General features: G+C 40.6%; 1 protein-coding gene across 1 annotated transcript; it reads right to left on the reverse strand.

Annotated features, from left to right (window-relative positions):
- Positions 1–13848: 13848 nt before the first annotated feature.
- On the reverse strand, positions 13849–91052 carry LOC120806572 (ephrin-A5b-like). The gene is made up of 5 exons (XM_040157877.1): positions 90167–91052; positions 27955–28247; positions 19411–19476; positions 19193–19273; positions 13849–18100 (listed from the first exon to the last, which is right to left on the reverse strand). Exons 1-5 carry the CDS (start codon positions 90289–90291, stop codon positions 17976–17978), a joined length of 690 nt encoding a protein of 229 aa, XP_040013811.1. The 5' UTR covers positions 90292–91052; the 3' UTR covers positions 13849–17975.
- Between the last annotated feature and the right edge of the window lie 53127 nt (positions 91053–144179).

Raw genomic sequence — 144179 nt, forward strand, 5'->3', positions numbered from 1 at the left:
GGTGTGATACAAGCAACTTGTGACACATGTAAACCAATTGTAGATGCTGCCATCCACACACCAGGGGGCAGCACTCATCAGTACAATCTAAGCAAAAAATAAATATTACATGTTATACATACAAAAATAAACAAACCAATAAAAATAAATAGATAGATATATTACAATGCTAGATTACAAAAAGAAACAGCAAATTGGTGAGTCATGGATCCTTTCAAGCCAGTCACCTTACAGCATATAAACCCTGATGTGACTTCTACAAGTCCCTTTTGTTTTTGGAGGACTTTTTTCTTTGTGTATTGGTCTAAAAATCTTTAAATCATTTACATAATTTGCATCTCAAAAGCACAGCTAGAGCAATCTAGTGGTCATCCTACTTTCCGTGACTACCAACAACAATGTTTGCTCTATTAGTGCTGCTCCTACTGCTGTTGCTGAGTATCTTGCTATGCGGATAGTCGGTCCATGTAGCTCACAGAGCCTCTTTCTGTTTTCTGATTGCTGGGCCTTCTGCTCCCCCTAGCATTTTGCTCTCACGACTGTAACTTCATTCAGTAACGCGCTATTGAGGGGCTACACTTCTTCAAATGAACTAGCTTGCTAATTTTCTTTTGCGAGACAGTTAGTTCACACATTTCATTCAAAAGACCTGTGTATCATCAACGCCTGTCTCATAAACCATGTCTATTCTGTGGAGTGCTTTTCACGCTCTCCATTCCCTCAAAGATCAGCACTGTCAAGAAGACAGTTTGCTACTATTCACAGCACAAATTCCAATGTCAAAGTTCACTTACTGTTCATTTAGAAATTAGTTCAAAATCCTCCATCCAGAACATCTGGGTCTTCTGAAACTCAGACATGCAAAGAAAATGGTACCGTTTCATATAGGTCACAGTGAGGTGTATCCTCAGTTTTATTTTACTCTACAGAAGATCTGACAGGACAGCTTTGGTCCTATAGATTATCACGTTGTAAACAAGCTGCAGAGCTACGTTTGGTGGTGGTATGTTTCTGTTCCGGAAGCTCCCTTTGACCAAAACCTGAAACAGAGCAAACCCAGCTGCAACAATTTGAGGCAGTAAAATGGACTGTAAAAAGTAAAAACAGGAACGACTTCTAGATTCCAGCACATCTGTGTATTGTACAAGTATTTATGAGAGTGGGGTAAAGGAAAACACCAGCCTGTTCTAGCTGAATGTCTTCACACAAGTCCTCCAACCTAAAAGACCACATAGGTCAAGCATCCCTACCCTCAGATATGACCCATAAGAGCATACCAGCAGTAGGCGTACTGGACCTCCGCTGTCATGCTAACAGTAACACAACCTGTAGGAGCGTTCCCGCAGCAGGTCTTTCTGACATTTGTTGTTATGGTAACAATAATAAACATGCATACACAAATAATAGACACACCCAAAGACATAAACATCTCTGAGGGTGTGTCTGCTCTGAATAAGAGCAAAATTAGACACAGAATACCTGGGGAATCAATGGGTTTTTTGTCTTATAGCAAAGACTACAGGTATGCAGTACTTACCAGAGATCCCACAGTTACAGTATATCTTTACAATTAGTGCACCTACAGCAGAGGTTCCTAAACTTCTTGGCCTGTTACCCTCTGAAATCAGGTAATGTAACTACAGTATATGATCCGTGAGTCGTCCAGCTAAAAAGTTTTACTCCTTTCTTGGACTGTTTCAACATAGTGAAATTAACATGGGATGTTACCCCTAGCCAGACACAATAGTTAACCAACTTGCCTTGTGAGTATCACAAGGACATGCATCAATTTAGAGCAGGACTTTAGACTACCAAAAAATGTATTCTTCCCTTTTAAAGAGAAGGAAAAAACGAAATAAAATAACCTCCAGGGGAAATTTTCAAGTAACAACAGACATAAGATTTTTTGTTTTTCTTTTGGCTTCGAAAAATTTCAACCAGATGTCTCAAGTCTCAAGTCTCAGAATGAGCCATGTGTTCGCCTTCCTCTGTCTCTCTTAAGCACTTACTTTTAAAACCTGTTGTATAACACGATTTGCATAATAATTCATTCATTTAACACTTCAATGTGAAATGTTTTTCTTGATTGTAAAATTCATACATGTAAAGGGAGCCTTTAACAGTTCAACTCTGCAGACACACCTGTGATCGGTTGTCATGGTAGCAGGACCTGTGTTTCCTGCTCTGTAAGCCAGACAGTGTGTTTGTGGTGTTTGGGACCTCTTTCAGCTCTTAAATGAACTCACACATGTGTCTGGTATTAGATTTATATACTCTAAAAACTGGGCGCATGTTGAGCAAAACGTAGAAACACATTTTCTTTCAAGTCTTTTAAACTGTGGTGCACTCAAAGTGAGGGTTTAAATATGTGTCATGATGTATTGTTGGGAGGAAACATGTCATTCGACCAGAAAAACACTTCAAACTGGAGCAAGACCTTTTCACACTGAACACCACCCCCTATCTCTCGCTTCATGTTGACTTTTTCCAGTGCTTCCTCAGGCCCAGGAGGACCTGTGGTTGTTAAGACCCTGAAGTGCCCTTAGTGTTTTGTCTTTCTATTATAGGGAAAATAAATGAACTCAAGTCCAAACAAAAATCAGTCCTAATGATGTTTAAACAGTTAAAAACAGAACAAACACAGAACAAATGTGGAGGTGGGGCTGCAGTGTTTTTCCAGTTTAAAAGCAGCAGCACAATGCGGGTTTATAATCTCCTGTTAAATACTTCGATGCCTTTATGGGTGTGAACCCTCAATTATCAACATAATGATTCCCACAGATCAGACACCAGACTGCTTTGGTGACTCTTATTCTTTTAAAACACACCAACTAAAAAACACTGCCAAAAACCTCCTTACCGAGTAATGTTTGTATATTCAGAGCCCCACAAACCAGACAGACAGAATCGGGCAGCGTGCTGCACTGGAATAAAGGAAAATGACACTTGATGCAGGCTGATTTGGAAACATGTTAAAATGATTTCATCATACTGGTAGATGTTTTTAAAAAATGTTTTAATAACAGACTTTATGCTTTATTGCGGCGCACCAGCATAATTTCTACTAATTTAGCCAACTGAGTTTTTGTGCACTTAGACCACTAGAACTGTGTGCTGAAGAAGAACGTTGGCACATTTCGGAATTTTAAGAAAGCCATTAACAAAGACCAATGTAAACGCTGTAAAATGACTGCCACGTTCCTCACATTCAGGTGCAGCTCCTAAACAAGCCTTGGTCCTTTTCTGTGCCAAGTACTTAAACATAGCCTACAACAGTTTATATCCAGTCTGTATTTTTTGAAAGGTTGGTACTTCAGCCCATCGTGAAAGCCTCACTTCCACTGCTCCCATTAACAATAACATCAGGTGAAATTCAAAATACATCACTGCAGAGTTTGATCCTGGAAGCCTTAACACAAGAATGTTTGTACGTTCCCACAGAATAAGGAGCATGTGACCCGACGTTCAGAAGTAATAAGTCAACAATTACCCCATGATTCTCTATGTAAAGCTGCTTGTATACATAGACGCAATTCAGAAATATAGACAGAGTACCACATTAAGAGTCGTCATGTAAACACTGCTGATTCAGCTTTTGGTTTCAGTGACAGTGTCCCCGTGGATTGCACACTGGTTGTTGGCTTTCAGACCTTTTCTTTCCTACCTCTTTGGCGAAACTCATTATTGGATGAAATGATGTTAAATCCTGACAACAAAAAGGCCTTTAGACTACAACAGAAACAACTGGCTTTGTTAAGTAACAGATCCAGGATGTACTCCTGGGTGTCCTGATATAAATAATGCACATGGCTCTATTTTGCGTTGTTTCATTTGTTGCCTCCACCTAAATTCATAATTAAAAACACCCTGTCATGCATTTATTGGTGCTTTCAAGTGGGGTCGTGTTCACTGTCCTAATGAGAAGTTCATTTCAGTGGCCCAGCGGTCCTGTCTTCCTGAGTTTGTGCACGGAAAGTTTGTGAAAGCTCCAAGTTAATGATCTGTGATGTATGCTAAAATTTAAAAAAAAAAAAAAAGAGAAGTTCAGTTTTTTGTTGCTCATGCTTTTGTTATGTTGTTAGTCACCAAGCGACTTAACCACTTTAATGCCAAGTATTCAGTCTGAAGGCAGAAGCTGCTTTCAAAAAGAAGTATTCATTAATTATAAAAGTTGTCTGTAAAATGGATTGCACTTATATACACTACATACCACATTCACCTATTCGCACACACATTGATACATAACATTCACACACACTGAGTAGGCAATTTGGGCTTTAGTATCTTGCCCAAGGACAATTCCACATGCGGGCAGAAGGAGCCAGGGATTGAACCACCGACCCGCTAGTTAGTGGATGACCTGATCTACCTCTTGAGCCACAGCCTCCTGAGTACAATCAGCTGCTCCAGATCTGATTTCCAGAACTCCAGTGACTGTTCCCGTTACTTTCTACCACTTTGGGCTAATTCTACCCAGGCAGAGGTCAATTCTTCAGCGACAGGTTGGGTATGTGTGTGTGTATGTCTAAGTGTGTGTTGTGGAGCTGCCCCGTCTATGAGCTGGCTCCTGGGATATCGTACAGTGACATTGTTGTGAAGTGTGTGTCTGCATACAGCGACTCTGTGTGTGTGTGTGTGTGTGTGTGTGTGTGTGTACATGAGTGCCAGGTGGCCTCCTGAGGCCCCGGGCTGGGAGAAGAACACCTGCCTCTGCACCGCCTGCAGCTCCGTGTTGTCCCGTGTGTTTCAGCTTCATGTTGTTGTTGTGTAACAGTTACTGTAGCACACTACTGAAGGCACACTACATAAACCCTCTTACTACTACTATTTATACCATGAACACTTCTAATGTTACATTATAATGTACATCATTTGAAGAAATCAGTAGCATGTCTCTATGTATTTATCAGACCTCCCTATGGAAATTTTTCTGTGAAGAGATAAACTTTTTTTCTTTATAGTACATGGGTTGCCTTTTCTGTTAACTGATGTTGTGAACGTGAGCACAACACATTTTTTTAACATCTGCAGAACCCCATTTTAAATTTCTCCAAATATGAAAGTTAACTTTCAGAGACTTTTTTGGCCATGAAATAAGAGCCATAATGCTAGGCTTGCTTCAATACAAAATAATGTCCTGGGCTCCATTTTGCCCAGTTACATTGTTATTTTCATCTTCTCATGCATTTATTGCGGCCTCCAAGTGGGAATTGTGTTCAGAAGTCAGTTTCAACAACCCAGCAATGTGGTTTGTACAGGGAAAGTCTATGAAAGCTCCAAGTTCATGATTTGAGGCGTGTTCAGTAAAATCATTAACAGATAAACTACTCCTGGTAAAAGGTAAGTAGCCTAGCTTAGCTGAGAAGCAGTACCTCCCATCTCAGCCTCTTGATTCCAGTAAAATTCACAGCCATCGATGTGGCTGAGCTACCTTAAATCACATATTTAAATGCATCCAATTATAGATGCATGTCATTTTTTGAAATGGATAACACAGCTAAATAAACACATTTGTCAATAGAACATTTTTCTTCTGAGACCCCCCTAACTGCTAGAGTAGTACTGTACTGTACTAGGCCTGTATTTGCTTCTTTTTTAAGGGCAAAAAATATGCCTAACATGGGTATAACAAGGTATCTCTCTATTGCACAGTTTGGTTGGCTAGCCTCAAAACTTCAGAACCATTTTCCTTACCTTTACCTTTTACACAGATATAGCTGTTGTATCTGCCTTTGTGGAGCAGTGTTGTATGCTGTACAGCTTGAGACACAAGTTCCCGTAACAGTGGTGTTTTTTAGGCCCCTAAACTTTTGAGCTGGACCTGGTAAAACCACTACATCACCTGCTACACCAAAATACAACCACTGCAGCAAGACGTCCTAATGGCTTCATTAATGAATTTATTTATGGATTTATTTATTCTCAAACATGCCATAATACATAATAACAAGATCAATGTAAGACAGAATAATATGATTTGGGGGCTCTATTGTAGAGAGGAATAACTAATTACCAATCATGATGCTCCATATGGGCTCTTTTGCCCATATTGATATTTTTCCAAGGATTTTTTTGTTTTATCCTACAGTCCTGTATGAGTTTGAATAATAGACTTAGCACGTTTCACCAGCCTTGAGTCAATCACAGTGCCGTGCTCTGTTTTCTCTGGCTCCGCTCTCTCCTTTCAGAGAGCCCATTCAGCTCGGAGCCATCTACAGCAAGAGCAGAGAGCAATGAATATGTTCTATTCCACTCAGTCTTTATTTTTAGGTTTGAGTAGACTTACAGATGGCCTACATAAAACTGAATAGGGCTTCTTTTGAACAGCGGGGCAGAGAATTGGCTGACATGCCATTGTGTGGTCTCTATTATGGGAATACGGGGGAGTTCAGTAATAGAGACTGTCCTTCGCTGTCCGCGCACACGGCCAACATGATTTTCCACGATGATTTCTGAAATGGGTTTATCCTCGGGGTTTGCGGCTGCGTTGCCACATGGTCGAAAGTCACCGCCTCTGAAGAGGTGGTGTGATTGTTTGGCGGCTGATATTACATCTTGCTCCCCCAAAACGATTCATTTACGGAGGACTGTCGACCGATTCCATCTGCTCAAGCCCTTAGCTAAATTGAAGAGGACAGGAATAAAAATTTGAAGAGGAAGCGTTGAGAATTAAAGTGGAGATATTACAGGATTACAGGAGGCTCTCCCTGTGAGATCAAATTAACATGAGCCTCTCGAGACGCTCCTAAGACGAAGATGACAAGAAAATTAATCAGGAAAATGAAGGATTATGAATTAGAAGGTGTCAAACTGGTAACACTAGTCTGTTAATATGCTGGATATGCAGAGATTTCAGCTCAGTCTCACATCTCATTTTGACCTCAGAGCCAGTCAATGTTTCCCTTAAGCTGTGATTTATTTTATTTTGCATAACCACATCACAAAATCTTTCGGCTATCCATTAAATTTTTTCCCCAATGGCTTTCCCCTAACAGTGGGATGAGATTACATGATATTTTTATCTTTCAAGATGGTCACTGGGTCAAATTAGGCAATCATACAGTCATAAATTCTCGGCTTGAACAGGCTGAAGGACACAGCAGACTACACAGAGGATCCCAACAGTGACCAGGGACTGCCTTCACCATTCCACCGAATACACTGACAACCATTGTGTTCATATCATGGTTTTCTTAACGTGAACCTGCAGCTATTCATCACAACCTGGTGGTAAGGCTGGGCTATGTCTTTGTCCTTGCAAATCAGTAGAAAGAGAGTGAGAGTGTGGATACCCCGCATATGTATGCAGAGGCTGGTGTTGCACCCACAGGTGTAATTAATTAGGTATAATACTCCTGACCTGAGAAAGAGTCCAGTGGATACAGGCTCATGAAATGAAATCATTCCTCTTTGCTCTGCCGTGTTTATAGTTGTCAGACTAAGTGAAGACACGACAAAGACAATTCTGACACCCTCGTCTGTTCGTCAGAGCTGTATCTGTCTACCACTATGACACACTAGTCAGGGTAAAACAAGCAAATTGTCCTGCCTGACACTCATTTTTGCTCCCGACGCCCCACATTTGTTGGCTGGGTCCAATATCAGCCAGAATTTGCAGTCTGAATTTGGTATAAGTAGGAGTTGTTTTAATTTGATTTAAGTTGAATTTTGTGTTTTTTTTTTTTTTTCTTATTTAGATTTAATCTGTTCAACATAGAAATGTTTAATAGGAGGAGAAACTATTTTTTAATTGTAAGTGTCCATTTGGTAGTTTATTAAGTACACCTAGCTAAAATTAATGCAATCTAAAGGCATGTCTACACAAGAGGTGTTTCAGCTGTTTTCTTAGTTTGTCTGGGGAGCAAATACACTACAAGGCCCAAAGTATGTGGACACCCAAACATTACAACCATACTGTACGGTATGTTCCCACAACACCCCTTGAAACAAAGCTGTGTCTACTTGAAACCCTTCATCACTGAATGTACATGATCTTTACTTCTTAGATCGTTTTATTTGAAGCCTTTTTAGGGCAAAGAGAAAAAAAAAGCTAATTCTGAAAAAGTGAAAAACCACAAAAAAAACTAGCTTTGTGTAGCAGAATCTGCTGCTATAACAGCCTTCATTGTGCTGATTTCAGGGTTTCCACAAGATTTTGGATTTATTCCTCTTCAGCCACAACAGCATTAGCGGGGCCCAACACTGATGTTGGGTATTAAGGCCTGGCTCACAGTCAGCTTTCCAGTTCATCCCAAAGGTGTTGGTCAGGGGGGTCAGAGCTCTGTGCAGGCCAGTCAAGTTCTTCCACACCAAAAAGGGGCAAACCATTTCTTTATGGAGCTGACTGTCATGTTGAAACGGGACAGGCTCTTCCCTACAGTGTTGCCACAAACTTGGAAAAACACTTACACATTATTGTCTAAGATATCATTGTATGCTGTACAATTAAGATTCATTTCACTGGAACTGAACTTAGCCCAAACCATGATAAAACAGCCCCAGACCAAAAGTACAGCAGACAGTGTCCACATAGTTTTGGTTATATAGTGTATCTTTTGGGAAAAACAAAGCCACTGCAGCTGCTATGTCATTTTATATCCAGCTCTCTAAGATCAAACAACAGCAACCAGCAGTGTCCAGTTGCTGCAGCTGAAATTTTCTCAAGGTGGCAGGTTTCTTCGCAGCTGAGTTAATGAAAGGGACGCACCTCGCACCTCCCGCAAAGATGTCTGCTGAGTGAGGTGTGCTGCAGATGGACAAAATGACAGAAAACAGCTCCTAGGCTTTACCGCTTTAAAGAAAATGATGGAGCTGGTTACCTCCTCATCCTCAGTCTCTCAGGTGGTTTAATGCAGGATTACACGCAGATGCTCAGCCGAGAGCTCATGCACAGAGCTCCCATGATGTCACATCGCTGTACAGGGAAAACCACGTACCTCCAAATGAGGTGATTTTAGAGAGGATTACATGTTTTCTTTTATGGGAAAAGAAATATCTTCCCAGGGTAATAAAACCCATCAAAAACTCTTAGAAATGCTTAAAACGAGGCTGTTATTCTTAATTCAGAAAAGCTGACGAGGTGAAAGTATAGCAATGACTTGTAAGTAATACATCCCTCATGATAATCAGCAGCTTTTGCAGTCTTAAGTTGATCTATCAGAGCAGATACAGTGAGTCTGGCTGCAGCTAATCCTGCTACTGTGAACAGGTTCCTTGCTTTATCCCTCATAATCGTACAATAACAGTTGAAACATGAGAGGAATCTTTCCGTCTTAAACACTGATTATATCCTTCAGAGAAAAGTATACAACACTGATTGCATGTTTATTTCTTGACACTGTACTCACAAAGGTTTGACTGAAAATTACAGCTGACACTATGACAGCTGAGGCCACGAAATCAGTGAGTGGAGCACAGAAAACAGGAAGTGGAGGTGTCTGACAGATCTATCTCCCTCAGAGCCAATACACAGATAACAGGAGAATAGTTATCAGTGGGAAGTCCAGTTCGACACATTCCCACAATCCACCATCTGTACACATGAAACACGTAAAGGAGGCAGCCAAAATGATGGACACCGGTCAGGGTAAAATGACTCTGACTCTGAAGTAGCTTGATGCCAGTTGCAAACTCTTCTCAAAAGGTGGCTTATTATGTTGAATTACAATTATCTGCTTAATTTTGTAGACTGGCAGCCCAGACAATCAGTGATTTAATATGTGAGTTTCCATAACAACAGGAGACAAGAGCTCAAAAGGGTCAGAATATCTAATGTGGGTTTATATTTATGTTCTGTTTGTGTGCTTAAAGTGCTTTCTATTCTGTGACGAGGAGGCCTACAACTGGTTATGCTTGCTGTCTCTGGAAAAATCTCCACTGAAAAAAAGTCATTCATCATTGTGTCCTAACCAGAGCCATAGGCAGAATTTTAGCAGGACTGTGATCCACGAGGCCAGTTTGTCCCAATGCATTCTTATCCTTACAGAAATATTTGACTTGGCAGCAAAAATAAAAAAGCTTGTAAAACTATCAGATCAAAATGCTTTTTTCATTGTCTTTATGGCAAGATGTTCTATAACCAATGAAGCGACAGTTTAAGAAATCCAAAGACAGCAAAATATGATGATCTACGTGCTTTTCACAAGCCTTTTCCATGCTCTCATATTATGTTTTGAAGGAAACGTAATGTCAGCCTGAATACATTTTACAACATAATGAGAAAATGGGTTCAATTAACATATCTAGCAAGCTGTGAAAACCATTTGTAGTGACTACAGCACTAAAAGCAGCGTAGCAGTGGTGGAATTAGTATTCAGATCCTTTACTTAAGTAAAAGTACCAGTACACCAATTTAAAAATACTCCATTACAAATAAAAGTCCTGCATGAACATTCCTATATAAAGAAAAGTACATAAATATGAAGTGTTAAAGTGTGAAAGTAAAAGAACTGGTTTGGTCCCTCTGACTGATACATTAGTATAAATGACATCATTAGATGATTAATACTGAAGCATCAGTGTGTAGCAGCACGTTACTGTTGGAGCTGCTGGAGGTGGAGCTGGTTTGAGCTACTTCATATACAGTTTTATATACGGGGACACCAGATAAATCTGAGGGGTCGTGAGATAATTAATGGGAGAGGAAAAACAAAGTTCTGATTCACAAATCTGTTTTCAGCTTTTCGACTTTTTCTCTAATCTTTGATTTTTGGTGAGATATTGGATCATTAGAACATTTATTGAAATGAAACCATGTGAGACGTTTAGAGGGAAAAATCTCTGTTAACAACTCATAGACATCTGAAATGTGACCCTGACTACACACTGCTTTCTGTAATACGTCAGAAGCCAAAAAGGTTGGAGACCACTGGTTCAATCTTTAACAATGTGTTGTATTTTAAAGCTTGTTATATTATCCCTTGTGTAAATTCTTCACATTAAAAGTAACTAAGGACTAAAGCTGTTAGATAAATGTAGTGGAGTAGAAAGTACAATATTTCCCTCTGAAATGTAGTGGAGGGGAAGTATAAAGTAACATAAAATGGAAATACTCAAGTAAAGTACAAGTACCTCAAAACTGTACTTAAGTACAGGACTTGAGTAAATGTTATGAGTTGCTTTCCACCACTGCAGTGTAATAATATATTAACATAATTTCTAAGAGAAAGGGTTGCACAAGGATATAATTCTGGGGCGGCAGTGGCTCAGGGGGTAGAGCGGGTCGTCCCCTAACTGGAAGGTCAGTGGTGCGATCCCCTACTCCTCCAGTCCACATGTTGAAGTGTCCTTGGGCAAGATACTGAACCCCAAATTTCCCCCCAACGTGTCATCAGTGTGTTAGGGTGTGTGTATCTATAGAAAGCGTTCTATGTATAGAAAAGCGCTGTACGAATGTGTGTGTGAATGGGTGAATATGGCAGTAGTGTAAAGTGCTTTGAGTGGCCGATAGGTGCAATCCATTTACTGTAATACTGAATCCCTTTATCAGATTAAAAGACATTTAGTTTGGTTTAGTTTTGGGAAAAAACAAAAAAAGGTAACTTCTGCCTAGACTATATCATGTGGCACGTGAGTGTAAGAAGAGCTACATTTATTAATCACACAGAGGTCATAGGGAGCTGGAAGGTGGGATGTACATAGCGCATGACTTTGACACTGGAGACTGTTGTTGACATGTTAAGCCCTTCTGTGGTTAGGTTTGGGCTACAACAGCACTTTAGTTAAGATTAGGGAAGATTGTGGTTTTAGATGAATTTTAGTCAACATGTCCTCTTCCATGCTTCAGACCACTGCTGACTTTTTCCATATTAAACCAAGACTGTAACCTTTCCCTAAACTTAACCAAGTGCCTCAACATAACCATAAAAAGGTTAATTAATGCTGTGGTTGCCAGGACTGGAAATTGTAGGATAACAAATAAAAAACGTTTGCAGTAATTTGCAGAAATGTTCAGCACCAAAATTTTGTGGTTTATATGTTAGACGTAACATTTCCCATTTATCCTAAAAAACATAATCTGGGTGGCATTAGGTTCCTTATAATTTGTGTAATTACAGAATGTAACCTTATCTCCGTGTCCTGATTTAAACTGTTCATTAAACGACTTCAACAGTCAGTTGATTTCAGCCTGAGTTGTTCTTGAATTTTTCTCAGTGTCTTGAAAGAAGACAGAATGTATCACATAGGGGGAAAAAAATGTAGAACTTAATTATAGCCAGAAATGACTTTGGTAAATGACTTTTTGCAGTGTTTGCTCAAGGACACTCCAGCAGGGTAGACATTTTGGATTCATAAAGAGATTGAAATGGCTCCTTGTGCTTGCAGTAAAGTATCTCTTACCACTAAGGCCTCTCTTCCTTCTCTAACCACTGTTGAACTGACTGAGGTTTGAACCTCAGTGTGTCCTTCAGTTAGCACCTGACCACAGGTCCCTCTGACCTCAGGGCCAAGATGAGGGTGGTGGTTATGGAAGAGCAGAGAAGGTCAGGGACTGTAAATGTGTGCTCATCGCTGGAAGTGTATATTCCTTCATTGTTCATAGTCAAAAAATACACTTTATTCCTCGCTCCTGACAGAGCAGAGAGACGACTGCAGGAAGATCCAAATTATCCAACATCAATCTGTAGAGCTGCAGAGGTGGAAAGCAACCTAAGTACATTTAACCAAGTACTGTGCTTGGAGTAGAGTCTTGAGGTTCTGGCACTTTATTTAGTTACTTCTGTCATATGTCTTTTTCTCTTGTGCACCTCAGAAGGAAACTGTTTTATTCTATTCATTTATCTGACTGATGGAGTTTAAAAAATGGGTAGGGGTTACATTGTTTTTCTTATTCTATGTCTCGTTCCCTAAGGTATGGAAAAATGGCATATTTTGTCTTCACTATGATTAATGGTACTTTTGACACTCAAGTAGATTTTGGTTTATACCTCTTTACTTTTACCAGAATAAAATCTCAAACTGAGGGTGTGGAGTTTAAAAGACACAGGCAAGGGTTGGATCTAGGGAACGACACTATCGGGTTGCATTATGGAAAATGAAGGACCTCAGCCTCTGCTGCTTAGATTTTGTCCGTTTTGTTTTTAACCTGTCTTTTGTGACTCCCCTAACTTTAGGGAAGAGCAGTATGAAATCGCTGGAGTGCCCCATTAGAGTGGGGAAGATTTCATCCACCACCAAGAGTTCACGGCTTGTCCAAGGCAGAAATCTAGACTCCCAACAGCAGTACGCTTGGATTCAGATGCCTCAACTGCACTTTATAATTGCTGACAAAGCAGGTTGTTACATTTGTCCAAAGAACAGTGTGTTCCTGAACCTTTTTTGAAAATTTCCCAGCATGTCTGTGACAACACGGTCTAAATGCTACAATGTGACATCTTAAAGTTTTTGCATCAGGCTGGCAAAGTCACCGGAGAGACAGAGGAAGGAAGAGAAAGTCTGAGGAAGACAAAAAGTGAGAAATTGAAGCAGACAGCAGGAGAGGCAGAGGAGCAAAAGAGCGTGTGAGACGGAGTTTTCTTGGCAGAGCTCCTTGAAGCGCTGCACATTCCCGCAAGATTAATTGAAGCTTTTTCTGTTTTTGTTTTTTCAGCCTGTGAATTACCTCCAGATTATAAAGAAACAGCTGTTCACCCACTTCCCCCAGACTCAGCCTGTGTGATTATGCATCGAGTGACAACCAAGACAAACATCCAGCGCTCACTCGAGCTGCTCCGACGAAGCCTTCACGCCTTTTTGATGTCCTTTCCATTTCATAAACTGTCACTCATTTCACTCATAACTATTAATAAAACAAATCAGACACAATAATTACAACGACAAAGAAATATTTATTCAATCTTTTTTGTTGTTTGTTTTAGTTAGTCATAGCTGCTCCAACACGTGTATTTACAAAGAAATAGTCTTTTTGTAGAAAAGTCTAGTGAGGAACTGAGCAGGAAACAGACAGTAGAATAGTTTAGATGAGTACAGGAGAGGATGGGGCTCATATAGGCACAAGGTACAGTTACTACAATGTTAAAAGAAATGTGCAGTTTTGTGGCACATCCACGTCTTCGTTGGGAAAAAAACACAGCTGTGGCTAAAGTAACAAAACGTTCCCAATGCTAGATGCACAGACAAAAGCACACATCCTTTTTTAGGATACAGACGATGGAGAGAACAGATGCTGCAAGCCAGGGACACAGTGCTGTTAGCTTCAGGCTACAGGGTACCAAAATCAGGTGAATTAGAAGTCCTTAGAACACATTACCCACCCTCTTCGTAGCACAGTTTGTTCAAAAAACATGAGACATCAAAATTTGATGTGGAAACAGCCTATCTCCTGCTGCCATGGACAAAAAAATCAAGTTTCAACACCAGTAAAAGTCAATCGCATTTCCTAAATCCTGCAACATCGTCACGGCAAACTTAACCGCAGCTTGGCTTGGAAACAGCTGGAGGTGAAGATTAGCGAGAGACCATGGAAACAAAGATCAGACTGCACCTTGAAGACACTTTGGATGCAACAATACAATGAACAAAGGCAGTTGTTTTTTTTTTTAGAGGAGGGAAAATAGATTTTCAAGCTCTTGGAGATCCATCTGTTCTTTTCTTCAGGCTCTTTGATCCATGATTGTAACCCAACCACACTGCATGTTCGACACATTTACCCATAATGGGTGCAATGTCGATCCTGTTTTTTTTCTATTTCATATAAAAGACATATAAAATGAAATAAAGCGTTGTCTTAATATCAAACATTGACTTTTCTTTCTTGCTAAGAACATTAATGTGTCAGTTAAATCGCCCTAAAAAAGAGGTGTTGGAAAAAAAAAAGAGAAGGTATCTTACACTGTATGTTACAACAGGCTAATTGTTGGATACATAGTATCCACAAAACTTACTGACTGGTTTTTCTCATTGTGGCGTGGATAGAGGCAATGAGTTCAGTGACAGTGGACTTTTATCGTTGGCCAGACAAAAATTAATGAAGGCTGAGAGGTGTCAGGAGGAAAAGCTTTTTGATAAAGTAGTAATTTGTGCCCTCAAATGAAAAATTATTCCAAAACTAAGCAATTCTCACCCTCAACATGCTCCAATTATTAACTTGTGGGACAAAATTTCCTCAAGCTAAGAGTGTAATCGCCTTTTTTTTTTTTTTTTTTAAATCTCCCCAGCATTCTCAGCTAAGATTTAATGACATGTTTATACAGATTTCATACTGAGATACGAGAAGGCTCCTTAGGTATTTATCTGTGAAACAGAGCAAATAAAAGTCTGGGATCATGTGATACAAGGTTGGTATTGAGGAGGATTTCGAGAGGTGAAGGTAATAATGCTGCAAATCTGAACGAGAGAAATATCAACACAAACTTGTCGAATTATTTGTGAACTGAGAGCGTGAGTTACTATTCAAAGGGGCGCTCCACTGAGTTAACTCATCAGTTTGCGTCACGGAGAGTAGAATTCAGCCCGTGAAAATGTCAAAAGTCTGAAAAACTGTCCCTAATGACATCTGGATGACATCACCAGAGTTTTATGTTCAGTAGTTCGGGCTTGACCTCCCTGACACCGAGCAGTCTCGCTACTGTGACAAAGTATTAGGGCCACTGTTAAGGGAATTAAAAATCTGATGTTTGCTTAGAAAATTAATTTTTTATCTTGTATACCTACTATTTTACATGAAATTACAGCTATATACTTATAATATTTTGACTTATTATCGTAAAAGTACAACTTGACTTTTGTAATAATGTGATTTTTTTCTTAAATTTATGATGTTATACTTTAGACTTTGTTCTAAAATTCAATTTTTATTCTCGCACATCATCATTATTTTTCTTGTAAAATTACAACTTTACTGCCAAAGTATTAAGGCTTTCTCATTACAGCGTTGTTTTATTCTCCTTATATTATTACTTTTCTTGTAAAATTCAAATTTATTCTGCTAATATATTTGCTTTTCAAAATTCTGACTCTTCTCATTATGGTTTTTATATCAAATGATGACTTTAATCTCGATCTGAGGTGTTTTTTCCGCCCAAAAGTGGTCCTATACTCCTTTGCACTCTACCAAACAAGCAGGTACTACAGAGCTTCTATTTCAGCTGTAAAACTGGCAAGGCTGTGGTTTCATTTGGCAAAGAGTGCATGTGAAGGTAACAGTGTTGCTGCAATTGACGGGTGGGGAGGATATGTTTACCGCATGTATTTGCTTACACAAAAAATTAAAAGAAAGAAGAAGAAGACCACGTGTATTGATCTCAGCAGGAGCCTCACAAAGCTTCATATCTCACTCTCCCTCTCTTTCCCTCTCTAAGGTCTACTGGTGGTAGAGTTTCAGTTTGCCCCAGAGATAACAGGACACCTCGCTCTGTTTATTCCAGCTCTCCTGATGGTCGATTTTTCATTCCAGAAATAACCGGTGCGAGGGTGCCCCTGGTGTATTTTCTGTACAGATGCCACTTTACACGACATCAAAGACATCACACGTAACCCCGGACCCCCACATACACACTACTACCACCTCCTCTATAACTTGGTCACTGTCTCACGGAAACATCTTTAGCCACAGAAAACTTGTGCTGCTTTATTCAAGGAAGAGTAACCCCCTCGATTAAAAAAAAAGATAAGAAAAAAAAAGACTATAATCATTCTTTTTTTTTTTTACCTCATGTTAAGCATGGACACATCCCTGAACTTTGTAGGAATCTTTTTCTCTATATACAATAGTCGTGTATGACAGTGATTCACAAAAGCAATAGTGTAATAGTAAAACTACATTTGTGACATTCGTTAATGACAGATTCAAAACACAAATATTCTACGATTTCTACGTCCTGATAGCACATCAGACTTTTTTTTCTTCCTGGACTTCGTTAAAAAACAATTAAAAACCATCCTCAGCAATCGATCCAAACAGATACATAATCTATACTCAGTGTTTTTGTTTGTTGTTGATTGTATCAGATGAACTGTGTGTAATATGGAGTAACTTTAATGGGTAAGTGTAGTTTTTTATTGCCTTTCTACTGTACCTACAGACTAAACCAGAACAGAAAAAAGCACGAGGACTTCACAATAAATAGGAAAATACATGTCGCCTTGCAAAATACCATGTTGACTTCTAGGCTCCCTTCAAATATTTTACTGTACACCCGTGTTGGCTGCTACAATTGAATTACGTGATTTATTAAAAAACAAATACATTAATCAATCATTAAATCGCCCCTATCCAAACACTAAAAGAAGAGTGCTTCTTTAAATTTTCTTGTTTTTACTCTTTACAAGGGTCCTCCACAGTCTGAGACCATGCATCCTTTTTAACCTGAGAGGAAGGTTAAGTCATCAAAGGCCTGTCCTGTAACTCCATTTGCCCTTGGCAACAGTCTCCTAGCAACAACATCCTTCTTGTTTTTCCTTTGCGTTGGCTTGTGATCTGATGTGTCGCTCCCAGATCTTCTTTGAAACCTTTTCCACTTTCACGTGAGAATTAATCATGTTACATGTCAGGGGTGTTACGTGATGTTCCTGAACACACAATGTTGAAAGTATGTAAACTTTTGAGGGATCCTGCTGTGCTTCTTTGCCATTCAAGCTTAAGAGTGTACTGATTGTGTAGTTTGTGTTCAATGTTTGTATATGTTTAAAAGCAAGTATGTGTGCTTCTCTTCAACACAAATAAATGTGTTATATCTGCATACTGTGAACAGTAGCAAGGCGAACAGGTAAGAGACTCTTTCACCTTGGGGTGCCTCGAGTATCAGCACCCACCAGAAAAGTCAAGAATCACACTAGTTGGCATTTTTCAAAGTCAAAGTCAAACAACAAAGGCTTCAGCATTGAAGTCCCTTTCTCTCTCTTTTCACTGAGAGAGTTTGTCAGTGTTTTTTTTTTTTTTTTAAAAGTGCTCCTTCAGGGGAGGGGTTGAAGGGTAGGCCGGCCTGTGGTCCAATCAGGACAGTCCATTCTTGGGGGGATTCCTCAGACTATAGGCGCTATAAAGACAAGATGGCAGCCAGGAGTATGAGGGCGGAGCTGAGCAGGAGGACTGAAGTCTGGCACCGACCAACAGAATTCACATCCCTTCGAGCTGGCTCTGGTGACTCGTGGCCGATGCCGTCTGAAGGGGAAGAGATGAAAATGTTGGTCACTAACAGGCAAAACAGCTGACACATGAAATGAAGTGATGGTTTTGTTTCCTCTCTGTGTTAAAACAATGAGGAAATCAGATACTGTGAGGAGGACTGTTTGTCATACATAGGAATAAATGAGCACAAGCAAACACATACAAAGATGTACAACAAGCCTGCAACTGCCCCCAGGCCCCAGACCTCTATAATAATCATGTGTCCGTTGGTTTGTGGTCAATTGAATAACTACTGAATACTTTGGTTGGGCAAACGCACCACTAAAGTGGAGTACAAACTGAAATGAAAAGGGCATTAAAGAGCAATACAACACCTAGTATTAGGGTTAACACGCCCCCTTCACATATTCAGATAATGCATCCAAACCCAGGGCCCTAAAATAATCTAGTTTCAGGTAAATTGGAGAACTTTAGAGGTGATGGGAGGCAGAACTCTTTTGCATTTGGACAGAGGCCAGGTTAGCTGTCCTACAAACAAAAACCATTTCGAAATAAAAATGTTGACACACACTGGCGACAGAATGATTATCCGGTTAATCAGGTGATTATGACTAAGCCCTGGACTTGCACTGGTGACCAAATGTGAGACAGCTCTGGCCAATTTAGTGCTGAGATGCAGCTCCAGTTAGCAGTAGTCAGGCCCAAGTACACTTCCATTAGAGCTTATAGAATGTACTATATACAAAATATTCAGTTTTAGTATAATAATAGCCATAGTCTCTGTAAACAGCTCAGTTAAAAGTCAGCATTTAGTCTGCATACTGACTTTTTTTTGTATACTTAATATTTTTTTCACTTTTTCACTCAAAACCTCATTAGATCTAGTATGTGGTATAGAATTGGGACAGCTCATGACATTCTTTCTTCCCAATTTTTCATTATTTGATTCTCCAATTCTTAAACTCTCCTTAAAAAGTATCCTTCAATCGTGATGCCAAAAATGAAAGAAAATTCCAAAGAAAATGAAAAGAAACTTTATCAGCAGACGTAACAGTTATTGGACATTTCAATTCTATCTCAAACCCACACACACAAAAACATCATTTACTGTATATTCCCACCAACCTCTGGGTTCTAGGGAGTTGTGACTGTTGTCGTCAAAATCGACCCCTTCCTGCACGCTCCCAGAGTTTTTCACACAATTGTCTTTTGAAAAACAAAAGAGGAGAGAGGAGATGTGAAGATTAGAGAAGTCAATCGTCACTCGTCCACAGCCTGATCAGAGGCTGCTGAACAACTGCATAGAAAACTGGTAAGAGTAGACACAACAATCTGTGACTCACTTTGGGGCCTGACGAAGACTTTGAGTCGAAGGCAGCTCCTTCTGCCCTTGTCGTCAGTGATAGAGGCTGTGGAGACACCAAGCAGTGTTAAGAACAAAACATGTTAAACTCGTCACCTACACTTTTCCATTTCAAAAGTAATCTAATCTAGGGCTGCATGATTATAGACTGAAATGACTGGCACCATTTCAATGTGAGATCATGGTGATTTCCAACCATTGTTAGAAACAAAAACCTTTTACTGCACTGTAACATTTTAATCTGACAAAATTGACTTCACTTCCACATTTTCAGCATTGCACCTTATCAGCTTTAATCAAAAAAATGTGCAGCACTTACAACAAAGATTCCTGGTCACTGGAAATATTAAGCTGTTAGGCAGAATGTAGTCTTACTACATAGTACTTTGTGGTTTTAGCTTCATAAATCTTCCCTTATTCAACATCACTTTCAAGATGTTGGCCAGGGTATCAAACCTCAGTACTTTCCTGGTGATAACAAATGCATGGTCAGACTTGCATCTTGTTCACATATCCTTTTATTGAATAGCTCCGGATTGAAATCTAAATTTTGCCAATTTTATACTTCATTTTGCCAAGTTCTTGTACGGATGCTTGTGTTTAAACAACACTTGAGAATGACACATCTCAAATATTCAGTGTTTAGGAAACACTGAATATTTGAGAAGTTTGGCTTGTTTTGTAAAATGATAAAATTGCTTCTGTAAAAAGTTAGTTTATTCAGTATATCATTAGTTTGTTTGTATTAAAACTTTATCTGACTGTAGCTAATTCCAAGATCGTATTACACAATATCAGCCCAGTAATGGCCCCGGGAACCAGGTCAGGGCTACTGGTAACAAAAATGATCAGAGAAGACAACTGACGCAGCATCTTGGACATTTCACCTCAAAAAAATACCTTCTTTCTTCCTCTGCCTAATTTGACACCTTCTCTGACATGTTTTGTGACGTTGACCAATAGGAGCACATAGGGCTCTTCTGTGCACAACTGCAAACATGGTGGAAAAAAAGAGGAATGAAGCTGCCGTTGTCAGGTGGAACAGGGAAGTCGGTACCAGCGCCTCCTTTCTGTTTAACTGTACATGTGCTGTACATAATGCACACTACAGATTAAACCTCGACCGATCACAGTTTCTCGTGTCTCTAGGCCAAGTCGTGGTCGTGGCCTGATCTGCAGCTCGAAAGACAAAAATCATGTAGCTTGATTACAGGATAAGTTTTCTGGTCCTTTCTACAAACCCAGTCAACATTCTCTTTGCGCGTTCACTTCACCTGAGACCTCTTGTCTCTCTGAAATCCACCTTCATTCATAAACATCAGCTCAGGTGCAGAATCGAATCATCTGACAAGGTTGATTGTTTCTTCATCAGAGGTATTCCACACTTACCTCCTTTGAATACGGTATGAAGGGCTCTATTTCGCTGTCTGAACTTCCCTCTCATCCTGATGTAAAAGTGTTTCTGCTCCATGTTTTATGATTTGATACAACTCGGTGCCACTCTCATATTTCCATGTCTAATCTGGCCAGTCATTTCTGCAGATGCGTGGCATGCTGTTGTGCTCACCTACAAAATCTCTTTTCCTCTGTTTCCTGATTGTGAAAGGCAAAGACTAAAAAACATTATATGAGTTGCTGCGATTGTTTTGCAGAGCTAACAAAACTAATTAGGGACCAAGTAGCGAAGAGTGCAGAGGGTGTCTCCAGCTATGAAGAACGACTTCAACTTGTCTTCATTTTTGAAAAGAATATTTTCATGTTTAGTCTGGCCTCGTCTTCATCACACAAAAGAGTTTCTCTAACCCTTTTCCTCATGTGCATCGATACTCTGACCTTTCCTGCTGCCTGGCAAGTCTCTCAAACTCCTCTACATTCAAACACACACACAATCATGAGTGTGCTTGGATATTCATGACCCTGTGTTGGGTATGTATACGTGCATGTACAGTATGTAGTTGTGGTTTCCTGCGTATGTGCATCTGTGCACAGACGTTCCCAGAGCTGGTCCACAGACACTCCTCTATCCCTTCACCCAGACGCTCTGTGTGATGGCTTCTGGCCCGGCGATGAATTCAAGATAAAAGTAAAAACCATGTCAGTGTTTCCACTGTCGCAAATGACTCGGACTCTTATTTCAAAAGGCTCTTTATCAGATGCCGTGACGCAGTGAGAGAGGTTAAAAATCGTCTTTAAAACTCCTCCATGAGAGGAATACTGGAAGTGAAGCAGCAGAGGGAGGAAATAAACGAGAGAGAAACGGTGTCAATCATGCTGCTTCTGTCTATGTCAGCGGGTATCAAGTAACTTACCTCACACCCCGAAGGTGGCTAGAACAGACGGGAGAACTCACTGTCTCAGTTTCTGTCTCTCAACTCCTCTTGCCAAAACTCTCTTTATCTCTCTTTATGTCTGTCATGCTCCTCCTGTCTCTGTTTCCTTGGCTGTCGTTATCTCTCTAACTGTTTTGACTCCATTAAAAAGTGTACTTCTGCACTCTTGCACAAATGCCTTTAGGGGCAGCTATATCAAAACATATCACAGGGAAAAAGAGAGTAACAATTGTCCAGAACTCCCATCTACAACATTTTATCAATGTTATGAAATTATTTGGATTACGGCAGCAACTGACCAGTATTTTGGTTATCAAATGATCTCCTGATGATTTCTTGATTAAACGAATAATCATTTATCTATGAAAGGTCAGAAGGTTTCAAAAAATGTCCCTAAAGTCTAAGGAGATGTCTTCAAATGGCTCATTTTGTCAAACCCAAAAATATTCAAGTTACAATCATATAAAACAGAGACAACAAGCAAATTCTCACATTTCAGAAACTGGAACTAACAAAAGTTTAGCATTTTGACTTGATAAATGACTTCAAAAGTATCAAAATTGTTGATAAATTTTTCACTGTTTGATCAGTTTATCATTTCACACACACACAGCACTAACCCAGATAGCTGTCCAGATTTAAATTTTTATACCTATTTTAGAATAGATTTTTTACTCTTGCTTTGTTGTTGTTTTTTTGCCAGTCCCTAAATCAGTGACGAAGAATGCAAAGATGCAGGTAGACACAGCAATGATGCGTATGCTTCACACTACATTGCCAATAGACAGATTTGCCATTTACAAACAAGGGGATGCAGCGCTGCTCTGGGGTAGAAAAAACGTTTCCACAATGTCATAGCAACTTAAATCTTCACTATGTAGAAATAAAGCAGCTTCTTCGAAACCATTGTAATTACAGTTTAGAGGTGAATTTTTATGACACACATGCCCCCTTTGATAAACATTTGTCCACTCTGGGAGGTAACTTGATGCTTATTCCAATGATAATGCTAATCAAAGCTATACAAAAGCTATAAAGTGAGCTCCAGAGGTTGAGAGAAATGACCTGCGTGTGACCAAAAACATCAACTGACAGCAGCGGGTTAAACTCAAAAGCACAAAGTTAGCATTGAAAAAATGAATGCTGTCATGTTGTTACATTAGCGTGTACAATAGCAAGTATATTTCCTCAGAATATACCAGTCACTGGATAAATGCAAGATGTATTACATTAATACACAAACTCATTTTAGAGATGACTGCAGTGTAACCAGGCAAAGCGGCACTCCTGACAAACTGTGTCAGTACAGGATTCAATCAGTATTACTGATCAGCCACACAGGATCATGAAAAGAGATTCTGCGCGCCTGTTTTCAAGCCTTAGCAGGATTCATTAAACCGCCTTAAACACACAGTAGCAGTGTGAGCTGTCTGACCTTAAAACTGGTGTTTATTCCTCCAGTGTCAGTGTAAAACCACCCACCGCCTTCATAAAATCTATGGCTCTGACCTGGTCGCTGGAGTTAACAGCTAATTCTGCTCTCTGAGCTAAAAGGCAGATTTCTTTGGTGGGATAATGAACATTTTCCACTCATTAGTTTTGTGATTTGTGCAGTTTTAGGCACAAAAACAACTTTGCTGGTTGAAATCCTCATAAGCCCTCGGTCATTTTGGGTTATTTTCTGCCCCCATCTCACTGATGACATCTGTTAACTCCCTGCTGAAACAGATACGGTTTAAACTAACTACATATCTTGGATGGCAAAACATTGAAATCACAGTCATCAGCAACTATCACAAACAGGCTGTTCTCGTTATTTTTCTGAATACCTTATTAATCCTAACACCTGAAACTAGCTGAGAAAACCAAAATGATTTGCAGATGATATGATGTCTTTCATTCATATCTAATTCTTTACACCAAGTAGAGATGGAGCTATATCTGGACGTTTGTTGAAAAATCAGTGGAATTACAATTTGCCAGAAGTGCAGAGTCCAGACTCTATGTAGGTGCAGCAGGCAAATCTCTTGGCCAATCAAAAGTAGGAAGGAGAAAGAAGCAACCATGCTCTGAGACTCACAAAAGGATATACTGCACTAGCAGGAACAGTTACAGTAGCTGCAACTGTTTTTTAGATATCAAAAGATGAAATTAAGTGTAAAACTACTTTAAAAATGTAAAAAAAAAAAAAAAAAAAAGTAAAAATCAAAAAACAAAAAACTCACCCTCCAGAAGAATAAAACACAGCTGCGCTTGTTTTCCTTTGGTAAGTGACCAAGCATGATAAAACAGCCTGAGGTGTCACATATCAGCAGACCTTGTCATGTATTATCTCTCTGTAATAATCTACTTTGATTTGCTATTTGTTTGATTTGGAGACTGAAAGTAGCGCATGTTCTCTAATGTGTATTTTTTTTGGTACATTTTGGTTATTTGGGATTGCTGGTCATGTGACCTCTCCTACAAGAGATGCATTTTAGACACTATGAAGATCCTTCATCCTTCTAAACACTGTCTTGTTTGTTAATAAAATTTTCTAGCTGCAGCTGTTGCAGAATCTTTTCTTCTTTCTTTCTGTGTTCTTCAACTATTTCTCAATCTCATCCTTCTTCATTCACATTGCTCTCTCTCTTTACCATGATCCCTGCACAGATTCCAACACACACAGACAATTATCCAACTATCTCTCTTCCTTTCTCTCATGTCTGCCACTGAGGTCAGAGTCTGGGTTTTCTATCCTCGAGCGAGAGAGCCGGGCTTCACCATGACTGTAACTCCAGCTCTGCCTGCAACTTTAGACTCCAGCATTAGTCAGGTCACCTGGGCTCCGCCACACCATGATGACGGGGCGATGGTAAACCTTCCGGTCACACACTCAGAGTCACTATACACATTCAGTCGAGTACTGCTGGACCCGTGATTGTTGCGATCATGCATTCAGCACCAGGAAGACATGTCACTTAACAGGCTGGGATGGCGTGTAAGGCCAGGCTTTAGTGTAACTGTGAGGTGAATTAGACGGATTCTGTTATAAATACTGTAGGATCAGTTTTTCTTGTGATGAGCGGTTTATCTTGGGGAACAAAGCCCTTTGTCTTTGCTTCAGCTGTGAGAAGCAAAAGGGAAACTGCCGGAGCACTGCGCTGGCGGGGTTCATGTCATTATTGATGTAGATCTGCACTGGCTGTACGGAGCGGGACCCAGGCGTTTGAAGCGCGAGGGCTTTACAGGGAGACAGTCATCCCTCTCACACGGGGAGAGCCAGACTCTCAACTGTCTCCTCTGAAAATTGGATTTCTATCCCCTGAGATTAGGATCAGGCTTCCCCCACTCCACTGCAGCTTTATAAGAAAAACATGCCGCCCTCCGAGGCCACAGGAAACTTTGAGCACAGACCTCGTCGTCATCTTGGTGACCTTTGACCTTCTAGGACCAGCCGCAATACTGATCCCACACCAGGTTTTCCCCCGGGTGTCTGTCTGTCTGCCAGACGGGCAGGCCTGTAGCCAACTGCAGGTGTCATGTATTTGACGTGGCCCTGCCTCCTATTTCCCCCCCTGCCTGGGGCGAATGACAATCACCACGGAGGAGGACAAAGGAGTGTCTGTCTTCACTGAGACAAGCAGACATGAACCCCCCTTCTATGTCATTTACATGACCACTTAACAGATTCCCAAACCATATTATATGTACAACACAGGTATTAACTATCAGCTATTGTAAGGCTCTTTTAGAGCAAGACACTGTTAACACGCAATTTGACACCGATACCAGCAGCTGATAAAACAAACAGTAGTTTACTGTAATGCAGCCAAAGTTTCTGGATCTGGATGATGCCGACGGGAAGGAAAACAAGGATCCATCTGGAAAAATATGTTTATCATTACTTTTTTTCTTGCTGCATCAACATACATTTTAACATTCCAAGGAAGATTCGGAAGTCTTCAATAGATGAGTGAAGAAATGATGAAATAGGCATTCCCTTAAAATAAAGAAAACTGACATGGGAGACTCGAGAAGTGAGCCCAGTTTCTGTGTGTGAGAGGTGCAGCACCTCAAGGCTTGGATGGACATCAAACTCTAGTACGAAATATAAGCAGCTGCATTATAAAACATCCCGTTCTTTGATTTAAAGACACGCGAAGCTGAACTGAATACATGTTTCTTAGCATGTACAACCATATATTTCCCCCAGGACGTTTTGGAGACCAAAGCAGAGGTAAAAGGAGAGAGAATATTGGACTTACATTTTACAGGTGGCCAGAAACACAACTCCAAATGAATGCTAACGGTGCTCTGTGTCTGCTGGATTCTACATATTATCATATAAGGTTAAAATATGTCAATGTTGTGGTCTTAGCTTGTTCTGCCTCCACCCAAAATGGCCAAAAGTCTATTAATGCTGCTTTAAACCAGTTCGCTTTCAGATTCTGAGTCAGTTTTAGATTAATTCAGCAACTGTGGTGTGTGGTGGGTACTGTAGTACTTAGAGCGTTCATCATACCAAACTTATGACTTCTCAAAAATGAAACTGAAGTATTTAAAGCTGATGGCCACAACATAAACTTATAGTATTGTTACATTCTCCAGGTGACTCCAGTGCCGAGGAATGAGGAACGTTGAGGATATCATTAAATGAAAACTTTCACATCGCATTTTAGTGGTAAAAAATACTTCCTGAAGCAGTTCTTCTTTCCAACTACACATCTCCATACAATGAGGACAAATATTGTTATGGTGTTAAATGTTCCGACTACTAGGTCAAGATATGTTCCCTGAACTGTCTTTGTCTTTTGTTATTTCATACAGTGCCCAGATCCCATGTTCTCGGAGGAGAAATATAAAAGTGTCTTTGGTTAACAACAATCTGATGGATGAGTCATGAATCTGAGTCAGCAAGAGATAGTTCGTATGGTCACATCATTCAGGGCCAACTAAACGAATGAGGCAGAAGTAAGCAATCTATGAATTTTTCTTTTCGAATTATAACAGCCTCAACAATTCTCTGGCAAGGCTAACAGTAGACCACAATCTCCCTAAGGGGCACATATTATGCAAAAGAGCCTATAGCAGCCCGTCAATGCAGCGATCCAACAGAAACATCTAGAGAAGGGTAATACATCACAATACAAAATACTACAACAAAAATACAGATTTAGATATGGTTCATCTTGCATGAGGACAATTATGATGATCTTGTGATTCTAGATGCTCAATTGGCACACAGTCCAAGGTCAGTGAGGCAAAGACAAAAGTGTTAGAAGATGTGTAAAGAGGATCAATTAACTACCTAACTACTTAATCATAGAAAATGTTCCTTGTGGTCTTAAACCTGCCTGTGTCAGTCATTACGGTCCTACAGATCTTCATTTGAGAAGAAGAAATTAATCAAATCTGTCATAAAGAGTTTTGTTCCCTAACTTTAAAGCTGCTTTAAAGGGGATATCATTGTTCAAAAGGTTAAATCAGTGACCAGCCATCACTGTGTCTCAGTCAGTTTCGCTCTTCTGCTCCTGCAGGGTACTGACTTCACTTATGAAAACATGACTTCCCATCTGCTTGTTTTCCCAAGTCCTCTCATGAGGAGGAGAAAGCTGAGCTCAGCCAGTCAGCAACAAAAGATGCTTCAGGCAAGACCTTGACAGTAGAGATGTTTTGCTCACTCTGGCTCGTGTTTTGGCTTGGCCCTCTTTCCAAGGACTTGCAAAACAAAACCCGAACATTGCTACTGTCCTTTTGTATGAGTCCAAGTTGAAACTGATATCGATCTTCTAATTTAAGTCCCAGATAGAGCTTGGTATCGTTGTGAATCCCTCTTAATATTCCTGATATAATACCTGAGCTTCAGTACTGATACCAAACTGATATCAGTTTTTGGTTGCCTTATCTTCAGAAATGTAAATAGTTCTACAAAAGTATTTTTTCAGTTAACAAAAAAAAAAACAGTTATCAAGTGATAAATGTTATATATAAACACAAGCAGCCATACAAGACTTTTGCCTGAATCAAAAGATCAAAAATAAGCAAAATTTCAAGTTGAATCAGGAATTATCTGATTAAAAAAAAGTCAAAAAATTACAAATCTGACCAAACATTGAAGCCGTTGCTCTATATGCACTATCGACACATTTCAGTTGTTATCAAAGAAGTAAATAAATTCTGTAAGTAATACAGGGAGATAAGTTCATACTCACAGATATAATAATACTCTCTGCCAGGACGAAACTCAAAGCCTAAGGAGAAGGGAGTAAAGAGCTGGAACTTCTCAGAGAACTTGAGCGGTCCGTTTGGTGACAGAGGCCTGTTGCACTCCCAACGTTTGAAACCCTTGGCAGTGTGGTCACAGGAGCTGTAGCCATCGTAGTTCACCATGTAGAGGACGTAGCGCTCAGCCCGCTCGTCAGAGACCGGGCCAATGTAGTGCGGGCAGTAGACGTCAAGGTAGTCGTTGATGCAGACATCAATGTGGTAATCACCCCGGTAAAACCTGGAGTAGACGGAGAGAGAAGAAGAGGGAAATGTGAACATATCCAGCGCGGTTTGTGCAGAAAACAATGACTCAGTGTAAAAATACCAGAGCTGTTTTTAAGTGTTTTGGGCCAAAGCTCAAGTTTTCAGGTCTGTGAATGCTGACTATTAAAATGGCTCTTGAACGTTTTGCTTTTAAAGCTGTTTTGAGACATTTTGTTACACTGAGAGACCAAGTTACTTCAATGTACAGGCCTTATAATTAAATATTCTGCCTGTCAATGTCTTACACACAAGCATGAGGCTGATGCAATACATATTCCTATGAGCGGTTTCACACTATTCCATTGTTTGACAGTACAGCGTTAAGTCTGACTTGAATCCAAACTTCAGGTCTACAGCTCTGAACGATATATTCATAAAATCGTGTTCTTCATTTACACCAAAGAAGAATGTGACCACTTATGCTTACATGACTGGAATTAGTTGTGTTCATAAACCACAGTGAGGGCTGTTTTTGTGTGTGTCAGCAATAATACTAACGTGATTAACCTGTTATCTGTTAAGGTGATTATTCATCATGTTTGCATGCAAGAAAAATTCCCACAATGGCATCGTACAAGATCATGTGACCGCTCATCTTGACCTTTCTAATGATTTATTCATCCACTGAAAATACGCTGAGCATGCATGCCCTCTCCGCGGCGGCCTCCTCTGTGGTTTGTACACATTTAACATTCAGATACCCCGAAGCAGTGCTTTGCTCAGCGGCACATCAGTAGCAGCTGTTTCAGTGTGCAGACAGTTTCACATTGATTTGTCTGGGGAGTCTCTCGCCATCGTGCTCCCTGAAGATGCCTTCTCCACAGGGTTATGAGTACTCCAAAACCTGATGACAACTTTGGGTATCTTAGCGAAAAATTCACCATATGCACTCGCAAACTGAGGCCACACTGTAGAAGACACATTCAGGCTATAGGTCTTCTGGTTTTGTTTACAGGATCTCATCATGTCAGTCTCGATCATCCTGAGCCTCTTGAGAGACTCAGCTGAATCCCCGTGCAACACAACCGCCCCAGAAGAAACCTCTTACGACACATGCAAGTCAGTCCTAAGCCATATATCAATGTTGGCGTTCAGTAGTGAGGACTTATGCTGGTGCTGAAATTGAAGTCCCCTAGTGTTACACTGCTAATCCCCTGTTTAGCATGTGCCTTTAGCAGCTTTAAGAGGATCCCTCTGTAGAATGAGATTTTCATTAGCCCAATATGACAGCTTGATGTAGGAGCCCCTTGTGGAATCTCTGAGTCTGGGAAACGAGGGCCTGTTCTCAAGCATGGCCTTGAAACAGCCCCAAGGTTTTCTGCCGGGTGTTTACTGTAAACCGAGCGGACAGGAGAAGGGGGGAAAAAGGTTCAGCGGCAAAAAATGCCAGGTATTTATTCCTGGGAAGAGTGATTGGAAACACATATTCCCAGAGGCGCTGTATAAGGTTGCATTTTCGGAGGCTTTTAGCCGAGACCGATTAGGCTTGGACAGCCGGAGGGTTGTGTCTATGTAGTGGCTAATGGCCCGCGGTTCAGTATCACTGACATACTGCGGATGTCTTCAATACTCCCCCACTGTTCATTGACATAGTGAGGGTCGTCAGGGGAGACAGAACCATAGACTTTTTTTGGAGCATGCAGCAGGCTGATGATCCGATATGAGTGAACTCGCGGGAGCACCGCAGGTTGTTTCGCCAGGCCTCGCTGGCCACGGATCGGCTATTACGCCTAGTCCTGCTCCTCGCCAAAATAATGGAAATACCAGTTTGCTGATCTGAGGCCAGGTGAGTCAGGAAGGGAGGGGCTGAGACGCAGCTGTTGCCTCTGACACGTACATGTTTGGGCTACGGGAGGCATGAGTAGCATAAAGAGAGGTGTGTGCTTGCCACGGCCTGCTGGGGGTATCAAGTTGTCATTACACAGATTGTAAATGTGCCGTAGGATTAGTGGCCATCCTACTGGGTTTGCAGGGGCCACAAATGAGCGGATGTGTGTGTGCGCATGATAGCGGGGTGTGTGGGTGTCTTGTGGCAGCGTCAGCCATATTCCAATCTTTTTCTCTCTAATTATAGTCTGGTCAAATGAGAAACCAAAGCTCTTGTTTTCTCTCCCAGTTTTTTTTTTTCTTTCCCTCCAGCACCAGCTGAGCGCTTTGGCTCCAGGCAGGCACAGCATGGCCTCCCTCAGCCTCAGTTTCCGAGCTGCTGGTCAACCGGCTCTACAGTATCATGTCCTCAGCCAGAAGCACTGTGGGATAGCCTGCTTTGTCCTCCCATGTCTGTACTAAGCCTTAAATGTTAGCTTCAACCTTGCAAGTGTCAGAGGCTGTCAATCAACCCTGACCCAGGGGGAACAACTGAGATTAGTCGGGATTAAGAAGAATTTCTAACTAATGCCTTTGTAGTAGAAGATGGGAAAAAGTTTGTGAAAGTGACGATGACCCTGTTTAGACCCAGATTCTTGTATTCATCACAGATTGTGACTGGAGTGAGGACTATGTTCACTCCTGGCATTAACCTCTGCTATAAACAGTGTTGACACTTCTGGGGATTATCCAGATAAATGGGGATACTTTTTTATAGAAAGACAAGTTGCTCTATAATTTTAAATGTAATTTGAAAACTCTGAATACCGCATACAAAATTCCATTCACCTCCACAACATTGGGATGTAGGAAAAAATCTCAAAGATCGATATCTCAAAACCTACACAAATAAAATAACAAGAGAAATTATTAAATAATAAAAATCAAGATAAGATCAGGCAGCCAGAATTAAACAAGAAGGATAAAAAAAAGTACCTAAACTAATACATGATTGGAAACAACTAGTTCCGTAGCCAGAGGACACTTCTTGGAGAGGCATCTGATGTACCCAGGCAGGTCCTAAGTTTTGTTTTTGTTTGTTTTTTCAGTGTTGATTAATCATTAAAAATGCCCCTACTTAGTGATGGACCCGGAAACAACGTGGATCCCTGTCTGACTGCAAATATAGTTTTTAGTGTTGGCAGTTTCTTATTCTTGTCTTAGATGCATTTTTTTTTTTGCTGGCCAGGGACTGTAACACCCAGTCCTAGCAATCAATCTGATCAGATCACTAAACATGGATTTGGAGGGCAGTTCTGAACAGGGTCACATGTGGCCAAACATGTGCAGCAAAGAGGCTGTGTATAACTAAAATAGGGACTGCGGGTGTTTATTACAGAAGATGATGAAATGCGCAGTGAGAGTAGCAGAAGCGCCAACACATGCTCCAGATGTTTGCCGGATGGAGGCTATAAGGAGGTTTTTAAGAGTCAGAAATGAAATATTGATAAGATACAGGGCCATAAACACACAGCCTGACTCGAGATGTGGTAGATGAAACTTTGACTCTCGCTGTCTTCCAAAGTCTTCCACATTGAGACTCTGATCCCACCCCCACCCCAACTGCTGTGGACTGGACTGAAGCATGAGAAACCTTCATTAATTTATCGTGATATCTTCAGCATCAGGGTTTCGCCATTTTCATGACTAGCAAGATGTATTCATCTGCTTTTTCTAAACGGCTTAGTTGTTAAAGGCTATTTTGTGAGTCATTAAGCCTTCACAGGGCTGATTGAGGCAATTTCAACTGTTGTGTTTTTCTTTTAGCATTGTTTTGAGCAGCAGGAGGCGGTGAAAGCTGATCTTCGTTTCAAGGTTTTGATAGGGAGAAAGAAAGATCAGACGGGAAAAAAAAGAAATTCCAAAATCCTAAATCCATTTGTCTTGGGCATTAATGATCCCTGATTGGCTGAATTACTCACAGTTAAAGGGGGTTTATCAATGAATCAGTAGCTACAGCTCTTAACAAAGCCCATGTCTATGGATAATCCCTCTTTTCAGTAAGCCCCCCCTACTTGTTTGCTTTCTTTAGCCCCATTTGGAGTGTTTGTCCTGGCACAGGTAAGGTATTGCAGAGCCAGTATGGAGAGAAACAGGCAAAGAGAGGTGGTTTCGTGTGCATTTAGAGGGGAAGAAGGAGCGAGTAGAAGAAAGGGGCGAGGAACCAGGAGAACACCCATACCATTCTCTAAAATTTTTCATCATTTAGATTTTCCATGTTTCATTTATTCCATAAGTGGTTTGATTTTATTTTCTGCAAGTTTCCTCTGGCAATCAACAAGTGCTTAGAAATACAACACAACTCATTAAACTCTATAAAAGAACTTTGTTTTTATTTTCCAGATTACAAAGCTCTTTTCAGGAAATTCTGAATTACTGGGAAACCATAAACTGTTTTATTACCCAACATGAAGGCCTAAATGCTCTTTCAAAGCCTTCTGCATGTGGCCAAGAGTTACAATTGGTGAGGAAATAGTGAATTCTTTATGTATTTATGTTTTTATTTTGTTGGCATGAATTAAAAAAGAAAATGTCTTGTTTACTGCTGGTATATTTACATTATTTATTTATGATGTTTTGTTTTATTTGAAGTTCTGCCTTCCTCTGATGCACCTGTCAAATATTCAGGCTTGACTTTTTCAGTTACTTCAATGGAATCACAAGTGCCAAATGTAAATATACGAAGTATAAAAAGACTGGAAAATAAAGCAAAAAAAAAAAAAAGGTTGCTAACCCCCCAAATTCCCAGAAAATTCCCGAAAACGTCTCAGTGTCCTCAATGGTAGCTATAGTCCTCAGAGGAACGGAGAAGTAAAGAGAGGGAAGTAAAAGCAAAAACTAATTCAGTTAGTTAGTTGGTTACAGTTTTATAGTCCTTAAAGAAGGACAAACAGTAAAAGTTTTTAATGACAGTACAGAACAAGAGGATAGAAAACAGAATAACAGGAGGAGAGGAGAAGCAAAGATGAGGGAAAAGAGGGGGAGTAGAAGATTTGGGGGTAAGGAGAAGAGGAGACGAGGAGTGGAGCAGAGAAAAGGAGCAAAAAGAGGAAAATGTAATGGGAGCAATTGGAAGGGAGAAGAGATGGTAGAACAAAGTAGAGGAGAGAAAAAGAAGAGAACGGGAGGAGAAGACAGGTGAGGAGAGGTGAGGGGCAAAAAGAGGATACCAAAAGTGAGGGAAAGGAATGGGGGGGGAATGTAGACGACAAGAGAGCAAAATGGAGACAATGAGAAGAGAGGGACTAATAGAAAAGAGGAGAGTACAAGAGAAGTGAGGAAAGGAGAGAGAAAGGAGAATAAAAAGAGGAGAAGAAAGGAGGAATGTAGAAGACAAGAAGGTAGAAGAAAGCAGAGGGTGGGAGAGGGAAGAAGACAAGAGGGAAAGAGGATTAGAAAAGAGGAAAAAAAGAGGAGAAGAGATGAGCGTGAAGAAGAAGAGTAAGGAAAAGGAAGGAGAAGAGAAACTGAAAAAAATTGAACAAGAGTCATATAGCCAAAACAAGAGGGTAGGAGACAGTAAAAGGGGGGAGGAAAAGAGGATACAACCTTCTTGTTGTTTTCCTCATGAACACAGTTGGGTCAGACGAAGGGCAGCTTCCCAGGGCTACTCCACAAAGGGAGGAGAGAGGAGATGCTTTCAGCCCAAAGAAACACATGAAACAAACACACACACACACACACACACACACACACACACACACACACACACACACACACACACAAACAGTGATAATGTCTGCAATGAAAGACAAGAGAACACACAAACCACAGACCTCATGCTGCTTCTATATGAAATCCCTCAATTTACTCCCCCACAAAACGATGTGTACTAAGTGATTTTTTAAAGAACACACCACTAAAACCTCTGGTTCCTGATCACAACCTCTAGGGGGAACTCTTTATGGGGCCAAAAAGGGGGAATCAGGCCTTGGTCATGTGATGTGATGTCACCAGATGGGGTCTGTCCATCCCACTGCCCTTGGGGCTGGGACGGCTCGATCACACTCCCTCCACCTGGACCATCATTCATGGCTTTTCTCCACTGGGAGGTTAAAGCCATTATTACTTAGCTGGCTAATTATATACACACATCTGTCCATGAAGTCGCAAACACACGTACACACAGAATGCATTTAAACACATAATGTGTCTGCCAGGGGGCTCAGTCGAACTGGGCGTTGACAGCAGAGAGATGGGAAAAATGGAGCCTATAAAGTAAAGACAGTTCTCTGTTTCTGTTTTTTTCCTGCTGGGAAAAAAACCAGAGGAGGTGAATAATTGGCCTCAGATTGAAAACACATTGCTGCTTGTGGGAAGGCACCTCAGATAGTTAAAAAATAAAACAGAGGCTGGAGAGAGTGAAAGAGAGCGAGAGAGGAAGCGGAGACGGGAAGAATGAGAGCTGACGGTCTGCTTATGGATCCTGGTGGTCCTGACTGTGCCAATCACTAACTCGTCCTTCAGTGCAGCTGCAGACACACTGTGTGCCAGGCTAACAGACAGACAGAGAGTTATGTGTTATGTAAAGCTTCATGTATATTCTGATCTCTGTCTGTTTGCAGATTTGGTCCTGTTGTCTTTGTCCCTCGTGGGCCAGTACGCACTGTGAGAAAAATTGGAAACTGGCTGGATTGATGCTGATACCAAATGACCTTAGTTTGTAAACTGTATTGATGTTTTCATACTTTCTTCCTACTTTCATTTTAAAAAAATAAGCCCATCTTCTCAAATCTTAAATGTTGTCTAAACGCAAGCACTCTAGTTAAAACTTTATTTTTTGTGGCCATAATTTGCTAAACATTTCCAAGGAAGTTCTTGTAAAGAACTCTGTAATTTTATTTTAGTATCACAGAAAATAGGAATTTCCTTGAAAGAAAAGCTGCATATAAAGGGCTATTCCTGTGATTAAGTATAATAGTTCCTTAAACTTGAGGGACTCACAAGTGAAGTGCATCAAAATTGAAGCAGTGGAGGCTGAGATTTCCTGACTTTTAGTCTCTAGTATGAGTCAGGTCTACGTTTCCAATGATGCAACTAAATAGTTCCTTTCATTAAACCCGCCCTGTCTGTCTCAGGCACTCGAATGAAAATTGCTCGCCTGGTGTATAGAACAAAAACAATTTTCTAGCATCTGGGTTTGCTTCCATGTTGCGCATATCACTGCACATGCACATTAGCATTTCCCCCGCTGCCCCCACCTAAAATCAGTGGTGTGCCCTTTCAAATCTGAGAAAATATTCAATTATTACTAATTTATCATTGGAAACTATTATTGTTGAATACACGCTGAATTGTGTCCTAGCCTTTAGACAAATTTCATATCGTTGCATGTTCAGTTGACCTGCTGTTGACTGCATAAAACATATATATACAACTCAAAAGTAAGCTTTTTATAAGCTGACTACTACATGAGTCCCCTGAATTTTCACTTAAAATGATATTGAAACTCAGACTAACAATGATTCTTGATCACAAGTGGAAGAAAAAGTGCAAAAAAAACAAGGAACACTTGCAAAACTATCTTGCTTTACGACTATAAAGCAATTGAGAAATTAATTCACAATGGTCTAATATTATCAGCAGATCACTGTGTATCTCCACAAAAACACAGCAGGCAATCAGACCACGAGTGACTTGATTTGAGTGAACTGACCCTTTAAGATATTTCTGTATGTCTGCAGACTGAGTGAGACTAGTGATTCTCCTCCTGTCTTGCATGGATGGGGCTGGTTAATTACTGACATAGCTATTCTGGTGTTAAGGAGGTCAAAGCAGCAACAGCAGCATGGGGTTAGTGTCAATCAACACACAAAAACACACACACAAAAAAACACACACACACACGCACATAGCAGGACTCCAGCATTTTAGTCAGTGTAAAACCCCAAGGGGCCGACAAACTGACTCATAAACCCCCTGTGCCAAACCTGGTTGTTCAGGTTGCCATGACGCCGGTTTACAAAAACACAATCTTCCGACCACTGAATTGATGCTTTTGACAAACACAGTGTTCAGTGTATACATGAAGACAAACATATCCTGTACTTTGGCCCAGACACACAGGAACACACACGGACCCCCCGACATATCATGCCACACTGTGTAACTACAGGAGGTCCAGAGCGGGTCCTCAATAAAATATGTCCCATCAGCACCTGCCAGGCAAGTGTACTGAGGAACAATATGTGGGATGCCGCACTTCATAATGTTTACATGTGATTATGGGATGATCATACTGGATACTGAATGAACGAACCTTTAATTAAGCTCAATGTGGATGCTCCTGCAGAGCACACAGACAGTGCAGCCAGGCTGAACATCCCAAGATGCCTCTCGTCAGACGAGCCGCTCAGCGTGCTCGGCCGATATCGATCTGACACCTTAGACTCTGAGCTGAGGTCAGGGGTTAGTGACAGCCCATTATTCAGCCATGAGAGCCTGTGTTTGGCCAGTGTCTGAGCACAGGTGACGGACTGACCTCACTGTCGTCCATCTTAGGAGCTGCTGAGGGACGGAAGGTGAAGTTTAAGATGTCCATTAAAAGAACTCAATTCCCCATGAAATGCTTCATTCATTTCCGTATTTTCCTGTAATCTGGATTCCTACTCTCTCTGTCTCCTTACTCAGCTTGCATCTTATTGCCCTCTTTTTGATTAATGACTAAAAGTTCCTTGCTGGCTACCGTTTCTCTAGAATTGTTGTGTTTCTTAATTAATTACAGAAAACTACCAGGATTTTTTTAAAATAAGTTGATTGGTTTAAAGCTACCAATGTAGTTATTTAAAGTCAACAGTTCATACAGTTTATCTATACAGAAATACATTATTAGTATCTATAATTAATATTTTTTCAATATTTCTTCCTATTTTATTTATTTGATGCTGCACATGTGTGATTTAAGCTCAAGAGCAACAAATACACTAGATTTACCCTGGATTTATCTACATGTAGATGTAGATGTGGGCTTCATACATATATTTGCATATTAGTAAATGTGAAAATAAAATAATTTATTGATAAAAAAAGACAACAGGATTTGGTCAAAAAAAAGGAATACACGGAAGAATGTGTTGACACACACAGGATAATGCACATCAACACACACACACATACACACAAAGAAACCCAGATGTGAGCTAGCCTAAGCAGCAGCAACTGCAGGAAGGCCCCACCTGAAGCATGTTTGACTAACGTGGCCCCGATCCTTGCTCGGCAGGGCCGAGACTCTCACCTCTGACCTCCATCCCCAGGGGCGATCCGAGCCCCCTGTGCTGCCCTATCACTTTACTGCACCCCAGGGAGTCGTGGCCCCGCCTGCCCCGGGCCCAACACACTCTGAACCCACAACCAGAGGGGGGAGGGGACGGCGGTGAATAGAGGACCCACAACGTCTGGACTCAATCACCCGCCCATGACAAGCCTGCAAAGCTCTCACACAAACACACGTACACACACAAATACACCAACACCAGCACTTATCCACCAGTGAGGTCTCACACACATCAAAGTGCAGTGGAGCTGACTTGGTTGAGTAATAGGCGTTCTGTGGGGAAATGGTGAAATGCTGAAAACTTAGGCTAGGAAAATTTGTTGTGTTCAAAGTTCTGAGAAAAGAGGGGTTAGAGAGATAGGGTGAGAGAGGATTACGTTGAAGGTTTGGAGAGAGAGAGAGAGAGAGAGAGAGGGAGAGAGGGAGAGGCAAAAATAGAAGTGGCAGAGTGAATGATTGAGTAGTGAGAGAAAAGTGAAAGAAGAAGCCAAAATGATGTGAGAAATTTTGAGGGATGTGAAAGAGAGAAGTGGGAAAGAGCACATCCCTGATTTAAAAGTCCCATAGGTCCTATATAAGAGGTAGGAGGTCTCTGTGTGCGCGCGCGCGTGTGTGTGTGTGTGTGTGTAACGGTTCTGAGTTTATTTGTTTGGCCCAATCTCACATATAATGTTCGACGGGTTGTACAGGCCTACAACATAAATGGCTCCCAAACCTGCACAGTCTTACAAAAAAGACAAAAAGGGAAGGGTCCACTCACGCAGAAATGTGTCACTCTGGAGAAAAATGCTTCTCTGTGTATTTCAATGGAAAAATGCCACTCGTGACTTTCTGGCAGGGCAGCACTGCGACATGGCAGTGACAACAGGGAGTCTCTCAAAGGGCCTTCACGACATGCAAGGCGAGGGCAACGTAATCGACGGGGGCAGCTGAAGGCATCAGTAGGCTACTTGTATGATATAAAAGTAATAAAGGAAGAAGTGGACATCCCCACCCTGTTTTACTAAACACTAACCACATGCCAAGGCAAAGGGAAAAGAAGAGAGAGCTTTTAAACAATCAGCCACGTTTCCCTGTTGTTTTACCTCTGTAATTTTCTAAAATTACTATGACTCACACGTCATGGTGGTCCCTCACGAGTCCCCTGGTGAAAAAAGTTGGAAACACTTTCACATTTTAGGAAAATGCACTACAGATCCCCTGTCGAGTTGCCAGCTGAGTGACAAGAGATCAGAGAGGACCAAACTGTATTCCCTCCTACTTCTCTACCCCCCTCTTTTGCAATGCTCACAGTATAATGGAGTTGTGTTGGTGTTGGCATGTTGGTACGGGTAGAGGTGAGAGGATGACCTCTGCTGTAACAACACAGTGGTTCTGTTGAAATGATTGCGGAGGCTGTGTTTGACACAGTGCTATTGTGGGTCTGAAAACAGTGAAAACATCCGGAGAAAGAAAATAACAAAAGCATGAAAAGAAAGTTGAAATTCAAAACAAAAAGGGTTTATAATCCAACAATACACTGTAAACTGGTTTGCCTAAATTATAATGTGAGTTAACTGAACTCAAATTTAGTAGTTAGTTCAAAGTTTCGTCATGAGCCAGGAAAATGAAAATCAAAGGAGTTATGTTTACCGAACCTGAGAAAGAAAGTTCAATAAACTTGAGATATTAAGTTAAATCAATATAATCAAATGTAGTTTGTCATACATTCTCATTTTGATAAGTCAGTTTTTAATTTAACAAACAAAACTACAGCCGACTCTGCTGCAGCCGAGCTTGTACAAAGACGTTACATGACACATTACATTGCCCCCTGTAACTTTTATCTTTTTAAAAGGTGTTTATGGGGTCGGGATTAAGGTGGATACTAACTTTCATCGTGATTCACAATGTTTTTATTACTGTCAGAGTAAACATCCATGGCTTAGTTTAATACTTTATCTATAAAAGACAAACAGCATGTTTCGATAATGTATGTTTTATGGTTGAAGTTTCAACTAATTTGAAATAAACATGACATATGTATTTATATTAAGTTGATACATTTCTTTATGATGTTTTACAGTGTTGGATTATAACACTTGCGCACATACTAATACTATTGTCACAAAGCCAATGAGAGAAGTCTAAAGAGTCTATTGTAAAGGGCTACGCTGGGAGAACCACTTAGGCGGTGCAGCTCGGTCCCCTTTACATCCCACAGCAGGCCCAGAAAAAACAGCACATGTAACATCATGTAAGGGCTAAACATAGAAGTGCCTTCCGAGTGCCCTGCATGCCAGCGCCAAGTCGTACCACCTGGTCCGCTCAATCTGCCCCCGCAGGGCCCCATAACACCCCTCGGCCCCTTCCCCTGACACAGAACGCCTGTCAAAGTCTCGTCCATCAGATGCAGACTCTCAGATCTGCACATATCACCTTAAGAGAGGCTTGGCTCGGATTCACACGAGCCGCCTTTAGAAGTCTTGGGCTCAGATTCAAGTGCTCCACCTTAAGAGGCTGTATTTCATATTTACACCCACTGTAGCATTCCAGTGTCGGCGCTGGTGGAGGCCATTTTCCTCATACACATATTCCACACAGTGCGAGGCATACAGTCAGTGAGGTAATGGCCTGTCTTTCGGGACTTCCAGTGGTCAAATTTCAATGCATATTTAAACTGTTTCCCACTGCTAGGCAGCATAAATGGACCTGAGAGGTTCCAAAATTTCAAGCGCATGTGAATATATACAGTACCTGCATACACACACAGTGAGGCAGTGGGGAGCTAAGTGTTAAGGAAGGTGACTGAAAGGCTGCTGGTTTGAATCCGTGATTAAATTGGAAAGTATCTGAGGAAGAATAATAAACACATTCCTTCAATTCATTCCACATCACCGGGTGCGCAGATTTTGTAAACCAATGGTACGGGGCTCCTGACCACTTGATGTGAAGGAGAATTCATAAGGAATTAGGAAAAGACAACAACGGTGCTAAGAGAATCTGACTGCACTTGCACTAAGCTACGTTATAATGCGACGGCGGATGGTATTGACGTGGGTCTGCCATGGAGAAACTATATGAACGTGGACAACCCGGTGAAAAATATTACTTAGCTACCAGGGTTGGAATTCAAATAGAAAAGGAAGATACGCTACGAGTCACAAAAGTGAAATGAACAAGTTGTCAGACTGAGACTGGTTGCTCACGTTCGCCCTCCTGTCCACTAATGTCAATCGAACACAAATCCAATTAGTATGATTGTATGGAAGTAATTGTTACATTTATGAGAGATAGGCATAAGACATAGGCCTATAAATCTACTACTGTACATATCATCATTCTTAAATTACAAACATGTTGAATTAAAAACATCATCTGGCTAAAAACGTCTCATATCCCTTTTTCTGGAAAGACAGGCAGAGGCACCAAACCAGTACTTTTACTTTAATACTTTAATACTGCAAATAGTTATTTACTTTTACTCAAGTATGATTTTCAGTGCAGGACTTTTACTTTATGGAGTAGTAACTCAATGGAGTATTTATGGAGTATTTTTAAATTGCTGTTACTTTATTTTTTTTGGTACTTTTACTTAAGTAAAGGATCTGCATATTACTTCCATCACTGATATTATATGTAGCTGAAGAGATGATCCAGTTTAACCCTTTCCTTTATTACGGAAAAGGTTTCAGCGCCTATGACCGAAGACCAATTAATTCATGGTGTTCGTAAAGGCTGGCAATACAACAATGCTCAAAATTAAGCTATATAACTAATGCAAACTGAGCATAGGTTATGCTACAACCTTAACTTCACTTTGATAATTTTACAAGTGCAGCATAAAATTCATAGTTCACTTGTGGGTCTACCATTGTTGAAAGTTAATGAGTAATGGTAACTTATGTGATGATCTGCGGCCCTTGTCGGTCATGATCGTTTGGTTTCATGAACAGCCGAATGGTGCGTCGCTTTCAATGCTGCTGCTGCAAGGAATTGCAGGACGGCATTATCGCCTTTCCTTTGGTAGAGGAAAGTCCAATGTATCCTATGTTAAAGGAGATGAGATAGGAAGCTTTGAAGAGCCTTTCCTTTGCATTTAGAGAATTCGACCAGCTCTCATCATGGCTGCCACTGAGATACTTCTGGGTCATTTCACTCACTTAGGAACCTTCCTAAGCAAAAAGGACCATTCAACCGCAGCCCAGATTTACACATGGCTCTTTTTTTTCCCGCAGGTTCCTAATGGGGGGTCCATAGGAACCAGATCCAAAATAAGACCAGCTCTCAGAACCCAGCACTATGTGCAACAATTAAAGACTGTAGTGTAGGTGGTAATATGGCTAACTTTGTGAGCGCAAAGCAGGGTGTTGCCAACAAAAAAACCCTCAATGGATAAATAAAAGTTTAGAAAAACAGCACACATACAAATCCATCCGCCCACATGGACATATACTTTGCAAACGCAGCTCATATTATTCTGAGCCAAAGGCCACAGAGAGCAGTACAAATCTGGCCCAGGACGAAGCAGATCGGTCTGATAGGGTGGAATGGCCAAAAGAAATATCACCAGCTGCTATACAACAGCTGACCAGGATTAAACCAAAGCAAGCCCACTCATGAACAGAAGACACTCCTTTCAAATGTTTGAATAAAGTACATCCACATCACATCCAAGAAACAAGATGTGCGCCTCCTCCTCCTCATATGTTTTGCAATACCTCACACATATCCAGTCTGTCCGCTGCTCTCTGAACTCCCCAACTGACCCCAGATCAGCTATCAGTGCGATCTTTGCCACGATGAGCAATACCTTGGCTGAATCAGGGCCAGCTGTGGAATCGCTAGATGGGAACCACATGTTAACAGCTGCATGTCAGTTTGAGGGAGGATTTACGGCTTCGATGTGATGATGGAGAGGGCCATAAAGGAGAGATAGAGCCGTTGCTGATAGAGCACCTTACCGTTGGCCTGCTTCCATCTCTGAGAACACAAGCAGGCGGCTTTTTCACCTCCACACCTCACCGAGGGAAGGAGACATGATATAGATGATAGATGTGTATCTCTTTTTGTGACAATCTCAGTGTCTGAAACTTCCTTTGCTTTCCATTCACCATACACCACGTTGTTTTTACATGTACAGTATGTGCCTGGGTTAAATTAAGCATTTCACGGCAACTGAATCCGCCCCTCTGCCCGCGTTCTAGGGAGCAGACTGCAGTGATTAGCCCCAGCCGCTTAACCTTGGGCCACCTCATTTAACACACCACTTGATGTAATTGTTATTGGAGTGGAGATACTAGCCTGCTGTTCAGACTGCAACACGTAACAGCACTCCTCTCCTCTCTGTCTCACTCTGACTGTTGCTGGCAACACCAGCAGAGGAGGAAAGAAGAGAAATTAAGATTTGGCAAAGGCAACAGAGGTCTAACAGCAAGAGCGAAAACTGTATGAACGGAGGCCAAAATACAGATAAAGAGACTATTTGTTGAGCCAAAAACACGGAAACACAGATATCTGTAAAAATGAATTGTGACTTCTGTGATTTGGAGGTCAAAATACAGTACGTGTCGGTTAAAACTGGGCTTAGTTAAAACGCGAAGGTATTTTGGATGTCTGTTACATATACTGTAGATATTGTTTCAGCAGCATTTAAATGAGCATATTTTAATGTGAAGCAGGCCCTAACTACATGTTATAATATAGCTTAAGTTAAAAAAGAAAAAGTTTCCTATTTTTGGCTGGTATGTTTATTTTTGCAATAGCCAATCAATGTATTTGTAACGGCTTCTCTACATAGTCCTTTTCATTGTTAGCGGCTTTTGTGAGGTTCACATTTTTTAAATTGTTTAGTGATTCAAATAGGTCTGGATCCACTGACGGCAGTTTCCTCCAGGTTTAGAAACATTTGGCCCATCACAGATTGCGATGCCACCTGTTTACATTGTGGGCTAGTTACTTAACTACATCCATGAAAAATAGTGAAAATACATTATAATGGCTAAAAATTAGCGACAAGTGTGTTTATGAGATGAATGCAGTTGTACAGGTTGTCATGAGTCAACTTACGAAAAACAACTGAAAAACACATCAGCAGGACAAATATGTTACTCATTAGTGATTGGTTAGGGCAACACAAAAAACAAAATCTCTAAAACATTGATGAGATAAACTAAACACGATATCAAGCTGAATGAATGAAGTACAATGATCTGGCAATTCAGCCTGATTATCAGACCAGGAACCACAACGCAATAATAGACATGACAGGAACTTGTAAAAAGAAGCTTAGCTGTTGTCAGCTGTTGTCATAAGTCTTCTCTATTAAAACAACATGACACTGACATGACATTTGGGACCTGCTGTTACTCACAGTTACTACCAGCAACCACAGGCGGTTCTTAATCAACTGAAATCTCGTGGATTAGAACTTGAAATGCTGGGGAAACAACAATTATACATAACTAAAAACTCCTTTCACCACAGTAAGCCTGTTTTTCTGTAGATGCCTTTTAGGGCTGGGTGATAATTAAAATATAATTTTTCATTCATCATCTTTCAGTACTGTTATATCTATACTGAATGAATGTTGTCTTTCTATACATTTCTGAAGATTCCAAATGAATGATTTTAAGCAATCTGTGGGAAAAAAAACTAAACAAAATGAGTAACTGAAGGGCTCGTATTATGTTCCCTGTTTTGAACGTAAGTTGGATTGTTTTATAAGTGATTTCATTAAACCTGTAAATCAGCAGGGCATGGGACGGGGGTAGTTTCAAAGACAAAAAGAGAAGGGAGATGTGAGTGTGAAAGGGGAGAAAAAATGAAGAGAGAAAATTGAAAATGAAAGATTTAAAAGAGGAAAGAGAGGAAAGGCAAGAGCTCAAACAGGGATAGAAACATATTCAGTGGGAGTCTTGGGGTGGAGGGCTGGATAAATATACTCCACTGCACTGAATGACAGGCATTCTCATCTCTCAACTACCCCCTGCGGAGATGGAAAGAGCGGAGCAGGGCTGGACCTGCCATCTTAACCCTCTGTGCTCATTTTACATTACAGTACTGGTCCTTTTTTCATCTCTGCCCACTCTTCTTCCACTCACACTCCAGTCTGCCATCTTAGCCCTGTATCTGCAGTGATTTTATTACACCCCCCCCCCACCCCCCCTGCCCTTTCACTGCTATTACCAACCCCTCTCTCCCGTCCTAAATGGCATGTGACCGCCATTATCGCCTTGTGGAAAGAGCGGCGTCATCATGTGTGCCATCATTTTCGTCCATAACCATTAGGAACGTTGTAAAAAGATACGACCACTCACACAGTGTCTTCAAATAATGGACTGTGGGCACACAGTTGGACTGTAGCTACTCGCCAGCATCAGCAGACGCTGTCATTACTTTTTACAACTTCGAGTACTTTGGCCCTTAATGTGCATCCTTCCTGTCCTTCAGCATTTGAACCCCGAGGAGGAGGGCAGATTAGCAGTGGGAGAGACCATCCGGTTATCATAACAGCCACAGCTTCAATCTCTGCATCGATTAGTAGGGCTCTGTTTTTGAACTGAGTCAATGCTGGCGTTATTTGTCCAGGGAAGGGCAGCAATTCAATAATGCTGGTAATCATGTTTCATTAGAATCACGTTATGATACAGTACTGTTTCCCTCTTGTCAGGATGCATGATTATCTGGAACATGAACAGTAATGTCTGTACCAAGTTTCATGAGAGGCCATCCAACAGCTGTCCTGACATTTCACGTAAAAACCACAAGCGTCAACCCGCTGGTGGTGCTAAGGTCAGTAGGACACAATCTCCGAGGAGCATGACGGACTGTACAAAAACTATCAAAGTCTGTCACTGTTTTTGAAAAGTAGCAAGGTGGTGTACATTTTTGTGGTGAAGGGCATTAAACCAAATGAATGCTAAGCATTCAAGTTGGATACTTGACTTCCAATTGAGAGCAGCATAAAACCAACATAGAATATTAAAAGTTGACTTTGAGTACTCTTAACATTTTTGTTATGTTTGCACATATTGGCAGATTTTGATGAATGCCAATTTGAAAAATATGTTGTTTCCATGGTGTCCAACCATAGCTCTCATCCCTGAAGCCTTTGTGAAGCTTGTAATTTTCAGTTTTTGTTCTCTCTTGCTCTTTGGCAGTTTCTGAGGCTGAGGCAGACAGGAATGCATTTCAATATGAGACAAAAATATAACACAAAACCTAAAAAATGTGGAGTTGAATCAACATTTAATGAATCAACGATTAAAAATCTGAAAGTCAAAGATAACTCTAAAAAGGAATGACCCTAAAGGATACATGGAACGACACAGCAAAGTCTAGTATAACACTAAAACCTATGGAATTCACTGAAATCCAGCAATAATCCTGAAAAGTAAAGAATATCTGTGGCTTTTTCAGGTTAATATATAAAAGCAGCTACACCCCAGAGCCACTGAGGCTGGTGTGATCCGTGCTGAACAAGTGTCTCTGCTGGCTGGCTAACCTTCTGTAACCAAAAGTCACCACGTGAACCATGTGAACTGAAATAAAGGCTCTGTGTGTGTGACAGAGACGGTTTAGGTAAGGGAGCCAGAGTTTAAAATCACTCAGAACCGCCATCAGTCAGCACACACAACACTGCTGAACACACACCACACACACTGCTCTCAGCACTCACCGCTTTAACACACACACCGAACACTTCACAGGCTCAACACTTCTCAGATGGTGTTTACCCTCTGAACAACAGCCAATTACATGGAAAGGGAGGCTTTCAGCAGCTAAACCAAACCATTATAATCACAGAAACAAACATTTGGACATTTTTCATGGTATTCTACACAGTGCTGTCTGAGTTAAATTAAATAAAATCAAAGTGATCCACATAGACATAAATACACCGTTAAAAACATTTTTCAACTAAGGCTTGCATACACTAATCATCAGACTCTGTCAGTGTTATCATTTCTCAAATCTTATATTTTCTCTTATTTTCACACTATTTGTAAGGCAGTCTGGTGAAAACCATCATACACACAGGACCCGCGCAAAAACTAGCTACCATGCTTCTGTTGAGACCCCCATTCCTCCCACTCTCTGTGCAGTGTAGGCGTTTTTTCAATACTGATCATAGCATTTGATGCTGTGTTTCAGTGGTGCATATTCCTAAATACATTATCAGCTAAATTAGAACAAAAAAGTTGATATACAGTATATACTGGGACAGGTGGCTTTTTTGTCTGGTTGGTAATAAAGCCTTTGGTAGAAGTTACACAATACTTTGACTCCTACTTTGTTGTCTAGTATCCCATGAGATGGATTTGGAGCAAGATGTGGGTCAGCAAAGCTAAGAGGGGTAATCGGGCTTTATCTTGTTGGTGCATTTTATTTTGTAATGTCCAATTCTCCCATTTAATCTACTGCAGACTGACCATATCAGCCTTTGCAAGTCGTAAAGATCAAAACCAAACAATGTTTAACTTTTTAATTCAACTGATCAGCACAGGATTTCTTTTACTCATCTTTCAGTTGATTCATCATAAAAACTCAAAGTGTTTCCAGTGTTATTGTGTGTAACGCTTAATTTAATGGGTCCTTAACTTTCAAATAAATTTTTAAGATTCCTTGAAAAACTATGTAATTTGGTTATAATTACAGGGAAAATAAAGTCAGAGACAATTATTGGAGTTTAGTCAGCAGCAGTTGTTGATTTCCAGAAGGATTTCCAAAGTGCAAAATCAATGCCTCATTTAAACTAAAATAAATATTTCATATTTGGTTATAAATCAGCTTTATATTTGCTGAATTATATGCTCGCCTGTAGACTATTTTCACATTTTTGCATGTTCAGCTGGCCTGCTGTGCTTTGACGTAAGACTCTCTACTGTAGATTATGATACTAATAAAGTTCAATTAATTAATTTGACATATACATATTTGACTGACTGAACATTGTCCAATTTTTCCTGTTATTGGTATTAAATTATGTATTATGTACATAACACTTTGTTTTATGTACCAAAGTTTCCTATAATTTTGTAGATCAATTATATGTAACTGTTAATTCTTATAAGTGAAAGAAGGACATAATTTAATACCAATAACAGGAAAAAGTGTTACCTTATGGTCCCTCCGAAGATGAATGTCTTAAAATGTAATTTTTCAGCAACGACTACTGAGAAACAACTTATTCACATAAACTTAAGTATTACTGATGTGAGGTCATTCACATGGAAAACCAGCTCTACGCTGAGAGTGAAGATGTCATCTCACACATTCAACCTGTCTGATGGCAGAGCCAGGTCAGCACAGTTGAGAAGAGGTCTCAGTTTAACACCTACAGGTCACAAAGTGCACCTCTCCTCTGTCATTAGGCGCTAGCTGAGCCTAACCCAGGGAGTAACCCGAGCCCAGTCGTGCAGGCGGCTAATCCTCCTCAACAAAGCCTTTCTGCTGCTCTGACAGCCTGAGCGATCATCAGTCAGGTAAAGCAAACCGCTCCGACCTGACCACTATACACACAGGTGGCTTTACTGACCGCTCGGCGTGTTTGAGTAGGTGTGTATTTGTGTGTGTGTTGGGGTGGTATGAGGTCAGAGGCAACACATTTGATCAACAGCATGTCCCTGTGAGGTTGTATGTGTGATTCACTCAGAGTTTCTAACATGTCCGGATCTGTTAGGTTTCATTTGACATGACACGGTCCGACACTGCGACCGAGGCTACAGCCGTCACAGGCAGACAGACCGATTAGGTCGACTTTTCTCACGGCAGGTAAAGACTCAAATCCCCGTAATCCTTCAAATGATTCAGCTCAGGTCAGGAGTGACAGCACACACACAGGCACCAAATTCCGGGACAAAAGAAAACACTTCTTAATGAAGCTTGACAGCTCATTCATATAATAACTAATAAAGATGCAAATTTAACACCAAGCATTTAACTGTTTGCTGGCAGGACTCCGATGTATAGGCCTATTTATCAATAGTTTAATAGAATTATTATTCTAAATCATGGTGTAAAGTGTGGTCTGGTTGATTCATGACATGTGATGTGTTGTATCTTATAATTATATTAGAATCCTGTCAATAAACCAAACCAAACCATAAAAGGTCACCATAAAAACAATAGTGATGCCACCAGTAAGCAGTGAAACTAACTTGGCTGTGGTTTACACTGAGTACAGACAAGGCTGCTGTTATTCTATTTTTTTTTTTTAATTTCAACATATCACATGAAAAGACCTCCCTACCCTGGCTGAGGGCCTAAATATGTAAAAAAAAAAAAAAAAAAAAAAAAAAAAAGGGTCATAAATATATAGTTTCAAGTTTTTGTACAAATGGCTAAGTCGTTTCATAAAGCAGCTGGGAACTGTAGTTTTCATCAAACGGTACTCAAACAGGAATAAATACCTAATGTGTTTGGGGACTTTTTCAGCGGTGGGGTTAATATATTGGTGCACTAGTGGGTATTTCCTGCAGCCAGTGTGTTTGTTCATTGTAATGGAGAAACATGTCACCCGGTACAACACTGTGGTTTACTGATGTATTTTCAATTTTCTGGACAACAAAGAAGCTCTATTAAAAAGAGGAATAAGATATCAGGCTTTGGATACACACGCAATATGCATTAGTAGGATCAATTCATTGCTGGTGGGATTTTCTGACAATAAGAAAAACAGAGAATATCACAAGACTCATTCTATATGATTTAAACACATGTCCGTGCTTTAAGCTCGATAATGCACTCTGAGTTGTTCAGATGTAAAACAAGATGTACATCTTTGCATCCACCTCAGAAAAATCTTAACATCTCACATTGAAACGTCTTGTTGAGCATTATCTCTTACTTAAATGACAATTACTTAACTGACTACCTGACTAGTCTAGCAAAAAACTGTACCTCATTGGCTTCTTCTTTCACTACTTGTCCTTAAAAACATTCAGCAAGAAGGACAGTTGTGGACTTTTTTTTCTGTTATGGCACCAGTTTTAAACCTAGTGTTTTTGACATAGAATAGTGTGACATTTGCATTTAAACAAGTGGCCAGTAAAGAAACTCCTTCCCTAATAAATAATAATTATGACACTTCATGAAAAACAAGCAACAGGGCAACTGGTGTGACATAAAAAGGAAGTGAAAGGATTTTTTTTCCAGCAGGCTAGTTGAGATTCTCGAGGAGACACAGGTTAGCCAGAGGCGAACAAACTAAGAAAACAACATGAATTGCCTTCAACAAGCCAGTGAGGGCAATTCTTCCAGTCTTAACCCATACACGGAACGAGAGACACACATACAAACACACACACATATAGAAAGTGTCTGCTGCATTCCTGTGTGCCTCCTGGCTCTCGTCCCTCCACACTTGTCACCGGGCAGCGCAGGACCCTGCAGTGTGTGCTGGCCGGCCTGAAGAGGCTCTCACAGGCCTGTTAGCACGCAGATGGTGTCGGGTGACAAGAGCCGGAGCTGCAGGACGCAGATGGAGGCCGGTGGTTGCTGCAGCCTGAAGACTCGAGAGTTTGTTTGCCAAATGCTGCACCAACATCTCAAGGGGAAAACTAAGTCACTTAAGCTCAACATACAGTACAACACCCCGGATCAAAGTCTGGTTTGTAATTGTTTTAATAAAAAAACAAAGGCCTTAGTTGAACTGTTGTTGTTTTCTAAATAACCTATTTTTAAATTTGAGTTTTAAAAAATTTGGGAAAACAATTGTAACATGAGGTGGAAATTAACTGAGTACATTTACTTAAGTTCTCTAATGTTGCACCACCAAAAGTTTTGTTAATGTTAAATTTCATGTGATTATAGCATCTTTCAAAGTGGTCGTGGGCGATGTTTGTGTGTGTCCTTGGGGGGGGGGGGTCTTAATTGGAAGAAACTCCATTGCTCTTTTCAGCTCAGCAGCAGATGTGAGGCAGCACACGAAGGGAATTAAATGACCTTTCTAACCTTTTCCACCTATCAGTCTGGGATCTCTGCCTGCTGGCTTTTTTAACGCTGGATCATTAAAAAAAACAACAACAAAAAAAACCCGATTATGTTCCCCAGACCACAGCATCAGCATTAAAAAAGGCACTGCTTCTGTAGCTGCACTGTACTGTCTTCTTTAGATTCTATGGTATGGTTTACTACAGAACTCCTACACATGTTCTGTGACATATTTAGACATAAAACTTCCTCTGGAAACCAAAGTCCACATTCTGGCACCTGAACACAAGCCTCTGACTGCGTGACCAAGTACTGTACTTGCTCTCAGATGCTTCCCCCAGCCGAGCTGAGGTACAAACAGAGGAGTATCAAAGAGGGGTTTGGGGGATTCCAGGAGGAGACAGAGACCCCACTGAAGGGTCACAAACCAGCTGTGCTCACTTGGCTTTATTTCGCTCAGGAGGAGAACAGAGCGAGAGAAGAGAAAAATTGCAAGAGATAATAGCCGGGGGAGCAGGGATAATTGACTTTTTGGTGGTTTATGCGCACAAACACTTGTCAGCTCTTGTCAACTAAAATGTTTATACAATCTGTAGTAAGTACAAAATCCACAAAGTTAGAAAATATTGAATATTTATATGTAGACGTGTATGTATAGTCTATTCTGCATGGAACCGTATGTCTTGTCGGATCTTTGTATAGTGTATGCAAGGTCCTGTTTATGTTTTACCATATGTTTCAGTATAAACTGTCCCTGTGGTGGTGTCTTTAATACAAATCTTGCCTATTTAATGTTCCCTGGTGATTAATTGATTCTTTACTCATAAAATCCCTGCCTGAAAGACATTTTGTACACCTTCCATTGCCCTCAAATGTAGTGCAGAACAAAAAATAAGACAGTAGATCACGAACAGATAATTAAAACGGGAAAACTAGTAAGTCTTAATAACTACTAATGAATCTTGGAGATGGTCTTCAATTTTGAAATTCTTTCCGGCGTTGTCTCCTCCTGTATTTGTCTTCATAAAGAGGAATTTCCTCTGTTTGCAATAAATATTCACCTCCCTGCTTCCTCTCTTCGCGTCGATGAGCTGACACCGGAGATGAGAGCTCATACTTGTACACACTCACACACAGCTCCAGGCTGTTCTGCTTCTCATTAACACTGCAGTGATGTTCACAGATGTATGCATACAAAGGCACGCACACACATCCTGAGATATTTGCATGCACACTCGCACTGAGAGTTGCAAATGAGGCTTCTTTCAGCAGAATCAGTCAGCGTGCACATCGCCCAATATTTGACACAATTCTTTGTTTCTGACACACACATCACAGGGGGCTGCGTTCGATCACTCACTAACCTACTCTCACAAACACTTCTGAGCTCTGCCAGCTCTGCCTCTTGTCATGACTGAAGCACTCACCGCCACGCCGTAAATGGATGAGAGCGCCGGGGTGGCCCGGCGGTCAGGGGCACCGGCCCACAAATGACATGTCACAGATTCGGTGCCAGCGACGGCCGATATGTGCATCTGTGGCCATGCTAAGTGGATGGTGTTGACAGTGAACGCTGCACAATAGGATGATATTACAGTCGATGAGTTTTTAAATGGCCCCGAGTGGATTTGTCAGCGCAGAGAGTCAGTGTTCAAAGGTTGCTCTGACACAGTGGATGGTGGTAAAAGACCGGATATGTGCCTGAGAGGACGGAACAAACTGAAGCGGTGAAAACCAATGATTCAGCAGAATATGAATTCTGATATCAGTATTGATTTGAAAACATAAAGACCTACTGGAAAATATCAAAACACATAAAGAGGAGAAGGAAGAAGAACTGTCTGATCTGTGATGGATTTTTAGATTAGAGATCCAATAAAAACGCTGTTGGAGCCTGGAGATTGTTATCCTCACCATTTCACTTATTGGTGCACCATTTGCACAAGCCATTTTGAAATGCCCACCAGTATGGAATCATTAACAGAAAAATGGGAGGAGGCAGGGCCAGCAATACTTTCATTATTGATTAATCTGTTGATTACTTTTCTATTAATGTAGTACATTTATGCAGTTGTGTAGTCTATTAAATGTCAAAAATGACTGAAAACTGCCCATCACAAGTTTTCAGAGACCATGGTGACGTCTTAAAATGCCTCGTTTTGTCCGACAAACAGTCCCAAGTGGACCTTGAGTTCAGATTATTCACTCTTGTTGACTAGACAATTAATGGAGCCGGAGCAACTCTGATACAGGATGCCATCTCATTGCTGCCTTTCACCCCATGTTGTGGGTCTTTTTGTGTTTCTGGTGGAGTAGGAGGGTTCACATACCACAAAGTGCATTTTAAAGGTCTGTTTCTACCAACTTTTACTGCAGCTTCTCTTTTTTGAAATGCCAACTTTTTCTCCTCAGCCAAGTCTAAAACCTTTTTGCAGGTGTATTTTCTAGAATCTATTTTGGGCATTTTTGGCCACCGCAAGGGGTAGGAAACTTGCTGAACCACTTTTACTTTAAGCCGTGAAGTGTCAGCTTCAGTTTCCATGCAGCTGAAAATTGCCAGAATGCCAGGCACAAGGTTTTGTTTTTTTTTTGTTTTTTTTTTACTGTGACAGCTGTGATAAGTCCTACTGTACCCCTAAGAGTAAGGAGCAGTGGAGGATCAGTTCAAGGTAGAAGAGAAGGGAGGATTGGCGAGGGATGGTGGGAGGCTTCGGGGTGGGAGTCATGGAGGAGGGGCTTCGTGGTCCTTCACCGAGGCTCTAATCCGCCTGGGCTCAGAAGGTGTCGGCGTGCAGAGCAGGCCTGTCAGCACCCAGAGATTCCGTCCTCTCCCCTTTATCCTTCTCTTCCCTTTATCCCTCTTTCTCTTTCCCTCTGTCTGTGATCTCCATGCATTCCCCCACTCCTCAGATAATATGGCAGGTAGAGAGAGGAGGAAGAGGAGGAAGAGGAGGAGGAGGAGGAGGAGGGGAGAAAGTTGAAGGGGACAGCTGTGGCTCAGGGCAGCGGAGGTGCGTTGGGTAAAACCCACCACTGAAGCCCTGATAAGGATATCTCCTTGCCTCATGTGTGCCAGACAAAACCCATTTGTTTCTAATCTGTTCCCCTGACACGGCTCGGCGGATTAAAAGTGTGTCATGGAGTACATTTTGTGTCAAAAAAATGTAATGTACTTGTTTTAGTCTTTTACTCTTAAGCATGGCATTCTTGGCTTGTATAACAAAATAATCTCATCTCAAGGTCCACTTAGTAGCTTTGCTGGAACTTTTTAATCACCTGACGTAAGTATGAAGGCTCAGAAAAAGAAGATAAGACGACCTTGAGTTGAAATTATTTTTATTACATGCAGTTTACTTGTTTTGTACTAAACAAGTACAAATACTCATTCACATATTGTACATTCCAAACTCACCAAACACAAGTGGTGCAACCGTGCCTGAGGCAGGCAACAAAGATGGACGTTATTCTAATAATTTACAGAAGCTGAGGACGAGGACTAACGAGGAGGAAAGAAGTGTGGCGTCGTGCATAGCTCAACTGGCAGAGCATGGCACCGCTGCCGCCAGGTGAGGGGGTGGTGGTGGTGGTGGTGGTGCATTCCCCGCAGAGCCACCAATGCTAAAAATGTATCCGTGCATGGTACGGTGAGGCACTTTGGATAAAAGAGCTCACTAAATAGCACAGGAGAACAAAGGAGAAGTAGAGACAGGAGGGAAACACGCCTGCTGTTAGCAAATGGATTCTCACTCCGTGTTCTTCCCTTCATCCTGTTTTGTGTGGATGTAGATCTCTCATCCCTCATAATCCCTTCCCCAAACACCGATGAGTAAGTCCTGACACACAGCCTCATTGCCCTGCCTGCTGGGGATTTACTACTTAAATAAACACTCCACACAAACAAACACACGCATAAAAACTAAATTGAAGAAATAAACTCACACTGTCATCTCTTACTAGGGCTGGATATCGTTGGAAATTTACTGATTCAAATTTACTGATTCTGGTGCTTACACCTGAGATTCAGCACCAATACTTTTTACGATTCTTACTTTTAGGAATGTACTTTTTTTTTTATACAAATCCTTTCTGTTCCAGTTAACTAAAGAAGCAAATGTTCTAAAATGGTAAATGTTGTCTGGATACCTTGATTTGCTACCTCTGCTGCTAATGAATGTCTTATCCAACCTTTTAACTCTCCTCGCTCTATATAATGAGCAAAGAGTGATATACGTAACATTACTGTTAGCACTTTATTGTGAAACCAAGCTCGCTGTCAACGGTGTAAATGACAAACGTTACCAGCAGAAGATCAGCTGTGGCTAAATAATGTTAGTTCTGCAACAGCTAAAAGGCAACTTAGACTGCTGCTCGGTTCATTTGTTAGCTGGTGTCACAGAAGGGGTGTTTTTATAGTTCAATAAGACCGACAGAGTGGCAGCTCTTCACTAAAGGGAAAGATGTAGCTGATCACTGATCAATTTTAGGAGAATCTCCAGTTAAACTTTCATGTTTGCCATATCAGTAAAATCACTTCTGCATTGAACCTCAAGTAATTTGGAGCAAGCACCAAAATCAGATTTAAAGTTAGTTTGGTGTCTGGCATCTCCAAATAAATCTACATATTCACATCTTTTTCTACCGTGTCTTCCTGGTTTTAAGTGTAGCTACAGGTAGTGAAAATTAATTAGACTACCACTAACAACTGCAGTGTTTCAGCCTTTCTCAACCAACAAAAGCTGGTAACAGATCAAAGTTATTTGTAGTTCTTTGCAAATGTTAAAAGCGGAACCTAATTAGATTTGATAAGAGGATAACTGTGGAAATTGATACTGGATTTGATTAATGCAAACCCCAATAAGCCCTAATCCTAAAAAGAATCTGTAGACAAGATTATGAATCTGACTACACATTTGACGCCAGCTTTTTGTACTCGACAGCTTTGGATACTCTGTGCCTCAGACACACTTTTTGGTACCAGCAAAGTCCTGAGGTTCAATACTATCCAATATTCTAACAGATGAAATAGCTTTTGGCAGAAAACCTGCATTCGCTCCAGCTTTGCTGATCATTTAGCACTCTGCACCCGAGATGTCGCACTACCTGAAGGAGTTTTAATTAGTATCAGTCTCAGTTGAGATTTTTAGTGGTGCACCAGCTCAATGCTTTTCCAGGGGCCAACACTAATTCTGGGGCGAGACTTGGTCTAAAACAAATTTCAAATAAAATATAGTCTAAGATAATATAAAATGTTATGTTCTTCCTAATGAGATACACAGAGCCAGAGCAAATGGCTCCTAGGAGGCGTAGGCTTCCTTCACAGTGTTACTCCCTTCTTCCTCCCTAATTGTTGCTGCTCGCCCTCTTCCCTCTAATGACCATGCTGCTTGCTGGTACATGGTCCATGTTGATCTATAACCACCCATCTGGCCTGTATGTGCTGTGTGTGTGGATCTATGATGAGCCCATGATGACTCTGAAAGTGCACAGGAGGAATGAATGTGTGTGTGTGTGTGTGTGTGTGTGTGTGTGTGTGTGTGTGTGTGTGTGTGTGTGTGTGTGTGTGTGTGTGTGTGTGTGTGTGTGTGTGTGTGTGTGTGTGTGTGTGTGTGTGTGTCTGTGTGTGTGTTTGTGTGTGTGTGTGTGTGTGTGTGTGTGTCTGTGTGTCTGTGTGTGTGTGTTCAATATGTTTCCGACACTAGCTCTCTACCGCTGCTGTCTTTACACTTGTGTGAATGGGAGAGGAATCTGGCAGAAATATTCACAGTGTGGACCTGGATGTTGGACTGGCTGTGCACTTTGCTCCGACACAGACTGTCAGTGTACTTACCCATGTCCCCGTATTAAAGAATAACGAATTTTAAATGGCATTACTGCTACACTGTCCATTCGTGCCGTGTTTGCAGCCATGATTTCCTTGTTAGTTCTCTATTAATATTTGCAAATATTTATAAAACTCAAAAGCTGTCAGTGGGTGTCAGTATTCATAATACTACTAAAAGTGCACCCTGCGTATTGTGTCAACTGTACTTAAATGATTTTTCGGCTAATGTTTAATTCAAGTTTTAAACATGTTTTGTCTAGTTGTGTTTACACGTGTAGTTATTATTTGTAATGCTTTTATTTCTACTGAAAATTACAAAATTTACTGTCAGCTTAAATGTGTGCATAAATTAGCATAAATCTACTGTAGCAGTGATCTTTGATATTAAAGTGTGTTAGGCTGGGATCAGACTAAATGCATTCAGCCCAACTCTGACACGATGTTGTCATGGCTGACAAATTTCCAGCGTCGGGCCTGAATATGACTTGAATATGGTATGAATATGAATAGGAAAACACACACCAACAATGTTCAACCAGAACACCAGGACCTGTTGTGTTCTGTGTAAGCCCACTCACCAGCAGCTTTCATCGTGGGGCTGAAATGTTTCAGCGTCACCACCCGACAGAAGTTGATGATCTAGAAAACCAGCAATTTCATCTACATTTCCCTTGACTACTTCTGCCTGTATGACACACCTGTTGTGTGCTGCAGGTGTCCAATAATATGACGCTACGTGACACGGCTAGTGTGTGCTTCCCTTTAGCCACAGGCATGCTGTGAAAGCCTTATGAGAGCTGTAGTTGTCAATGCTAACAATATATATATATTTTTTTTTAAATCTTCTTTTTTTTTAACCTTGGTTAAAATGCCAAGATGTTTAATTTTTTATGTATATCTATAAGTAAGTTCCAACTTATCAGAGACTATGGGCAGAAAACCTCAGGAAAATTTTTCAGCTTTTCAGAGAGAAACGTGCTGTAAGAAAATACATTTGAGTTACAGATGGTAGTTCAACAAAGGTGAGCCAGGAGAGCTGGTGGGACTTCAACTCTCTAAAACACACACAACACTAATTATAACCAGAAGATTATATTACAGTCAGTTAGCGGGCCTGGTGTCTTCAGTGTCTTGGTCAAGGACGCTTACACAGGAATGGACACGGTGGCTCTTGCAAGAACCAAACCACACTGAAGCCACAAGCCATCTGGCCATCCGGACACTCCTTATGGAAGCACCAAACCTGCGGCTCTCAAAGATTTCGAAGAGGGGACCACGCAAACAACTGAAGCAGGAAGACAATGAAGCCATAACTCTTCCTCCATGAAAGGATAGTTATTATGACAGCAGACCCATTAGATAAATGGAAATAGAGCACGTGCAGCAAGTAGCTCTGGTTATATAAATCTGCATCCCTCACCCTGACCTCTAGCAGTCACTCCCTGGAGGAGTTGACCTAGGATAATTCCAGACACTCCATGATGGCCTTCCCTGGGTCAGGTCACCATAAATTTCATGCTGATCAAGACCAAGTGACGCCCAGGAACATCCCTTTTCTCCACGGCAACATGGTGTCAGCGGTCATGAGGTATGTGAAGGACTTTGTCGTGACCAAAACGTGCCTAACTGGGCAGCTGGTGGTCAGGAAGTCACGTGTCTTTGCTTTTGGTTTTCCCCTCGGGATATTTATGTCTCTCTGTAGGCCTTCAGCAAAGAGAGAGAAAAGAATTAACTGTGGCTAATAGCCATGTTAGCTAACGAGTCACACGTGCGTAGGGGTTACAGAATGACTTCCCCTCCGTGCTTTAAAACAGATGAGGGCTGTGACGGCACAGTCGCACAGTAAAAAACAGGATGTAAATTAAAGCCTTCTCCCCTGGTGGAGAAGTATTGGGTGAAAATAAAGGTCTTAAATCAAACACTCCAGCTGCCTTCAAAACAGCTATGGGAAGCTAGACCTCAAAAATCTTCAAGTAACGGCACAGAGATTCATATCAAAGACATAAGCTGGAAGTTCACGGAAAACAGAGTGATAAGAGTTGATCTGATCTGTTTTTTTAAAAAGTGCAGATTTACAAGAGTTTTAGAGGGGAAATGGCAGCGCATGTGCAGCATGTGCGCTGACTTACATCTTTTACCTTTTGTACATATAATATATTTAATTTCATAAGGTAGAGAAATCTTTAAAAGTTTGCCCTGAGGCATAGACCCTTCATTTGCTCAGTGAGCAGAGAGTTGTAATTATTCACTGCTACCGTTTAACCAAACAGTGATTTGATTCCAAGTCTCTCAACAGAAGAAATATTAAATAAAACATTATACTCACAATGTGAATCGCTTTGATTTTATATTTTTAAAAAATGTATAACAGATCTATAAATGTAAATAGTAAGCTGGTTCATACATGTAAACTTTGTACCAAGGCACTGGAATGACATGTCTAATGAGCTTAGTCTAATCAGGAGCTTAGTTTGTGGTTGTGTACGTCAGGAATGGATGTTGAATGAGAAAAAAAGAAGCATATGAAAGTTAGCAATGAATACAGTATAAAGTAAACACATTGATATAATATTTGTCAATTTTAATCAGTGTGAACTATTTCACTTTGGCTTTTCTTCCTCAAATCAATGCATCAGGATGAGCCAACACTTTTATATTAATCACTTTTTTTCCCCCCGATTATTGATTCCAACACTCTAGTTGAATGTAATCTAATGTCAAACGAAAAAATGTTCAAACCGCTTTTATTTCACCATTCATGTGAAGGAGGATGAAACTAACAAAGTTTTAATTCCATTGCACAATATACACACTGTGTGTTTATATTACAACAGTGAAAGTTTTTGGAATCCAACATGACTGTGCCTGAACCTTTGACTTAAACTAGCCACCTGGCTAAAAACTACAAAATGACATATATATATATGCACTACTATGCAGTGATACATGCACATGTGACTTGTTGAATATCTGCAGTTCTTTACCCACCATGTGTAACTATGATCTCGCTATCTTAGAATTTTGACTTAATAAGTTGAAATCTTTTAAATCCAAAATTAGTATATATCATTTTTCATTTGCAGCATTGCCCACAATGTCCAACCAGAGATGTTAGAGGGAGAGATACCTCTATACATAAAGTTTAACAAAATCTCTGACAGTTGAAAAATGTACATCATCTCAAACTATATAACATCATATATTGCCCGATTCTAGTACAGATTATGGGGCGGCTGTGGCTCAGAAGGTGGAGCGGCTCGTCCACCTAGCTCCTCCAGTCCACATGTCAAAGTGTCCTTCGACAAGATACTGAACCCCAAAACTCCTATGTATCACCTGCGTGTGAATGTGTGTGTGTGTGTGTGTATACAAAGGCCTGTTTTTATAGAAAAGCACTGGATGAATGTGTGTGTTAATGGCTGAAGGTAGCAGTAGTCTTAAGCGCTTTGAGTGGTCGATAAGACTAGAAAAGTGCTACATAAGTGCAGTCAATTTACCATTATGCTAACATGTACTACCCTGTATCTACAATCTAATCCTGTGATGTTAACTGATCTTCCAGTGTTCCTACTGTTCTGGGAACACAATTTAAAATAAATGCAGTATGGCTTCAGATGGAACATTTCATTGTGGTCGTTCACCCTTACGCCCATCACATGTACAGTACACAACTGTACAGGACCACAAGACTGTAACAACATACCAACCCACTGTTACTGTGGCTCTCCTCTCTAAGTCACCACAGGTCAATGATGGGACCATCCCACTCCTTCCAACATATTGATGTGCAGTGTTTTATCAGTGTCAGCTATCTGGACACGTCACCACACAAACTGGCAGGAATCATTTCCTCTCAAAGAGCGTCACTGATGGATGTAATAAACTGTTTTGGAGCATTTCCTCAGATCTGCTTTGTTTGGGTGTGCGTGTGTTTGTATTGACGATCTAAAGAGTAGAAGTGGAGGATGGGACGCGGGAGGAGGCAGAGACACCATGATAAGGTCAGGAACCCTTACATTTCTGTGTGCTGATAAAGCAGGACACACACTCACACACACTCAGACAGCCCTACCAAAGCATCAAAGACTGATAACACACCTCTGCGTTATCTTCCTGTGGCTTTGTCTCCAGCCACTATACTTCTTCAGGGCAGTGTGGGGCTTCAACAGGGCGAATCCAACTCAAAGAGTTTTCAGTAGATCAAACGTATGCTTTATTCTGACGAAATGTTTGGCTCAAAATCAAGATTTTTATCAACTGAAAAAAGCAGAATCATACTTATTACTGATATCAACAGCAGAAAATAAAGATACTGTGCTTTTCAAAGAATCAACATCACTCAGCTCCTTTACTGCTGTCAGATGTATCACCAACATGTCCCATTTTAAAGTCATAGTGAAAAGGAAGGAAGATCATCTTTATCTTAGGTTTTGTGGCATATGTTTGGGTGAATCTGTATATGTGGGTGGGGTTTAAGTAAGAGAGTGATTTAAAACATATCCTTCCTTTGTTTTCACAATTTTATCCGCTGAATGTGAATAAAAACACCCCTTACTACGATACTGCTCTGCTAGCTACCCACTAGCTATTGGTCAAATATAGTAACATATGGTGGTCGTTGTTAGCTGGTCCCCCAAGTGCAGGATGAGTCATCAAAAATGTTTTTCTGTTTACAGGAAAAGGGAAAGAGGGGCAATTTGATACAAAATTACTCAAAACAGATTTTTTCTGGACGCCTATTAATGCAGTCATGTGTCAAGAGCAACACTGTTGCTGTTTGGAGCCCCTACATCTTGCAAATAATGATTTTTCTCCCCCCATATTGGAAATTTTGTTTGCAAATGAACTATTCGAATCCATCCTGATATTTAAAACTGCAGTTTATACCCGATCTTTATTTGCAACATTAAATTCCAGGAACACTAAGACTGTGTGTCTCTGTGGTGGAAGCCCAGCCACTGAAACACACACAAGGTAAACTGAAAATCCTTGGGCTTTTGGACAAAAGCTAAATCCAGACAATAGTCTTATCCCTCACCCAGTACAAAGCCTATTCAGTCAGCTCTTTCATCTGCGCAAACAGGGCAGGAGGGAACGGACAACATTTGATCAAGTCAAAGTTAATCTTCCAACAGTTTGAACTCGCCGAGCTGTGTTATAATGGGACCCGTCAATGGAATTTGCCTGAAAGAAAAATGTCTTCTCTGTTTTTTTACCTGGTGTCTCGGGGTGTTGAAATCCATTTTGGTGCTGTTTCATATCAAAGTCTCATAATTTTCTCTTTTTTCTACCTACCTACTTCTATCTACCTTATCAACGGACACTTCTTGCACTTGGGAGCTCATGAAAATTCCATTAATTATAAGCTGATAATATAAAATTAAAAAATAATTTTGTGGGCGATCCATCCTACCCCTCCCATCATACACTTTAAAGACCTGCAGGTTGTCTCTGAATTTCAAATTAAGTTTGCTGTCGTCAAAAAACCACATTCATGAGAAGTTGGGGAAGGAGTTGAAGAATTTTTTGTGTTTATTTTTGTGGTTGTCAGACAGGGAGTAGAGAGCTCACAGATTCTCCTCATGCTGCACTCTGCATATGTTAGACCCTTCAGTCCTCTGTTAAGCTGTCAACACGTCTCTTTACTAACAGGAAAACAAATTCCTTTTAATGTAATGAGAGCTAAAATGGTTTTAAGTTCTGAATATCAAGTTTATGCCTGTGAAAATAACTTCCCTCAAAACTTGTTTTTACAGTTTTCCTATCACTGTTCACCTAGATACAATTATTTATTAGTTATTTATTTAATTTTTTACCCCACTTTGTTAAAAAAAGAAGTAATAATCAGTGACAAGTGCATTTTAAAAATTATGAAATCTTCTGGGTAACACAACTGTTATCTATTGAGTGACTTAAGCACTTACATGAATAAATGTCGAGAGAGACCTTCAGTTACCTTTGGGAAACTCGACCCTGAGCTGCATGATAAAAAAAACCAGTTGATAAGGGCATAAACCTAAGTTATTAAAGGGCATAAAGTAAACAACCAGACTGAACTTGACTCCTCGGGCCCCTGGCTGGCACACTAGGCAGCAGCTCCACCCGGTCCTGGAGCCGCAGAGCCGTAAATCAAGAGGCATCCGAGACGCCGAGCTTGTGGGTGAGACGAAGGCGAGACTGCAAGCGGACAGACAGGAACACTGATGTGCGTCTCTGATAACACACACACACACACACACACACACACACACACACACTCATGTAGGACACACACACACACACACACACACACACACACACACACACACACACACACACACACACACACACACACAGATCTCTGCGTGTCCCTCAGCGTTCCTACTCAGCTCACAAAAGAGCACCACATACAGTTGAATACAAGAGGAGATCAGAGGACGACTGACATAGTTGTGTACACACTAATTAGGTAAACTGGCATGGACACAATGGGCTTTTTCAGAGCCTGCAAGCACATGTCACACACTCTCTCACACACAGGATGGGTATCAGGGATGGGATCTCTGCCATGTTTGCTATGATACCCTCTTTGATCTGGGGTGAGAAGTTCTCTGCCCTCGATAATAACAAAAAAAGAAACAAGACAGCCGGGTTTTTGAGATGGTGGCAGCGTTTGTTGAGTGCTTGACAGTCGCAGTGTGAATGGAGGATGCTAGGTTTTGTTCCGGCTCTGTATGAACAGCGTTTTGTTTGCAGGATGACATTTAGACAATAGCAGCAGGACGGGTGGAAGGAGGGAGGGAGGGCGGGAGCATGAGGTTGGATCTGTTGTCAGCAGCGATCATATCAGCAACGTCTGAAGCTTTTGTGGACTCCTGAAGAGCAGAGGGTCAGCAGGTCAAGACCGAGTGACCTCTGCTGACATCAAGGCACAAAATGACATGAGGAGAGAGGAACCATACAACTTTCATTGCATTTCCATTAGATTTTGCCCGGATGCTTTGGAAAAGCAAGCCATCAGTGACCCAAAAAGACTTCCATTGCATCAAATCCTTTTGTCGTTTTGCGAGTTATTGTGTACTGATTTTTCTACAATCTTATTAAAAGGAATAGTTCAACATTTCAGAAAATACGCCTATACTCTGTCTTGTGGAGATGTAAAGTAAGATGATTGATACCACACTAAGAGTCTCATCGTCACTTCGAGGTTGCCAGGCAGACAGCAAAGGCTCCAGGAAGTCAGTGGTCCTGGCCAAGCAATAGTCCCACACATAATCTCCCGTAAAAACCAGCACTTCTCATTTTTACACTTGGAGGTACAGTGTGTTAATTAGTGAATCTTGAAGGTGCTGGCAGGTGCATTTTCTTAGGGCTACTGGTGGTAACTTCACATTTACTGTACATCCATGAAGGTGCTATCAAACATTCCATCTTACTCTCTTATAGTTGGAATTTGGTAGTAAACTCTGGATATTGTGTTTTTGTTTGGCTGTAATGGTGCAAAGTAAATGAAACTTGGATTCACTATCACCTCCTAAGCAGGGTTGAAACCAATTACAAGAGTGTTACACCACCTGATTTGCACTGGCAAAGGGTGCAAAAATAAATGTAATGTGCACTGGAAAAACGCAGATGAATGAAAGCGTTCTGACATTGTGCTGTGGTGAACTTTTTCGCATTCAAAGATGATGTTGTCAAGGAGGAAAGAAATAAGAAGAAAATACTTTCCATGCAATCTTTTTACGCAGTTGCAGCTCTGCAGGATAATGCCACAAAATGCACACTGCACAACCACTTGAAAAATCACAACAAAATACAGTGTGAACAAAAATGCCAGAAAATCTCCACTAACACTCCTAATGTCATCCGTTCACACCGAGAGTCTAAGACTCATGTGCAGGAGTCAGTCTCTAGCTGTGTGTGTCGAGTGACGTCCTGCCGGCTGTTTGTACTCTTATCTCAGAACCAGAGGCTGATCACTGGGGTAAACACACAGCAAGTCATTACACACACATGTGCGAACATTCAGGCTACTCAAATCAGGCCCGTGTTGTTCTGTCACGGGTATTCACTTCAGGTGGTGACTCGGGTAGGACCGCCGCTGACACCAACAAATGCACTTCAGAGTCGGATCATCACACACACATACCAAGAGGCTGTGAGCAGCGTGAGTGAATATTAGGTTGTGATTCGTTGCACATGAAGGGACCTCGGACTCTCTGCTGAGAGTGGTTCAGCATCTGAGTCGAAATGTTGACACAGACGGAGATGAAGATGAAGATTTGAGGGTATTCACTCTGCTCTGCTCTCTCCAGGTGCTTCTCTTCTTCTGTCCCTCCTCCCTCTTCCTCTTCCCCACTATGCCCCTCTCTTTTTCTTCTCCATGGACTTCTGCATGTCCTTAGTTATTTAATACTATTAAATGCACGGGGATACTAGGTTAACAGAATTATTACTTCCTTACTGTGAGTTTTACTTCTCAAACAGAATGTTGGGACATGACATTAGTTTATTTTATTTTAATATTATTTTCATTCCTGGCGCCCCACGTCTGGTGGATTGGGTTCATTTTGACCTATTTTATATCAGTTTTCACTTCCATTTAGGGTTGCAACTGTCGACCGCTATTTTGATAATAGATTAATGTTCGAGTCATTTCAAGTATAAATTCTACATGTTTAATGATTCAGAGTTCTCATATGTGAGCATTTGCTGCTTTTCCTTGTCTTACATTGTAGTAAAATGAATGCCTTTGGATTTGGACTGTAGGACGGATAAAACAAGACATCTGATGGCATCAACCTAGCCTCTGGAAAATGACCATGGCCATTGATCGATTAATCGAGAAAACAGAAAATGAATTGATAATGACCACAATCATTAATCGCAGCCCTTCTTGATCATTAGCCAGACTTTAGATTTGATCATTTCGGATACAAGAATGCACCACCACCAGTTTCCTTTCATCCCACTGCACTGGTGTCCCAAGTGATACTGTCCCTGTCTGAAGCCTTTGTAAACACCCCATCCCAAAGCCTCTTTTCCAGCAGAAATGTAGCTGTGGCAAACAGGTTTCTTCTTAACGTGAATTTAAAAAAAAAAATCAGCCAGCAATACCTCATTGACTTTAGTGAATATATATGTACTGACTGCTTTCACTTTTCTCACCTCTCTCTTCATTCTTTCACCCACTTTCCATTGTAATATAAAGTTAAACCAGGCCCATCAAGGGTACACAGAGGCCATCACAGAGCCCTAACCTTGGCCTTTATCCCCCCTTACTTAAACTCTTCATCAAGCCGGACTTACACCTCGCCCAGAAATAGACACTTTCCATAGATAGTAAATAAAATAAACAGTTGTGTCTCTGTCTGCCTCCACTGCTGTCTGCCCTGAGAGAAGGTTTCTGGGCTATCAGCTGCTCCAGGGCAACGGTTAAAGAGAATCACATGTTTGGCGTGACATGAGAAAGCTCTGTCAGATGAGGAGAAAGAAAGACATTGAGAAATATATATGCGAGAAGAGGAGCGACTGGTTTCACTGAGCCTACCAGTCCGACTTTGATTTCTAGCTCAGTAAGCTCTGAACAGCACGTGAGGTAAAGAGAAACAGATTTTTATGGGAGGCTTTACTGTGTGTAATATATTGGGTGTTGATAAGGCGGCATGCGGTTGCGAGCCTGAGAAAAGAGCAGAAAAGAATAGAGCCTCGGTTGTACTTTTGGGGTTAGTTTTCCCATCAATTTCGCTCGATTCTCTAAAAGGTCCATTAACGGGAGTCGAGTAGAACGGCAACAGAGGGCAATGTGACATCCATCACTTCTGCTGCTTCAGAGCACTCACACACTCCAAAGAAAGCTAATGAAAGAAAGTTGGTGAAGCTGTGTGTGTTGCTGCAAGCACAAGCAAAGCACCTTCTTTTGAGTACAATCCTATCAGTGTCACAAAGGTTACGCTCCCTCAAGATAACCCACAGAGATCGCTGTGGGCTCCGGCTGATTTTTTTTTTCGATCCTCTCTTTTTGTGATTAGGTGTCAGCAGAATTTCCTTGGTGTGCAGACGACGGCTTTCATGTCAGGGGTTTCTCATGGTCTCGTAGCCTATCGAGCCGCCCATTCAAACACCATGTTAAGCGGCTGCAAAGCAAAGTACACATGTCTTTTTGTAGTCTCGTCGCACAAGCATGAATCCATATTTATCTCAGCATTAAAGAGCTCACTTCTGCACTTTCTGCTGGGAACTAGGAACGGTCATTTGTTTTTCTACTTAAGTGCCATTAAGTTTAGACCCAAGGTCTAACTGCAAAGGGTATTTTTCACACACAGTACCCACATAACTTGGGAATTTAAAAGCCTGAGAAAATCTCATCTTAAATAGACTATAGAGAAAACTGATAAAATCATAATCTTATTGTATTTGAGGTTGAGATTCCCTGATTGAAAACATGTCTACATATTTTGGGGAGAAGAATGCAGCAGAAAAACTTTGAGTAGGCACAGATGTGGCAGAGCTGGCAGAGTGCTGTTTGGCAAGGACAAAGTGTCTGGAAACGGGATTTGTTTCTCAGCCACCACTTGGGTGGACTGTGGTTTGGTTGGTATGTATTTTCTTTTTTACACAAACTTCTCGTTTAGTGCAGTAAACATCCTGAAAAAACCAGGGGCACCGCAGGCCTCTTGCAACTTAGCTCAGTGTCCTTCATTCCTCCACCTGCACCAGTGATTTAAATCACTGATTTTGTTTCAAGCATTTTTCAGTTCCCTGTATATAGTCTTTCAATGTGTTAAGATGTTAAAGCACTCCCCAAATGGCTGGCTCAGAAATTTAAGAATGTGTTGACAAGCATTATCACGAGATCAATCACGATCTTTGCAGAGTCATTTCACTGCAAATAAATTAAAAGATTATTTAAAATATGAGTTAAATAAAACAAAAACTGTTTAAATTTTCAATTGAAGTTTTGACTTTAATTTTCCTTGAGTAACTGGGTTAACGAACTCTATATCAGCACTTGCTGCGGGATTATAAATAATGGTTACATACATAAATAATGGTACATGCACCAATCAGCCACAACATAAAAACCAGTCACCGGTTTTAATGTCGTGGCTGATCGGTGCATAATCTACAGGTTAAAATTTATGAAACCCTCATTTCAGATGATCACCTATTTGTCCATTTGGCCACCACCTTTAGCAATCTAGAAGAGCAGAGCCATGTTCAGACTAACAACAGCCCTACTTCAAAAAGCTTCCTCATTCATTTTAATGACACATTGTTGGCCCAGCAAGGTACCACCACAGCAAAAAATACAGGTTCATCATTGGTAAAACGGTTGCACCTGGCTCAGCTTTTGTTGTAATGCAGACCAGTGTCATCTGCAAAACCGACGCGGGGGCCAATCAAATCCAATAATGCAAACACACATTGTAGGTAGAAAAGCTTGTAGCGGGTAGCTTGTATAGAATTGTGAATCTTTGTTGATATTTTAATAGACTATTTACAAGTTCCTCTTTCTTTAATTTGGCTTGTCTTTCTTATTTACATTTGTTTTTTCTCACATTTAGTAATGTCTTAACTCTTAGCTGATTTAATACCTGTCTGGATTGGCAAGTGTAATTTTATCTGTTTCTATTATTTACCTCACACACATTGAGAGGAATGAGAAAATGATTGCTTCCATGACTTTAGGGAGTTGTGAATTCAGGCCTAAAAAGGAGTATAAACTGCTGTAAAATGTTTTGGTTTTTAATCTTCTCACCAGTACCGATGGCAACACCAGTGCAGAGAGTTATGGTTTTTTGAAGCAGCTGCTGTGGGTCTGTACACAGCCTCTCCCATGGTATTCATTGCATTCTGGATGAGGCCTAAAATGTAAATGTGAATGTGATTTACCATGGGAACTTCATGGCATTCTTCTTGTTTTGGAGGACTGTGAAAGGAAGCGGACTCAAGCCAGCTGAAAAGAACAGTGAGGTCTAACAGCCCAGAAGCGGCTGCAGTGAAGCTAAATTGAGAACGCCATATAAATCTTGGCTTTTTAGGAGAGCAACATCGACATGCAATCGCACACACACATGCACAGCAGCTGTTTAAAGCTGATATGTTAATAGTTCATCCCAGTCTGGTTTTCAGCCAGGGTGCCCACACTGGCCTCCAAAAATCTCAGGTTCTAATGAAGACTAGTTCACAAAACTCATTTACACATTGAGGACAGAGGAGAAACACTGAAGGGTGTCCTGTAACTAAACACAAGCCTGCCAGCTAGTCAGTGTGTGCACAAATGTGTTAAAACGTGTGTATGTGGAGCATGTGCAAAAGAGACAGAGGAGGGAGATGGTGGTAGACAGTGAGCGACAATGAGTGAGTGAGAGAGACAGAGAGAGAGAGCAGTACAAGTGTCAAAGCCAAACAGCCATCCCCCGCACTAATACGCACCTTGGGCAGAAATGTCACAGGAAAATGGGGGAAGGAGGAGAATTGGTGAAGAATGTGGGAGAGTGTTAAGAGCAGCGCACAAGTGAAAATGGCATGAGTGAGGTGGATAGACTTAACTAGCAGTGGGGGAGACAGCAGAGGGGGAGAGCAGCTCATCTCACGGCTGGAGGAGCGTGGAAGAGCGGGTGTCGAGGAGCTGAGAGAGGGCCAGGGGCTAATGTGAGGATATGGAGGGAGCTGGGGGGGGGTTCCTGCATTGTGATGTCAGCGCGTGACCCCGGGGCTGCCTGGGCCTTCGTGATCATATCACCCCAGTGGTGCTACTACACCCTGATCTGGACTCTCATACAGTTTGAGCTGTACTTGAGCTGGTATTGAAAGTGACTCTCTTAATGTATATGGAGAATATTTTTTTTGATCAAAGCTGTTACTGATCAAACCTGGGTTGTGCTTATCATAAACCAACACCGGGCTAGAAAAGACAAATTCATAGTCCTTATTTTATGCTTATGGTTTTGTACAGATCATAAATAAGAGCAGCCAAACTACAAGTGTTAGCCTCCTCGTAATATCGTAGGAGTATGAGACGTGGTATTTTCCACTCGGCGAAAAGTAGCAGATGCTCACCAAAATAAATAAATAATATCCATTCTTAACACTCAAGTGCAGCACACACACAGTTTCATTTGATACTGCATCCTGACGTGTTAATGTGCATCCAGCTATGGACTGCCAGCACTAGATCCTGTGAGTCGGGCACACACATCCAGTTTAATAATCGGTTTCGGCGCAGACAGAGCAGAAAACTCACCTTCCCCTTTTTTTTTTTTTTTTCCCCGTGACAAGACATTAGCATATCTGCAGACAGCTGTGAGCTAGCGTTAGTTGCAGGTAAGAACAGACTGAACACCTGCACCACAGTCCTGAAAACTGCGGCAGGTTGCATACAAAGCAACTATTCACATCACAGTTTATGGGGCCTTCATTACTGAAGACAGTATTATAGCCAGCTATCATCTATGTTACATTTAGAAAGAAAATAACCTTTTGTGTACATTGTAATAACTCGGGTTCTGCCAACATTGTGAGAATATGGCATTAACAAAGATGAAAGGTGGGAATCAACATGCTAAACTCTAAAACGTAATGCTGATGGACGATAACGGACCAAAGCCTTTCAATAATTCCTATTGTGCCAATTTTTGCAGAATTGCGAACATATGCACTGCATCATCTCACAGGGCAGTATGGGTAAACTTAGAGTGAAAAACATACTACATGTCTGTATAGAAAGTAGCCCCAGACAAATAAAATAAAAATTACTGGGAGATGCCTAATTCATGATAAATCTAAGTGGTCACATTATGAGAGAAACACAAATTTCTTGGTCTTTTCTCTTGCTTTTCTCATTTTTTGCTATTTCCTTGCAAAATTGTGGATAGTTTTGCTCCTTCTGGCCTCTGAAAATATTCAAATGAATCAATCCGATGATGGAAAAACCACTCTATGGTTAAAACATACTGCATTAAACTTGATGAAGGGTCACAAGTACTTCCTATTACATACTTACAAGCCAAAATGACTGGGGACCACCAATTTATGGTAATAAATCACAAAAGAGTGTGTGAACAGCCCAGATTCTGCATTTGAGATTAATTTCATAGACTATAATTCAAAGTTAGTTGTTTATTACTTTTTGTAACTCTAAGAGAAAAAATCTGAGAACATTCTCAGGCAATCTCGGAGCTCATTAAAAGGTTTAACAATCTTATACACCCGTCATAAACATATTTCTGTGTTTTGTTCATTGCATCTGCAGAACTGTGTGTTAGAAATTGGGGGGCCGAGGTAATGACCAAACACAAACATGTGAAACTCTGCTGCTGCCACTTGTTTATTTATTTCTTTCTCTGGTTTTTTCCCCTTCATGCTCCGGCTCAGTCAGCACATGCTAACTGTAGGCCAAGGCCAAACACCCGCAGGGAGCGACCCTTTCCTCATCACCGCTGCCTAGCACTTCATGCGGCTCCTCTCTGCCTCCCACTTAACCCCCACCACACACACAAATATGCTTCCCGCTGCCCAAACACACAAAATATGCTGAGACCAAATAAACATGCCAAACTGGTGAGGAAATGCGAAGAAATGCTGAGATGTAGAACAAAAATTGTACAGACACTGAAGCCAGGCAGACTGAAGCGATGCTGGCGATGCCCCAACACACACACACACACACACACACACACACCCTCAGGTCTGCAGCAGTGCGAGGTGTCAGAGCCCGTTAGAGGCCTTTGGCGGGACGCAGCTCCAGAACAAGCTGGACAAAAGCGTTGCCTGTCTCCCCTCATTAAGTGATTTAAGATCCCGTGTTCCCCCGACTCCTTTCATCGCCATCCAAAGTGAACACACTTAAAAGGCCCAACAAGAATGCCAGGGCCTGCTGACATGAATGGGGTGAAGAGGGGCAGGAAAGCCAAGTTCATGCTAGAGGACCAGGGTCTAAAGCTGAGCTACGCTAGCCGTTCCTATTAGCCTGCACGCAGATGGAGGGGGGACATCTAGCTTGAATAAACTGGGGTGCGATCGCGCTTGGCCCCCGGCTGGGAAACAGCAGCCACTTAATCCATTATCAGTTCCTCCTCCGCAGAAGAAGCAACGTTTTCCCATGAAGGTTTGGTTTAGTAGAAATGTGCCGTCTACACATTCCTGGCTAACGAGGCAGCGTTATCTGGGGAGGTGGGAGACGACGGAAAGACGGAGGAGCTGGATGGAACATCAGAGCAGCGTCCAAAATCAACCTCCTGAGAGCGCCAGTTTGGTTGAGTCGTGTCATAATTATGAGTGATTAAAGCAGACTATCATATATCACACAGTTACCAGTATCTGCAATGCAAATCCTATAACTGTCTGTGATCTCAGCAGAGGGTGAATGTACCAAAAGTTTTAGCAGCTGCTGCAGAAAAATCACCAACTTTGCGAGCCATTTGGGGTAATTATGGCGCAAAGTGAAAACATCTTGTTGTTTCTAGAAATAAGAATCTGTATCATGGAACAAAACAGGCGAAGATAAAAGAGGAATGTGTCAAACAAGTGTGCAACCAAAAAAAATGTTCATCTTACAGTGTGTAATTTTGGTATACCACTGAGCTTTAAACAACTTGTTCTGTTAGAAACAATAGAAAAAATCCGGAATTTCTATAAATGAGTGTCAGTCTTACAAACAGGAGAGAAAAAGAGTAAGACAGCAGGGGGGGGACGTATCAGAGGAGCTGCAGCAAAAATCTTATCAAGCAATTTTTGACTATTGTTGATACCTAAAAGTCGTGTTTATGAAAACAAGGGAAAAAACATGTTAATATTTAAAAAAATTTCTAGAAATTTGATTCACTATCTTAAAACAAGTCAGAATAACACTGTTTGAGGACTGAAGAAGAAACCTGGGGAATGTACAGTACCACAGGATTTAGCAGCAGCTGCCAGAATCTTTTCAGGAAATGTTTGTCTATTATGAAGCCTTTCGAAGTCCTGTTTTATTAAAACAAGAGGAAAAATCAAGTATCTTGATGCTAGACGGAGTTTGAAAAAAGAAAAAGGTCAGTGGGGGCATAAATTAAAGGTTTTTTGCCTAAAAAAACTTTTGAAAAGACTTGTTTTGTCAAAGCAAAGGAAAATATTTAGTTGATGTTTCAAGAATTTTTTGAACTTAGTATCTTGAAACAAGTGAGTAAAAGACAGTGGGGCAATGAACCAAAGGATATTGCAGTCCTTTTTGTCCATTACTGACACGTGAAAATCTTGTTTTGTTAAAACAAGTAAAAATTCTTGATGTTGTTTCAAGACTTTTATAGAAATTGATGTCAGCTTCTTGAAAAAAGAACAAGGCTGTTTCAAGACGGAATGTACCAAAGGATTTTACAGCTGCGGCAAAAGGATCTAAATGCTGTCAAGTTAGGTTTGTCTTTTAAACCCTAAAAGTTTTGTTTGTTGAAAGAAGTGAAAAAACACATTTCTACAATATCAGTATCTCAAAACAAGACAGATTAAGGCAGATGAATGCACTAGAATCAAGTAAAATGATATTTGTATATAGCAAATTCAGCCGATTTGTACATGAGACCAGTCACAATGTGTTTATCTTTTTACTTACTTAAAGAAAGTAAAGACATCCAGGTCTTAATAATAGAGAAAAATCACTTGAGAAGAAAGAGGTTTTTGTGTCTGTGTGTGTAGGGGTGAATGTATGGCAAACTACACACTCACAAAGATACACACATATAAACATACCACACACAGCTCTAATTAACACCTGAAAGGCAGCAGGCTCCTGGGGGTCATTATGTCCTCTGTCAGTGTTCAGATTGAAGCTTTGAGAACGCCGTGCATGATCTGCACTTAAGAAACGACTTTGTACAGCAGCTTTGATGAACGCAGCAACGTGTCTGATGTCGGTCAATTCTTTGAGAGATGTGACAAGCGGAGCAGCACCCCTATCTAAGCTGACATCAAGAAACCTATAAATCACACTTGTCTGACAACTACACAGAGCTGCATCAGACAGCCTGTGGCAAGGAAGAAGCCTTTCACATGTCTTTTAAAAGAAAGCACCAAATTGGAGAGTGAGTGTGGTCTAAGGTGGACAGCATACAGAGAGTGTGGAAAATATACTATTTAGATCTGGAGGAGAAAAAATCCTGTGAGCAGCCAAAGTCCAATTAGTGTGGTATACAATGTGGGATCCAAACATTTGTTTACAAGAGGCTGTTTTTTTCCTCAGCTCTCTCTCTCTCTCTCTCTCGTGGATGAGGGACCCTGGTCAGATTCCACGGCGGCTCCACAACAGAGTGGGTGTGGCTACACCACACAAACCTCGGGGCCTTTTGACATTACACTGCGCAACCATGAGGTCAGAGGAAGGCTCTTTCTTCCTCTGCACAAAGGAGTGATTTTTCACTCGCCCCGTGAGAACAGCAGCGAATAATGAACTCTTGGGCGCCTGGTATCACGTTCGGTTTCACACGCGTCAACTCCATTCTGGAGCGGAACAAAGGGGCAGTAGGAGAAACATTTGTGGGGAGGGAACAGCGCGCCCAGGGCATGCCATGCAGGGTGAGTTCGGTGCATTCTGAGGCATTTTAATGGCTGTGATGCTTATGAGGTTGGTAGGCAGTTGTTTCGTTCAGATACACAGAGAAACATGCACAGCTACGGATAACGAGCGGACACATGCAGATGAGTGTGCAGGCATTGATGAACCTGCAACATATGGCAGCCATATAGCACAAACAAAATCGAAGTTTTCCAAAATAGAGCTGCCGTCCAACATTTGTCGAACATAGCGCTCTGAGCAAAAATCAGGATCCTAACTGTGACTTGACACTCCAGACAAGGGAGCTTTTCAAAATGCTGGTAAGTGAGTTTAGCCTGAGATTGATTTGTCTCGGAAATTAGGAAAGAAAAAGAAAAACAATACATAGTAAACTAAAAAAGGATATGTGATTATAACCTCGGATCTTACACTTTGTCCCCAACCACCAAAATGATGTGTCTCCTGATTCAATAAGACTCTGTTTATGGCAGAAACTTTACTGCTGCTGATTTTTGCCTCATTTTCATTTTAAAATTAATCAACAAATTCTGAAAATTAAAAAATAAAGTCCCTAATGAGTCCTACCAAAAGAATGAACATAAAGAACATTTTAACTGAAAGGTTTGGTTCTCTGTGGTCTTTTCCTGTTGTATAAGCCATGAACCTACACACCTCAGACATTAATCATAGACAAAAGAGGTTGCAGATTCCTCACGTACTCAGACTGTGTAGAAAGGACAAACTGTCTGAATGTGAAGGCAGATGCTGCTGAAAAATAAAATACCATCCTAGATACACATTTCATCAGTGAGGCAGGAATTATTGTGCTCAAGACACAACTGGGACTGAAGCCTGCGACGTTCCCCGCACTCAATAACCAGCAGCAGCACCGAGCCATGTCATCTGCTCTGCTAAACTATAAAGCATTTGGGAAAGGCCAGCGGATTACGCTGCAATTACTCTTACATGAAAAGCTGCTCTTAATTCAAAAGTTCTCATGGCTGATTAATCACAAATTGTGATCAAAAAGCTGACTTACAGGATAAACATATGACACCCTGCTCACAAGTCTCCGTCTACATCTGTGTGTGTGTTTGGCTCTATGTGCAGGAATGCATGGCCTGTATGGCCTGTCTGTGTATGTGTGTGTAAAAGTATGTGTGAGCGCGCGATCACACAGTCTCCCCAAAGTCTGCAGACTCATTTTCCACAGCAGATTAAATGTGTGCCTGCACCCACAGAGCACACCGCCAAATTAAAGTCACCAATGCGCTGACATTCATCTGTGCAGCATCTGAACCTTTTTCTGTGCAGGATCACAACCGAAGCAATTTTCCCAGAAGGAGATCTAAAAATGGTTGTCTGGAGGATGATCGAAGACTCGGACTCATGAATGAGAAGAGAACAGTGGGTTTACACTAATCTCAGCCAGCAACGACTGTCCAGTGGTTGAGTGTTGCACACATGGAGGAAGCGACCTCAGCTCAAACCGGTCAAGAGTGAAAGTGTACTTTTTTTGGGGAGCAGAACAAAGCTGTGAAATCTGAGAAGGCTTAATCTCCCTTCTCATATCTGATAGCAGAACAGCAGGAGTCAGCAGCTGGATGACAGACAACTGGCCACGATGGAGAGCAGACTTGAAGGCAGCTCAGGGCCCCTTGGACAAAAGACGGACCTTGAGCTGCATGAACTATGACATATTTTTTGCTTATACCAAGACGTTTTTAGTCGGCCATATGACACGTTTTGTAAATATAACGAATCTTGGAGCCGCTGCACTAAATGATGTAGTAAAGAAAATTTGGGTTTATCATGCATAACAAATTTCAGGGGCACTGTGCTAGATTTGGGGATCTGATGTGCACCAGAGTAAAATTTGTTAAAATCACAAGAAATTTTGAAATCCCGTAACAAATTTTTTGGGATTACAACTAATATGTTTTGGTTGGATTCTGTCAAAAAATTTCGCCGCTACAAGTCCAACAGAGTATCTTGATTAAAAAACAATCTTTGGGAACATTACACCATAAATGGGGGATTTGTGAGTACTACGACATATTTTGCCATTTTGACAGCAAATTTTTGGGAAAATGTAAAAACTTTGGTAAAACCTATGGTTGGTGGGGCGGGATAACCAAGTTAATATTTTACTGAGAGTAATTGTAATATATAGTTAATATAAATCTTAGGCAATTGTTGAGGGGGAAAAAATCTTGAGGTTCCTTGAAGGAAAAATAACAAGAAGAAAGAAAGAGAGAAAGAGAAATGAGAAAGGCTGGAAGATATAATGTGCAAGCACGAAAGAGAGAAAGCAAACTCAGCTCCCTGTAACCTTCTAACATTTATACTGTAGCAGACACTGCAACTGCGTGTGTTTGCGCATGTGTGTGCGTGTGTCCTTGCCACAATGCAAGAGACATAGAGACCATACAGATAGTGATTTATTCAGACAGTTGTTGGCATTTGAGTTTACTTGCCCCTGAAATCAGCCGGCTGCTGCAGCATGAATTCAGCATGCTGCATTAAGATCTGTGCTCCCTTCAGGCAACAGGATTTCTGGGTTATTTCTACAATCGTGTGTCTGGCACAGTTTTGGTTATCTGTGCTCAAGGGGCCAATGAAAGCACAGCTGCTCCATGGCTCATTGGCTGCCGCGAGGTAATGGGTTAAGCCTGATTGGTGACTTTCTGTGAGGACACACCCCTGTTCTTTTTTGTTTTTTTTGGGAGGGGGGGGGGGCTTTGATCAATTTTGCATATTTATTCAGTTTCACTGTTGGGTGGAGGATTTGTAACCTAATTTTTTTGGGCCCCATATGACAAAGACATGATATCACCAAATGTAGAAAAGACATACTAAGCTCGTGCAGAGTTGTTCTCCAAACTCTAATTTAATCACAGGAATAATTATTAAAAAACATTTTGATCACTTCAAAACAAACTTTATACTCACGCAGAGTCTTAAATTTCTTCGCTATTCTTTGACATAATCAAAAAATAATGTAATTTCTGGCTGGATAAGTCAAGGATTGTATGAAACACTGGTGCTGCACCACGAAACCACATCTCCCACTGCAGTGCTGGGTTGCTGGGCAAAATTTAGAACAGGCCTGCCTCCATACAGGAGTGGTTTGGTGGATGGTAAACGTGTGTGACGTCTTAGCAGGCGTGTTTCTCTAGCCCCCCTGTGTATCGCGTGTCTAGACCTCACTAGCACTACTTCTGGAAGGACCATGTGACCCAGAGGAGCAGTCACAGGACTTCAACATCCACACATCGGGCCCTTTTTTTCCTTGTACTTCGATCAATTCTTCCCCTTTATTCCAGCCTATAATCAAAAAGGCTCAAATAAGTGAAAGTGAGGGAAAGTGACAGAAGCGGAACCCGGCGCCAACAACACATGGTTGCATCAAAGCCAGGTCCAACCCTGCAAATGCCAGCTCGCCTTTGAAATTTTTTGCACCGTAATTTATGTAAAAATGCCAGAACTAAGTCTTGATGTCAGATAATTTCCAAAACTAAGGCTTATACAATGCAAAAATTTTATTTTGTAATTTGAAAAAATAAATAAAATTATGACGGATGTAAAATCAATTAATTTGGTGTAATTTTTAATTTGGAAATGTTTCCTTTTAGTGCGAAAATGCTGTTATTTCATCAATTCTGTACATTTTAAAACAACATTCAAGATTTAATTCATTTTATGTCTAACTAAGTGTAACTGTAACATCGTATTACACACAGTAAAAGTATTTTCATATACTATGCATACATACAATTAATATATCCATATTGGCATATTTATATTACCAAATTTTGTGATAATTGTATGATTTTTGATGTAGTGTATTTTAATTACAAAATAAAGTATAATTTAAAATGATAACTTTGGTGCTAATTTAAAATCAGTTTTAAATAAATTAAATACGTAGGATCTTAAAAAATGTCCTTACGTCACTATGAATAAAATTGCTATTTTTAAAAAACTGTGTATAAAGAATGACATATGAATAATAACAGAATATCTATGTAGATGTAGATAAGGATAGTCTGATTATATTGATAAAAAGCATACTTTTGGGAGATTTACTTAACATTATTGATTCAAATATTTAGCTATAAACTGAAATAATATCTACTTGCATTTGAATTTGTCTTCCCTGTGATGCAGAAATTAAAACATCTGCTGTAAAATCAAACTTTATAACAAAGATATTTATTCCAAAGAATCACATTGCAGTTGAAAAAAAAAAAAAGTCCATTAACGAAAAGAAAAAAATAATTAGTGAATCTTAGGTGACCAAGCTTTTGCTACTTCCAAAAGTCCACTAAAACTTAATATCACCTCCATCCAGAGAGAAAAATATGAGCACTGAGCCGTAAAGACTTCTGATGGAAACCTAAGCAGCCGGCACGCTCAGGAAACAAATAAAACATCTTTATGAGCGGAATTTTATGATCTTAATAGGCACAGTCCCGGTCCAGTGGCCTCTAAGTGCTCCGCTGGACAGGTCTGTGTTTCAGAGCCGACTTCACATACCAACTACTATCAACACAGCCATGCACAAAACTCTGCACAACTTACCGTTTTCATTACGCTGGGCTGCTGGATAATTAGAAGAACACTTTCTCTGCCCGTGAAATTTCAATAAATTCCCATTAGCTGTGGCCAATGCATATTTTCAAACATTAAGACAGAGAGTATGAAATTAATAAATACACAACAAACACCATATGCAGGAGTCATATGGTCTGTGTGATAGAAGATAAAGTGAAGAAAACAAGTTTTGTAAGTTGGTTTTGTTTTGTTTGTTTGTTTGTTTTTTGGCCAGTTTTCATCAATTTTATTTTAAAGTGTGGTAATTTCACTGTAAAAAGCTGTATTTTGGAAAAAAAAACAAGTGAAAAGATCTCCTAATGTGGTGAAATTATGTCACGTTCCAGCACAAATTGACATGTTTGAAGCATTTTCTAGATTGAAAAGTTGTTTCTTTGACTTTTTTGAATTAATTCTGTCTTATTCCAAGATACTGACCCTTGTTTCTTGAAAATTTCTTCTTCAAGGGAACCTGCACTGAAAACAGGTGGAATCCGGGGAATTAGGGAATACACGCAGATTGAAAAAGAGATAAAATGACTGGTTAAGGTGGATGTTTTTTGTAGTGTCGTATGTGCTGAAAAATTATAATTAAAGTACTGAAAGGTGATCAACTTAGGTAAAGTCAGACTTGATATAATTTAAGAAAAATGTGATTTGATACAAATGATAATTTATTCGGTGAATTAAATCATAAATATTTACATAAAATAACTTGAATTTTTTTTTATCATCTTTAACTTTTTCCATCTAAAATAAAAGAAATGCAATGATTCAATATATGGAATTTGTGATGATTATTTTTAGACACATTCTTTTCTTTTTTTTAAAAAAACAAAAACCTTATGACATTAAAACAGAGTGAAACTTAGTGCGAGGCAGCGGGCGAAACCCGTCTGCTGTTCTTTATTTGTTCCCTCAGACTTTGTCGGTCTCTTTGAAGCAGGACAGGACAGGTTATCTGTGACCTTGTCACTTTTGTTAAACAGACAATACAGGCTTGTTGGGTCATTAGTTTCTCTTTGCAGGTGCTCGTCTAGGTGTGATATCCACCCTGTCACTGCTGATACTGCAAAGGCTACCTTAAGAATGCACTACAGGGACAAAGAAAGCCTTTTGAAGTTAAAAATACCCCAAGGTGATTTATAACATTTCTTTCCAGTCAAAGTGGAACCGCCAGTAAAATGTAAATTATCTCAATTATTCATCTGATTCAACTTAAAGCTTTAATGCCACAAATAAGAAGAAGCAGAAGGCAACAAAAGCTGTGAGAAGCACTAATAACCGAAGACTCTCTTGCCCGATTCATGAGAACGTAGTACTCTGCTCAAGTGGAGACATCTCATTGGTGGAGAAGCGGAGCGCTGCGATTGGCTGAGCCGGTGAGATATTCTGTGTCGACTCAGCGCTGGGACCTGTTACGCCAGATGCCCTCCTCTCGTCCCCTGCAATGTTTGCAGCCCCACGCACGCGATCCCTCGCTCCGCTTGGCTGCACCCTCTCATCGCATTACTTCTGCTATTCTAACTCCTCCATCAATTATGCACTAGAATAACTCAGGGCCCTGATGGAGCCAAGACATAAAAGGGGATCATCAGTGCGAGCGCTCGCAGCGTCTGCCCGCGTGTTCCCGCCGTGCTGCTGCTGCGACCAGTGATATGAGCACCAAGGTACCAACCCATATAGGGCAGCAATGATGGCACACACCAACGGGTGGTGCATAAACAAACACATGGTAGGTTGTGCGATCATCATCGTGTTAGTGGGTCAATCAGACTGAGAGAAAGACCTCACTGCAAACAGGCCAATTCAACAAAGTCATGAAAGCTTATTTATTTCTTTATCAAAGATAAATAAGGTTATCACGCCACATTTGTGATAGATTATTAATCCCGTTTCAGGGTAATTGGTCTTGATTGTTGTTTATTTTTCAGATGGAGCCCACAAGAGACAAGTCTGAAGGGCGGACTGTTTGGATGTGGCACTCATATCAAACATCTGTTAAGAGAAAACTGGATGATTTTGCTTATTCCATGAATAGGATCAATTCAAAAACACGCTAAAAAACTGCACAATTAACTCAGTAACTTCTGACTTGAGCAGAACCTCAAGCACCTTTATCCAGAGTTTCTGAATTTTTTTGCTCAGTGCTTATCGAGTCTTAAGCTTGGATAGTGTTTTGTAGTAACCTGATTTTTATAATAGTTTTAGGAAATCTTGTCAAGTGCTGCTCCTTGCTCGCCCCCAAATTCAGCCTTTATTGACCTACCTGTACAGAAAATGCTAAGCAGTAAAATGTGACTAAGTGGCCACAAACTTAAGATGGTCATTTTAATTTTCACCGATGCAAAACTGTATAGCGAAGACAAAATACCTCAACTTGATTCAAATAGAGTTGAACGGGGATTTCAAAAATGTTCTATAAAGGAGAGTCTGTGTCTTCAAAGTAAAACAGGTCACTGCACTAAAGAAAAGATTTTTTCATGTTTTAGGAAAATCAGTTCAAATCGGAAAATCAAAACCCAATAGCAGACATGAATGATTTCTTTCAGGGACATGAATGACTTCATACAAAGAAGATTTGTGCAGTAGTTGAGTGTCAGTACAGAAAGATCAGAAACTGCTTAAGTGACATCCCAGGATTCGTAACCTACTTTTATTCCCTGAAACAAAATGGAGTCGAATTTGGAAAATGGCTCCCTATGCTCCCCGCTCCACCAGACACCACAGAGAAAAGGCGATGGAGAGAAGTCTGCCATGTCCACGGAAAGTGTACAGATCTTGGCAGTCTGAGATTTCAATTAATGACCCTGCAACTCAAGTTGCGCGATGATAAAATACCAAAAACAATTTAATCGCGGTCATTCATCACATAAAGTAGCACAGGCCAGAAAAGGATTTGAGAAAAAAAAAAGCAAAGCCGACATAATGTCGACCCCTCTATTAAAGTCATGGCGGTCCTGACCTGGATTTCTCCTGGTTGCGTGTGAAGGTTTGTCCAGGCTCTATCGTGAGATCACAAACAGCTTTTTTAATATTTCATGGGTCCCAAAGCACCAAGTGTGCTGAAATCCAACAGGAGGAAACACTTGGAGTCTCAATGGACCAGAGAGCCACACGAAAAGTCCCGCCAAGTCACACCAAGTTCATGAAACAACAACTGTTCTTCACACAGAGATAAATAACATTTGTGTTTTCAATATTTTTCACTGTGGTAGTCAGAGGAGGGCAAAACAAGCAAAACCTCCTTCTCTGTTGTGGTATGAAAGACAAAGCTCCAAACCATCATCAGATAAACCCTCATACCAAAACAATTATATGAGACATCTGAACTCGAGAGACAAAAGCAATTAGACAGCAGCAGTTTCTCCCACAAAAGCATACTTTGCTTCATCAGAGATGTTTTGCTTTGTCTTTGTGGCTAAAAGAAAAACAGGCCATCGTACATGCAGCTCTGAAAGCTTCATCACTCTGTGAATCACACATGATTCGGGAAACTGACTGGAAAAGTAATACGGTCACACATCAGCTTTGTCTCTAATTTCTTCCAAGATACACAAAAAGCTAAAAGTCAGCAACCATTTAAAATCAGGGAATATTATGCTGATGAGGAGGTACACATACCTTTTTTTTTTTTCAGGCCTCCCACCAAAGCCGCAGTGACCCAAATACAGTTCCAGAAACATTTACTTGGAGGTTTGGCCTCCACTGTCAAAATGATCACATTTGCTTTTTATCAAACAATTTTTTTCATTTCAGCTGTAATCATATATGGTTCCAATCTGCTGATCTGCCATTTCTCTCATTACCTCCATTTGTCTCAAACCAGAAGAGACAGCAAAGCCTTCCTTGTCAGGATATCCGTATCAGGTAATAAAGCTACTGACATCACAGCTAACAAGTCAAAGCTGCAGACATTTAACTGAATGTTTTAGTCCAAAATAAAGCTTAATAATCACCCAGAGAGAATTATTCACTCTCTGATCCTGTTGTCTTCCAGCTTGTTGGCCCTATAGAATCAACTCGTCCTTTGCGTTTACTCTACTTCAAAGAATGGAGTATAAATGCACCTTTAACTTTAATGATGCAAAAAATCCTCATGTTATCAAGTCTTTTTGTGTATTATGACATATAAAAGTATAGAGGAAAAAATAAACCAGTGAATTAAACATTATTTCAACCTGTTCCAAATACAAATCAACTTGTTTTAGGAATTTTCTAGTGAGAATGAACATCAAATAAGGCCAAATGTTTACCTAGTATCAAGAAAAATGCTGCGTGATTGTAGAAAAAGCTTGAAACACTTTGATTTGTATCTGAATCAAGCTGAAATAACACTTCTGCACAAGAAAAAAAGGCGTATGGGGTTCAATAATACACATCCCCCCTAAAATGGAGTTTTTTTGTAAAGTGAGTTCTTAAACAGAAACCCTTTCTAGGTGCATAAGAAAGAACATAAGAAGCACATCCTTGCAGTTGCAGGGTTCTCTAACAAACGTTTATTTTTCTTGGACTCCAGTTTACACAGCAGGTCCTGATGAACTATCTAAACCCACATTTTACTATTCTATGGTGTTTAGGACAACAATGCAGCCAGGATGGCTTAGTACCCAACCTGCTATCGTTGATAGTGTGTGATGCCCTGCAAAAAGCAGCAGCCTGCCCAGTCTGTTAGCAGCTTAGTGGCTCTTTAGGACCATTTTGGAAGCACTTTTCAGAAGCTTTACTGTGGTCATTAGGAGCTAAGGCTGATTAATGTGAATGGTCAGGCAGGGCCTGGCTTTCTGAGGAAAGAACAGAGAGGGGTGAAGGGTCCCACAGGAAGTGTTTTGTGTCTTCACACAAAGGGAGGGCTGACCTCTTAAGCCCCTTAGAGCCTCTCTGCTAATACCCTCACCGGTGCCTACAAAGACACAGGGGATGCCATTTCACCACTCACATTTAAACAGAGTATACAAAAAAAAAAAAAAAAAAAAACCCCACCAAGATTAAAACAGCAGAAAAGTGAACCTCTGTGCAGCAGAGTGAGACTGTGAGATTAGGCCTGAAGAGTCCCCCGCTAATCCATTGACTGTCGCACATATCAAACAGAGGAAGCCAAACTCACACAGTATCTGATCTGAACACAATGCATCTTATCAGGTCCTTTTTGGCCACTGCTGAGTAGTAAAGGTTTTGTAATCTTAAAGTAATTGAAAAAATTGATAGTACAGAAATATTACTTCAGCCTGTCTCCAATGCCAGTCAAGATGTTTAGAGATGTTTCTAGATTTTCTAGATCTTTTGGGTCTTCTCTAAACATACTGTCTCAGAATCAATTCTAAAAAAAACATTTTTGAATTACTGTATTGAAAACAAGTTGAAATAATTGCACTGCTGACGGATTTTTCTTCACTTGTTTTAAGTCAAGAAAGGATTGTAGTGCTGCCATCTCTTTCTGTCTTCTTTAAGATAGTGAGACTCTACTGAGGATCTAGAACATTCTTGAAACAAGCAGACTAGTATAGGAAACTGGCTGAACGGATCACACTTCGCTGGCACATTATATCGCTTATTTGAAGCAAAGTTTTCTTGATCCAGAGTCATTTTCAAGGACTCAGTGTTGTGATCTGTCTCATTCTTGTTTCTTTTTGATCCTGACACTCAGTTCTAGAAAATTCTTTCAACAAGTTGATTAGTATTAGAAACAGGTAGATGTTCTTGTGCTGCATGTGCAGATTATTTGACTGTGGAATTTTGTAGATTCAAATGTTTCTTTTCAATTAAATTTTCTTGATTCTAGTGAGGCAATTTACCTTATTTTGTCTTATTTCAAGATAAAATTCTTGAAACAAGTTAACTTCCATGAAAACAGGTTGAGGTTATCGTGCTGCATGGGCAAATTGTTTCAATTATGAGTAGAATATTATAGATTCTAGAAAATTCTTGAAACGTGTTTACTTATATTGGAATCTAATGAAGCAATCGCCATACATTGGCTTTTTTTTCATTTTTCTAGATCAAGAGTGATTTGGGGGATTCTAGTGCAGCAATTTGCTTTATTCAGTCTTCTTCAAAAATACTGAGACTTAGTTCTGGAAAATTCTTGAAAGAAGTGGATTTGTATCGGAAATTTGCTGACAGGATCACACTGCATGGTCAGCTTTTTTTCAATTCTAAACTGAATTTTCTAAATTCAAGTGAGTTTTTTCTTGATTCTAGTGCAGCAATTTACCTTATTCTGCCTTTTTTTTTAAAGATACTGACCATCAGTTCTAGAAAGTCCTTGAAACATGCTGATGAAAAATACAAGCAGCAAAAGAAAGGGAAATTCACCAATTTGCAGCAGTTATTGTGAACACAGTGCATTTGCTGTGCCAGAGCTTGAGAGAATTATTGCCGTAAACCCATAAACCTGCTACACTTATTAGTAACCCCTTGTCACTAGTTCCTGTCAATCACACTCTGGCAGCCTGGGGACCTCGCCTTATTAGTCAGAGGGTAAAGGGAGGGCTGGGGCAGCTTCTCTCTGCAGGCAGGGTCATAGAGAGCATGAGGAATGACGGGTGTCCCCACAGGACCACTGTTCCCCCCCTTGCAGAAAGCTGGGTATAGAAAGTCACAGCTTAATTGGCCTGAAGATTCATTCTTTTAAGTGCATTCTGTAAGGTACAACTGAGTGGTAGGAAACTGACATGATATGAGTAACTGAATATGGAAGAACTCATATCTAAGATGTGACACTCTCTTATTTAATGCACTGAAAGACTAAAGTGCTGCAAGGAGGCTTAATGCTCCTGCGCTTTGTAATAAAATGGAAGGTAAACCTCAGATAAGAAGCTTGTCACCCTCAGTTTATTGATAGTTTCTGAAGCCCCCTGTGTTGGAAATCCCATTCAGTCAGCGCGTTTCATACCTTTTAAGACTGACACTTCCTTAGGGTGGAAACACTGATTCTGACCCCACCCTGGGACTTCACAGCCTGGACACTGTTCCACTGTCATAACCACTGGCCTCTAATGTGGAAGTTTCTCTCACCCTCACGATTGCGTTGTCCACCCTGTAACAATCTGCCTGCCCCACCTCGGATAACATATGCATACTCTCCAAAAACCACCTCTCCTGTCTCCTCCTTCTCTCAGTCTGTCTCTCTGCATAGCTAAAAGCCGGCTATGGGCCGCTGAGTACAAGTGGAACAATAGCGGCCTTTCAGGCGGTCTGTACCGGGCGCTGGGAGAGGGCTGCAGTCCCGAGACCCAGTCAATATTTGACCGTGGTTGCCTTTTTGTGTCCATTTTTAATCCAAGCGGAACCAAGCGGCAGGGAGCCGGGAAAAGGCTGAGAGGGAAAAGCGAGGGTAAACACTGGGAACAATGCAAACGGGGAAACTCACAATGCCACTGGGAAACTATCACAACATCAGCTCGACCCCAAGCGAAAAATGGAGTATTGTTTCTTTAAGTGGAGATTAAAAAGAGAGCCGCGTAAGAACAGCAAATAGCGGAGGTTATTCTGCTATGAGAAGAAAGGTGCACAAGTGTCAAGTCATTGAGCTTTCTAAGGTATTACCTCAACCAAAAATTATCAAATATGTCCAGAAACCGAGAGGGAAAATATCATTTGGATCATCAAAGTCAATAGCCACACTTAGAGCAAACATGGAAACAGGCTGCTGAAAAGATTGTTTCATTGTCTTAGGGAGAAATAAGTTGCATCTGCTGGGGACAGCTTTGGATGGGCATTATCAGGGATTAAAGGAAACCCCTGGGGTGACAGTGCTCTCCCTGGATGCTGGAATACCTCTCCCCCCAGCTGTCAGGTCGTTAGTCCCACCCAATGAGGTTCTTTGATGACGAGGGGGTATCAGTTTCCATGGCGTCGGAGACACAAACAGCTTGGGAGATTAGGGAAGGAACTCGGCCCTGATTCTCCGTTGATCCCACCTATCAGCAACAAATAAACACCTTGGGCCACGGCAACGCCTGCGTGCAGACCATATGGACCCGGCTGCGTTTTAATGAAGCAGCTAAATAGCTGGTGAGCAGGGAATTCACTAATAGCTCCTTGTCAGAGCAGCACTAAATACCCCACTCATACACTTTATTCCATCATTTGGTTACCGACACAGACGGCAGAGCTGACAAGAAACATGTGTGGCTCATTTTTCTTACATGAGCTTCTCCACCACGAAATGCTACAGCTTTTGATTTCTAGGTTTTTATTTCTAACCCTGACCGGAATGTTTTTGTCTGGGTGTCCCTTTCTTACAAACCCTACTTAATACAAGGTTTGTAAGTTGTAACTATGATGTGTTAATGATTAATACATCTGTTAATAGTGCTTTACAGTTCACACAAGAAGGACATTTTTTTAATTCTTTTAATATATCTAATCTAGACATAGACATAATTCATAGTTTATAAGTTGTAACTAATGGCGTTATCAATGGTTAATACATTGTTAATACTTACTAGATGATTAATCAGCTATCAGTAATGATAGTGTACTTATTAAAACCCATTTATTAACATTTACAACTTTCTAATACATCACACTTGACAAAGGCTTTATAAGTTGCAACTAATGTTACATGATGATTAACAAAGCAGTTATTAATGCTTTATAGATCAGACATTAGCAGGTAGCTAATGGTACTACAAACTCTGATCTACAAAGCCTTAGTTACTTATTTATGAACCATTTACTAATTGCTAAAACTGCCGTACCTACATTTGAGTGTGTATTTCTCTACATATATACACTTCTACATTTAAAAAAAATAAATAAGTGTCTGTCTTTCTAATAAGCCAACGGATGTGTAATTATAGCAAGCCATTACTGAAGGGTTCTTCCACTATGATAACCCATCAAGTCTGCAGTTGTTAATGTTAATAAATTGTTAATATAAATGGGTTTTGGTCTAAATGTTCTGCAGCCCCTTTTCCAGAAAGTGGGAAGTCGGACTGTCCATTGGAGCAGTCTACCTTTTCACAACCTGGCAACCCAAAATTTGTTCTGACAAATGGCTTCTTACTCATCTATCAATAAATAGTTTATTACCATTAATAAAGCCATTAGTTACAACTTAGAAACCCTGTATGTCATATTCCTTGTCAGAGAGTGGAGCTATGTCCTCAGGACTGATAAACCTGTCTTTACTGCCAACAATGTCTTGTCAGTATGACCATATTGGATTGTAGTATGGACGCCACGCATTACTCTTTAACTAGGAGTATTCCCAGACATTCCAAAACTGCATTGGAACTACAGTATGGGCACAGCTCACGCACACCCACATACGAATGGACTAATTCTGAGTAGACCAGACAATGCAAAAGATTTTACTGTGACTTCTGCACCAAATTACAAAATAGCACAATTATCTGAAGCCGTTTTAGTTCTTTTTGGGGAGATTTGGCATAAAAAAAAAAAAAACAACTAGGAGTCATTACATCAATTGTGTCTCTGCAGTTTTTTTCCTAACAAGGCTCCCTGATACTGGAGTTTCATTTAATTTCATTAAGTAGCTTATACGAGCACAGCCACTCGCTGTCACTGTGGAAGCTTTTCAAACTCCAGGCAAGGCTGAGCCATCCTCAGGGCTGTAAATTCCTCCTCCACTGCTCCGAGTCCTGCTCGTTTGAGCCTAATCAGCAACATGCATCAGTGCAAGAGGATGCGGCCCCGAGATGAAAGCAGAGCAAACACGAATGCACGTTTATCTAAATTACAAAAAGCCTCCTTTCTGCCCCTTTGAAACAATAGAAAAACATGAAATTGTCATCACATTTCCATTTTTCACGATTCACTTCCCATTTCAATTCCAGGGCTCCTGTGGGGGATTTCATGAATGGCTGAGTATGGACTGCTGCTTTGGATGCCATTTTTCCCCACTTTGGTCAAATATACAGCACTGAAGGCAGATGGGGGGGGGGTAAGAAAGCTCATCTGGAAGTTGGGACTGCACCGCAGCAGGTTCCCAGGGCTCCAATACTGACTATGGTTACATTAAGCAGCAGGGATTCAAGGACCCGCGAGCTTGTATAGAATACTGTAAGGTTCTGCTGCGGGTCAGGGGGCCCCCAGGCTTTAAGCACAGCTCTCTCTTACATTATACAGCCCAGGTCAGGTTTAGATTAAAGTCATGAATGAGAAAAAGGAGACAGTCATTTAGAGTTACTCATTTATTTAGCCCCCATTCTGCTGAGACAAAGCCCAGGCAGGGTGCCGTGCGGGGGCCGTCACCGGGCCCCACGGCCGGCGGTACTGCCCCGGTTTTGACCCTGACAACGGTCCCCTCTGTGCTGCTTAACCCAGGACTCGCCTGGTTACTACCGAGTGTGTGACCTCAGCATGTGTGGATCTCTCACAAGACCGAGCATCACGCTGTGCCTTGGCTGCTGCTGAAATACCCCTGTGTACCCCCTTATTGTCTGCCCCAGCGTGGGGCGGGAGGGGAGCAGAGGGGGTTGAGGGGACACTTGGACAGGGGAGCATGGCAACCAAGAAACCAGACTTGGGAACTGGGAACTGTTTGAAGGCCAAGAGAAAAAAAGACACAAACCTGCAGTCTCTGAGTGGGACAGAAAACTGTTATCAGGAACTCCATCAGCCTTTCATGTCACCAACACAACATTTGCATTTGTATCATTAACATCCTGTCAGGTCAAGTCCTCTATACCAACTTCTACACACACTTTGCCTCAGGGTTGCCATTACCAAGACACGCAGCCACCTTGTTGTGTGTTTTAACTCTGAAGTCCGGCAAAACCAGTTCCTTGTCCCTAAGCAAATGTTGATATGATTTTTTTTTTTTTTTTTTGACTCACTCCGAACCGTACGCCTGCTACTACAGGTAAGTTCGGGCCAACTGAAACAAAATGACACACACTCATTATATCACTATGTGCTCAAGTGCCAAGAGTGAGGCACTGAGTCACCAAGGGAGACATGCACAGGAGGGAGTTTAGGAGAAGAAATGTCACTTTAGCAATACCAGAGGAATCTGGGCTCATATCCAAACTTTTTGGGAGGAAACTTCTGATAATTAGAACCAGGAGGCAACCAAAAGTTTTTAACTTCAGCTTTTTACTCAACCAACGCAACAAAATGCACTTTATCAGCAATTAAATGCAAAGCAGTATGTCACTGAGATGCTCCGACAAATACTAAACATACATGTCATGAAAAACCTCCAAACTCCCACTGGATGAGTCTCCATTTGCCACAAAATCTACTCCGTCGATTCTAATCGATGGCAGAGGACTGGGAGCAATCAGCATTATTTTAGCCCCGGTAGGCTCATGCCCAGCGGAATACATTTCTCCTGGCGCTTGCAACACCAGTCGTGTATCGAAATTTCAACCTGAATGCGGAGCAAATACTGACCATTAATGCGTAATAGCGCATAATGGCGCGTAATAGCGGACAGCCTTCGCGAAAACGCCGTCTGCAGGGTTGATTGCAAAGATGATTCCGATACGGAGGACTGTTAAACTGTAATCATCACAACAATCCCTCGGCGAGGACAACAAAGACGCGGTTGCAGTCAGGAGTGAACCAAGTTACAAGCACCCCATTGGTCACCCTTGTGTGTGCCGGAGAAGAGTTCATCACGGTGGTAATTCAAAGCAAATGTTACAACATGATTTGCGTTGTTACAAATTGATGTGATAACTAGTTGGTTTTTAAACTGTACAGATATAAAGCGCTGTTTTGTTTCGCTATTTTCAGTAGAACACTTTGATTTTTTGCACTTGTAATGCCTCGAACGGAGCTCAGAGTGTATACATCCAGACACCACAAACTACTTCAAGCCGGTTAGAGTGCACCTTCAACCGGGCAGCGTCACGGGTGAAGTCCGCCGCCTCCTGCGCGCGGGGGTGGGGGGGACTCCTGTATGCCGGCGCGTCCCTACGGGTAGAGCAGGCTACTTACTTGGGGTTGGTCCGGTTCCAGTAGACGGCGTAGCGGTCGGACACCACCTTGGAAGCCGGGTCCTGGCCGTACACGCACATCCCAATGATGAGGATGAGGAGGAGGATCATTTCCACCTGCGGCATATTTGCTCTTCAACTCCGATGAAGCTAAATCGATTACAGTCCCTCCTGGCTCGGGTGTAAAGGTTCTGATGGATGTGTTGGTGAAACGCTGTGCTCGTGAAGGGATGAGAGACCACTTCTTTCCGCACAGATGTAGCTCCGTCCTTTTTATAGTTTATAATAAAACTAAATTTCAGGTCTCTTCTTCTAAAAAAAAGCGATTTCTTGATCAGATCGCGTTTTAACACTCAGATCGTTTACTCTGCACTGAACGCTCACGCTTCACTCGCTTGAATTAATAAAAAACAAAAACAACAGTTCTTCTGAAACTAGTGAATAGTCAGTGAAAATCCGCAATAATTCTGCCTGTGCCACGAACAATCTTCCTCCGACTCAACTCCGCTCCGCGCAGGGGACAGTTTCTCCAACTCGCGCCGAATTTCCCAGAGAGGAGGCAACGCTGCGTGCGCAGAGTAAAAATGTAAAGAGCGGAGAATAAACGGTGAAGAGATACGGAGAGCAGAAATGCGGTCCGCGTGCCGTCGCTGTCTCCGGCTGGAGATCTCACCTCCCGTCCACTGTGGATCGCCAAGGGGCCGAGAAGAAGTAGAAGACTCAGACCAGCAGCTTCAGCTCCGGCCGGACCCGCAGCTGCCCGAGCGCTCCTGCCCCGCGGTAAATCAGAGCTCTCCGCCGCGCGCACACGCACACAGTCTCCGGGTTAAGTGTCACCTGACGAGAGCGCACGAGAGACGGTGTTACCGACCTGGAGGCTCCGAACCAAGTCAGCAGCGTTGTGGCTCCTGCGGCCATGCTCTCCCGGACCAACCCCCCTCTTCCAGCGCCTCCACCCCCCAATCTCGCTCTCTCTCTCTCTCTCTCTCTTTCTCTCTCTCTCTCCCCTCCTCCCTCCTACTGTGCCAGCCGGGGCACACTGCAAAAAGTGTTCGTCTTGGCGATGGGGGCGTCGAGTCTTGAAAATTGTGGAATCATCTGGAGCTGGTTCCCTCAGGGGGAACGGAGACAAATGATAAACGGGTTCATCGGCTCTGCCTTGTTTCCGATTTGGGAGGCTTCGCCTTGTCACGGGTGTCAGAAAATCACCCCGGGGCAGGCCAGTCCACCTCGAAGGGACAACAAAATTTCGCCAGTGCCCGCGCAGAGCGTCCGTGCTCGCCCACTGCGCCGACGCGCTGTCACACTCAACTTTTCCACGCGGGACGTTGAGCGCGGTCGATGCAGCGCCGTTTGCTGTTGCTGGTATTTCTTGCAGTGTACAGTTTCACGGTTTTTGCACAGTCCTCATTGGCCGGGATTTTGAGTGACGGGCGTCTCGCTTACAAAAACAACACCCCTCCTCCTGGGGGGTATCTGTGCTTCCCAGGCCGGCAGACAGATCCCACGTCATTTCATAAACATGCTGCATAACAAGCCCCTCTTTCAGCGATTAAGCTTTGTTTCAGTAAATGGTCATAAATCGCAATCTGTCCAAATTGAACGTTGTAACATGTGTCCAGTTAGAATTCCCATAAAGTTGTTTTTATTCAATGTTCCATAACCAAATTGTTTTCCATGCAAATGAATGCAGTTTATGAATTTACGAACATTAATTATATTGTCAGCAAACTCATTACTCCCTCATTGTTCTTCTTGCCTCAAACAGGCTTCAGCTGGTTTCAAGACAGTGTTTCTAACTGGCAAAATTGCCCTGATACCAGTATGTATGGCAAGTATCTCAGCTGGCAGAGGTTTCACTTGTTTTGGGGAAAACAACCTTTCCAATCTGCACTAAATGACTTAACAATAGCCACACGTTTTATTGTCAACGCAGCAAAGAAAAAAACAGCTTTCGTATTCTCAGCATTTTTATTGGCCACAGACATTGTAAAACTTTGTCTCCTGCAGGTTTCAGGGCTGTAGATCTGCAGTGTGCCCTGCAGTTGTGTGGGTTCATGACTCACTGCGCCACATGGTGGTGTTCATGGGAAAACCATCAAGAGTTGTCTGAGGATCCCCAGTGTGTCTTTTGCAGGAATTCAATACTCTGCTCATTAAAGAAGAGGCAGTTTTAAATGTTCCTCTCCTGGGTGGCAGAAAAAGGAATATAAAGTATTTAGACTACATAAACATCACCAGGTGGAGGGTGGAGATTGTCCATTAGTGAGTCAGTGCAGAGACACACGGAGCTCAGCCTGGTAGCTCAACTAATCCTCCTCATAACAACAGTACCACTGAGGAAGCTGGTCTGGGCTCAACAGGAGGACTGTAAACTTAACTGAGACACTGAACAGTCTCCTCAGACGGTGGCTTCTGTGCACAGACAGCCTGATTTATTCCACCCGAGCCGGCTCCATGAACTCCATCTTGCCTGGTTCAGAGTTCCTCTCCATCTGTTTGGCCCAATACTCACTTTAAAACAGTTTGGCCTCTCACAGCACGAAATGAAATAGCTTTTATAAAAGCAACAGCTGAAGGGACGAGTAGGAATACTTTTCCACATGATGAGGTTTTTTTTTATTTTACCAGGATAAAAGCTCTGGGGTGAGTATCTGCAAAATGAAGTGAAATAGAAAGGGCATTGGGTTGATATCACGCCCAATGCTTTATATACAGTGAGCAGCCCCAACATTATATCCAGTTACCAGTTCTAATGTTGTGGCTCATCGGTGTATATCACATCAGGTGCTTTATTGATTGTGACCATGCAGCACAGTGGCTAAGAGGTCCACCCTTGTGTTTTGGTTTAAGAAAACTTCAGCAGGACCTTTATAGTTCAAATGTGCCTCTTATCTTAATGTAACCATTGCACGTTCAGGCTATTTAGCTGCTACATGTTCTCTAACTTTTCCTGGAGTTTGGTTCTGGGCAAGTAGTGTATATCGAGTTCATCATAGCTTGATTCATTGTTACTATGAAAAAAAGGGCCTCATAGGGTTTAATAGATCCACAAATGTGTTCTGGTGGAAGATTTTGTGAAAAAGTATTTGTTTACAAGAAAAGCTGAGGGATGTTTCATAAAGCTGGGCCAGAGAAGCAGGGTGTATTGTGAAAGCATTAACAAACTGAACCAGGACTCAGCAGTTTCATGAAGCCAGGTTAGCTGACGAGACCAGGGGACGTCAGGTCTGGTTCCTTTCATGACTTTGAAAGACAGGCCTGAAACAGTAGTTTTTTAGAAACTAAAGTTCTCGATCAGTTGTATTATGCTACTTTGTCAACATAACAACCTCCATATGATGGTTGTACTGTTTATAATAACTTCAGACTGGCTGTGCCCCCTTCATATTTTAAATAACCTTTTTCTTTAATTGTATTTAGGTGACAGAAATCAATGATACAATAAACAGGTCAAATAGGAACCTTTAGGTAGGAACTTTGGGGAAAACACCATCCTTTAGTCTGACAGAATGACTGTAACACTGGTTAATCCTGAGGTGAGACTAAGCCTGAAAACTAACCTGACCAGGACTAGACTAGTCTGGAGGGACATGTGTCCATGATGTCTTATTTAAACCTCCTTTATGAAACAGAGCTTCCTGAAAATAAGCCTGACCTATTGAAATAAACCTGGTTGTCCAGCAACCCCCCCCCTCTGTACCTTTAAGTGCCCTGTCCATACCATCTAAAAAGAGATGTAAATCATGGAGCTGTACACACGAGTCCTCAGATCACTGGTGAGCAAGCTGAACCCAAACTCCACAGCATCACACTCATCTTCCAGTGGGCTATTTTAAAGTAAATCCACCCCACACTGTGTTTGCTTGGGTGTCGTGGTGACGTGTGTGCATGCATGCACATGTGTGTCCTGTAAACGTATTTATGTGTATATACAACCCTGCAGGTCTGAATGTTTTACATGTGTGTTTGTGAGTGCACGCTTCTTTAGTGGATTTGTGTGTGTGTGTGTGTGTGTGTGTGTGTGTGTGTGTGTGTGTGTGTGTGTGTGTGCGTGTCAGGCTGATCATCCACCCCGCCCAGGCAGACTAATCCATGAGCTATAATCACCTCATCTCACCAGCTAAAGTGCCTGTCCTACTTCATTTATGCCTGATGTATGTCTATGTCCCCCAAGACAATGGAGTCGTTATAAATTAGGGTCAGGGGGGCTGCCAGCACAACACACAACGGTGCATTCTAATGTATCGCATGGCCTTATGAGTTCACTGTCACAAAGATGGAGGAATGAGAGTCTATATGTATATCACACACAGTTATACCACAGGACGTGGAAGAACACACGAGCAGAGCGTAGGCAGCAACAAGACCTGCAGATTGTTCCGATTTTTTTTTCCTGTTGTTTATGAATGCAGTCTGTAATAAAGCAGCACCATCAAAGTGCCACTGAGTGTTTATGTTGTGACACAGGCACTACAACCCTTCAGTCCTCTTCCATTAGCAGTTGGTAAACAGACTGTAATGATGTTCAGCTCTGCAAAGAAGAATCCATTTCAATATTCCTATCTTGTACTCAGAGCAAAACGCAAGTTAGATATCTGATGTAACCATTCGAGTTGTTTATATTTTATTGATTAATTTGAGTTTTGTCGAGATTTTAGTAAAGATCTTTTAGTGTTACATATACTAAGTCCCACTTGGTATCAATGTGATGTCTAGAGATTATTTTTTGTCCAAAGACCAAATACGACTTACTGCAGGTCCATGTGGGGAATCAAGAGATCACATTATTGAAATAGAATAGAGGATGATTGGAGTCAAGTGGCAAAAAAAGGAACTGTAATAGATCCAAGAATACCTCTCAAAATACATCATACTTGAGTACTTTTGTCTAAATCTGTTTTTTTTTTACTCAGAAATATTTCAGTATATTTTAGTAAGTGTACCATAATTATGTGGAAGCTTATTTTTGTTACTTTGACTAGACACATTTTTTTCTCAATTTAAAATTATGTCTTAATGTCAGATTTTTAGTTTATTCTCTGACTGTTTTCTCAGAATGTTTGTATTAATTTTATAACTGAACTGACGCGTTTAATTAAAATGGGCCCCACAGAATAATAAATACCAACTAGTCCTCCAACTTAAATGACAAAATTCGTCATTTATCCATTCCCTTTAGAATGCGATAGAAGGGTTTTCTGATCTGACGCCCATATCGACAGGATGACATCATTTGTGTGAGCCTCTGCACACGGTGCCATTCAGAATGTCAGTTTCGGAAAGTGACAGAAATTGTCTAATGTAGCTTGCCCATTTCTGACACCTGAAAGATGTGGAGGGAGGGGGTTGCAGAGGAAGCACACTGATGCCTTTAGTCTCACAGCATGTCTCACCCAATCTCCTAAATGAGACATTTAATTTACAACTAAAGAATGGTTCACATTTATATGCTTCTGTTCAAGGAAACTCAAAGCATCTGGTTAAGTTAGGGAAAGGTTGTTGTCCTGATTAAAAAACTTGGCTCGTTTAAAAAGTTAGTGCTGACTTGATGAACGAGACATGACACGTTCAATATTTAACCAAAACCACCATCTTTCTCCAACCAAAGTGTTCTTGTAGCCGAAACCAAATCACTTGCACTTCACCCCAGTGTCTGGCAATAAAGTCCTGTGCTCCATACACCCACCATCCAGGGAACATTAATGCTGTCTGGGGTTTTTTCATCACTTGTTATGATATTGCAAACACCTAGTGAGCAAAGCAATGTGTTGATTCATTGTCACGTTCTTCCATTCTGAAAAAAAGCATGAGCAAACTGTAATACATGTGAATTCATGTATTACATTAACTCATTTTAGTATACAGCCATTATGAGCATTTTTGTACCTACATCTTCGCATTTGCATTTATAAATGTAACATTACTGAAAGCTCATAGAGGTTGCTGGCTATGTAGCATTTGTACTTATCCTGTAAAAAAATATTTAAAAAAATCATTTCAAGTCATATCTATACAGTATCGTGAATATAGCTTAAGTGTCGAGGTTAAAGTAAAGTTACAACTGCTCTGGTTAAGTTTCTATAGGCCAATATTTTTGGTGCATATCAGATGCAGAAATTGCAATCAGTTTCTTTCAAATTTAATTTCTGCAGAGATCAGGCTGGGCTGATATTTCAATTTCTCATTGAAAACCAATCGAAGCTTGTTCTGCTTCTTCTCTCTTGCTCAAAGCCGAGAGTGTGTTTTAGTTAACTGTCTGAACTACACATTAATGCCTAGTAGTGGTTATGGTAAGTTAACACTCTACAAGCCCTGCTCTGCTAGTTTTCGAAGGATTATTTGGGTAAAAAAAAGTCAGGTCATGTACTGTTATACATACATGGAATAAATTGTTCATTAGATACAGGCTGATGAGTCATGTACTTCCCTTTCTGTCTATCACTTTTACTATCGCTGTCCATTTGGCTTCATTTAACTTCCTCCTCTTTTCTTCATTTCCAACTGCTTGTAATGCTATCACCAGCCCCTCATGGAAAAGTAAATGTTTATCTCTCCCCCAAGGGAGTGGTTTATTCCTCTGTTTCTCCTTCTTCATCGCTTTGTCTAAAACTCCAGAGTGAACCTTCCCAGCTGGCCTTATATACAGCCCTGTACAGGACGTACGTGAGGTTAGAAGAAGAATAGCCTCTATTAAAAGATTGGGCCACGATGAAAAATATACAAATTAAAGTGAAATACGAGCTGAGAAAGACGGGGTGTGAGGAATATGCATGATGAAAATCAGACTCGGATGCAGGGAGACGTGGGAGGTCTCAATTATTCCTGTCGAATCTGCACTTGTAGGTCTGTGTGTGGCACCTGGTTGAACTCTTTTTGTATACATGACCTCTGCAAACACAAATACACAAGCTCACACTTGCACACAAAAGCCTGAGATTGTGTGTAAGTTCACACAAACACAGGAGCGTGCACACACACACACACACACACACACACACACACACACACACACACACACACACACACACACACACACACACTTTGTGTGTTTTTATGGAGAAAAACTCCTCTCCATCCATGTTTTCATAGTGATGTTTCCCTGCATGTAGGTAAGTAATGTCTGTGACCCATGGAGCCTGCCCTGCTTAAAGTCATTCAAACTGAGGGCTGCTGACACCGGAATGTTAGCTATGTTGGTGGGGGGATGTTCTCACCAAATTTGTACATTTATACCAGTGGCGTGCACAGAGGGTGGTGGCAGGGTGAAGTACCCCTTTTTTGAAGCCTTTATATTCCATAGCATATGTCTTTGTCCTAATGGGACAGTTGCACGTTTCATTTTTGCTCTATTTTCACAACAAAATTGTACTTGGGTGGCCCAAATGCCTCTCTTATTCACTACAGAACACCTTTGCTCTACCATATTGCCCCCCAAGTGCCTTTTAATTTGGCCAAAGCATCCATAGTTGATCCAAATACCCCTGTGATAAACAAAAGTGCCTTGTAGTGCACCAAGTGCCACAGTTTCCTTCCAGCAAATCCAAATCCCCCTCAATCCAAGTCTCCCTGTGGTCAATCAGATTGCACTTATAGTTAACCAAAGTGGCCCTCTGGTTACCCAAAGTACCTCAACCAAAGTGCTCTTCTGATTGACCCAAGTAAACAGATCACGTCCCTTTAGCTGACTAAAGTGCCTTACGGTCAGCACAAATTTCTCCTATGGTTGACTGATATCCCCCAAAGTGCTGATTGAATTAAGTGCCCAAGTTGTCAGCCACAGTGTCTGGATGTGCCCCTGTGCCCTGTCAACCCAAATGCCCCTGTGGTGGACTAAAGTTTCCTTCTGGTCAACCAACATGTCCCTCTGGTCAACCAATATGGTCATGTACTTGACCAAAGTCCCCCCAAGTGCCCTTCTTGTTGGCTCTAATTCCCTTCTGATGAAATAACATGCCTTAACGCACCCATCTGGATGAATTAAATGCCCCTGTGGTCAACATCTGGTCAATCAAAGTGTTTTTCTGGTCAGCCCAAATGCCCTTTGGTCAACTCAAGTACACCTCTGGTCAACCAAAGTGCACCAACAGCTGTACCAAGTCCTCTGCTGGTCAAAGTTGCCTCAATTGACCCTCTCTTCAACCAAATTGATCTTCTAATCAGCCCAAGCAAGCGCGCCTTTGGCTAACAAAATTGCCCCAAGTGCCCCTTCTAGTCAATCCAAGTGCCATGCTGGTAAAACCAACATGCATCTCTGGTCAACCAAAGTGCTTGCGTGGTTGACTAAAGTGCCTCAAAACACCCATCTTGGTCATCTCAAATGCCTCTCTGGTCAACCACCATGCAACCAGTGCCCCTCTGGGTGAATAATGTGCCCCTCCTGTCAACCTCTAGTTGATTAAAGTACCCTTTATAGTCAGTCCAAATGCCCTCTGGCCAACTCATGTGACCCCGTGGTCAACCAAGTTGTCCTTTTAGTGAGCCCAAGCTCCCCTGTGGTCAAGGCAAGTGCCCTCCTGATCAGCCCTCGCAACCCCTTGTGGTCAGTTTAAATGCTCCTCTCTCAACCAAATTGTGCCAAAGTGAAGCTCTGGTCGAACAAGTTGCCCTTCCAGTCAGTTCAAGTGCTCCTGTGGTCGAGCCAAGTACCTCTTTGGTCAGCCCGAGTTAACCTTTTAGTCAGTCCAAGCTTCCCTCTGGTTTCCCTCTGAGCATCCCTGGTAAACCCAAGTGCCCTCTAGTCTGCACTTTGGCAGGCTTTCTCAAAGGCCTTTTTGTGTGGCAATGGGCAAAAAAATGAGTAAAGAGAGGTGTCCCTTTATTATTCCCCCCCTTGGACCTCAGGGAATCTGTGCACGGCACTGATTCATACAGTTCATGGGGAGGTTAACAGAGCTGACCCAGGATCAGATCCCTGTAGCCTAAATTGAAAGCCAGGAGGAGACGCAGCTTTGGGTGACCGCCCTAAAGACTAAATGAGAGGGTGTCATCCAAGTCAAAGCCCAGTCTGCCTTAGGGAGTCACACACTGTGGAGCTGTAGATCCAGAGCTCATCTACTCATTGATTCATTGATCGGGACTGTTGCCCTTTCAATCAATCCGCTCAATCCCATTCTCATAACACAGTCTCGTCAGCCTGAAATTCGCTTATATCTAAAACCGCAGGAGTCGAGATTTGATCCGGGGAGAGGAATAAAGACAGAATGGAAAACTGCTTGAGAGATTAAAATATACAGAGTCCTAGTTTATCCTGGAGTCCAGGTTTTAGCCCCTCTTCAAAAACAGGAAAAACACTCAGTACAGCATGTGGGACTTGTAAACACAAGCTGAAATAATCTTGGCAAGAAATGACCTTTAGAAGTAGCTCTTCAGTTAATCTCTATCAAAGTGATTAATCATATATGCAGCACTCACACCTTTTAATTCATTGCATGAAACGGTCTGGAAATTAGTTTAGCCAGCTTTTGTTTATTAGCCTTTGATCTGCGACATTTTAAGCTGAATTGGGTACTCAATCATAACCGGACATTGGGCAGCCATGAATCGGAGTGGTTGAGCAAAATCGCTCCAAGCACAGTAAAATTGATCTAAAGCTAATGATCGAAAGGACTCATCAGCTCATGTTTCCCTGTGGGATGAATGAGGCGGGGGGATCAGGCTTTGGCAGATCAAGATCTCGACCTGACTGGGTCCTGGAAGAGGGGGGGACTATGGCAGGGCAGGAGAGTATACATTGTCTGGCTCCGCTTCCGACAGATATCTGATCCCCCTCTGGGAAGGTCTGTGTGAAAAGGAAACAGACACTTTTCAATAAAGCTGTTGGCCTTTAACATAGGTTTTGAAAATAAATTACTTGTGCTGAGGTCAGCTTTAGGAAGAGCCCCCAAAATCAAAATAGAAATATCTAATAATTTGAGAAGCAATTTCAGGGTAGAGCATGCAAAAACACTCAATAACACAAATAAACTACTGACTTTTGTGTGTTGATGTAAGTATATGATATTGTTATTATAAATGGCATAAGATTTAACCATAACCTGGCCAGCCATTGGGAAACCAACTGATCTTCCCTACAATACTTGCTCTAGGGCTTATTTTTCAGTATCAGTTCATCTCACTATTACTTTCGCCATTAACCATTTCTTCTATAAAAGATTAAAAAAAAAATAATTACAAAATTGTGGAAAAAGAACAGTCAGGGTTTTTTTTGAAGTCGGCTTGCTTGCTTTAACAGTCCAAAACCCCAAACTGGTAAGAAAAACAGAAAATATTGACATTTGACAATTTTTGTCATTTTTGCTTAAAAAAGACGCAAACAAGTATATAGCAAATGTATTGCCAATTACTTTTCTGTACAGCAGCTAATCGATTAACTGACTAATTGTTCCAACTCTCATTCATACCAAGACATAAGCAAATAATATAACATTAAGTATGTGAACCAGTAATTCAGGGTCAAGATTTTTTTGACATGCATTTAGTTGTAATGTGTCTTCAGAAAAATGTTTAAAACACAGAAACTTTGCATACTGAATCTGAGCCATATCCTTAAGGATTCCTGGTGAAAAATTGTATTACAAAATAAAATGCATCTTAAATGGAATTATACTTTTCATATAAATGATGATAGGTTCAAGCATCACAGTGGGAAAAAGCCTAATAGTGAGACATGTCAAAACATACTTTAAAATTGTATCTGTTAACCAAAAATTTAGGCTCAAGTAGTTTTCAGACTGAATTTTTTGTATGTTTTATTCAGTGATTCTTACAAAACACCTGCTTTGCATGGAAATTCACACGATAAAATACACCCCAGTTTTGCCCACATTTGGGAAATTTTAGTCTGGGGCTGTTTTAAATCGTTTGGGCCTCTTAGTTACAACAAAGGGAAATCTTAATGCTATAGTATGCAGTGTCAACATGAAAGAGCCCCCATTTACAAAGCTAGGTCCATAAAGAATTAGACTGGCCTGCACAGAGCCCTGACCTGAAACCCTTTGGGATGAACTGGAACACAAACTGAAAGCCAGGCCTTATCACCCAGCAGCAGTGAACAACCTCACCAAGGGACTTGGAGCTTAATGGAACCAAATCCCTGCAGCCAGGATCCAAAATGTGGTGGAAAACCTTCCCAGAAGAGTGGAGCTTGTTATAGTAATATATAAATGCCTGTGGTTTTGGAATGCTATTGTATGTGGGCGTAAAATTTAGTGTCCACATGCTTTCAGCCATGTAGTGTAAAATGCAGCCCTCAAGTAGTGCTGTGTTTCACCTACAGTAAGGAGAAAACAGTGTCAAGAACAGGGACACTCTCACAAGCTGATGCTGGAGCTGTAGAATCACATCACAATCTACTGAATGATGTCAGGAGCCCAGTCTCATACAGCACTATAAATGCTGCAAGCTCTCGTCAAAAAGAAGCTGACCAATAAGGATCGAGCTGGTCCTGAACAGCAGCTGGCAGTATCATGTACACACATTGCATGTTGCCTTAGGGGAAAGTACACAAGTAATTTTCAAAAAAAATTCTTATGTAGTTCATTATTACATAAAGCTGCACCCTAATGTGGATTGAAACAGGATTTAATCAAATCCAAGAAGCGCCAAATATGAGCTGTATATCTTTGGCTCTCAAAGTTTGGCTCAACAACAAGAATTCCTGCCCAGCATCCTGCGTGCAACCAGACCATCATGAAACTGTCAAACGCCTAACGGGAACCAGCTGACAGGTGTAGCGACGGTGGCATTTCAGCACCTGGTGAGAGATGTGGTAACACCAGTATGTGGGCGACACAGATGATGTCATTCCAAAGATCACCTGAAAGCCGCCCTCAAGATTTACTGACATTTCTCTGCTCTGTGGAAAAATAAATTCATTTGTGGCAGGTGGTATGTTGAGATACAGCTTGTGCCCACACGTCATACAAAAACACAGCCCCATAGTGTTCTGTGCATAAAATTGACAAATATGCGGTGTATATCTCATATCTGATGGTTCTTGGATCCCTAAAAGAATTTTAAAATTAACATCATTCGTCATCTTGTGCTTAACTTGCAGCTCAAGTTATCCCCTGGACTAAACTTTTACTTTAACTTTATACTTTAATAGTGCTTTTTCCAATGGAAATTATCTCTTCTTAGGACAAAACTTTTGATATAGTGGCATACCGTATTTAAACATCCCCTCACTGAGCTAAATCCAACTAACTTGTAGATGTTATTACACCGCAGCTACTTCACAGCTCTCTGCTTCTCCTAATTAGCAGACAGCCTGTGGAGAGGTGTGGGGCTGAGGTGACTCTGCATTGGCTGTGGCTCTGTAATGATGGATCACGGGCATCTCTGCCAGCCCAGCAGAGTGGCACAGCCAGGACTGAGCGGAGAGAGAGCTGCAAAATATCTGCATGGTAGCCACCGATTCTATCTTGTAGTGAGTCAAGGAATCCATATTGCTATCCTGGGGAGTTTTTAAAAAAATCGGAATACGAGAAACAATACAACAATGCAAGATATTATTGTTTCCGAATAAAATAATTTTGATTTAAGAATTGCGTATATCGGCACTTAACACGAATGTCCTTCAGCTTTACAAATAAACATGGTTTTTACATGAATCATTTCAAACCCTTGTCTCTAAGTCCGACCAAAAGTGAACACAGATTGTAGCTACCTGGAACTGCTACTATGCTGCCCTGCATATTGATCCACACACGCCAGCGCGTTTACATGTGTGAGGCCGACTTTCACTGATGTTGCACCGTCTTCTGAGGAAACTGAGGATCACTTCTAGGAAAAAGCTAAAAGCAATCATGCAGATCATGCCATGGATTATTACGAGGACAAGTCAATTTACTGTGGTGGGTGATCATATTTATTTGAACCACAGTAAACAGACGAGGAGGAAAAACAAAATAGCTGAAAGGTAACAGGACCGCCCTGAAAAACAACGTAACTTCCAAATCTGGTGGTGCTCCTGTCACTGCTCTCCACAACTGATTGAGAAGGAAAACTTGCTTCAGAGAGTGGGAAATGTTGATATTAATTACAGCAGTGTATCTACAAGGAAATATTTTTTTTGCAGCTCTCATCAACATTGTCGTGCTTCAGACTTTTATTTTACCTCCCAAAAACTGACTGAAGAACAGACTGACTGGCTTGACGAAGGCTCAGTTCTCCTTATGGTGAGAGATGCAATTACAAATCGTAAAACGCTATGTGAGGGATTACAGTATGTGCGTCTCACCAGGAATAAACACTAAGATTTGGTTCTATTCCTGGACCCACTATGAGCTGAAATTATATGGAAACAGAGAGCAATAGTCACATTTGTGTTGGATAATTTGCCCCAAGTTAAAAAATAAAAATAAATAATCCCAAAATAAAAAGATTGTGACATCTAAGGGCAGCGTTACGAAATGATTCATGTAAAAAACGTGTTTATTTGGAAAGCTGTAGGTTGTAGCCGCTAGTTGCCCCCGATTTATGTTGCTTTGCATGAGTCCCCGTTTCCCTGAATCTCTACAATGGAGGTGGCGAATGCAAAGTCAACACGACCCAGAGCCACAATAGCCACATTTATGGGAAATACACAAGGTTGAAAAATACCGGAATCATCTTTTAAAGTTTAATATGAGTAATGATGAGTGATTTGACAAATTCTTGTCTTCTTGTAACAAGTACAATGTTGCATACAGTCAGTTTTTGCAGTACTCTGCTAAAAATTGTCCTTTTCATGATCAAATACTCACCACTGATCTGTGTGGTCAGTGTGTTTGAAATACTCATGCATGGATGTTTAAACTTACAATGTTTTTCCCCTTTATATGTGTAGTACACCAGTATTTGTGGCAGGGTATAATGTAGAGTTTACTTTGGTTTTTTATCCATTAATTATCAATACGTATCAATATGTACAATAGTTTTTCAAATGTCCCACGCAATCAAAATAACCGAGGACATGTGGGCACCTATCATCCTGTCAGACAGACCCCTGGAGACCAGAGACCATTTCCACTATAGAACTGGTAACTGGAGGTCGATCTAAATCTGGAAGTTCAGAATTTAGGATCTCTCATTTGTGGACCTGTTTTGATCAAAGCATCAGATTACAAAATCTTAGTGTTGGCCTTGTACAACTACAAACTTTCAAACTGACACATTGTATGTTGGCTCCTCTGGATTTGGTCATTTTCTATTATGTAATGTAATGCACTAAGCGCCCTAATCAGTATCTGAGCCCTAGTAGGACTACTTTTCAATTAATTCAATAATGGGTGAAACCGAATCTAAGTATTGTGAGATTTGTATTCCTGTAGTATATGAAGGCCCTTACTCACCCTGTGATCCGTGCCAAGCGTAATATAGTTTTCGGAGGCAAAAATGGCATCAGCAGGCAGAGACAGAGCTTACTGCCAGGACAGTGGCAGTCACCTAGGGGCCCCAACAGCCAAGGGCCACTAAAAGCGATGTATATACTGAAGTTTTTTCTCAAAGTTATGCTTCCAAATATTTCATTAAAAATAAAAATTTCCTGTTAAGAAAAAAGGCAGATGATTCCAGCTCACTGTACACCTGTGAGGGGCCTGTAAAGGCAGACTGATGTGGCAGCTGACGGCAAAGCTTCTCTTTAACAGTTTTCACAACAAAAATGAAACACATTTATCTGAGCGAGAGAAAAGATATAAGAAAGGAGGAAATCAAGAAGCGAATTACCAAACTCCCAAAGGAAATCTGTTTTGAGTCTCTCCAGGCGACTATGCTGGAAAGAAGAAAAAAACATTAAAAAAAAAAACTGCCTGTGCAAAGATGTGATACAGGTAGGTGGGATTGCGAAAACAAATGAGCTTAGAAAAGAGGAATAATAGAAGGTAAGAAAGCCCAAGTAACTATTGTGTTTGCCTCAGGCCTCCAAAACATAAAGTTAGCTCCTATCAGTAGGGCAAACTGAAGGCCAGAAAAACTGTTTGAATAAGCGCCCGAGTCCCTTTTCCATAAAAGTTGTGACAGCAGTCTGAAATTAATGCCATCCATTAACATAAAAGCCACAGCAGGGAAAGTTTAGCCATGAAAAGAGAGAGGTAGGCTATGGTATAATCCATGTCTTATTCTGCCTTATTAAGGCATACTGTAATAAACACTGTAATAAGTTTGTCTCTAAATTATCATCACTGATCTACAAAGAAAATAAAATCACTTTAATAAACCATGACAGATAAGGGGGTCTAATGCAAAGCTACGTCACCAAAATATCTGGATTTGTATCTGTATTCAGATTTTAATGGAGGTTGCTGGAAATGTTCTGGTGTGTTTCGTTTTCTGAATTAAATTGTTTTCTATTGCCATTTATACTCTTCATACACATATCTGTGTGTTTACCTGCCACGTGCCTGAATCAATCGAACATGATTTGTATTCAAACCTCACCTTCAAAAAAAGAAAAACCTTAAGTCTAAACTGAGTCTGATGATGATTTTTCTTTAAACACGGAATGTTGAGTATATAATGAAAGGAGACCCAGATGAATGTAAAGTTAGTCTGAAATGTGTATGATGAAAAATGAGAAATATATTGACAAAAATCTGAAAAGCTCCCTTGGTTCATTAGCATGCATTCTGACACAGTCCCTAACTCAGACCCTTAGTTTCCTGCCTTTTTTTTGTAGGACCTTTTTTTTAGCACTTTTTGCTTTTATTGGACAATCAGTGAGGAGACAGTCACGAAACAAGAGCAGAGAGAGGAGCGTATGACATGCAACACAGGTCCCGTGCCAGAATCGAACTGTGGACATTGCGGTTATGTGGCATGCTTTGTAACCAAGGCGCTCCTTTCGGGCTCTGCCTTCTTTCAAGTGACACTCTGTCAGTTAGTTGAGGATTAATGTACCTTAATATCTGAGTATTAAACTTAAGAAATACTGAACAGTATACAGTACTTCTGTGTTTTTCATCTCTAACCTATTTGTTTACATTTTGGCACATCTGTATCATGAAAAACGGATTTATGGACATCTATGCTTGATGGACACTAGAGATCCTGACACAACTGGAAAGAGTGAATTCCACTGTTTGTAGTTAGATGATGTCTGTGTGTTTCGATTTGACTAAGTTATGAATCTGAGTGAAATAGTGGGATGTCAGTGGTATATTGTGTCGGTCTGGGGGGACGAGCATTTCGAAAAATGTGAATGCTTTTGTCTGTTCAGAGCACCTTATCTGTGCATATATAAAGTATTTATAGTCATTTACCCCCCTAGGACACACTGTTAATGGGCCATACCAGTTGTTGTAGTCTTGTCAGACTAGGTTAGAAAATAATCCACGGTCCCATTTTCAATCCACAATAATAATCAGGCCAGTTGATAAATCCAATAAATGATGAAACTGATGGGATTGTATCAGGGAATTCATTGTGAGAAGGCGGGTGAGCATCCCTCCCACGCTCAATGGTCATTAAGTCTCCAACAGCAAAATGATCTTTACTTTTCACATCAATACTCCTCCTTGAGATCCAAATGCCAAGGCACAAGCACTCTTTTATTTATTTCCCATATTTTCAGAGGTTTTAGAACACTTTACAAGCAAAAGAGATTTTATATTTATGTATTGCTCAAGAAAGGTCATGCAAACCAGAGGAGTGGAGGCCCCTGGTGGCAAATCACAGTTTTTTTCCAACTTTTGCTCAAGGACACTTCAACAGCGAGTGATACATTGACTGCTGTAAAGATGAAATGTGTGATTTCCAAGTCACAGGATGCCCTCAGTAGCTATCAGATCACCCTGCTGTCGCAAACAGACACCTTGGTCTCATTCATGGTCTTTATTTCCGTGCACAGAGCCTCATCTCTCACCAGTCTCCTTGAAGACAGATTTAGCCTCCAAAGGTGATGTATTTGTTTAGTTAATCTCCCTTACAATCCTGATAGCCCTCGCTGGTGAATTGTCAGCAAGGATTATGGGTGAATCTGTGAGGGGCTGCTTGGACTGAAAGCAGGGGTCACATTTTTGAGGAGGAGGTGGTCTCTCCACTATAATCTTGGTGATTCTATCTTTCATGCTTCAACTGGACAATTACAATCAAGAATTTAAGACATTTTCACCACCTCTGGTCTCCAAAAAGCAAACGTCTCAAAAAAACATGGTCATCGATCTAAAAATAACATTTTTTTCTGTTACCAGAGAAACCAACACTTTGACATTGACATTTACCTGACAGCAGGAACCCACAAAGTGACTAAAATCCCCTCAGTCCCTGGTTTGTGTCACACAATGGATGCAGCTGAAGTGATTCATACAAGGTTGAATGGGAGCAGCAGTGATAGCTCAAGGTAATCAGCGTTTCACTGACTGAGGTGCCTGGTTATTGTAACCTTGTCATGAAAAAAAAACAAAAGGTTCTCATAATGGGCTGAACTGAGCTGGGTTATAATGAACAGAACTCTAGCTATCCCATTTACAAAGGAAGGTTAGCTCTGTGAAAACAGCGGCGCTGCAACTTTTTTTACATCCACAATGAAAGCTCTTCCTATGGAACGATGAGGACGAGGTCAAGGCACAACCCGGTGGTGATGATCATCATTAAAGCGACGGAATTTAATGATATCTATTGTCACCTTTGTGGAGAGAAAGGACCAAATTAGTCCTATTTCCTGGTTCCTCCACAGCAGTTCTCATAAACTACATCTTGATGTGTGTTACTTGTCTCGTCTATGCATAAGCTGTGGCACCTTCTGTCAGTAACTGGAGGACTCAGCTGTGCCTCCATTATACCTGTTTTCACAGTAAAGAAGCTGTAGTAGGGCTGAATGACTGTTTGTCTTTCTAGTGAAATTTCAAAGAATGTTCAAGCAGCTAAAGAGCAGCACTCTCATCCATATCACAGGCTAGTCCGTCCTATATCAACACACTGTCAGGTTTGACTCAAGTTTGTCATTACTGCCATAACATGCCAACCATGTATAGAAAGTACAAAGTACCAAAGTTAAAATATATATCTTAAAAAAGACATTATGTAATAAATAATCATATGAATAAACAATTTGAAATATATGAACAAACCCACAATTTGTGAGATAATTGAAAAAAACTGAACTCATGATTATTAAATGTTATTTCATCAATAATTTTCATAATAACTGTTAATAAAGTTTCATTTTGTTATAGAGGGTTTGATTTAAAAAAAAAACCCTTTTCAAAAGACTGTTTTGACTGTATTTCATATTGCCATTTTTACTAATGGTTCTTTTATTTCATGTCAACTTTTATGCCACAGTGTCACTTTCCATAGTGACACACATTCAGCACATTGTAGTGTAGTATTATTTTGAATATTAAATCTTGTTTCGAATATTTGTTTAATATATAGAATAACAAAAAAATGTCAAAAAAGCCTACTACAGACACCTAGAACACAAGTTGACACCTACATAGGTCTTGTTTTGTCTGGTCAACAGCCCAAAACCCAAAGATATTCAATTTACAATGACATAAAACAGAGAAAAGCAGAATCCGCACATAGTAGACTAGAACAACGGATTTCTGATTAACAAATTATTTAAAAGCTAAAGTAATTGAAAATTATGATGATGAAAATCATTGGGTCAAAATTGAACCAATCTGGGTCAATACAGCAACAACACAATGATGGGTTAACTTTACCTGGTACCAGACGGTAGAAAACCACTCGAGACAAGGAGTCGTTTAGACCCAGCATTAGTGTTCATTTTCATATTACTGTTGGGTCATTTACCCAGACTAAAATCTGTTATGGTTACACACTATTATGATGTTTTATAGCTATTTTTAAATTTTAAATATCATTATTTGCTACTGATTATTAAGAAAATATGTACTCTTTGCAGTTTTTAATGGTATATGCACATCATTTTGTATAACTGACAATAAATTGTTCGTTCAATAATCTACCTTGCTATTTTCAATGAAGACATTGTATTGTAGTAGAAATATGAAATATGATAGCACCAGTCATTTGTTCAAACGTTTGAAACAACCTATGGTTGGATTTTCCAAGAAGCATGTGAATAATGACTATGAACCTTGACAATGATCTTTCCCAAACCATAACCAAGTAGTTTTAGTAGTCTAAATATTACCCAGAATTTAACCATAGAGGTGGCTGATCGAAAAAGGGTGATATGTATTGTTTTTGTACAGTGACATGGATCATTTTGGAAGGTATGTATGAAGACTTTATGCAACTTTTCAGGAGGTCAAATTTGAAAGAATTATTACATCAAGATAAGATATCATTTTGAATTATTTTTTGGGGCTTGTGGTATTTATCTATAAGACCATCAAAACATTAAATTCATGAAAAATGCAAAATCACCTAAGCTAGATTTCACAGCATTTCATATATATCGGAATAATTATGTCATTTTCTGCAAACATTAAAGCCAGTTCTAAGCAATAGTCTGTCCTTGAGAGTCTATTACAGCAGTGAAACAATAAGCCCTGCTGGGTTAGCAGAGCCATTAGCTTTGTATTGCCTCTGTCTCTTATTGCCTCTTTATGAATATGGTTTGTATTTCATCTGCCAATTTGGTCAATGAATAAAATTACAATAAGCAGTTTCATTGTTTCTCTGCCTCCTGACAAACTGTGATGGAACTCGAGTCTTCTGATCTCCATCAGGATGGGTGGTGGTACATGATCACATGATTTTTTTTCTGTAACATTATGGCTTCATCTTGGTGCGTGTGTGGATGTGGTCATGAATACACACATTCATTGTTTTCTCATGATAATATGACAATTACGTTGTCTTGTGGCTCCTCTGTTATTACATCTGATGGTAACATTGATACTGAAATCTTTCATCACTTGCCCCACTGGAAGTTCAAAGCTCTGTGTCAGCAGCAGCTCGGCACCTACTGGGGGTTCAGCGCCTTGCTACATGACACTTCAGCAGGGTGGATTCTTGGAGGGGTCTGAAATACAGAGGAACAATACCGAGTTTTGGACTGCATTCGAATACCATATGCATTTATTTAGCACTTTTATCCAAATAACTTTTTGTACCGGCGGCAGTAAAGCCATGTCTATGCAGGCTGCAAAGTGAAAGCAGCCGCAGCGACTTCACTTCTCTGTCACTGTTTCCACACAAGATGTGTTCAGATGCAGCACTAAAAAGCCACCTCGGTGTCGGCATTGATTCAAATTTAGCTATTCTGCTACATCACTGAAAAATACAGCTGAAACGTCTCTTATGTAGACACAGCAATAGCAGTTGTTGTTGTAATATCAAGAGAAAGACTCCTTTTGTCAAGGTTTTTTTTTTAATGAGTGTATTACATGTACATGTGTTAAAAGAAAATTTCAATTCAATTCCATGTTATTTATATAGCGCCAAATAATAACAGAGGTGATCTCAGGGCACTTTTCATATACAGCAGGTCTAGACCATAGTTTTTATAGTTATATTTAGCAGAGGTGGTTGGTGTGGATGGCAGCCGTACACCAGAGACCAGAGTTCACATCATGTGGTTTAGGCAACAAAATAAGAAAAATCCAGTGTCCAGTGCTCTTGAAGAAACTGAGAGTTCTTTAGTTGTTCCCTTTGGAATTACTGTATATCCCTGAATATTGTCAGTTCTTGGAACTGTTCTTGGAGTCCTGTGCGTTTATGTCCTGAGATATGGTGATGCTCCAGTCAGTTTGTTGCCGTGCCTTTGCTGATCAGTAGCTTCTGTTTCACACAATCTAGTCGGATCAAAAATGTTGTCAAACACACGTTCCACATTTTTGTAAGTAGGGAGCAGAGACCAGTAAGAGCCTAACCAACTATGACATTAATATAGCCAATTACATAGGCTCTGGTTTGGGAGCACACTCACCTGGGACCTCAACTCAGGAAGTAAAATTTTTCATGTGACCTTTATTTTCACTGGACAGACAGGAAATTCACTTTGAAGTATGCTGGGTGAAAAAGCGCCAGGCCCTGTTCACCCGCAAAACTCGCACACCCCTTGTAACGTCTAAACACCCAGTGTATGTTGTGGCCTGTTAGCAGCTGGTAGAGCCACGAGGCTTAGAGTAAACGGGTAAGTGAATTCCCCTAGAGGCATCAACAAACTGAATATCTAGTTCTCCCTGTATCGTGACAGTGGTGGTTCCACTACAAACATCAGTGGTGGTTATAGTAAAACAACTATTATTATTATTCTTATTTTTATAACTACAGTGCCAATTACTGGTGTGAGTATTAATAGTAGGGGGTTCGTTACTAGCAGTGGTGGTACATACTGTACAAGGGTTTTAATTAGTGTCTTGTTTGCTGCCTGTATGTGGTTGCGTTCAAGAACGAATGCCAGCATGTTTTCACCATCTGGCATTAGCATGTCATCCTATGAGGTTCGGCTTTAATTCAACAAAGTTTAAAAAATAAAAAAGTGACAGTAACAGAGATGAGCCAGCTAATCTGTTTTTGCCTCTGTGACTCCGCAGGTCTCTGTGCTTTTTATTTTGTCACCTTTTCTTCAACCATTTTCCTGTGTAAGGGCGACAGATAAGAGCCTCGTAAATGAAAGATGATGATGATTAAAATAATACGCCTCTTATCGCAGCAGAGAAAGTCTCTCCGCGCCCACTGAAGAGCCTGTTTCAGACGGTCGATATTGCCTCTTTGTTAAAAATGAAAAGTATTGATCGTTTTACCTCAAGCCGCTCAGCTGATTGAGCCTGAGAAAATCTGTATCAGCTGCCAACCCTCACGAGCAGGTCCGAGAATGATAAACCAGAGTTCATCTGAGGGGACCGCATTTCCTGTCAATATTATTTCAGGGAGCAGAGCTGACTCACTTGTCCTGTCCAGTCCTGTAAGTCACACTGATAACAGCTTTATCTTTGAGACGCCTCTGTCCTCAGTCACACCTGGACATCCTCCAGGTTTCAGATAGACCTACGTTGCTCGATGTGTTTGGGAGGCCAGGCGTGACCTCTTGTTTACACTGACACATCCAACCCGTGTCTAAATTGAAGCAAAGGCCACGCCCTCCCAAAGTAATCAGTATGGGAAACAGCCGCAAGCTATCAGAGCCAGCCCAGACGTAGCTTGTCATTGAGCAAAAGGTAACGTGTTGACAGACTGAGGTCTGTGTTCACCAGGACTACAGTCCCTTTCATAAACGCCTGCTCACTGAGCTCACAGCTGGTTGATTAGATTAGTGTGACCTGTAATCGAATGACAGGGTCTGGTGACACACACACACACACAAAGAATGATTTCTGGCCTTCACTCCATATCACAACATCACATGCACATACCATACCACCACACAACACACTCAAATATGTCAGATAAAACTGGAGCATGAACACAAACAAAGACTTCCTTATTGAATACTTCCCACCACTGTGTCCATGTGTGTTTGCTTGAATGTGAGTTAATGAGAAAAGGGGAGACTGAGACAGAGAGGCAGAGATCACCTGCTCCATACTGATGAGGGACATTGATCGCAGAATGCTTCTTTCAGTCTATTAGTGGCTGACCGGCTGGGCCTGAAAAGACCATAAGGTTTACCAACTGATTCTCTTTTCCTTATTCTCAATGTGGATGAAAAAAAAAACCTCCATAAAGGAATAAATAAAATATATATTAGAAAATAGAAAAATTCTAGCCCTGATACAGGTCCATCATGGTACCACTTTATCGCAGTATGAAAAATTACATAAATGAGACAGCTGGTTTAATTAGTATTGCTTCAATGTACGGAATCGTCCAGCTCTGGCTTCTTCCTGAGGAAGAAAGCATTATGCATGCTTTGGTGCAGGAGAGCTTTAAGTTATCATTTTTTCACTACGACTTTTTTTTTTTGTCACCAAACTTGGTTTTGATTGTTTTTTTTTACTGAGAAATTAACAGTTTAGATTAATTAGTTAATCAAAATGTTGCCTACTTGAAAATTCTGAACCTTTGCCTGAAAAGCAGCCAGTCAGCATCCATGGTTATCCCTGGGTAGAACAGTCTTATCTAGGCGAGCAGTTTGGTAATTTACTCCATAACATTTTAAACAAAAGGTATAATTCCTTTTGAATGATAAACTTTAATAATAATTAAAATCTTTTTTATTGGACAGTTTAACATTTCTACCGTTGTGTACTTTTGGATTCTTAAATGTAAAGATCTTGCCACACTACAATAGAAATGAATAAATATTCATACATAAAAACAAACAGCAGCCATGTGATGTATTATATTATGCATGAGTTACATTAGGCCAACAGGGTTAGTTGAAATGTAATTATCAGAACTGGTGATAACAGCAAGAACACTGGTGACCTGATTGCGAATTGAATGCACTGTGTCATTCTTGTGACTTTGGACTCCAAGGTTCAACTTGCCAGGTTTGAACTACCAAGAATGTGAGTTCTCTGTTCTACTGAAAAGAATTATGCTCTGTATTGACGTTAATAGATAATTCCCCTCTTTGTCAAAATAAATCAGGTTTTTGTTACTTCACATCCGCCTGAAGTCATATTTATTCCGCCTTACAGGTCACTTATGAACCTGGCCTAATGTATTTTCAACATTCTGTCTGTAACCAATTTCCATCAAACAGCCATTCAGGACTGTAATATGTCGTACGTTGGTCCTGGATCAGGACTAAATGAAAACTGCAAAAAAGGCAGAACACCAAACAGACAATAGAAAATAGGTGAGAAGATTTTGGAAAGAAGTTTTGGTTTAGAGGTTCAGCACACAGTGGTCTCATATACTCTTAGATAATATACTCAGATCCAAAGCAGTGAAAGTTGCTTAAATGAAGAATGAACTGAGGCTCACACAGCCTTGAAATAGCACCAAACCATGCATAAAAAAATCTATACAGTAATGAGAGTATTCCAATATATAGAATTAAATCTGCTTAAATAAAATGTTGATACTCCAATTTACTTCAGTTAACTTATCTGTCATGCTCGTTTACACCTTTCTTAACACAAACGGTTGCAAGCACGGGTGCAAGCAAGAAACAGAAGCCAGCCCTTTCAATGAAGATATTCAAGCAAGTACAGTTACCTTGGGTTACCATGTCTGAAGACAAAAGTGTTTATATCTGTTCTGACTATGCACACTTGGAGATGAGGTGAAAAGCCTGCATCATAGCCTTCCCTGGCTGCTACCCACTGCCTTCCCATTCTCTCTCTACTTTAACACCTCCACACCTGGACAATCACTACAAAAAGTGAGCGTGATTGTCACAGAGCTGCAAGGGTTAGTCAATTCATCGATTAATTAGCAAGCATTCTGATCTATTAATTTATCTATTAATCATATCAGTCATTTTTTAAGCACAAAACCCAAATTTGTTTTTGATGGTTCCAAGCTCTCAAGTGTGGGAATGTCCCTGAAAGGCACTGTAGGTAGATACAAACATAAAATTTCAAAATGTACACATAAACATTACTATATTTAGGCAAACCGTTCATTTTCGGAAGGCATGGCACTTTGTTGCATGCTCTCACACCATTTGTTTTTAAGTGGGTTTTTGAAACAGACTCTTAAATGATGACAGAGTGAGCATTAATGCATTTAGTCTGATTAAGTAGGGAAAAGAAAAGGAAGAAGATGATAAGCGAGTGACAGAGCAGTGTTACTGGTGAGAGAGAATGAGGAATGAAAGGAGAAGGAGCAGCAAGAGGTGAGAGAGAGTAAGAAAAGGGCTGAGGGGAAGGGAGTAGGCGGGGAATGAGTATAGAAAATGGATGAGAGAGAGTAGGATAAGGTTAAACAGTGAAAGAGGAGAAGCACTACGAGATGGAAAAGAAAGAGGTTATGCGAAATTTGAGACAGAAAGTGGAGGAGAAATAAAAGCAGGAGGACAAAGACAAGTCAGAGTAAGAAGAGGACAAGGAACACTAGAATGAAAACCAAGAGATAGATGGCAAAAACAAGGTACTCAAGTAGGAGGAGGTGAAGGAGGTAAGAAAAGAAGGATGAGGAGGAGATGACTGAAAAGCAGTAGGAGGAGTATCTGACTGGCACTGAGGCTCCAGGCTGCATCTGCAGGCCTGCCTCCAGGTCATGGAGGCCACAGCTGAATCCGCAGATGTTCTTCAGTCCAGAGGATCCGATGTTGACCTCCTCTCTTAAAGAGCAGGTGATTTATCCTTTAGGCCATAAATCAGTGTGTCTGAACTCCCCTGCACACAGCTCACTCCCCGAACTGTTTACTCTGCAGCCCCAACTATCCATTATGTGGCAACTGTCAGATTCAACAGCAGCAGATACACTGATGATACACTGGTCAGAGTCATCCTAAAGAAGAAAAAAATGACAGCATGATGAAGATACATGCCTCCCCGTGGGTGACTTTTCAGCATTTGCTTTGCTTAAAAATAACAAAAAAAAAATGTCCCAACTTGAATATGATATGTTGAACTGACTGTGTTCTGTGTTGGAATGACCACATACTGTATGTGCTGCTGTATTTACATACTGTATGTCATTGTATTTGAATGAGTTCATACATACAAGTGACACAAGCAGAAATTACTAAACTAAAACCCCCGGAGGATTCCTCTTTCTGTCTCTGCTGGTCTCCCACAGTGTTAGTTTAGATAAGCTAACCTCCCACACTTAAGCTAATCAACCTTAATTATCTGAATACTGGAGAATGTAAACAGTGACTTATCTAATGGCTAAAGGGGGGCTGGTTTGCTTTCAGGTTGTGATTTTGTGTCCCTGCTGTCATCAGTAAACACTCCTTATCTTTTCCACAACTGAATAACAAAGATGTTGGAAATCATGTTTCACTCCTCAGTGGTTTCCCTCAAGGATTACGGATGGATTAAGATATTCATTTTGTTCCATGTGCTAGTTTATTGTATTTATTTTCAAAAGCTGCTACTACACATTGAAAGCTGACAAATGTCACCCATATTCAGAACCACATTGGAATACCTGGTGCCATTTTCTTGGTGCCAATAATTGGTGCGAAAATGGCATAAAATATTTCAATGGATAGATTCCCTTCACCTTGAGCTATGCTTTGTGCTTAGGGCTACTTAGCAAAGGTTAGCATGCTAACAAGCTAAACTAAGATGGTAAACTGATGGTAAACACAAGCATGTTAGCCTTTTCATTAGCTGTAGTCTCGGCAAATATATATATATATATATATATATATATATATATATATGGAGGGACTACAGTATGTATAGCAGGTAATGTTCACCCAGTTCACCATCTTAGTTTATCTTGGTGATGATGAATTCATTTCAAATCCATTGTGGCGGCGTATAGAGGCAAAATTGCGAAAATTGTCTCTCTGTCCAAATACTTAGGTGCCTGACTGCTGACTGTACATACATATATACATATTAATATTGTATATTTGCACCAAACATTAAAAACCTACGTTCCCATTTTATACTAACAGGAAATGATACAACATGCAAAATCAGATGTCAATCAAACTGTGGGACTTGTTAAAAAAACCCGCTAGGGAATTATTATGTAGTATGGAGTTGGGGCATGCCGATTTGTGATTATTGAGCCTGCTCCTTTGAGCAGTGCAGCCTCACAGTGGCTGTAGACACTTAGTCCTGTTGGTCGACAAAAAGCCATTCTACCACCTACACAATGATTTAGTTTGACATGTACTGGTGTTCTTTACTATTGTACATTACAAAGAAAATTTTAAACCTTCAAGTTTTTACATTGTAAGTTTTTACACACTCAACTTAAGACTTGTTTGATCATATAGTTTTAAGTTTCTTGGCTGGGACACTGGTGCCCCAGAAATTCTCGAGCTTGCTGTGTCAGATACTGCACCTTGATCATGATGTACAACTAGACCTTTTGGTTTGTACAGAACGTACAGCACTAGAAAACATGACAGTAACTGGTCATTAATTCGATTCGCATTGCAAACACTTATACGTATCTAAAAAGGGTCATATTAGCTTTCATACCAGTTAGCACGATTTGTCAACCCCCATTCCAGTACACAGTATATCATTCATATCCCTTTTTTTTAATGTTGGTCTTTTTGAAGCTCTGTACATTATCTAGTGTTCTGACTTTATATCAACTGTATATCAAAGTGCTTAAAGAATGACTGCCACATCCCTTTTAAAGCTAACAAATGCCCTCAAGTGTCATGTAACTTAATATGAATTGTTAGTTTGATTATCATTAACTTAGTTTGGCATTAAATTAGTTTTCTATGAGGTGATTATACTCTTTTGCTTTGGAATAACTGTGCTGCATTAATTTTGCTTTTTTTTTTTAAAGTTGTAGACGATAGAGACGTCACATGTTTATCTATTTAATTTAAATATTTAATTGACATTGACAATGAATGTCAATATTTTTCTCTTTGCCTTACTATTGTGGACCTGGTCAAACTTCTAGTACCGGAGTCTCCTATGTGTGACCATGTACAGTAATTGTGATGTGACTGTTTGTTTACCCCTAGGCCGGGTTTATTTTAGTAACCTTTTTTGGCTAAATTGAGCTTGTCAAGAGATCAGTTTCTAAGTTTTCATATTCAGATGCTCTTTTTCAGACGCCACGGTGTCATTGTGGTCAATTGAGTTTGTTCCTTTTGGTTTCATTTACGAGGATATTACCTCTAATTTGTATACACTAATAGTATTTAACTGTTTTCTGCTTCAGCTAAATTGACTGGAAGTGTGGCTTAACAGTGTCAGGGCATGTAGATGTTATAAGGATGACCACGCGACATGTTTATGCCTCAGAGCTCTTTTAGTTGGTGATTAAATCCTGTACTCAAGACACGCGTTACGACATAATAACAGCAGATGGTGTATGACAGGATTTTTAATGTAACCCATGGAGCAAATAGAGGAGGGTTCTAACTTTCGTATCTGTAATTTCTCTCATAGCTGTGTGAGCTCTCAGATAACAACAGAGCTTAAGGAGAGTTGACATCACTGTCATCCTATAGATCTCAAAGGAAGTAATAGACCCTGTATGACCTGCAGCACCTCCTGGTGTCTGAATGTCAGCAGCACACTGTGGTGTGAGTTCAGGGGATAATGAACTGTAATCAAATAACTTCAATCAGATACGTGGAAATCAGTTAGTTCATATCAGCACAGGCAGACCGCAGCCACATTCAGATGGAGAAAATTAAATCATACCCATACGAGGTCTGGAACAGCAGGTGTGGGTGCCTCACGCAAATGTACACATAAAAGTAAGTGCTCTGTACTCATGTACTTTGCAGTTACAACTCTGATCAAGCTGTTTTCCCAGTTAGAACAAAACCAAAAACCCTGAAGCTCATACCATCCCATAGTGATTGTACTGCTCATTGTAACCCACAGTACAAAAATTGTTTGTATACAGCAAGCAAAATGGTTTTTGCAAATTGCACAGGTTGGCTCCACAGAGAATACATGGGAGAAATAAAATTGAAAAAGTTTATTACCTCAGAAGAATTTTTAATTTTATTTGATCACGAAAATTGCATGACAGTTTGCCTGATAACTTGCCTTAATACTTAATCTTGAGCACATGTTGACATTTTGGTTTGAGGTTGATGCCAAAGTATTTTTTATTTAAAGTATCTGAAAACTCTGTTTCAAATCTTAAGCATGTCTCTATAACATTAACAACGGTTAAAGTTAAAGTTGGGTTAAAAAAAACATGCCTAGTTATTATTTATTAAGAGTTTAACACTCAAAGCTCAGCTAATCTGTTTCAACTGGACTGCATGGATGTGTTTTGATATTTAATCGACCACCAACTTTCATCAGATTCTGATTCAAATGTTGCTCAAGTCTGATTGGTGCATGGAAATATATGACATCACTTTTTTCCAACTGAGCCCTGCCCACTTCAAACCAGTGAGAAGAACATAGCGGGAAAAAAAGAAATATGGAAATCTGAAATATGTGAAATAAACAGATCTCTTCTAATCTTGCCAAGAATGAGTGTGTTCAAGGAATAGCCTATCACTAATAGTAAGAAGCTGTATGAGAAAATAATTAAATTGATAAATACATTAATTAATTATAATAATATGGTGCCAATACTTGGTGCAAAAATGGCATGAAATTCCTAAATGGATAGATTCCCTTCACCCTGCGCTATGCTTTGTGTTTAGTACTACTTAGCAAATGTTAGCATGCTAACGAGCTAAACTAAGATGGTAAACTGATGGTAAACACAAGCATGTTAGCCTTTTCATTAGCTGTAGTCTCGGCATATATATATATATATATATATATATATATATATATATATATGGAGGGACTACAGTATGTATAGCAGGTAATGTTCACCCAGTTCACCATCTTAGTTTATCTTGGTGATGATGAATTCATTTCAAATCCATTGTGGCGGCGTATAGAGGCAAAGTTGCGAAAATTGTCTCTCTGTCCAAATACTTAGGTGCATGACTGCTGACTGTACATACATATATACATATTAATATTGTATATTTGCACCAAACATTAAACACCTACGTTCCCATTTTATACTAACAGGAAATGATACAACATGCAAAATCAGATGTCAATCAAACTGTGGGACTTGTTAAAAAAACCTGCGAGGGAATTATTATGTAGTATGGAGTTGGGGCATGCCGATTTTTGAGCATGTTAGCAAGCTGACCTTAGCATTTAACTCAAAGCACTGCTGTGCAGCCTCACAGTGGCTGTAGACACTTAGTCCTGTTGGTCAACAAAAAGCCATTCTACCACCTACACAATGATTTAATTTGTTCGTTTCAAAAGGTACACAGCTAATGACAATGCTAACATGCTGGTGTTTAGCAGGTAATGTTCACCCAATTCACAATCTCAGCTTGTTTAGGGCCTGCAGAGGTTCGTTAGCATAGAATTTACTGGGAGCATTCATGCGTTTAGTAAATTCTACTAATCTGCCCTTTAAAGAAAAGACAAAGCAAAGCCTAAAATATTTTTGTTTTACTTTATTAAAGAGTCAATAGAAGAGATGACAGAAAATAAGGGGAGAGAGATTGGGAATGAACGTAATTCAACCATTGGCAAAAAAGTACGTGTTCCAAAAGGGACACAGGGACAGCCAAGGCTGGTCTGAAATAAACTGGATTTAAAATGCATTGGACTAAAAGAGCACTTCACAGTTGTAGTCTGCCTCTTAATGCTTTTTTATAATAAATTCCAGTTGGATTGCTAGTCCCTGAAATGTATAAATTAAACTCTGAAAGAGAACTGCTAATATGTGTACATTTTTACAAATTAACAGAGACTGAATTGAAGACCAGTTTATAAAGTTTTCAAATTTTATTTATTAAATTTTTTTGTGTGTTTATTTTTTTATTTATCTAAATCTTAATTATTTTACGTATTTTACTTTTAACTACTTAACTTTGGCCCTATGTTGGTGCTACAGGAAAGGTCTGGGATCATCAAAATTAATTAACCTTAGGAGAACATGAAAATCAATAGGAAACTTCATGGAAACCTCCCATTAGTTTTTGGGATAGCTTCTCAAATGCCAAAATGTTGGTCAAAGGGAAATTCTGACCTGATGATATCACTACAAGAAAGGTCAGAGGAACGCCTTAAGCCTTAGGACTCATCTGCTACTGGGAACAATGAATGTCCACACCAAATTCAAAAGAAATCCAGTTTGTATATGTCAAGTGTTGTATGTCTTTGGTCTGAAGCAAAGAAAAAAAAATGTGCGTGTGTGTGTGTGTGTGTGTGTGTGTGTGTGTGTGTGTGTGTGTGTGTGTGTGTGTGTGTGTGTGTGTGTGTGTGTGTATAATTCATTTTTAATTCAGGGAGAAAAAAAAAATTACTTTAACACTCCCTACTGTTGTTAATGAGCTAAATATGCTACTGCATTCACTGCCACACACCCACTAAATTCCTAAAATGCAGTGTGTTGTGTAATGTAATGTCACCTTATCCCGCATCACAAGAGCTTGTGGTGCTAACTTCTCCCAGAGCACAAGAGGAGTCCACATTCCAGAGACCAAGCCCTCCTCGAATATCCAGACAGGGGTACTCATTAGCAATGACCTCTCTGTTAATAGCTCTTAATTTCACATGAGTGTGGCGACCTGTAGCACACCAGGGTCAGAGGTTTTGGCCTAGCTCTCGTTAGCTCCGTGAGAGGACACTGGTTACATTTTATATGCTGGTGATTGAACCCAAAGCTGTGGCTCGTCCACATTACAAAAGAGTCTATTCTCCCCGTGAGTTTACCCAACCCTAACACTCAGCTCTATTTAGAGCCAAAGAGCTTTTAGAAGGAGGGACACGACCCCACACCTAAGCTGGCCACTTTAAAGTTGAGATGACACACTGCAATTGGCAAAAGAAAATGCAAATAAATCCAAATTTTCCTTCCATTACGGTCCACCCCAGAGGGTAAATCCTGATGAATTAGGTGATCCCCTACTATACCTTTAGTGCAACCATCAGGGTAATTTTTTTTTGACTTGACATTTGGTACAGACTTTGCCTTACAGGCCATGAATGGTCTGCATGCTGCTAACATCCCACAAGTTTTTTTTTTTTCCATGAACAAAATCATATACTTGATACAGAGAAAACATAAATATACCAACTTGGCTGACAGACAAACTTTAACCCAGCATGAATGACTACAGCCATGGAGGGATGAAACCCTTTAACCCTGAGGCACATTTTCTCATCAAGACCGATTAACCCTCAGATTCAGTGAGGTACCTGATATGCACTGCTGCACACCCCTGTGTTGTTGACAGTTAAGAAAATCCTGAGACAGGCATTCACTGGATGATGCCATTATTTGGGACGCTGGTTGGGATTTTCCACATGACGTCATCACAAGGCTCATGGGTGTAACGGCAGAATCTGCAAAGGTGGAGACCAGGCCAAAGAGAGACTTTCACATCCAAATAGTACAAAGAATGTAAATGCAAAGATTGAGTTACCAAAAACACAGGGCACAGAGGTTTGTAAAATAAACGTTTCCTCGGAATTTATTGATGTTTCTGCTGTGATTTGATCAAATAAATGGCAGATTAAGATCAGCGAGGAGAGAGATGAAGAGAATGACGAAAGTCAAGTTGTGTCAAACTTGATTATAATGCTCCTTTAACAAAGTTAATTCATCTTTAGAGAGCGAACAGGAAAAGAGTCATGATTGTAAAAAGTAAGACAGAAACAAAATAGAACTTAATATCACCAGTGGATATAAGGGCAGCATCCATATCCTGCTGTTTAAACCTATTTAAACCTGCCATTATTCACCTGCTTCTTGTGAGATCATCTACTTTTGTTTCCTGTTATGTTCCTGAGTTTTTTCCCAAGTAGCTGCTAACTGTATGTTTTTCCCTGTTCTTGTGTTCCTGCCTGCCGACTTGTTCACCCCATCTGCCTGTAGGGCTGTTTTTGTCTTATTAAAGTACTTCACTAGATCAGCTGGTCTTTGTGTCTGCATTTGGGTCTACCTCTACCTTTGCTGCTATCAGCAAAACCTGACAATATGATCCCACCAGAAATGGACCCAGCAGACTCTCTCAAAGATGAACTGTTATTCCCTCCTGTGTTGGTATGAACAGTGGAAAAAGAAAGATGCTAGTAGCGAGTACAAAGGTGCCACTCTGAAGTTGGCACATAGGGAGGCATCTTCTAAGAGGTGGCTGAAAAATGCCTTACTTGACTGGCTTAAGGACTTTATAAACATCTCCGAGCCGGCTAGTCTCCTGTCTGATGTGGGATGTTGATTCCCCAAACTGCCCAGTCCAACAGAAACTTAGGTACCCAGCCCCCCCTGAGCCTCTGCTGCCCAGCACCACGTTTTACACCCAGCCATGCCCCCAGCCAGACCCTGAGTCTGCCATTCCGGCCTAACGCCACAATCCAGTCTCTGAGCCCTGCAGGCAGTTCCTTTAACCTCATGGTTTTGTTTTTGCACTGATATGCGAGGTCAGCTGTGAGTCCTTTATATAGACAGGTGTGTGCCTCTTAAATCATATCCGATCAATTGAATTTATTTAGCTTAGCATAAAGACTGGAAATGGGGGAAACAGCAATATCTGCCAACTAGCACCTCTAAAAATCACTAATAACATGCTATATCTCATTTGTATAATCAGGAAAAAAGTGTCAAAATGTCAATTCATTTACAGGGGGTTATGTGAAGGACTATTTTTTGGGCTGCGGCCAGTTGCCAGGTAACCAGTGGCATCTCCAGGAAGTCACTGCAGGCCAAGAAATAGTAGGGTTATATAATCAGTCCGACACTCTCTTAAACTACCTATATGCCATACAGTACATTCTCTAATGATTGGAGCTTTGTTATGTATTCATAATTGGAAAAACACAGCTGGAAAAGACAGCTGGAAATTTGATAGAGAAAAACTGATGTGTTAGAAAATTTAAAATTGTGTTGAAAATGTACTGCACTGTTCAAGATCCTGAAATCAAAATAAAAATTAATTCAAGATGGTCGTGTTTACCCTGTAATGTCTTGGGCTTGTGAGAAACTTTGTTCAGTAAAGGCAACTAAAAAACAACATATGAAATAAACAAATATATTACATAATTTCTTAAATATGTACAACATGTCCAATGTCTAGACCAATGGAGTGAATCATGCAACATACAGTCAAGGAAGGTTATTTCGTAAGGCTGGATTTTTGGTTATTTTTACATTATTACAAATGTCATTGTGATTTTGAATGAAGTTTTCTTACCCCTGGAACAGAACCCAATAGTTCTGCTTTAATTTGTCTCTTTATTGCTGATAAAATAGAAATAAAGGCTAAAAGCAGACTGAGAGTGGGTATGTAGATGATGTCTAACTAGAAATGCACACAAATAATAAAACAATATCACATGATCACCTCAGGGCCCATCAACAAAGATGTCTACCACAGCAAACATATTGAGTTATCTACAAAGGTCTAATGATAAATTAAGGCTCACACACACACACACACACACACACACACACATACACAAACATAGACACACAGTGAGACTTCATTAGACTGGGAATTGATGCTGACAGTGGATGAACGTCTCAGCTGGTGGTGTGAAGAGAGACAACATACTGTTCACAGACTGATAGAGAACATGGTTTTGCATACTTACTGCTGATATTAGCCAGCGCCTGCTAACACCTCTGCAGGGCAGGCAAATAACACCACTAATGATCTTTGCAAACGCAAGTGGCAAAATCATTAAATATTGTGACAAATAATTTTTGTTCTATTCAATGCGTATGCATCAGATATTATCTCATAGTTTTGTTTTGTTTTTTTTAGGAATTGTTTTTGCCTCAAACTGTTTTCAGGATGAGAAAGATAATAGGATCAGATTATTTGTAATGAATGAGATTGCAATAGCAATTAAATATGAGGAGTGATGATATCAGGTTGATATTAATGATTGATTTGTAACAGGTAAGACACACACAGGGAAGCGTAAAAACTACAAAATGGAGAGTCGCCTTTTTCATCAGGAATGAGAGCTGGAAAGACAAATGCTGATTCTGTTTTCTACAATCAGCTACGCATTTTTTTTTTTCATTGATGTAAATCATAAATCATTTATATTTAATCCAAACAAACAGTCCTTGCTACCAGGAGGGTCTAAGAATCTGTCCATCCATCAGTCCAACATTTTGCCCTCGTCTCCTTGAAAATATGTTCGTATAAAACTAATTTTCAACGGCAAATATGTTTGATGGAAATATAACACCACCCAGATTACATTTTCTGTTAACATAATGAGAACATGTTGTCAATTAAAGTATTTGGTGAGTTGCAAAACTGACAATGTATTTAATTTAATTTTTATTTATTTTTATTCAAAGTGCTCTCTCGTTAAGGTGTACGGTCCGGAAAAGTCTTGGCTTCACCATCCACTCCGACCACCTCCCTATGACTTTTTCATGGTAAAAAAAAATGTAGCGTTTTATTCAGTCAAAAAAAAGCAAAAACAAAAAAGGTTTATATAAATGTAATTTCTAGGCGCCATGGTTGCAGATTGCCATAAAATCTGCAGTAGATATTCTCTCTAGTAGACAGAGGATGAGTTCTGAGGATTTTTTGTGACCCCTTAATCTTTCCATCTGGCACCACATCTTGAAAAGTTTGCATTTAAAAAAGACATAAAAATCTAATAGATATTAGATTATATTAGATTACATAATATGAATATATTTTGTCCTAAGGAGGTACCACCCTCAAGATCCCTGCTCCCCAGAGGGTGAACCCTTTTAATTTTGTGGTTCAAAGCCTATCTGCAGGACAGGAAGTATTTTGTTTCAATCAGGAACTATGAATCCCACCAGATGAACATGTTTGGAGTTATCTAAGGCTCAATCATTAAGACTTTGTTATTTAAAATGTACATACTTCCATTAGGTCAAATTATACAAAAACACTGAAATCAGATATCATACATACCTATGGGAGTATGACATTTTCCCGCAGTTTCTCTGTCACCAAGCAATTACAGTCCTAGAGATTCTCTCTGCCAGGTCACTGAACAAAATCAGCGACTGGATGTACATGAACTTCTTTCAGCTAAATTCAAACAAAAATAAAGTAATTGTCTTAGGTTCAAAATAGGAACAAATCCATTACCTGTTACTAATTCATAATGTAAATCTCTTTCAGTTGCCTTTTGGAAAGAAATTTGCTACACAAATGAACTTGCCTTTGGCTTGATTTTAATGAGTCCATGACCTTTTCTGATAAGATTGTAAGAATAGCAAAATCAATATCATGTTGCTACTATATCATTGTCTTATTTATGTTTTTATCACTATTATTCACTATATTTTAATAAACTTAAACTTTTTTTTATTGAAGTCAGTTTTTTTATGTGCCTATACACTTTAGATATGTTTATGTTTTAATTGAACATTTGACCATTTTGAGAGAAATCATATTTCTCTCAGCTGCATTTTCTAATGGTTGAAATGACATATATGTACTAACTTAACTTGACTCAATGATTATTATAAATCAGAAAACAAAAAATCAAAAACAATAATAATGGAAAAGAAGTCATGGAAGCAACAGAGCCAAACAAGTAAATTATTTCCATCTCAGATGATGAGAGCATTCATTTATCCACCATTGTGTTATAATGATTAAAATGACCCCACATCTGCTGGCAACAAAAAAATAACATCATGTCCTCTTTATAAGTTTTTCCAACCAGTATGCAAAAAAATATCAGTGTGGTTTTTAAAAGAAGTTGGAACATCATATGACTGATTACAGCTGTGCTGCAGGGAAATACCCAAGGAAAGGAAAGCAGAAAAGAACATGAGCTCATGAATTCTTTCACAAAGTAAAAACAACGGCTTTGGGACTAACTGTGGGCACAAAACAACACTGCAATTTTTACCTCTTTTTGTGAGGTATACAACATTGTTTTGGGGCAGACCATTTTATTAGTAAAGTGGAAAAATGGTAATGACATTAGAGGATTTCATTTGCATCTACTTTAAATCAGCTGATATGTGAACCACCATTGTAGAGGCTTTAGAAAGACGATAGACCAGGCCTGAGACATATTTACAACCTGTATGCAGACTCAGGCCACACAGGTCAATTTATGAATAAAAAAAATACCAAATAAAATAATTAGTACAAAAAAATCAAGACTGATTGGGTTTCACCAGAATTTGTAATGCCAGGCTTTTACACACACAGACACGCACACACACACACACACACACACACACACACACACGTGCCAACCACACACACACACACACACGTGCCAACCACACACACACATGCTCGGATCAATATACGTGAAGCTGTTCAGACAAGTGACAAAGTAAGGCAAATATACCTGCACTGTTATATGTCAATAACAAAGACCATCATCACAGTGTAACTTCATGAGTTATTTCGGATGTGTATGTTCATTTATACATACACGTGTACATAATGCCTGTAAGACTAATGAGCAAGGACCTACAGGTACATCACATTCCCCTCTAGCTGCAGAATGGATGCTGTATGCATACATGTGCCTGTGCGTACTTCTATGTGGGTCCGTGTGCATGTGCACATGTGTAATGAATGACCTCCACCTGACGCCTGTCGGCGTATTTTTCATATTGATAATCCTGCTGTTTTTCCACAGGCCCCCCGTGTGCAGATGCACAGGGATTTTGAGCAAGCTTGGTTGAGTGTGTTACATGGTTGCTCACATGCCTCGTGCCTGGGAGTGCCCTCAGGCCAGTTTGCATGTAAACCAAGGTGGGTGTGTTTACACCCCGTAATCCCTTCAGTTCACCCACCGTAGTGAACACTAGTTACAATCTCACATTTCAGCTTCAGGAATGTAGGTTTTCAATTCCTTATTATTTATTTAAAGCTCCACCAAACATTATTTTTATATTTTGAATGGATCAAAAGACTATGTGAAAGAGGGAACTCATAGTAACAAAAAGAATTCTCACCCACTCTGCAGCTCTGCTGAGCTTTTTAGCCTCTTTTAGCTCATAGCTTTGTTTTTTACGGGACATTTACCGTATAGTTCAGTCTCAGCACTCTCATCAACCTCATTTCCAACAGCAGCAGGCAGCTATATTCAGTGAAGTTTGAGGTTTGATTTGTGGTCTTTTATGTACTCCATCTTGTTGCGCCCTCTGCTTCTGCAATGGTCTAATGGCACCTTAGAGGAAAATGAATGCTACCAACTGTTTATCTCAACAAACCAACTCCTAATGTTCACATAAAAGTGGATAGAGACGTGTATCAATTCACATTTTCTTTTGCTAATTTTCTTGAAATTCGGTTAAAGTTTGCGCTAAAGTTGGATGGAAACCTGGCTAGTGTCTGTTGTCTACCAGCCACATTACCAGCGCCATTGACACTGACTTGACTTGATTTTTGGGGGGTTTTATAGACCGAGGACTGTCTTTACTTTCTACAAACACACATACACACAGTTTATACACTTTGGGTTTTTTCAAAGCAGATTCTCATATTCTTAGAAATTAAACACATAAATTAGAAAGCATTTACATGCAGAAAAGGAAACTGAATATTGGATTTACATTATTTCAGGTGGCTAGAAAAAACAAATTGATACTAATTTTTTTTCTAATTTTTTAGATAGATAGATCGATGATGGATAGACACTTTATTCCTCCCCACAGGTAAATTTGGTTGTCCTAATTTGTAAAACATGGAATTAGGACACAGGGTAAAGTAGGTGCGTAGTAGACAGTCTTTTGCTACCATGTTAGCCATTATAACATTATAATGGTTTGTCATTATAAAGGTTTGTAAGCTTGTTATTAAGTTATTTCAACCCCTAATGGCCAAAACAACAAAAATAACAAAATGTGGCTTTAAATACAGCTTCTTCTTTCTGCCTTCCTCATACTGAGGTTCACAGTTCACTATCAGGCACAATTTCCTCCACAGCTGTAAATGTGCTGCACACCACCCTACACAAACACACATAGATACTGTACAAATGTATATATTTAGGCTAATATCCACAGTCTCTGGTTCATAAACATATCCTTTTGCACCATGAGATCCTGTCCTTCTAGCTTGTGTGGCATTATTATATTCTGTGAAGCCCTATTAGGTTTCAGGTCTTTGCCAAAACAAACTCTTAAACAGTTATTGGTGGCTGAAGCAATTCTGACCATCATAATATCATGTTCCCTGAGGGAAAACAAAGAGAATTTGAGCTTTCATTCTTGGCCTCGTTGTTTTATTATCAGGGGTTCTATTCATTTTTAGAAGCACTGACGGTTAAAAGACACACTGTACCGAAAGAGATATGTTGGTTAGGGAATTCTTTTGTCCTGAGTCAAATAAAGTCCTGTCAGCCTTTTCTTGAGTCTCTGTATTTAGTTTAAAGGTATGAGATTGGCAATCAGCTGGACATGCGTAGGGTTGGGTAGCTGCTAATAGGCTCAAAAATAGTGAAGAACACTAAGATGTATGGCTGTATGGATGGGCTACTAAATGACAGGTATTGACACAGCTGCTCATTTCCAAGAGCAACTTAGACTTTGAAATTTTCTTTATTCCACAATGACCCCACCAGTGGCGGAGTAAACATGTAAGAAAACAAAAGAAGCAGAAAGAGGGTAGGTGGACATTTTGCCAAGCAGTACAATTGTTTGTGTTTGTAGCTCTGATCTTGAAGGGAATACAAAAGAGGGAACACAGGAACTAATAATCTTCTCCTCTACAGACATTTATCAACAACTGGCAAGGGCTGCACAGCTTTCCCCCTTAATGGGCAGTCAGACCCAAACAATCCTGCCTTAAAGAGGAACTCCATCAACTGTACAACAGGTGTTATAAAATGTCGATGTGAAAAAGTTGGATGGTTTGCTTCACACAAGTGACGCGACCTGAGTCCGCATCAGTGGGGGCTGAAGACTACAAGTTTGAAACTGAAACGAATCTGGAGGAGTGAAGTTAGTTAGAAGTAAGCTTTGTAGCCCGCTGCTGATCTCTGCTTGAGGCTGGCAGTTCAAAGTTAAATTAGCTGCTGATTTTGTTGCATCAATTTTGATCCTTCTTTAATTTAACTGTCCATTGTAATTGAAAGTGAAATGCTAAATCGGCGGAGTGCTCTTTTAAGCAAGGGGGTGTGTAGATGTGGGAGTGTTGCTTCATATACCAGTAATGCTGAAATTGTGATCCTGAAACCATTTTGAGTGACAGATCCATGAGTGTGAAGGTTTGTCAGACATCAAAACACTGCGCATCAATTTATATTAGTCCGAACAAGGATTTGAAAACTCTGGAAAGTTATCACGCTGGCAGTTATTTTAACCCCCATTGTGATAATCGACAGGTAAACCCGGGAAAAATTCACATTGCAAACAAATTTTCCACAAATGGTTGTTTGCACGTATTGCACGTACGATGTCTTTGCTAAATATTATTGGACACCAAATCAGAAAAGTGTGGGAGGAACCGGTTTCAGAACGTTTTAGACCATTGTCCAAGCCGTTTTTATGGAGCAAACTGGCGCCTTGTGGCTTAAAAACACAAAACAGCTCTCTGCCTTCAGTCTAGAAACCTGCGCCGAAGCTTCGAGAGCATCAGTCTACCGTGACGAGGAGACAAGCTAGTTAGCTAACAAACTTCAGATGTCTGCCTAAAAAAGCTGCACACAGAACACTTCAGACTCACTGAAAACAAATCTTAAAAGGTCTGTCCCGCTGCCAGAAATGTGACAGCTTATCCCTTTCAGATTTCATTCAATACACAGTCTACCTTGTTATACTCTAGTGGGGTCAGCCTCATTGTTCATTATTCTGTAAAGCCACAGGAACAGGTTGGGTTCAGCGTCTTGCTGAAGGACACTGACAAAGACGCAGTCAGCGGTGTGACTTTGGAGCGACAGGACGCCCTCTCCGACTACCAGGACACCCTCCTGCACATTTTTTCAGCCAAGTCTCCATTCTCCACCGCTGCAACTGTGTTCTTGACCCTGTGGTCATGTCCTTGTTGATGTTCAGTGTGAGCCATGTTTGCAGAGGTATTTTGTCTTTGTTTTAGAATCAAAACCGCTGCATTCACATGAGAACTGACCTTCGGATGATTATTCTATTTGGCCCTCCATCCCATCCTGACTTCTTTTGCCTCTTTATTCTCTCTCAGGCGCCCCACCCCTGAATTGTGACTCCACTGGCCTCGCTGTCCCAGAAGCCCCTGCAAGGAAGGCAATCTAACCCTGAACAGGAAACCAGTCAGCCTGTTATTGCTGGCAGCCAATGGAGCGGCTGTGTTTTAATATTTATCCACCAAATCCCTCGTACCACATAAATCAGGAGTGCAGAGGGGCAATACTAGACCTTACCCACTGTTACAGAAACCACAAATGTCCTTGGACAGGAAGCAAAGGTAAATAGTTGAGCTGATTGGCAGAGAGGAACGGATCAGCAGTGCCAACATAGAAATTGAGCTGGTACATCGATAAATAAGGAGAGGAAAATTTAGAACTTCACTGTGCGAGAAAAATGAAAAGAAAGATGGGATTGTTCTTGATTTAGACTAATCAGAATCACATTTACTTTAAATCCCAAGGACAATAAATGACAACAGTTTGCCTCCATGACACTGTTGTAGACACAGACAGCTGACTGTACATATATAGTACGTCACTATTCAACATAAACGTCTGTCAGTATGTGCAGGTTTCCTGATATGTCAAGGTAAGAAAAAATATGGTTTTGCTTGGAAATAATTCTATCTATTCATTTATGTTGTGGATTTCATAGCCTTTCAGCTGTCATGTGACATACAGCATAACTAATGTGTCTCTGTGTAAATTCCTCTTGTGAGCCTCACAGAGTGTACATAATCACATTTCAACAGACGAGCCAGGCTGAAAAGGCAGCCAGGAGCAACATTCCAGAAGGAGGTTTGGGGTTCAGCTTTTAGTTCATCGAAACTCTGGCTGTTGTTGGAATCGAGTCTGTGAACTTCTGAGTGTCACAGCTACAGAGAGTGATAGCAGGAAAAGGACATAGTGGAATAAAGCTCAATATAATTCATCAGTCATTATCTGTGACGCATCCTCACCTGATTCAGCACGTCATCAGTCTCCCAGGCTGAAGCCGACATCTGGAATCTGTCCATCACTTCCACAGCCAAGGCCAAAATCCAGAGCAGGGGCGTAGTTAATCTTGCTGGGTCAACAAATTGGCTGTTATCTCTCCTCCGAGGAATCAACTTGTCAGATCATGCAGATAGTGCTCATGCAATGAAATGGTACTGTACACAACATTTAAACACATAAAGCCATTAGCGCGTCATGTTGGAACTTTGCGGGTCCCTGGGTCCTATAAACCCAGCCTCGGCCAGGCATAGGGATCAGTGGCCTTGGACGCATAAACCGGCACCCCGACACAGATCCTGTCACCAGCTATATGTCAGCCGACGTTTTTTTAATCCCCACTTAACACGAGGGAAAACACTCAAGGCATTTCGAAGGGAAGGAAGGTGCCTTTTTTTTTTTCAGAAACAGCCATAACTTCAGTTCAGTGTGAGGCCAGCATATCAGAGAATCCCCAGAAGCACACAAATATTGTGTTACACAGCACAATTGATAAAAAGGTACAGGTTTTATACGTTTTCAGTGTTGCTCATATGTACATCGTAATTTTGCTTAGGAGCAAGGGGGTAAAGGTGTGCGGAAACACGGTGCAAGTTTCCCTCGTAAACTCTCGGCTTGGTGAACACCAGGACGTTCACATCTCAGCCAATGGAAAAGCTCAAAATTGTTTCTAGGTGTCCTTAAGGCCCAGTGCCACAGGGAGTATCTGGTGTCAGGTACGCTACACAAGCTCAGCTCTCCTTCCTTTTATAGAAAGCCCAGATGTTTATTAGAAGATTTATAAGCAGCTGAACTGCAGTGTGGTGCTGACGCTGTGTAGCAGAGCATAGCTTTTAGCCTGGCACTGTTATTGCCGGTTTCTAATTCTTTCAGGGGCATGCAGTTTGAAGAGGAGGTATATGGAGCTGAGAAAACTAACAGGACTCATGGGGCTGATAAAGTCAAAAGCAGCCTTGATCAAACCTGCCCTGAGACACTGAGGGTTTTTTTTTAAGTTTGCTTGTTTGTACTGAATTAGGAACATGAAGTATAGAATATGTTGCTAGTTTGCCTGCCTGTTAATCTGTGTGTGAACAAGCACCCTCTTGAGGACTTTTATCTGTTTCATTTTTTTAGCAAAAGCAAAGAGGAAGGCAAGAGATAGAGAGAACGAGAGGAGGAGAGAAACAGAGATTAGCTGATACTGTAGATCCAAGGAGAGACAGCTGAAAATATTTAAACCCTGTAAACACAAAAAATATTCATGTGGAATGTTTCTCATTTATATATAAATATATACCTATTGCTATATAGTATCTAAAAGGAAAGAAGAAAAAGAAAAATAGAGGACCAGTGGGGACTGTATAGATGTGTCACATCTATACATGTATGTATAGATATGGATTCTATGTCACTTGTTGCCCTGCCCCAAGTGGCCAAAAAACCAAGTTTAAGTCAGATTCAAGTCCATGTTTGCGGTCTCAAATCTCCAAGAAATGTCCTAAATTCCACATCTTCTCAGATATGAATTTATCATGTCATAAATTCACATGACATTTTTGTCACTTACAGAAAACTATTACATTTAAAATGTCCAAAAACCAACCCTGCAAATAAATTTCACGCCATGTTATATTATTTACTCCATGATAACTTCACATGTGCTTTTGTAGAAGTTATGTCCATTTATCCATGTTTACAAGTATCTAGGAAACATTATAGTACCCAGCCTGTACTACATAGAAGAGAAAGAAAATAGAGGAGAATAGAGACGAGATAAAGAAAGAGAGAGCAGGAAAGGGAGACAAAAAAAAGAGCAACTGGAGGAGGACAGAAGAGTCATTCTCGCCCTGGGCGTATCTGGCATATATCTGGCCAGATAATGACTAGGTGAGGAGAATCTGTGTCACCGGGTGACGTGCCTGGCAGTGGCAGTAGTTGACTCTCATGGACCAGCTGGACAGTCAAAAGGACAACGAGACAGCTATTTTATTCCATTACTGCTAAATGTTGAATGTACTTCCCCCTCCATGTCTTGTTATCTTTGCTTCATAAGAACCACAACTGCGATCAATCTGTGTTAGTCAAACTTAGACATTCAAATAAATCCAATAAAACTATCAGGGAGCAACACAGAGCATGACTTACATTGTCTTGATCCTTTGTGATGGTGAAGTGAGAAACTGTCACAAAAATGTGACAGTAAAACGAGACACATGCAGACAAACAGACCAAGAGATAGACAGCCAGCCTGACTGATGATGACTTCATCTGTGTTATCCCTCAGTCATGTCACAGTTAGACGAGAACACAGGGCGGGATGAACTTGACTGTTATATTTGTCTGTGATAGGATATGATCTTAATCTAATCTGCTCCTAGCCTGAGGTAAAAGTGCAAGTTGAAACATGTGATGTAATACATCCCTTGCCTAACCACCTCAGTAAATGTGGAGGTGTACAGAGAGAGCCGCATGTTCTTAAAACACACATTCCATATAAAACTTAAAGCATAGCACGACACTTCTATGACAGTTAAATGTGCATTTTTAACATGGTCACGGTTGGACTCAGAAGTTAATTTGGCCAGTATAGAAGCACTATCAGACAAAAGTTATTAACTCGTTTCCGTTATTTTCCTTCATGTCCCTGTTGCCGTTTCAAATACTGAAAAAGTACACAGTTCTTCTTAAAATATGAAATGTTAAGATTACATGGACTGTGCCAGGGTTTGCGGTCAAGTCCATGTACCTCCAAAAATAATAATAAGTAATTTAATTAGTTGAATTTTCATATTTTATTTATTCTGTTATTCATTCTGTTAAGGCTAAGGCTAAGGCTCTGTTTAGTGAGAAATGTTTTCCTGTAATTTCTCTTCATGCCAAAAAAAAACAAACATACGGTAGATATTTCAGTGCCAAGTGGCCATTTATTCTGTTCCTGTCCCCAGTACATAACAATCAAACCTTGCCATCATGAAAACCTGAACCTTCGGCGGTTCAAGTTTCTCTCGTCCCTATACTTTCTCTCTTCTTTGTCTCCAAATGAAAGTGCTTTTAACAGCTTTATTTTTTTGTCTGACTGATTCACACCACGGCTCTTTGTCCTCCCCTCCAATCTCTGTTCATGTCCCCCTTTTACCTCCTCTACTCCCTCTCCAAAGTTCAGTTGCATTCTCCCTATTCCATTATCACAACCATTTCACCACGCAGAGGCAGCTTGCTGCTTCCTCCCTGAAACAGCAAGCCTGCCTTTCATAGAAAGGTGCTCTCTTTCCCATGAATGCATGGCATTAATAGCATCTACCTAGCATGCTGCTTTGGCCGCAGTCTCACAAATGGAAATGCTTTGTAGGAAGCCGTACTACTCAAAATTCTCTCAAAGGGAGTAAGAGGAGTAAGTGCCATGCCACTGGCACTATTATGATTTTTTTTTTTTTTTTTGAGGTTATGGCTGAATTATTGATCACATTAGTCTAAAAGAGTGGCAGCTCAGTGATCAATAGCAAGCCCTTAAGGTTCCATTAGCTCTATTGTTCAGTAATAACTTGTTCTTTTGCAGTGCATTTAACTGACAGTAATGCCTCCTCAGAAGCCATATTCCCCATTAACTCTATTCAACCTATATGAGCCCTTGTCCAACATAGAGGCATGACATATGACACAATGGCCAGCCTGGTGCCAAGAGCTTCTAGCGTTCGATTGAATTTCAACTTTATTGAATAGACTATGGTAATGGCTAATGGTAATACTGAGGTTGTTTGACGTGGCAAAAAGCAAGAGCAGCTGACAGACACACATCTCTGACATATTATCTCAATAATAAGGTGCTACAACGAACTTGTTGCGAAAAGTTGCAATTCACATATCCAGGCATCGTGCATCCAATTTTTCCGAGGACGCACAGTCTCAAAATTCAACACGAACATTTCATCTCATTGTGGGGGTAGTCATTTAGTTTATAATAATATTTATCTGGTTGGCCTGGTCCCACATAATATATTCATTTTTTCTGTTTAAATTAAGCTTGTGCCATTTAAGTAGACACTACACGCAACCTTTCTTTAATAAAGAGCAAACATTTTGTAACAGATAGTTATAATACAGCATTTTACTGTACTATAAGCTACTCACATTGTCACTACACATATAGGCTGCTCATTATGCACAGCCACCAATTCATGCTAAATCATAAATTCATCAATATTATCTGCCTCTGTCAGTATATTTGGGCTGATGTATTAATATTTGGGTGGCTGAATTATTGTGTTCTGGGATTTCATGCAGCTTGATGCCGGTGAACATTTTTGTTCCTCGAATACACTGCAGCTTGTCTCCTACTGGTGCATTTAAAGGATCAGTTCACCCAGATTTCTAAAAATGAAATCTCTAACATAGATGAAATCATCATTTAAAAATCATTTACACAACCTGCAAAAACAAAGGAGAGAATTTAAATAAAGATACTGCCACCCGCGTGTAACATTTCCATCATGGGACTACATCTTGAACTCCTGTATTTCCTCTTTACTCGTACTTTTTGTGCATGTCTGTGTTTTCATTTCGTTTTAATTAACACAGCATTATCTGGTCACACTGAACTGACATTGATTTGACTGGCCTATTTACAATGCTGCTTTACAGAAGGAAAAAGAAAAAAGAAGACCTCAAAAGAAACGTGAAATGGACTGATGAACAATTTTCTATGTTTATTTAGTTTTAGATGACTAAAAATGAGATTTGATTGTGTTTTTATGTTTGATTTTGCTCTCTTATTAGAAAATAGAGGACTCTTTCTTACACCCAGACACTCCCAATCTCTTTGAAGTCAGAATTTTCCAAAACCTTCCTCCTTTGTTTGTGCATCCTTTGGAGTAATGTACCTTAAAGCCTTAAAGAAAGGTTGTTTTTTTCCCCACAGAAAAGACAAAACATGATTTGCTTGGCTGGTAGACAGAAATAGAAAGTACATTCCATATTTGTTTTTTTTAATTTTGTTAATTGACTAGCTAGTTAGGGGAAAAAAACAAATACAAATTTAGTTTAGTTTACTTTATGGAGGCAACACCTCAAACTGCTTTGGAGCCACAGTGACTATAAGGGCAAACTAAAGCACCTCACATATACAGGTATGTCCCAATGATCTGTGGGAAAAAAATCTGGACTATTAGATTTTATTTTATTTTCATTAGACTGCATCTTTACAATGTATGTATGTTTACAATATGTGTTTCTTACCAAAACCCATTGCGCGTATCCTTCAGGCCTAACAAGCATGCTGAATCCATATAATTCCTCATGGAATGAACACAACAAAGTTGATTTTAAAAATATTTTAAAGCCTGCATTGTTTTCATCCCTATTTGCTGACTTGCAGTATTCTTCTTCACTGCCTGTGCATGCATCTTGCAACATTTCCTTGCACGCATCTGCCTTGGTCACTTGCTCACACCCGTATATGCTTGTACACAATAGAAGTAAAACAGAGACCCATCCATATAAACATTGCTCTACAGCACTACCTATGGTCAGAGACTGCACAGGGTACCTTTAATCTAGAATTTTAAAACTGCAATTAAAACTGCAATTTTAAAACGACAACCACAATTGCTATTGAAAACAATAGCAATTGTGGTTGTCGTCAAAAGGATAATCAGTCAGTTCTTTGAAACAGAGGTTTGCAGCTATGAACACAGCGCAATCAGTTTACAAATCAAAGTAACAAGAGAGAAGAAAAGGAAACGAGGACAGATTCTAGTGTTTATGGCTTGCAAGTATTCTCATCATTGGCCAACTTGGGACAGTTGTGTGATTGCAGAGGTGGTCGTGTGAGGGTTAACAAACACTGTGCAATGACAATAGAGCACTATATCCAGTAAATTTGGGTTAAGTTAACTAAGGATGTTTGCTGATGTGAGGCATCATATATTGGTTTGTTTTTACAGGCCCTTCTATATTGGAGATATAAGATCTTCAAGAAAAAATCACTTTATCAGTCATATTTATGACTTGGATGTTGACGTGAACAGTCTTTACGAGTCACAAACTGATAATTACAACATTGCGGTTTTAACGGCACTAGAAGGAAAGAGTTTGCAATTTTTTTTGTAAGTTTCACGTCTCTTTATGCTTTAGTGAAAAGTGTAGAGTCTACAAATACTGAACTGGACAGTGGTCATATCTGAACACTCAGATTATATCACTTCTATTATTAGAAGATGACCAGCAGCATATTCCACTGTTACAATGACATCCTCATTTAGCAGGTGCTGTGATTTCCGGGAGGCTTGTAATTTAAGTGCCAGCCCTGCCTCTGTCTGAGGGTGATCAGTGATCTCTACAGATACTGTAGGCAGAGACGCATCTACCTTTTATTCTCATTGGTCACATGGCTTCTCTGGGCTGCTACCTGTTCTTGTATCACCATGATGAATTCTGGTAGAATCTTGAGCAGTGTGGTGTTTTCTTGCTCCTCTAGCAACGTCTGACTGTTTACGAGGGTTTTTTCATATTCTGTCGACTGTAAACTTAGAGGGTTTTTTACTAATATGACATTCCTGTTACACTTACTCACATTTAATGGGCTGGGCTGATGTTTTTCTGGTATTTTAGTGATTTTTACAGACACATGCAGCAGGACCTCTTCGGCCTTTTCCCTGGACCACTGACTGTGACTATCACAGTAGCTGGAAAGTCTTAAGGCTTGTAATGAGCTAAAAATTAACAGCAAGGGGCAGCAGATGTGGTCTCACCATGGTCCGCGATACTAGCTCAATCTCCAATTCAAATCCCTCCGTCAAAGCCATGGAGAGGGCATCTTGAGCCAGTAAGCAGGTTATTTAGAGCCACAACAGACCAACATTATCAAAGGAAAGTCCTGTACCTCGAAAAAGTCATTTAAAAAAACGTTTTTTTTGCCCTCTTTAATAAAATGTTGTGACACAATGAATCTGATATTCACTTTTTCACTGTCGCTCTTTTTCCTGTGATTGTGTAGTAAATCGGTCTGGCTGCTACACCAAACTTGCTTCATGGCCCAGCTTTGGTCCTGGGGGCTTGGCCACCACCCAAACCTCCTTTGTGTTGTTAGATCAGGAGGCGGACGGGGAAGAAATTAATAAATAAGATCTCCACACTTTTCAGAAATGTCAACAACAAAGTTTTTGGAAACGGATATCCAAACACACACCCGTGACCCACGGTATTGCTCTCTTAGCTACTACGACCGACAAGCTAATGGTCAAGTGCAGTTTGATATATTTATGTATATGTTCCTGAGTTCAGGATCACCAGAAGTATTTTAATGTTTCAAAGGAAGATAATATACAGACATTAAAACAGTCAAACATTATTCAATTTTTAACACATATTTTTTATAAACAACTGACAACTCACTGACTTGGAAAATGTTTTGGTTTTTTTTTTATATCACCCTCTTTAAGGAATGTAACTTAGTCTGAAAAACTGTTGAATTAAAATCACTGGACTGAACTTGAGCATTGGTTGTTCGTTCCCAACCTAATCTAAAATGAAGGTCCACTAACCGGCTTTGTCAGAGCTTTCAACTGCATATACTTTATGTATACAGTCCTTTTTCCAGTTAGTAAGAGGGCGCTGAGTTGAGGTTGTCTCAAACAGTGGAGTTCCGACTACAACTGAAGTCCAGATTCAACTTTCTGCAGACATGAACCTTTGACTTACCTCAACCTGACATCCACAGTTCAGGAGGAGGCAAGAACACAATGGTCCATTTTTCACAGAAGACACCTTAACATGTCAACGTAGGAAAAGCACAGGTGTAAATAATAAAATCAACAATGGCTGAATTCCATTTAGCTGTTTCATTAGCTGTCAAGCTGGGACACTTGAATAACACAGAGCCATTGTTGATGTTATTAGTAACATCTCTGCTATCCTACTAGGAAAAGTCAAAATGCCTGCTGTGAAAAAGGCCTGTTAGAAAACTTGAGAAGACGTAAGAACTCAAGATATACCTTTATGCTGGAGAAACTGAATAACTTTGATACATTAAATAAATTATACACCAGATAAACACATTAAGGACACACTGGTAGAAACAACCAGACCGTGCATGGAGCTTCTTTTTGCTGATAGTACCCTCAGAGACTCACAGTCAGTGCAGCACGAGACATTTCAGAAACAAGATTACCATTCGTACAAGGCAGATTTAAAATGGTCACATGCCCCTCAGACACACAGGGCTTATGACTATTTTAAATATCTATGTATAGTAAACAATTCCTGAAGTGCAGGAATAAGAGCGATAATTCTGCTTGTATTTCAGCAGGACAAGTGAAAACAAACAGGAAGAGACTCACAGAGGAAGCAGGCAACCTTGGGGAATAAAAGACTGGATGAAGGGTAAGGAGAAATAAAGGGAACAAATAAACAAGCGAAGATCATTTCATAAGGGAGGGCAGGGAATTCACTTTAAAACAAAACCTTGGAGACACAGTAGTTAAAAACATGAGTGTGTGTGTGGTTCTCCCGGCCAGGCAGCAGGTGCTGTTTGGTGCCTGCTCCAGTGAGCTGTGTCTGGGTGTCTGGGTGGCTCCCCTCCCAGCTGGGGCACAAAAAGTTCTAGAGACTGTGTGTGTGTGTGTGTGTGTGTGTGTGTGTGTGCGTATGTGTGCGGGTGTGTGTGTGTGTCCGTGTGTGTGTGTGTTTGACGAGGTGAGGGGAAGTGAGCTGCCATGTGGATGAGGTGATTAGATTAGCAACATCTGAGGCCCGGGTGCTTGGCCGAGCGACTGTCAGAGGGTCAGGGCTCATCTCTCACTGCTCTGTGATCAGCCACTGATGGGCGAAGTCACCCAAAACTTACCCTGGAGCCAAGTTTCCTTCTATGTAAACAACTAAACAAGGTGTAAGTGTTCCACATTTGCCAACATGTCTTTGCTTATTGAAAATTAATGACCTCACAGCTGTGGGTTTCTTGGCCGATGGTGATATCAGTTCTGTGTACGTACAGAAAGACTGGATGGTCAGCTGGCAATTTGCTCTGATTCGTCTGCAATCTCATTTTTACATTTGTGCTGATTACAGCTATTTTTGACCCAGTGCATACAGCCACTAAACTCAGGTTCAGTAATAGTGCATTCACTTTGGACCACTGACAGATTACAAAACAGTGGCCGGGTTTGACAAGACATGCAGAGGTGGCAGGAACTTCTCATGCTGCTTTATATTAAAAGCTTTCCACTGGCGAGCCAGCGTGAGGATTTTATGTGAAATGGATATAGGAAATGCAGAGTAATTTTCAGTTAGCAGAATTATGTTAGTGGTGTTACTCTTTGATGAAAATTGGTCCAAACAACAAGAACTGGACATACACTCACCGAGCACTTTATTAGGAACGCCTGTAAAACTGCAGTGCATAAAATCCTGCAGATACAGGTCAGAAGCTGCAGTTAATGTTCACATCAAACATCAGAATGGGGGGAAAAATGTGATCTGTTAATGACTGCTGGTGCCAGACGGGCCAGTTTGAGTATTTCTGAAGCTGCTGATCTCCTGGGATTTTACACACAACAGTCTCTAGAATTTACTCAGAATTGTGCTAAAAACCTGTGGACGGAAACAAATAGTTGATGAGAGACCAGAGGAGACCGGCCGGACTGGTTGGAGCTGACAAAAAGGCTAAGGTAACTCAGATAAGCACTCTTTACAACTGTGGTGACAGAAAAGCATCTTGGGTGGTGGTGGTGGTGTAATGGTGTGGCAAATGTTTTCTTTGCAGACTTTGGGCCCTTAATACCAATGAATCACGGTTTGAATGCCACAGCCTGTCTGAGTATTGCTGCTGACCATGTACAACCCTTTATGGTCACAATTTGCCATCTTCTAATGGCTACTTCCAGCAGGATAATGCATCAAGTCACAAAGCAAATGTCGTCTCAACCTGGTTTCATGAACATGACAATGAGTTGGGTGAACTTCAGTGGCCTCCCCAATCACCAGATCTGGATCTAGTAGAACACCTTTGGGATGTGGTAAAAAAATTCAATTCAATTCAATTCAATTCAATTTTATTGATATAGCGCCAAATCGTAACAGAGGTTATCTCAGGGCACTTTTCATGTAGAGCAGGTCTGGACCGGACTCTTTATAGTTATATAAATTTACACAGACCAAACATTCCCACATGAGCAAGCATTTGGTGACAGCAGCAAGGAAAAACTCCCTTTTAACAGGTAGAAACCTTGAACAGAACCCGGCTCAGGGTGGGTGGCCATCTGCCCCGACCGACTCGGTTGAGAGAGAGAGATAGAAAGAGAGAGAGAGAGAGAGAAAAGATGAGGGGGGGGGGGCATAGCACAATAGACATATAACAAAGATTCGTAACAATACTGAGAATAATAATAAAACTAATAATTATAATAATGGGGTGAATAATAGTACCAATAAAACTAAATATAATAAGAGGTGATAATCATAATATTTGAAGCAGTGGGTGTTGAGCAGGATCCTGGGGGCAGTAGGTGGTTTGCAGTCACAGATCCAGACTCTGCAGCACCAGGGGCAGAAATACCTGCAGAAAGCGGCAGAAGGAGAAAAGAGAGAGACGAGAAAGCACAAAACTACGGGAGAGAGAAGAAGTCAAGTTAGTAACAAGCACTGATGCCATATGAATGTGTGCAGATGGAGAGGGAGAGGAGGATAATGGGAAGTCCCCTGGAAGTCTAGGCCTATAGCAGGATAACTAGGGGGTGGTTCAAGCCCAGCCTGAGCCAGCCCTAACTATAAGCTTTATCAAAAAGGAAGGTTTTAAGCCTAATCTTAAACGTAGAGAGGTTGTCTGCCTCCCAAATTCGAAGATGGTTCCACAGTAGAGGACCCTGATAACTGAAGGCTCTGCCTCCCATTCTACTTTTGGAGACTCTAGGAACCACAAGCAAGGCTGCACTAAGGTAGCACAGTGTTCTAATGGGGTAGCAAGGTACTATGAGCTCTTTCAGATATGATGGTTCCTGACCATTAAGGGCTTTGTAGGTGAGGAGGACAACAGGAGATTGGCAGCATGAATGGGCAGCTGACAAATCTGCAGAAATGATGTGATGCAATAACGTCAACATGGACCAGAGTCTCAAAGGAATGTTCCCAACGTCTTGTGTAATCCATGCCATGAAGAACTCAAGCTGTTTTGAGAACAAAACAAAAATAATCAGCAGCTGAAAGTGTTTGCATATTCACTGCATCTAAAGAACCGTGAAGATTAAGCAGATTAGATTGATAATGGATCACCAACAAAATGTTTACATGCAGCTAGAGCAGTCATTGTGTTTTTCTTTATAATTTTCTGTGTGCGTGAAGTAAAGGTGTGATATTTGAGCAGGTGCTGGAAAGGAGACATGCACCTCTTAATTTATCTATCAGGTTATAGAAATAACAAACCACAAGCTTGTTTCAGTTGTGTGTTCAACAAGGTTATGATCAATGATGATGATGAAATGGGGTCAGGCCCACTGTGATGATGTCTGAGAGGTTTTTATGCTGTTGTGCTGATTGTAATGTTGGAGCACATTATCTGGAAAGTGAAAACAGGTGTGCGTCATTAGGTCCTCTTGGCAGTGAGTGACTGGACAATGAAGTTGCGGAGTGAAGGGTAAAATAGCAGTGAATGACATTCTTCAAAAGTTGGTGCACTCATGGATGTGCATACGTGCCCATAGATAAACTGTGATGTCAGCAGTAACTGAGGAATCTTAAATGAATGGCTGTCTTTTGTTGTTGTGTATTATTTGAATGTTTTGCATCTGTCTAGCTCATTGTACGATTACCCGAGGTGGTAGGTCCCAGTTTACATGATGCTGAGAGGGTAAAATACCAGCCACTGGTCGTTTGTAAGAGAGGAGCTGGTAGCTTCCTGTGAGGCCTTATGTTTATCTGTTAATTTGTCCTGAGCTTTAAGATTTGTTTTTTATTAGACATGCTCGTGGTGTGGCTCTAGTGACGGCAGTGTCAGTCGACTGGTCCACCACGTCCGTCCAGACTGAAATATCTCAACAACTGTAGAATGAATTGCTACGGGATTTTGTACAGACATTCATATCCTCCACAATATGAATCCTTGTGATGTCGGTGATTTTTCCTCTTGCACCATTATGAGGCTGAGGTTGTTTTTGTGAAATGTCTCAACTATTTAATGAATTTCAAAGAAATTTGGTTCAGACATGCATATCTTTATTCTCTCCTCACACTCAGGATGAATTGTGCACTACTAAAATCCCTCTTAACCAATTTTGTAATCTTCATGTCGCTCATAGTCATGAGTCTTTAAATGAATGCAATTTAGTTTAACTAGACAGATAGTACCTTGAAATTAGGTGCATTACACCACTGAACAATAAAATACTGGTTGGCAGCTGGGACAAAATGGCAGCAAGGGTGACACTCCACACCATGTCAAGCTATTTTAATACATCTACTATTGCAGACTCCACACTGATAGTTCCTGGTCCATCAGAAAGT

This window comes from Xiphias gladius, chromosome 20, assembly GCF_016859285.1.
Source record: "Xiphias gladius isolate SHS-SW01 ecotype Sanya breed wild chromosome 20, ASM1685928v1, whole genome shotgun sequence".
Taxonomy (NCBI): Eukaryota; Metazoa; Chordata; class Actinopteri; order Istiophoriformes; family Xiphiidae; genus Xiphias; species Xiphias gladius.

Coding starts and splice junctions, on each gene's coding strand:
- LOC120806572 (XM_040157877.1), bottom strand. CDS start 90,291: ATGCCGCAGGTGGAAATGATCCTCCTCCTCATCCTCATCATTGGGATG. Junction 19,477..27,954: donor CAGAGAGTATTATTATATCT/GTGAGTATGAAC, acceptor GTGTCTCCACAG/CCTCTATCACTGACGACAAG. Junction 19,274..19,410: donor AGTCTTCGTCAGGCCCCAAA/GTGAGTCACAGA, acceptor GTTTTTCAAAAG/ACAATTGTGTGAAAAACTCT.